The sequence below is a fragment of the Diplotaxodon limnothrissa genome, linkage group LG6, assembly GCF_057381915.1.
Source record: "Diplotaxodon limnothrissa isolate DT_005_m linkage group LG6, D_limnothrissa_male_GT1.1, whole genome shotgun sequence".
NCBI lineage: Eukaryota > Metazoa > Chordata > Actinopteri > Cichliformes > Cichlidae > Diplotaxodon > Diplotaxodon limnothrissa.
The window spans coordinates 5,814,523-5,958,701 of NC_140601.1; the positions used below are offsets into that span (position 1 = coordinate 5,814,523).

Genomic DNA, 144,179 nt, shown 5'->3' on the forward strand with positions numbered 1-144,179 from the left:
CCATGGGGAAATTACTTGTTTTTCTCTGCATTTGACCCATTCACTCAGTGAAGCAGTGGGCAGCCCACTAAGCAGGCGCCCGGGGAGCAGTGTGTAGGGACGGTACCTTGCTCAGGGGTACCTCAGGGTAGCCGTTAAGTGGATTCGAACCGCCGACCTTCCGATCATGGGGCGACCACTTTACCTACTGAGCTATCCCTGCCCCCATTATTATTATTATCATTATTATTAAACTCTCTCTGCAACTTTACCCCCAAATATTTACAAAGAGGTGTCTGTGCTGTCTTCAAAACTGCTTCACAGGTTTCCTGGACAGAAAGGAGAACATCTTCCAAAGAACAAAACGGTCTTTAACTTGTGAAACAGGGTTTCACCAGTGTTTGTCATACAACAATCCGGTGTTGACTGGTAGAAATAGCAGGTCGGATCGGCGAGGACATACGGACAATGACAAATAGAGAACTAGAAATTAATCCTCTCAAAGCCCAGGGACCATGGCATGGTTTTCCAACAATGTTATTGTTCCATCAGCTTTAATATATGATCCTGAAGCCTACATTTCCGGTCTCGCGTTGACTTCTTTTAACACATTAAGAAGATTACAGATAAGCATTGAAGCAATTAATTTGTATTGATAATTTTTAATAATCAAATTATTTGAACATCAATGGCACTGCTTGCTTGAGAGTAATCAGAATCTCTTGCAACATCGCCTCTTCTTAGAAAGCCATCCTTCTAGGTGTCACTTCTGGTTACAGCGTTTATGGGTCTTTGAGTTTAGTTCCTTTTCTGACTCTGAGTTTATTTATATTTCTGGTTCATGATTTCTTGCCTGTCTCACCTTGTGAGGCTCTGTCATGTCCTGTGCATATGTTTAACCACTCATATCTCTGTTAATTCGATATTCACCTGTCGTGGCAGCTCCCCTCTATGTCATGCTTTTTAATCAGGGCTAGTTTTTAGAGGTCTGGACAGTTAACCCCAAGGGACTGTTAATTTAAAAGACGGGAGTAACCTGTAGGTGCTATTTGCACTAAACTAACTGAATACTCAGAGTTATCCTTTTACTGTTTAACAGTGGGTTAAAAAAGTGAATGTCCACAATTTCGACTTTAATTGCAGGAGATTATTTTAAAGCAGTTTTGGAGGAGAAAAGCAAAAGCAGAATCAACAACAACAACAACAACAACAATAATAATAACGATTAGCTTGAGGTTGGAGATGAGCCTGTGTTTTATCTCAGTGTTCCATGTTAAAACCAGTCTAACCACCATATCACCATCTCTCTATTTCTTTTAACACTAATAATTCCATTACATTTTAACATTCAGTCACATATGAAAGGGTTTCACTTCACATTTCATTAAATTCAGATTCATTAGCACACTCACTTTAGCATAATCCCTTTTAATCCAAATACACTTTCCTATTAAAGTTCTGTGTTTCTCAATCACAGTTTACTCAGTACTTTCTTTTTGCTTTTTGCTAAATCATATAGTGTCAAACCCCGCCTCTCATCCTATGACAAAAGGGATATGTTGGAAGAGAATGGATGGATATAGTTTTAAAGTCAGACGTTCAGAGATCAAAGTACCCTGTGTCTGCTCTCATTCCTTTTCTTACACACACACACACACACACACACACACACACACACACACACACACACACACACACACACACACACACACACACACACACGAGCATAATTAACTAAAGGTAAAATCACATATAAATCATAATTCTGGGTTTAGCCATTACACACGATTCTTCTCATTCACAATCATGTCAAGATGATAATAGATTGGTGACACAGTTTTTTGTGTGTGCAGACATGTTCCATCATGTCTACATACAAAAAAAAATCTTGACATTACAACAGACATATTCACTATTTAGACTTCATTTCTCTGTTGACGTATTGATCAGACTTCTCAATCATCCAGGTAAGGAAATCCCAAAAAGTGTCATGGCTGGGGCAGCAGTCGTGTTGTGTATCGAGAAAAGGATCCAAAATGCAGGTACTGGCTGGGGTGCGAGTGAAACAAAGAAACAAACAAGTGATAAAGAGGCAAAAACACAGGAAGAGCAGAGCAGGGAGCAAACAAACCTAAACTGAGGGAAACTAAAGAACTAACCTGAAACCAAACACACTCAGCTCAGTCTCCAGTGTCAGCTGGAGAGATGCGAAATGTGAGTGAGGCATCTTAATATAAAGAACACAAATGAAGTTCTTTAAGAGTAATGAGTTAAGAGTATCTATGAGAGTTAACAGTATCTATCCATCGATACAAAATGCATGTATTTTTTTTTGTCCAAAACTTTCAAAGTAATACTTTTTAGGGTTATAGGAGTGATTTTGATTTGACTTTTTTACATGTTTCCTAGATGGTCCAAGGCTTCCCACTGTGTCAGTGAGCCCCTCTGCTGAGATAGTGGAGGGCAGTTCAGTCACTCTGACCTGTAGCAGTGATGCTAACCCAGCAGCTAACTACACCTTGTACAAGGAGGATGGAAATTTACCGAAAGCATTTGGACAGAACTTCACCGTCACCAAGTTCAGACCTGAACACAGTGGGCATTATTACTGTGAAGCCCAGAACAAGCTGGGACGTCATAACTCCACCTTACAGCAGACCATTGTGCCAGGTAATCATTTATATTTACATACTGGATACACTCAGAAAGGAGTGCAGTTAAAAAGTCAGGCACAATCTACATTCATGCACTATGGCTAATTATTGGATGGCACTAGAATTTATAATAACAGATCACCTTCAAAATACCTCAGCACAGATAGAACTGTATTACTACCTAAATGTACACATGTACAAGTATTTATTTTGCCAAAACGTTTCCCCTTCAGTGTTGTATGGACTCATAGTGTTGCTACAGATAATTAAACCAGAGCTGATTTTAAATACGTTGCTCTTTTGAATCTACACTAATCCATCATCATCTTTAAAAGCATATGTTTGTATGGTGTCTGTCCTGTGAGGGCCAAATATCTCAAAATAATCATTAATGAGTTCAGAAAACCAGGCCTGCAACTTGATTTACAAAGATAATTTAAATATATTAAAAATAAAATACTGGCTGCACCTGTAACTGTTCAACTTGCCTGTGTGGTTAAACAGAATATGGCAGGAGTCCCACTGTCTGCTGTCAAGGCTTTCCTTATTCATGTGCTAAAGAGTCCTAAGAATCAACATTGTAACTTATCTATCACGATGACAAGAACCATGTTTATTGCTAATGCTAGTCCTGTTTCCATGCAAAAAGCAGATTGTAACTGATCTCAGAATACTGAAAGCAGAGCCAGTGACATTTTAACCTCCTGTTAAAAACCAGGGATTTATCCATAATGCCCATGTGCACCCAGCCAGATAAAGCTGCAGGCCACTCAGCTTGAAGTGATTTTTAATCGAATGCAGACGAGGCTATGAAATTAAGATGTGCTACAGTTTTCAGTGGAATAAGGGGCGCGCCCAGTTAACCCTGTTTTCAGAGACAATAGCCAACTGCTGCCACTGTTTATTGTAGGCTTTTTAATTTACAGTATAAAGTGCATTGAGACAACTGAAATGAGACCTCTAAAAGTTGATTCTGTTCATCTGGACGTAGCGTTTTGTGGGAGAAATGTTTCGTCACTCATCCAAGTGACTTCTTCAGTCTCAGCTGACTGCAGGTTTCCCCAACCTTATAAACAGTACATTTGCATAATGACTGAAACCAGCCCACTCAAGGAACAATGGGCTGGGAGGTCAGTTCTTTAATCTTAATTATGCAAACTCTCATGACCATTCATCAACAACCACTGACCAAAACCCACTGATCAATGGCCATGAATACCATTCACAGAGATTTGGGGAATGGCTGCAATCACAGCATTGTAAGATGCTGACAGATGAACCCTTAGGCCCCCTCCTCGATTCAGAGATGGTCTTTTCCTTTTCATGTAAATGTCCTCCTTGACTCCGCGCTCAAACCAGTGTTCCTCCCTGTCCAGGATGTTACATCCTCATCATTGAAAGAGTGTCCACTGGCCTGTAGGTGTAAATAGACTGCAGAGTCCTGGCCTGACGAGGTAGCTCTTCCGTGTTCGCCAGAGGTTGTTTGGTTTCCCCGATGTATAAATCCTTGCAATCCTCCTGGCACTTAACAGCGTACACTATGTTAATCTGTTTGTGTCGGGGGACCCGATCCTTGGGGTGGACCAATTCTTTTTGGCACAGCGTGTTTTGGGATTTACTGTATATCTTTCCCAGGACTTTGTCCACAGAACCAGTGTTGATAGCTCTTGACTCGGTGGACCTCGGGGGATTTTTTTCTGTAAAATATCATTGAGCTCTGTACAGCTGACAACCTCAGTCTCTGCACAGTGAAGAGAGGGTGATTCACCAGGTTCTAGAAAAAAGGGACAATTAGTTCAGCTTAAAGCACTTTTTTAAAAAATGATGCAGATTTGTATTTTATGCAGAAAGAAATAAAATGGTCTGAGCTCATGATTTGTCGATTTATCGATAAAAATTGATTCTGGCTTGGATAACGTGATATCGATTCATTAAAATCCTGAATCGATTTTTTAATATTAATTTATTTTGCCCAAAACGCCAGAATCTCAGGTTAAACCTCACAAAATTTCAAGAACCACCAAACAGCTAAAACAGTAAATGAGAGCAGGTACACGGATTCTACACAAAGACGTAAACACACAGCGCGGACCCACGGATCAGAATCAGTGAGATGTCGCCTTTCTCACCCGACGGCACGGACACGGTCGGGGCTGAAAGGCAACAGCTCCTGATTCCGATGTTTCGGCGGCTCCGCGCTTTGTGTTTACACCCTTTTTGCGCTGATTCTAAAGCTGTTAGTTTGATCTCTCTCCAAACAATATTGACCGAACCACCTCCAGCTGAACGTCAGCAAGACCAAGGAGCTGGTGGTGGACTTCAGAAGGGGTCAGCACAGAGACTACAAGCCCATCATCATCAATGGAGCTCCAGTGGAGAGGGTGCAGTCCTTCAAGTATCTTGGTGTCCACATCTCCTCAGACCTGACATGGGCTGCCCACATTCAGGTCCAGACCAAAAAGGCTAGGCAGCGCCTGTATCACCTACGACAACTGAGGAAGTTCAGGGTCTCTCCAAAGATCCTCAGGATTTTCTATACAGGCACTGTGGAGAGCATCCTCACACAGAACATGACATCGTGGTTTGGGAACAGCTGTGTGAAGGACCAAAAAGCTCTCCAGAGAGTGATCCGTACAGCAGAACGCTGCTGCAGGATTGCTCTCCCCCCGCTTCAGGACACCTACACCAGGAGATGCCGGACTAGAGCAGCGCAGATACTGAAGGACCCGTCCCATCCTGGCAACAAACTGTTCCAACTTCTGAAATCTGGTAGAAGGTTCCGCATCTTCCGGGCAAGGACAGAGAGACTCAAGAGGAGCTTCTATCCCCAAGCCATCCGTGCCCTAAACACACACACCCGCCCTCTCACATCATCTATAATTGACTGAGACAGGACTCTTCCAGACACTAAACCAAGGCACAATGTACATTTCAAATTCCTTTAATTTTAAATATGTTTATATTGTCTATCCTGTAAAATAGTCAGATGTCTATTCATATTAATGTACAGAATTCACCTGCTTGCTGCTACTACTGCACATTCACCCAGTGTATATACTATATGTATGTACATATATATATATAATGTTCTTCCTCTACACCCCCCCCCAATTTTTGCACATGTCGAGGAGCATGTCAGGCTACATTTCACTGTGTGTTATACTTGTATAACTATGCATGTGACAAATAAAGAACCTTGAACCTTGAACCTTGAACCAGCAGCAAAAGAAGATCCAAACTAAGCTTCACAAAAACATCGTCATGAATTCACTCTGACTTTTGCTGTTTTGCTTCCACCACACTTCATGCACAGCTCTCTCTCTCTCTCTCTCTCTCACACACACACAGTACACTTCAAGAACAGTTTCCAGTCCAAAAATCTGTTTTCTACATTATTCGCTTGCTTGTTACGCACAAGTCTACCGTTGTTTACAGGCTGTCGGCTGATGTTTTTTTTCCTTTTACTTACTTCCGAAAAGAAAACCTAATTTCTGCTGTTCAATAGGCTTCTGAACAAATGTAAACTTTTTAAAATTATGCAAAATGCTGTGTCTGTAATAAAACCGTTGTAACTTCAGAGGTAATGTTCATGTGTTGATTAATGGTTTTCTTTCGTTTTTGATGTACTGCAGAATATTTTTATAAAATCCCAGGCCAGGAAAATCACCTTCTGTGTTTTATCTTCAGCTACTTCGACACAAAGGCATCTGCTGTGATGCTCACACCTTTGACAAAGTCTTGCGAGTGTCAGCTTCCTTTTTATAGATACAAAAATATGTAAATGTACTGATCTGAATTATAATATTTCTGACTGTCTGAGGCAAAATTTCCCCGATTTAAATCGAATCTAATTGAATCAAAACGTGGATCGAATTGATTCGGGACCTTGTGAATCTGAATCGATTCTAGAAATCAGTGACGATACCCAGCCCTAGTTACACTGTTCCTGTTATTAACAGCAGGGGGCACTATCAACCACAGACTGAGAGCCAGACACGCTCTGCTGGTGCCTCATTGGCCTCATTTCTACAGAGGAAAGACTCTATAGTGAGAAACAGCTTAGGGGGAAAATGCTGATCTGGAGACGTCTGAGTGTTACAGAGGATATACATAGCACTGTGGTTCAGTGTCACACAATCACAAACAAATACAGCAAAGTACTAAAAAGGGTGTTGCCTCCAAAGATTGCTTTTACTGGTTTGGAGCTTAGGAGGCTTAATAACAACAGGCATGAATGAAGACAGATCAGAACAGCTGTTTGATCACAGCATCCAGTACCAACACAATCATCCACACTCAAGAGCCTGTTGGCTTCAGAGTCAGCAGCTGAATGTCTAAAATATCAAATGTCATTTTTTGGTCCATCAGCTACAGCATGAACTGCTTAAAGTGAGAAGCAGCCTAAAGCCCGACAGATTCATCTTTCCAGACTGAAAAAATCTCAGAGTGAACCGAGTGTTGCGTTTTCAGTGTGATCTCACAAAGTCAAGTCCCTTTAATGATGTTCTGTCCTGTCTTCCTCTATCAAAAGCACACAAACACTATAAAACATTGTTTCTGTGCTTTGGGTTTTTGTTTTCTACACAGAGGTATAGTACGACTAGACCCTAAAGGTAGGCTGCTCACCTACAACGAGCTCATGAACATCTTTCCAATGGAGCTCGCTGCCCTTCTCGTGGATGAGGGTCACTGTCATCCTCCGCTAGATCCCCTGCAGCAAACATAACAGGAGCTCAGGATCACAGTGAGCACAGCTAGAGAAACATTACGCTTTAAAATAAGATATTCAACTGTGTACAAAGGAAGCAGTTACCACTGTGTGAGTAATAAGGAAACAACATGTGCACCAATCCTGTACCTGGTGCAGCAGGTAGGTACCATGACAGGGCAGGCCTCCACTGTGATCCACGATGGCTGGGATGTACCTGTGCATGGAGGGAGGAGGTGACACAACTTATAATGTTCTTCCTGGAGATAATTTTTATGGTTCCTTTAAAGCTTGTGCGTGAATATAACACTCCAGGTGGATAGTCACTCTCCAGTGGGCTCCAGCTCGCTGATCTCAAACCAGACCAGCAGGTCGTACTTGCTGACACACACTGACCCAGGTTGGATTTGGTGTTGGTGTTCAACTTGGTGGCTGCAACTGACACACACACACAGCTCAACGTTAACAACTGGGAATTTGTCTGAATTTAAGAGAAGATGAATAAAAGTGAGGAGTATTTACTTCATGCTTTGGGTGACTAAATGGAGGATGGATAGGTGACATGAAAACACTACTGACCCTTTATACTGAGCCAATAGCTCACACACTTCTATTAAATCTGTCTGTAGAGCCAGTAATCACAGAGGATAGATACTGGAAGCAAACTGAAATGTTAGGAGGAACTAAATCACACATTACAACACCAATGGCAGCACCCTGCTGTCTCACACATCAGGATCATGGTCCTGTTGAAACGGGCTAATCGCTAAAGCTCACAGTTGCATTCGTCTATACTCAATATGATCGAAAAAACAATTTTAACAAACAATTAAAAAAAGAACAAGTAAAAGATCTACTATAGCCAAAAGAAGGCCATTTACAGACTATAGAGCTGTGAAAAAGTATTTGCCTCCTTTCTGATTTCGTATCTTATTCCATATTTGTCACACTTACACGTTTCAGATCAATCCATTTATAACATTAGACAACAATGTCTAATATTAAACGGCAGTTTTCAAGGGCAAAAAGCTATCCAAACATACACGGTCCTATATGAAAAAGTAATCTCAATGAAAACCGATACCTTGTGTGTCACTAGGGTTGCCAACCGTCCCTTAAAAAACGGAATCGTCCCGTATTTCGAAACAAAAGTACACGTCCCGTATTGAGCTAATAAGGGACGCACTTTGTCCCGTAATACAGTGAGAATCAAAAGTAGTCTATAAATGTTAATGGAATTAACGCTTTGTTTGAAAACATAATTCCCAGCCCCTCTCCTGCTTTGTGACCAATGAGCTGACAGCACACTTATGACAATTCGAGTATGACAATTCAGATTACCGCTCATCTCATTGGTCGAGGAAAGGTCGCTTGCGGAGAAAATACCGGAAGACAACAGATGACCATAACAAGAAGCATGGCCAACAGGGAAACAAACGCCGACACTGCGGTGCAAGTCTCGGACGACAGTACACCTAAAGCTGGGCAGACACTGTGCGATTTTTTCAGTCACGTTATTCAGCTCCTGCTCAAACTGCACGATTGACTCGCAGGGGTTAGAAGTTGGTAGGTCACGATGCAGAGTCTCACACTATACCGCCCGATGCTCTGATGCGACCTGAGAGCTCACACTGTGCCTCCATAACATGAAGCTTGTAACAGAAAATCTGTCGCTCTCTCTGTCTTTCACTCACACACACACACCAACACCATCAACTTTGCTAAATTGCTAATGAAAAACATGATCAGGCAGCTGTGATTGAGCAGCAATGTAAATCTGTCATCCAGGGAAGGACGGACGTTGTTTTGCTGTGCTGTATTTTAATGTGAAGTGTACATATTTATTTTTTATATTGCATGCATTGGTTATATTTTTGTGCAGTGTTTTATTTAGTTTGCATGTTTTAGTTGCCGGCAAATTGTCCTGGAGAGACTCCGCCTTTTCCCCCGTTTTTACTAATTGGACACACCTGAAGAGGAAAGGAAAGGTAATTTACAGAGTGCTCAATGACACATAAAAGGGTTGGAGCCGGTGTTCAACAGAGGATGCAACACAAAGAATGCGAGACAGACAGAGGAAAGACACAGACGATCAGAGGGGAGAGCGAGAGACGATCAGAGAGTAGTGATGATCAGATGAAGCAGATGACCAGCGACTGGAGAGTGAGAGATGACCAGCGACTGGGGAGGAAAAGAGATTACCAGTGACTAGGGACGCGTAGCGGCAGTCAAGTGGCAATAACGACAAGAGCCAGCTCGTGCACTGCGGGAGAACAGAAGCAGTGAGACCGCGGTGCCGATTGCAGTTTAAGGAAGCGGCGGGCGGAGTTGAGAGCTCTGCCCTCCCAGGTAAGTCTTTGACTTATCCTTTTTTTATAAAGTAAACTGCCAAAGGAATAGTGACTGCCGCTCCCTCCCTTTCTTCAGTGCACCAGGACGTGGAATGCGAGGAGGAAGGCGAGGACTCTGCTGGGTTTCCCTCTTTTATTACTACGCTGGATTTCTTAGTTTTTCTGTGACTTTTAGGCCGTGGTGGATTCCACTGGACTTTTAATGTTGTGTGTTATTGATTTTTATTGTGTCTTCCCTTGGCCAAGGTTGTTTTAATTCATTTTACCTTTTTAACTATTTAAATATAATAAATTATATTTTTAATTCTACAGTTTTTGTATCGTGTGCTTTTCCCTCGGCGGCTCCACTGCTCTGCCCGCTTTGAGGAAGGTTTCCTTCCTTTTAAAAAACACAAACCATCTTGGAAACATAATCAGCCTTTCCGCTCTGTCACAAATCCAACTATTTTCACGGTTGTTGTGGTTATGATAATTTTGTGATGCCACATGGAAAAGGCTCGGATGAGCTTTCCAAAGTTCTACAAGTTGTGCCTCCATCGCTTGTGTCCAGATCACACGCTGCACTGCCGTGCTGCTCCGTCTTTTTCACCGACGTTTGCGCGTGAGCAGTGTGAGCGGGTGTGGTGACACAGCCGCTTCTCGTTACCCCACGTATACTAAACGATGCACGATGAAGGCCAAAAACGGGCCGATCACCAAATCGGTCGCACGACTCAAAAATCGGCTCAAAATGGACCAAAAATCGCACAGTGTGAGCCCAGCATTAGAGCAGCAATGTTTGTTCCCCTCAGAGAAAGAGGGGGAAAAAAAAAAAGGCTGCAAAAGTACAGGGAAGAATGGGAAAAGGAAAACACCTGGCTGGGAAAATGCACGATAACACCTATAACGTGCACTGCACTGTGTGCCGGCGCACTTTTTCCATAGGCATGCTTCTAGTGGTGGGCACATGAAGAACATGAGGGGCGTGACAGCTCGGGGAACCCTTAACCAATTTTTTTTATCCACCAGGCCACGGCAGAAGCAGATATGGTATGTAAACACTGGTTTGTTTTTTAAACCCTCTGGTTAAGGTTAATATGGGCATGTGCAGTGAATATCAGCGCTATGTGGCCAGAAGTGTGATAATATAATTTATTTTGTGTAATAAACAACTGCAAGGATAGATGATTACAACAAATAGATGACTAATACATAAAAGTAATACATAGATGAATATGATGAGTTAAGATGCATAATCATGGGAACAAGTGGGTTTACAAACAGGAGCAGCTGATTAGCATTAGAAAAGCTGAAATAATACCTCAGCTGAAGCCAATTGTACTAAATGCACTATATGTGCACTGTTACAAGAATATTTTTCGTTCTATTGCTTTCTATTAATTTATATAATAAGTTAAGCAGGACAGAGTTCTTTTAAAGAAAGATTTACTTATATTCTCAAAAGTTAAGCATGACAGGCTTCTGTTTAAGAAAGAGACCTGTTTTACTGTGTTAATGTTGTCATTTTGAGCTAAAAATAAATGGCTAAATGATCATTTGTTTCCCATATGGTCATATCAAAAAGAATATTCATCTGCTTAAATCAAATTCAAGTCAAATGGTTAAAAAATAATTTCACACACAAAAAAAAGAGCTACCACACTGGGAAGGGTGAAGACAACTGGGTTGCCCGGCCCTGGCCACGAGGTGTCCCTTATTTATTTTTCAGGGAGTTGGCAACCCTATGTGTCACCTCTGACACCAACAACTGCAGCAAGCGTTTGGTGCTAGAGGTCACATTTGGACTCTGGACCTCTGTGGAGTGTGCACATGATCTCATTACTGTCTAAAAATCCAAGGAGTGCTGAACCATTGAAAAATACACAGTAACAGGTGTGCAGCAACAAGCCGCTAACACAGTGTGTGTATGCTAGCGGCTAATCTAGCAAACAAATGAACAGAGTGCTTTTAGGTGTTGCACAAGGATACGATGATAAGCTGTGTCTTTTTTGTAATGACCTGCTTGAATTTACCTTAATCCAAGGAGTGGTCAGTGTGGGGAAATCTGCCATGAGCAGATAAAGTGGATGAGTGGGACTAGGTAGGTGTGCCGAAAAGAGGCAACAAAGCTGAAGCTGAAGAGTGTGGTGAGAACATAGTGGCGCCGCCAGCAGGTTTCCGGTGTTGTGCCAAAAAGTGATTGCCTGCCAAAAAGTGATTTCCAATGTTTCCGTGTATTTTTTTTTATGTGTAATATCTTTATGTATGTTGGTAAATAGACTTCGGTGAACAGCGTTTACAAAGGGGTTATATATAGAATTAAAAGATTATCTGTTTTTTCAAGTATCTTTATAACTCTGTGTTATTGTACTCACATTATAACCAATCCGGTCCTTTTTCCCCACTTACAATATTTTTACAGAACTATTGTAATATTTGCTGCCATTTCTGCTGTCTTACTCTTACAAAATACATTTTTAATGTTAATGAGATTTTTTTTTAACTGCATAAATAAAGGTTCTATAAAAGTCACGGCCAAAAACTGATTGCGGCTTCTACCTTGTTACACGAATGTTGTTTGTGGCTCAATATGACTTTGTGTCATCCATGAGGGATGCATTTGACATATGTTTCACATATTATAGGCCAACAAGTTACTTATAGCAGTTTAAATACGAGCAATCAGTTTTTGGCAAATACCGGAAATCAGTTTTTGGCAGACAATCACTTTTTGGCACAACACCGGCTAGCAGGAAGACTTTGGCAGTAACACCTACAACATTGGCAGTCCCATTTTGTGAAAGCCAATAAAAAATAGCTAGGTTTCCTTGTGTCATTTGTGTGGAACAATACTGCACAAGAAGCTAAATAGATTTAGAAAAACGAAAAAAAAAGTTGTTGAAGAACAAAAGATAAATGTCCTTTTTTTTTTTTTTTTTTTTTTTTTTTTTTTTTTATAGCATTAACTGGCCGGCTGTGTGGTGCGCAGCGTTAAGAGGCCAGCATTCAGACCCCAGAGTTTAACGACCAAGTTCGAGTCTCTGACGGTTCGTCTGCTACTGCAGGGTAGGCCGAGCGAAAGACGAAGCTCCGGGCTCCTCCTTTTTTTCGCTTTTTTAAATTCACATTTATTTCGATTTATTTAGATTTCAAGCCACAAGTAAAAGCTCAGGGAAACACTTTTAAGGTACCCTATATATGTCCTTTCACATCTTATCACTTCATACAGTGGGCCAGTCTACACCTGCTACTTCCTGCACAAGCTTTTATCACACACGACCCACTGTTTACAGGTAAGAAATCCAGCAAACATCTGCCTGCTATACAGGTGAAAATAGAGCAACAGGACTGCTGAGTCTTTCATTTTATTTATTTTCTGCTGTGTTTCACTTGCATTTATTTGAAAGACTGAGTGTAAACACACACACAAAAAAATATTTTATGTGCTGGAATGTGCAGAAAATAGGTTTAAATGTTAAACAAATTTCTTCTAGTCAGAATGTTGCATATAATTACATTTTTGCTTGATGCATAAAGTTAAAAGATTAAAACTAATAAAACAAGTTTTAAAAACAGACTTTTCCATTTGATTACATTTTGTATGATGGATTATGCAGAAAAAGTAGAATTGGGCTGAAAGATCTATCGTTTTATCACCTATTCAGGTTGTAAATCATGTTTTTAAAAAGTAACTAAGTAATTAATTACTTTTGAAAATAAGTAATCAGTAACAAAACGGGATTACTTTTTGGGGGAAGTAATCAGTAATAGTTACTGGTTTACTTTTTTCAAGTAATTTGACCAATACTGCTAGTTAAGTTACTACCATAGTTAATACAGTTACGGGTAACATGACAGTGCTAACCCATAACCCCGAACTCTGTAATACTGTAAATGATGAGTGATTTAAGTTAACACTAAACATTAAACAGTGTCTCCTGAACATTTATAATCAGGTGTGAGTCTGGCTGCATTGACTTTTGAAGATGCAAATTTAGCATGATGGCTGATGGTGCGTTTATTTTTTTTAAAGTATGTTTATTGAGATTTTTTGATATAAGAAAAAAAAGACCCCCCCCCCCCCCCCCCCCCAAAAAAAAAAGAAACAAACAAAAAACCCAATAAAACAAAACAGACAACACAACAGCACGGGCAAAAACACACAGATAAAGCAAAATATTATGCAGCAACAACAAAAATACTACTTAAGCACCGGCAATAAACAGAAATAAAATGCCACACATCAAAGAAATGACTAAGTTTGTCCGCTGATGTGTACCTAATCCTCTCCACGTGCAACAGAGCAGTCAGTTCTGTTAGCCACATTTTGAATTGAGCTACAATATCCGACTTCCAGAGAGTCAAGATCATTTTCTTAGCAATTACCATTCCGAACAAAAATGTAGTTTGTGCAGCAGAGCTGAGGTGTAAAAGGGAAGAGGAAGATCCAAACAATGCAGTTATTGGGTCCGGCTCTAATGTGCAATTGTAGATATCAGAAAAACATTTAAAACTGTCCAACCAATAGTTATGCAATTTGGGGCAAGTCCAAAATAAATGAGTGAGAGAGGCTTCTCCAAGTTTACAACGATCATATGTGGGACTAATAGAAGGAAAAATGATGGCGTTTTTGTTGCTGAAGACAGCAAAATGTCTGCATTTGTTGACACTTTACAGAAGGCAGTGAAAAATGCAAGTTTAGGTGATTTTGTTTTTCATTTTGGTTAATTTGACATAATAGTTTTTACTATAGTAACCAAACGACTGTCTTCTGCAAGATGACTACTGTTAAATTAGAGTAAATGGAAAATCTTGTCATTTACTTTATAATTCTTGCTATTTTTTTTATATTTGTTACATGTCATAGACACGGGGAAAAGGCACATGTGGGGATTCCCAGTGGACAGCAGCACGAGAGACTTCAAGGAAGGCCTCCAAACTGGATGAAGAGGAGATGGAGGTCGCTGTGTGTCGACATGGATTAATGTGTCTTTTGTGTCACTTTCACTTCAGGGACGGCAAACTGTGGTGTATTTCAGGAACGGTTACATGCCTGACAACTACACTTCTGAACAGGTCCAACTTTTGATTTGCACTCAGAATGACTACATCAAAGAGTTTAGTTAAAAACACTAAAATGAAACCTGCAGACTTGCTTAAAGTGATTCGTATTCATGAGAAACTGGAGCGTCATTATCATTGAGTTTATTTCTTTCCCTGCTAAGCAACACCAAGTCTAGCCCTGATTGGCTGATATAAGTGACCACAGACCTGTCGCTGTGTCAGTTTGAATGGGTGATTAGAGACCAGCACATGTTTGTTGCTGCTCCATGTTTTCTGCAACATTGTGTGTAGTTACTGCAGCTGTGTGTGCATTCTGCTGGCAGGAACAGGAAACAAGTGAAAGAAAACTGGCGAGCATCCTGGAAGGAAAACTTAATCGGACATAACAAGTTAAAACAGTTTGCAAGTTTCAAGCCAAATTGCTGAATCTACCGTCCAGGTTCTCCTTGATAGCGTGACTCTGTGTTGTTCTCCTTCATTCTTCTGTCTCTGTCTGTCAAATCTCAGCGTATTATAAACCAACTGTTGTCACCCTCTGCTGCTCAGTGTGCTGGCTGTTTCCTCGGGAATCTCAACCACAAGAAAGTTTATACGAACGAAGCTAAAAAACCTGTGACAGTTTGTGAAACGTCATTAGCAGCAGTGAAATAAGATTCCAAAAGTTAGTGAAATGATAGAGGCTCTTTTATGCTGGAAAAATTGTTCTAGCACAAAGTGGCCCAAACGGAATTTTTTAATACAGAAATACATCTAATGATAAAAAGACAAGCAGAGAATTCATTGTCTGTTTTCAATTGCAGAGCTGGGATGCTCGTCTCCTCATGGAGCGCTCTCAAGCTGTGAAGTGTCCAGATATCAGCGCTCACCTGGCTGGTACCAAGAAGGTTCAGCAAGTGCTCCCCAGACCTGGAGTCCTGGACAGATTCTTCCCAGACCAGCCTCAAGCTGTGCAGCAGATCCGAGCGACATTGGCTGACCTTAACACTCTAGACACGGTGAGAAAAAGGGCACGTTTTTTTCATTGTTTGGAAAATTTTCCATTAGATAATCCTCACCTGGGTGTTGCTGTTCAGTGTAAGCAATATCATTTGCATTTTATTCCTCTGATTTATTTCTCTGTGGTTGCGCGCGTCTACAGGGTCCAGAGAGGGACAAAACAGTATCAGTGGCCTTGTCAGCAGCAGAACGGTTTGTCTTGAAGTCTCAGCGAGAAGGAGGAGGTACAGCGGGGGGATAGAAGCATCTTTAAAAATGTTGAAAACTTCTGTTTATTGCTCACCATTTATTAAACTAGGGAAGTTTAAGCAGTGCATGTGTGGATCTGCACACACATGCAGCATTTGCTTGCATTCCATGTATGAGCCAGTCAAAACAGTGACGACACATACATGACTGCCTGCTGTTTTGCGTTACTTTGTATCTACTGTGATTCATGCATGCTGTACTGTGACTGAGATAATAGTGTATATGAGACACACTTGACAACAACATTGATCAGGATGTGAAAAAGCTACCAGATACAAGTTGTCAGCAGGTTATGGCTGACTAACCACCCTGCCTTACATCACTCTGGGCTAATACTGTAAAAAGCAATCATTAGTTTTCTTTGTAATATCAGATCATTTGTTTTGATAAATACATAGTCCAGTATCAGGGTTCATATGAGCTATTTTAGCAGTAATTTCACACCTCCACTATGATAGTATTTAGCTGTTAATCATGTTAGCAAGGAAGCTCGGGTTTGCAATTCATTCTTAATTTAGCCACGCTGCATGAATTTGGATGATACGATTTTTGAAAATGGCAGTTTCATTTATGGGGCGTATATAAAATCGTAGTTCTTAGGCTGGCTTTTAAGGAAGGAAAAAGGTATGTATCAGTTGGCTGGGAAGAAAGATGGAGGTGGAAAGGATGTGCGAGCTATGGGACAAAGTTGCTGAGACTAGTTTAAAAAGAGGTGAGGATCAGTGAGCAGGAATGTGGCTTTGTGCTGAAAAGAGCACAACAGATTGTCTGGAGAGAAGGTGAAGGAAAGTCAGCTGAAGCAAGACAGTTTGTGGAGTTTGTGTTGGACTGTATGTTATGCTGGGAGCCTGGGGATTAGTGGACTTTGATTCCAAGTTAATACTAGCTAGTGTTTCTCACTGGTTTTTGGGTGGTGGAGTAAAAGGGATTGGTTGGTGGCTGTTTCTAATGTTAGCCTTTTCTTGGTTTTCTTACAGGCAGGGTAAAGACATGGTGATGAATGAGTGTGTGGGCCATCTGCTGAGGACCAAGAGCTCAGGACAGTCAGACGGGGGCGTCGCAGCAGGAGTCACCGTGCTCGACAATCCTCTGCTGTTCTGAGATGTCACACTCCTGCCTGCACATACAAACCACAGTGAAGTCAAAGTTCCACCTGCACCTCCACCTGTTCTTGCAAAAGCATGAAAACTGACAGAGGTGAGACAGCAGAAAAGTCTTTGTTTATTTTTGTAATAAGTTAAGGAATTAAGTTAAGAAGAGTGATTAAATAAATAGTTTCTTGCATTTTTGATTTAATGATTGTGTTTAGGATTATTTCAGAAACATGTTTAGAGGATCTTTGTAAGCCTGTATTTACTTTAAAAGAAGGGAAGCACTTCTTCATTCTACAGAAAAGGTGACACATTACAGATGAGTTCATAAAACGTGTCTCTGTCACTCTTTCAAGGCTCTGTCACTTTTTCTTTTTTACTTGAACAGCATGGTAACGTAGGCCTAGGCTGCCATCTTGTGGCAGTGTGTTGTTACTACAACATATGAAATTGTGTTTCTATTGGAAATATAATTCAGCACCACTGAGCCGCTCTCTCAGTTACAAACTGAACCTGTTTTTTAGACATAAATCACTAAGTACAGTGAAGCTTTTGGTTTTGTAAAAGTGTTTCTTATTCTAAATGCATGTTGATTTTTATAAGGGTGAAGAGCAGTTAGCAGTGCATTCACGGACATCTTTAAACTATTAATTGAAGAATCTTTGGTCATGATGGCATGAACTAGAAACGTGCGCTCCAGGTGAGACTGCACAGAAGAACAAGTGTCCTTAAACTGCATCAACTGATGACTTCTTACAATTTTATTCTACTGTGTGTTTTTATCATTGAACGTTTCTGTCTTCAGGTTTCTCTCAGATCAAGATTGAATGTGATGACAAGGGTGATGGATGGTGTGACATGTGCTGCTGGCCCACAGAACCAGGTGAGTATGCTGTCCATGTGCTCTGCAACAATGAGGACATCCAACACTCTCAGTTAAGATTAGTTTTCATGATTGTTGCCTCAAGACCTGAGATCATGGTGGTGGGCTTGTGATGGACACACTTTTCATGGCTGAAACCTCTCCTGTAGAGGCTAAGCCTAGGCTTGAAGCCACTGGGGTGTTCGTTGGCGGGGTGACGCGATGTGCCTGGTATGCATGAAGTTATTAAACTTGATACAGTCCAATAACTCCAGCCTTACTCATCTTGTCCTTCAGATTCTTTATTTCCAGGATTTAACAGCAGCGCAGCGGTCACAAACTGTTTGCTTCCTCCCGATCAACAACACAGCTGCCGCTAATTACGTGTGTCTACCTTAAATATCTATTATATATATATATATAATATCTTAAATATATATTGAAATAAACTGAATAGCGTTTAGAGGATAAAATGCCTGTGTTCATGAGAAGCTGAGTATCGCACTAGAGAGGAAATCGTAGGACGGAAGGCTGAAAGAAACACATGATTTTTGTAAAAAGGTGGCAAAGGTTAGAAGTAAAAATGGTTAATTTGTTTTTGATTTCTTTTACTAAAATAAGTGGTTATTTTTATTTTCATATACGCATTGCAAATGTGCTCATAATGAGTTGGCACTCAGTCTTTAGAAGGTCATAAGCTTCGTTCGGCGTGATGGTCCGGACTGATATATTGCAGGTATTGACTTTGAGTGCAGAGGGCTAAATGCAAACACGCTTACACACACATAGATTATGATTAGAATAAGTCCCTGGGCCAGAGAGTCCTGAACATTCTGAATATTCTAAACCAATTTTGAATCACTCGAGGAACAATGAATAACAACATTAGATTATTAAGGCTAGGCAGAGAGGTGTTTTGGTTTTCTGCCTTACAGAGAAAGGAACTGACACCAGACGAGGTCACGGAGATATGAGGATCCTTCGCAGCAGAGATAGACGTGGAGACTGCCGAGACAGCAACTGGGGCCAAGGGTCATGCAGTTTGGGCTCTAGTTAGTCACCTCAAAAGGATGGATCCCATAAACACAGCAATAACCATGAAGGGGTTGGCAAAAAACCAGGAACACCAGACCAACGAGGTTCGAGAGGCTCTTGATAAAAAGGGGGACACGGCTGTGACCCCAGAATACACAGATCGTTGTTTGAAAATCGGGGCAGAATAATCCCCTGATCTGTGCAACGACTGAAGGGTGGTCTAACCCCTGAGGTCGAAGAAAGAAGAGCAGAGAATCACTCGACTGGAAGACACTGATAGCTGCAGCAATAAAGTAAAGGTTAAAAGCTCCTTGGACAGAGGTTCTAGTCTGAGTACGTTTGAAAGGTACAAGGTGGCACCAAAATGAGGTTGGGGAAACTGGAGCACCAAGATAAAGCTGTGGGAGAACTGGAGAGCGATGGGAGTGTCATCTGTAATTACTATTGTTGTTGTAATCATAGTTTTTCTTGCATCTGAACTGCACAATCACAGAGGTCGTCCAATATGGTCCACTCGTTAAACGGGGACACAGGGCCTCAGGACTAAGAAGAAGAAATGGACCTCGCAAACCTGGATTCTAGGGTGTAAGTGATCACTTTTAAAAGAGATCAAAGGGGGACTGTGATATTATTATATTATCTTATGCCACGTTATGCCCCTGATTAATGATTGTGAAGCTATTATGTAGTTTTAGTTTGCATTATTCTCCTGAATTAGAAGAAGGTGAAACTACATGGAGTGCAGAATTATTAGGCAAGTTGTATTTTTGAGGAATAATTTTATTATTGAACAACAACCATGTTCTCAATGAACCCAAAAAACTCATTAATATCAAAGCTGAATGTTTTTGGAAGTAGTTTTTAGTTTTAGCTATTTTAGGGGGATATCTGTGTGTGCAGGTGACTATTACTGTGCATAATTATTAGGCAACTTAACAAAAAACAAATATATACCCATTTCAATTATTTATTTTTACCAGTGAAACCAATATAACATCTCTACATTCACAAATATACATTTCTGACATTCAAAAACAAAACAAAAACAAATCAGCGACCAATATAGCCACCTTTCTTTGCAAGGACACTCAAAAGCCTGCCATCCATGGATTCTGTCAGTGTTTTGATCTGTTCACCATCAACATTGCGTGCAGCAGCAACCACAGCCTCCCAGACACTGTTCAGAGAGGTGTACTGTTTTCCCTCCTTGTAAATCTGACATTTGATGATGGACCACAGGTTCTCAATGGGGTTCAGATCAGGTGAACAAGGAGGCCATGTCATTAGTTTCTCTTCTTTTATACCCTTTCTTGCCAGCCACGCTGTGGAGTACTTGGACGCGTGTGATGGAGCATTGTCCTGCATGAAAATCATGTTTTTCTTGAAGGATGCAGACTTCTTCCTGTACCACTGCTTGAAGAAGGTGTCTTCCAGAAACTGGCAGTAGGACTGGGAGTTGAGCTTGACTCCATCCTCAACCCGAAAAGGCCCCACAAGCTCATCTTTGATGATACCAGCCCAAACCAGTACTCCACCTCCACCTTGCTGGCGTCTGAGTCGGACTGGAGCTCTCGGCCCTTTACCAATCCAGCCACGGGCCCATCCATCTGGCCCATCAAGACTCACTCTCATTTCATCAGTCCATAAAACCTTAGAAAAACCAGTCTTGAGATATTTCTTGGCCCAGTCTTGACGTTTCAGCTTGTGTGTCTTGTTCAGTGGTGGTCGTCTTTCAGCCTTTCTTACCTTGGCCATGTCTCTGAGTATTGCACACCTTGTGCTTTTGGGTGCTCCAGTGATGTTGCAGCTCTGAAATATGGCCAAACTGGTGGCAAGTGGCATCTTGGCAGCTGCACGCTTGACTTTTCTCAGTTCATGGGCAGTTATTTTGCGCCTTGGTTTTTCCACACGCTTCTTGCAACCCTGTTGACTATTTTGAATGAAACGCTTGATTGTTCGATGATCACGCTTCAGAAGCTTTGCAATTTTGAGACTGCTGCATCCCTCTGCAAGATATCTCACTATTTTTGACTTTTCTGAACCTGTCAAGTCCTTCTTTTGACCCATTTTGCCAAAGGAAAGGACGTTGCCTAATAATTATGCACACCTGATATAGGGTGTTGATGTCATTAGACCACACCCCTTCTCATTACAGAGATGCACATCACCTAATATGCTTAATTGGTAGTAGGCTTTCGAGCCTATACAGCTTGGAGTAAGACAACATGCATGAAGAGGATGATGTGGACAAAATACTAATTTGCCTAATAATTCTGCACTCTCGAAAGGATTTTACATAACAACAGACTTTGGCACACAAAGAACAAAACAGAGCTTAGAGAGGTGGCAGCTTTTATACACAACTGGAAACCTCAGGACAGTCTCATAGGCATCGCTACTGTTCTTCTGTGGAAAAACTCCACAATAGCCTTTACCTTGTCCACGGTTGTTTTCCCTACCTTCAGGGAATCTTTAAATCATCAGGTTTAATGTATGTGCCAGACATGGATGGTGAGTCCGCTTCAGAATTTTTTATGGCTTTGGTGATGTTTGCAGCATTATCACTCACACAGTACACCACTTTGTCCTGTCTTGCCACTCATTTGCCACTCTTAATAGCTCCTGTACCAGGTTTTCTGCAGTGTTTCTGTCAGTGAAGTCAAAGCAGTCCAGCTGGAAAGATGTCATCTTGTAAATTTCAATAAAGTGGCAAGTGACAGGCATGAAAGAGCAGGTGGTTCTAGAGGTCCAGCAGTCAGTTGTCAGGCAAACTGATGGAAGTTTTTTCACCCTGTCTTGCTATAATGCACGTTCTGTGTCATATAGTTTTGGGATTATTGTTAGGGACGGTGTTTTTCTACTAGGTAGAGTGTACATGGGATTTAAGCCCTTTAAAAGTTCTAAAATGGACAATGCTATGAAAGTAGATCTAATGATTTCATCCTGTCATGGGTTGAGTCCGATAAGTATGATGATCTAAAGGCAGATACACAAAGGCTGACTGGAATGAACTAAAAGCAAGTCATTTATTTGGCTGATTGCACAAATATATACATGAAAAAAATGAAAACTATTAACTACTAAAACCAAAACTTGAACCCACATTCAGCATAAGGTGCCCTGGAGAAGATACGCAGGCATTCTGACATAAGATATGGGGGACAGTGAAAATGTATACACAGACGGCTAATTAGGGGAAGTGAAACGAGCTGGAGAGAACAAGACACAGGTGGACTAAATCACAAGAGATGAGACAAACAAAGCAAAGCACAAGGACAACGACTCTCAAAGCAAAACAGGGAGTTACATAACTAAATGAAACATGAATGAAGAGGAAAGGACACCCTCAGGGAGGAATTAACACTAATGAGCCATGTGGACTTATTAAAGGACCCAAAACGCAGGCAAAGAACAGCTGATATGAGTGAATGTTTATTTTCAAAGTGGCAAAATGACACCAACAGGGAGATTAACGCAGACGAACCGGCAACATGCAGAAGAACACACAGCAGTAATCAAGGGATGGGAGACACGCCTGGGAGAAATCACAGCTGACGAGACAGGGGAAACGTAAACTGAACACACTCACATGAGATAGAGACCTTCAGAATAAAACAGGAAACTAGCAGGCACAGAGAACCAGACAAGACACTGAACTTAGACAGATTCACGAGCAGACACAGTGACACCATGGACAGACAGAGGGGACACAGGCAGGCATGAAACAAAACCCTAACACATAGCAAACCTAAACAAAAGACAGAATAAACAAGAACAAGAAATATAAAGAAACACAAAACACTAAGTCGTCAGACTCAGGACCATGACAAAAATAGCTGAGAACTGAAAAAAAAAACAGCACTGGTGACAGTGTTGAGATGTGAGGAGACAGGAGCTTCATCTTAATATTATTTCTTTGGAACCATTTTTATTTTACATGTTTAGCCCTGTTTAATATATCAAAGATATATCAGAGATTTTATTCAAGAAGTGCTTATGGAGGAAATATACAAATATATGTGATTTAATGCAAATAGAGTGATCAGATAAACATCAGAGCTGGATGACTATACCTGCTACAGCATTAGGTTATCACCTCTCTTCTGATTGACATCAACTATTTTATGCAACAAATGTATATGAATTTTTTACATCTGCACAAAGCCTCGCTGGTTTCAAAAATGTACATAGCACACAGTGTCTCTGGATAAATTAATCTTTCTGTTGACAAAACAGAAGGATTCAGAAGAAAAAAATACATGTAAACTGTATTTGTCTTTAATATAGGAGAATGCAATCTGAAAATAAACGTTAGAACAATCTAAAGCTAAATTGAAAAAAAGAAAACTTTCTACAAACCTTCACCCTGCATTTAGAGAAAACCGAAATGATGCTACAACTTCAGTTGAAGAAGTTGCTGTTGTTTACAAGGAGGGGAGATACATGGTGTGAGTTTGATGTAAAAAAGACTTTACATTTTGTATTTACAAAAACATCAGAAGTATACAACAGAAGGCTGAAACTGTTTCCCACAGTTTATCTCACAGTTTAACAGCAAACAAAAGCTCACTGATCTAAAGGGCAAATAAAGTAGAAAGCAAAACGTCTTACAAATATCTCATTAGCTCTGTGAAGCATCACATCATCATGCGGTAGCAATAAAATTAATACAAAATTTGTTTTGAAATGTGTTGCTAAATTTAAGAAAAAGAAAAAAGCTTAAGTTTAATGTGTCCTACTTTAGGGATGACAATTCTCTCTTTAAATCATTTTTAATCTGGTTCAACAAGTAAATAATATTTACGAGGTACATGGATTTCAGTTCATTATGTTTCTTCCATGCAGGACTCTCAGCTAGTTGGACTTCACTCCAGATCTTCCTGCACCTTCTTGTCTGTCTGTGCTTGCTGCGAAGGCCTTTAAGGCTGAAAGGTTCTCATAAACAGAATGAGAATCTAACTGATGGAGAGACATTAAAATAATGATAAGACTAAAAGAGCTTCTTTAAACATATATTGCATTGTGGTAAAATTATTACTGGCTCTAATTCATATTGCAAAAACTGTCTGTTGTGTAGCACTTCTTACCTGGATCATATCAGCAGGTCCACCTGCTCCAGTATGTAAGTTTGCCTGTTTCTTCTTCCTGGATAAATTCCAATAACAAATCAATTTTTATTGAAACTGAATCAGCAGCTTTAAAGATAAAGTTGGGGGGAAAAGAAAAGTAATGGAACTGATGATTTTATATATACATATATATTACCTTATCTGTATACTCAACAAAAACAAAGGAATCAGCATCAGAACCACCAGACTCAACCTGATGATATTCGCGATTATTACTGATTTCACTAAAAAGAAGACAAACAAACAGGATGCAAGTCTGAGTTGCACATCTAGTTTCACAGATCATTCAACTGTGAGGAGCATCAAACTGACCTGCCACAACATCCAGCTGTAAGATGGAGTTCTGATGTCCTCTTGAGTTCTGGGCAACACAGTAATAACTCCCACTGTGTTCAGGTTGGATGTCAGTGATGGTGAAGTTCTGTCCTGATGCCTTTGGTGACTCATCATCCTCCTTGTACCAGGTGTAATTAGCTGCTGGGTTAGCATCACTGCTACAGGTCAGAGTGACTGAACTGCCCTCCACTATCTTAGCAGAGGGGCTCACTGACACAGAGGGAAGTCTCGGAGGATCTAGTAAACAGTAAATTAAACACTATGTAAATTTATATTCAAATTCTGTTAAGATTCTTAAAAAGTATTTTGAACGTTTAGACTGACAAAAAACACTCACATTGTACATCCACTGATAGAGAGGTAGAGTTGGCCTCTCCATGCACATTCTCAGACTTGCAGGAATAATCCCCACTGTCCTCCAATCTGATGGAGATAAAGTGATAAACACCCTGTTGTCCTACTGACAGTACTTTGTTGTCTTTGTACCAGGTGTAATTAGCTGCTGGGTTAGCATCACTGCTGCAGATCAGATTTACAGGGCTGCCTTCCACTATCTCATCAGAGGGACTCACTGATAGAGACAGAAACTTTGGAGCATCTGAAAGAGAAGGTAAAGACACAGAGAGTTTGCCTGTCCATTGATGACTTAAGCATGTTCATGTAGTGTGATCGTTGGATTAGGTAATTGGATTTACATAATCCTTTGGTTGCCAATCAGGTCTCTCTCGTGACATGTAAGAGTCTAATTTCTGTCCTTCAACCACTCAAATCAATACAAAGGATGTAAATATAGGAAAGTCTTCTACTTATCATTCTGAAAGTCAAATGAAACCAAACCCAACCAAAAGAAACCTACAGATTCAACCAGAATCACAAAAAATATGTTCAAAGCAGAAACAAATCTGTGCTGTTGTGGAGGGTTTTGTGGCATTCAGACAATTACAGTACCACCCATCCATCCATCCATCCATCCATCCATCCATCCTCTTATCTTTGTAAGGGTCACGGAGGGGCTGGAGCCTATGCCAGCTGCCATAGGGCAGGAGGCAGGTGTTGCAGGGACAGACAGATAGCCATTCACACTCACAATCACACCTATGGACAATTTAGAATGACCAGACCCAACCCCACTAACTGCATGTCTTACTGATGGTTTACATCTCAGGGATGTATATCCAGAAGCCATTTGGAATCCAGAGTGCTTTACTGAAGCTGCACAGTGAACAACTAGCCATGTTTTTACTTACATTTTACATCAAGAAGTTTGTTCCTAGACGTCTTCATCCCCAGCTTGTTTCTGGCTTTACAGTAATACACTCCAGAGTCAGAGGACTGAATGGAGCTGAACCCAAGCTGGAAGCTCTCACTGAGAGGTTTGCGATCATTGTTCTTGTACCAGGTGTAGTTAGCTGCTGGGTTAGCATCACTGCTACAGGTCAGAGTCACTGAACTGCCCTCCACTATCTCAGCAAAGGGACTCACTGACACAGAGGGAAGCTTTGGAGCATCTGGAGGAGGAAACATGAACATATTTAATGTTTAATTACACATTATGATTGAGTTTTCATAGTAGAAGATAAAACTACATGCCCCGCCCAATAACACTACAGCTCACATTAAACAAACACTCATGGGTCATTCTTTAATGCTTTCTTTAGACCAAAGATGGTCTGAATCTCCTGATTTATGAGCCCCAGAGTTAGGTTTGAAAATGGGTCTGACGATTTTATCCAGCAGTGAATATATCATTCGCTAACACGTGGAGATCAGGCACATTACTATGAAAAAGTATTTGCCCCCTTACAGATTTCTTTTTAAAAATGTTACTAATTTATCACACCTCTAGAACTTTTGAATAAAGATATCACTTGAATCGATAGCTGGATAGCTTTTAAACCCTAACCTAAACCAGGGGTGGGCAACTCCAGGCCTCGAGGACCAGTGTCCTGCATGTTTTAATTGCAGTCTTGATCTAACACAGCTGATTCAGATGGTTAAAGGGTTAAATGAAATGAAATCAATTAAAACACTATTTAAAAGCTGCATTTTGCATTCGTCTAATGGTAAAATGTGTTTGATGACCACAAACAAACAAGTGGCAAAAATGCAAAATAAGAAATCAAGGAGGCAGATATTTTACATAAATATTACAAGCAGCAAATCCAAACTCTGTCACATGTGCTCAGTGTGAATTCTCGTCAGGTCTCATCACCAGTGGTGGACCTGCCAGTTCTGGTGTTATCTTATTAAAGCCAGTGCATCTGCACAGTGCTAGGCTGTGATTACAAGTCTGACTAAAGGATTTCCTACTCCACCCTGATGCAGTCTGTTTCTGACAGTTTGTCCGTTAACATAAACATGCACGTGAGTATTTCACTCAGGTTCATTTTATAGCTCTCTGGCAATGTTGCTCCTCTTCCTCCAGACACTCTTTGATGCTCTTTTATCACCTTCATCTCATGCATCCATCAGATACGAGAACACTAACATGAAGGATTCACAGAGGTTGCTTTTTCCTAAATGTACCAAAGTCCCTGCAGTTTGACTTTGGGTTAATTGAGCAGTACATGTCTTTAAGCCAATAGAATAAAGTGAATAAAATAATAATCTACTGAAGCTACTGAATGAACTACAGTACCAGAATATCAATATATGAAGAAATGTATTTTTTAAAATATTAATGGTCTTTTACACACAATTCACAATGATGATGTTGTGTCCAGTCCTTTTTGTCCCCAGGTCGTTTACAGCTGTGCAGTAATACTCTCCAGCATCAGAAGACTGAATGGAGCTGAAGATGAGCTGGGAGTCTTTACTGAGAGGTTTCTGATCATCCTCCTTGTACCAGGTGTAATTAGCTGCTGGCTTAGCATCACTGCTACAGGTCAGAGTCACAGAGCTGCCCTCCACTATCTCACCCGAGAGAGTCACTGACACAGAGTGGCGTATTGGAGCATCTGGAGGAAGAAAAAACCCATAAACATGTGTAATGCAACAGTTACAGATACATAGAAACATCAATGTTAATTTTTTTTTTACCTGTAACAAGCAAAGTGACTCCAGGAGAGCCAGTATAACGTCCACTACGATAGTTTGTCTCAAACCTGAACTTGTATTGAGCTGAGTCGCTCTCTCTCAGGTCTGTGATTCTCAGAGTGCTGTTGTTCCGAAAAAAATAATACTCCACTCGAGCGTTATAGTTTGGATCAGTTTTTAGATCCACAGGTACATCTTGTTGCAATTTAGTAAACCATAATCTTTTCTGAACTTCAATAGTTTCATTATTTATTCTGGGTGGGTATGTGTAGGTGCAGCGTATCTCCACCGATGATCCTTTTACAGCACAGATCTGAGTAGAAGTGTAAGTCACTCCCCAGCCATTCTGACTCTGTACCACTGTAACACAGAGCACATCAGAAAACACAATAACACATGTGCTATTGTATCTGGAGTAAATGAATTTGTTTTAGTGCAATGACAGCAGAATTCCAAAATGGTTTTGCATCGGTTGATCAACATTTTGTGTTATTATATCACTGACTCACTTGTCATTTCAACCACCTGTTTGTTTTCAGAGCAAAAAGATCAAATGGTCTTATCTGTAGACATACAGTACCTGACACAGAAAGCAGCACGATAAAAACTCCTCTGAGTGCTGCAGTTAAACTCATAGCCGCTCCTGTCATCTGTCTGTGTGACTTCAGAGAAGAAAAGAAATGTTAGCAGGTAAATAATGTATCCAGGAATTAGACACATCAAAAAACAATTCTCACTCTGTCTCTTAAGATGCCTTTCTGATGTGGTCTGCAGGCAGAAAACTGAGTTCAGGTTAGTAAAAGCGCCCTTCCTTCCTTTTCACACCTCTAATACACACAGTGATGCAAATGTGTCAGTTTTTCATTGTCACAATTCAATCCTAATTTATAATATGTGTGAGAACATAATAAAAGTTCATGTGTCTGGTTTGTTAGGAGTAAACTAATAATAAAACAGCTTTTTAAAAATTATTATTTATTTTGTGTTTTCTGTTTTTTTGCACTCAGATACCTTTGTGGGTTTCTGCTCTCTAAGTCACTAATAAAAGCCACAACACGCAGCGACTGGCACCCACCATCACATCCGGTTTAGTTGAGTTATTTTTTTACTTTGAACAACCAACACTGCAGAAATGCATGTGACCAAAACAATTCAGTAAAACCATACAGCCTGTGTGTGGGCTTCCTCTTCTGTCTTTATTTTAAGACAATTTATGTCTTTAAAAGACTTTTTACAGTAGCTCTCTTTAGAAGGCTTCACTGAGAGGTCTGAGAGGGTCATGCTGTTCTGTAACTACTCATAAGCATAAGATGTATAAATGGATCTTGTAGCTATATGCCACAGTGGCTGATGAAGAGGTGATCATTGTGATCAACATATCACAAAAAGGTTAATTTGAGAAAATCTAAATTAGCTGTATGTAAGCGGCAATACATGAAAAACCACAGGACCCATCATACAAGCTGGTTTAGAGGTGATTCTTACAAAAAAACATGTCTGTGCAAACTCCCAAACCCTAACAACACAACTGCTTTAAGAATTAAACTTTTATCCCACCAGATTTTAATACTTACAGTTAAAATTGTACTCCTCTCTCACTTTATCTCTCACTTCGACCGCCATTGTTACAAGAACAAAATTCTCCAGTATGGATCGCAATGAATCCTGGGATAGGGTGGGCCATAAAGGATACACCCAAACCATCCTTCAAATCCAGGGAAATGGTGGATGCATTTGTGGGCCGCATTTGGATCAGCCTTCGAATTTGGGCAGCCTTCATCACCTGACTGTGATTTAATCAGCCTACAAATGCAGTTTCTGAAGGATGCCTCTGAATTTGGACACAGCCACTGTGGAACCATCCTTTCTTCTACTCAGCAGCGTACCAAGATCCTGCGTGATGAACCAAAGATTTTGAATTTTCATTTATTAGTCCATAATACCTTCTTCCAATCTTCAGTAGTCCAATGTGTTATCCCAGGCAAGCCTCTTAGGTAGAGCAGGTCATTTGACAATGAGAAGGTTGTTTTTGATTGACTGGCTTCTCCAGTCTGCATGCCAAAGTATCCTTGGGCATGATACTGAACGTCAGGTTACTCCCTGATGTCTTTACAGCGGGGTGGCTGTAGCTCAGGTGGCAGAGCAGGTCAGCCACTAATCAGAATGGTCGGTGGTTCGATCCCAGGCTGCCTCCTGGCGGCATGCCAAATATCCTTGGGCAAGATACTAACTCTGTGTTTGCCTACTGGTGGTGGTCAGAGGGCCCGGTGGCGCCAGTGTCCGGCAGCCTCGCCTCTGTCAGTGCACCCCAGGGTGGCTGTGGCTACAATGTAGCTTGCCATTGTGAATGGGTGAATGACTGAATGTAGTGTGAAGCGCTTTGGGGTCCTTAGGGACTAGAAAAGCGCTATACAAATGCAGGCCATTTATCAGAGCATGAATGTGATTGTTTGATAGAAAACTTGTTTTTCTTATTTTTTATGTCCATCCATCCATTCACTTCCGCTTATCCTTTTCAGGGTCGCGGGGGGCGCTGGAGCCTATCCCAGCTGTCATAGGGCGAGAGGCGGGGTACACCCTGGACAGGTCGCCAGTCTGTCGCAGGGCCAACACACAGGGACAGACAACCATTCGCATTCACACATTCACACCTAGTGGCAATTTGGATTATCCAATTAACCTATCCCCACAAGCTGCATGTCTTGTGTTTTTATTATTATTTAGTTTTCTTTATAGAACATTGTAGTGCCTTAGGGAGGGGGGCCACTAACCCAAAGTCTCATGGGACGTTCATGCAGACATTCATGAGTAGAGTCACAGTGTTAATAAGAGCTATTTCAGTTATCCTGTGTGCATTTATCATTGCTATTGTTAATTTGTCATGTGAATTGCAGCTATTTGTTTAGTACTGAGTAATGGCCATCATGACTGAGACTGCTGTGCCATTTAATGATCTGTGGTCACTGTTGCTGATTGGGGGTGTTATGCTAATAGAGCTGCATTCCTGTAGTTGAGCAGTTAATGAAACAGCAGGACTGCAAATAAAGATTGAGATATCTGTTTACTCACCACAATAACTTTATTATTTTTATTGTATGATGATCACCTGTAGCAGCAGGCGCTTCAGTTCACAATGCAACAGATCACTAGTATGATAATGGTACTATAAACTATGCGCGTGCTTTTCAAATGTGGATCAAAGAGCAAAGAGCTGCATCAACAAGGGAGCTTAAAAGAGGCTGAAACTGTTGTGTTGGTGATAAACATCAGATATTTATCACCAACTCAACAGTACAGATTAAATCAGGAAGTTCATTTTTTCTTGTATTGGCTCGTTGTGCGCATGAAAGCTGTGAAGAGGAAGTAAGCTGACATATTTCAGAAGTGTGATTTCTGTCTTTTGCCTGCACACCAGAGCGTAAACGACTCTTTAGAGATGATGATCTTCCCTTCACCTTTGAAATGGTAAATGGCCTGTATTTGTATAGCGCTTTACTTAGACCCTAAGGACCCCAAAGCACTTTACACATTCAGTAATCAACCTATTCACACACAGGTGATGGCAAGCTACATTGGAGCCACCCTGGGGCGCACTGACATAGGTGAGGCTGCAGGACACTGGCGCCACGACCACCACCAGTAGGCAACGGGTGAAGTGTCTTGCCCAAGGATACAACGACCGAGACGGTCGTTGTATCGAACGGGGCTCGAACTGACAACTTTCCGATTACAATACGAACTCCCAAAAATCTTGAGCCACGATCGCCCAAAGTAGAATTGTTTATTAGTGTGTACATGTGGTCACATTATTTACTTGCTGCCATGTTTTACTGCTTCTGAAGTCACATAGACAGATGACCGGAGCATTATGAGTTTAACTGAGTGCAGTGGGAGGATTTGTTTTGGTCCTTCTCTCTGTATCGAGTGCAGTATGTCTGCATTTAGCTTCAGAAATGAAGGAAATGTGGACAGTTTAATTAATTTTATGAACATGCACCAGAGGTGACATTTTTGTTACCTATTCCGTTGCTGTAAATAGTTTGTCACGCCTTAAGTCTATTATTGGTTTCCTGTGGTTTTCACACTGACAGAAACTCAACATGAACCTGACTGCAGTGTGATCAGAGTGGAAACTAACAAATGCATTAACAGTCTGTTCCTGTTCTACTTATTAAACTGCATCACAGGATAATTATTGTTATCTACAAGCACCAGGTTCCGTATGGACATATTTCTGTTTGATAGCACACACCGATAACTCAGACTTACCAAACACATCAGTACAGTGAGAGTTATTATTGTGAAGCCAAGAACAGCAGAAGATGTCATTACTGCACCCTACATCTGTTTGCTTTAGCAGGTGAGCCATAAACTCTCAGGATCTGATCAAATCATTATAAATATTCACACACTTTTTGTAACTGTGTTAAGAAAAGAAACTCCATTATATCGTATGTTGATAGAATAGAATAGAATAGAAATAGAATGTCACGTACAAGTACAAGGCAAAGAATTGCAGTTTGCATCCAGCCAGAAGGTGCTTTAGCCATGATATAGATATATTACAGAAATTATAGGTATGAAGGTACAAAATATGGGTCTATTATGGGTATGTTACAATGTACACGGTATGAAGTATGTTATGAATATGCTATGACTATAAGTATGTACAGGCTGTAGTGAGTGTTCAAGCTATATACAGGCTATGAACAGCATATAAATATGAAAACTATACAGAAATATGAACTATGCAAGTCATAAACTGTTCTAAAAAGTTGTAGAAGTATAATTATCGTATTGTACAGAATGATTGTTGATACAGCATTTACAGTAGTGCAGTTGATGGCACCAAACACATAAATGATCACTCTATAAATTAATCTCTTAACCTAATCTTTCTGCTTGGACGTATCTCCTGTTTGTTTCCTGTATGGAAACCTGTACTAATGATCAATATCATCAGACTGACTCTGGTGGTCCTGAAGCTGATTCTTCTAGAACCCTACACCTCTTCTCGCAGTCTGAGATCTTCTAGGCAAAGGCTGTTAATGGTCCCACAAACTCATTTTTCTGATTTCTGTTTTTACACCGCGTTCCAAATTATTATGCAGATGATATTTTTCTCTGATTTCCCTAAATATTTGATGCAAATGACAGTCAGCATAATATTTGAGTATAATTCAAATCTCCAAAAGTTGATTCTGTTCATCTGAACGTAGCGTTTTGTGGGAGAAACGTTTCGTCACTCATCCGAGTGACTTCTTCAGTCTCAGCTGACTGCAGGTTTCCCCAAATCTTATAAACAGTTGTTGCGTTCTTAGTCTAGGCGAGTATTGAATGCAACAAGAAGTTGGCCCACTCCCACTCCACCAAAGCAAGAACACAAACAACAATGTCTTTTTAAAGTGCTAAGCAGCCATTTATTTTCTTCAGCAGTGAGCAGTGCCAAAAATAACAAACAAAACTCCCTAATGGTCCCTATGCTTTCCTATACAAATGAAAACCAAGCAAAAGACAATTCACTTACCTAACTTTCTAAATGAAAAACGAGAAAACTCAATCAACAAAAATGGCTTCTCACACCTAGGCTGCTGCAGTAAAGAATATATACAAGCTTCCACCTTCAACTGCTGCTTTTTTAACTCCACTTCCTTTATGCGCAGCTCTTCCGCAGAAGGGCCAGGTTGAGAAGGGAGATTTTTCAGTGGGGCAGGAATACCAGCAACAGCTCCCAGCTTGACGCCCTCTGCAGGACCTGGCTCACCAAACAATCCCCTTTCATGCAGTTTAATACACAGGAGCTCTTTAAGCTCTTTTTTCTTTGCATTCAATGGCACAGTCACATCTAAGAAATTGGCAATAAGAATGAGGTCATCCTTTTTACATCTGTCCAACTTTTCTTCAGTTGGGCCTAAAGTGAAATCCTCCAATTTAAATTCCATACTCCCACACAAGAAAAAACTGCCAACCAGAAAAAGCAGAGCTAACCCAGAACACAGGTAACCCACCTGCAACAACGGCAATGAACAAAGAACGAAAGAGCCCACTCACCAAAAGACCCAACAAGAAAAAAGGAAAAGAATGGACAAGCCCCCAATTTATGTTACGTTCTTAGTCTAGGCGAGTATTGAACCCACTGGCCCACTCCCGCTCCACCAAAGCAAGAACACAAACAACAATATCTTTTTAAAGTGCTAAGCAGCCATTTATTTTCTTCAGCAGTGAGCAGTGCCAAAAATAACAAACAAAACTCCCTAATGGTCCCTATGCTTTCCTATACAAATGAAAACCAAGCAAAAGACAATTCACTTACCTAACTTTCTAAATGAAAAACGAGAAAACTCAATCAACAAAAATGGCTTCTCACACCTAGGCTGCTGCAGTAAAGAATATATACAAGGTGAACAAAATACACGATTGCTACTTGACAAAACTATTTACAGTAGTGATGGCCCGCTTGAAGCTGAAGCTCCGGTGTGTGTGTTAAAAAAATCAACACACTGCTTCAGAAGCACTGTGTCGAAGCTTGATTCGTTTGGCCAGAGCCACGTGATCAGTGACGTCCGAAGCTTCACTTAGAACCTAACTGCTTCGGTGTCTGATTCAATGGTTTATAAGGAAATGAATCATTTGCGGGATTTGTGGAGTGTTTTGATGGTGACAGATAGCGAACCACTGATCATTTCACTGAGAGATTTGGAGTCAGCGAGGAATAGGAGGTTCTGTTGTGTGGGAGAATTTTGAGTTGATTTTGGTGAATCTGGTGGGTTTTCCAGCTTTTTGTTCTGGCTGTTTGCTTTTGTTTTGTGCGTGTTTATTTTATCTGAAAACGGGAAAAAGGTAAAATGTCAAAAATCTGCTTCCATAATATAAATATCATTAAATAACTTTAGAAAAACTTCCACTTGACTCTTTACATGTAATGTTGTAAAAATATATATTTTATTGTTTAATTAATCTTAAACTGCTAGTCTGCCAAATGTGCAGCAATTGAATTTATTTATTCTCTTTATCTGATGGTTTGGTAGACCCAGGTAGACTGTATAACTGCATCTCTACCAGTTTCTCTGCACTCCAGCCTCCTCTTTTCCATGTGAAGGGATTTTCGATAAGGCAGGAGAAATTATCTCCACGAAAAGGAACAGTTTTGGCCATCGCACACTAGAACAAATTCTCTTCTTAAATAAAAATGAAAAAGGGCTACTTTAAATGCATCATGTTTTTAATTTGCAAGTTCATAAGCATTTTCCCTTTCCAGTTCACAATCAGTTCTACCCCCAGGTCAGAAATATGTCTTGGAAAATTTCCCTAATATAATATTATTTATAAATATGCCCGTCTAGCGGTTAATTGCATAAGTGCATGGAGGCAGGACCTGATTTGGATGGGTGAGTGAATACTCATGGCGATACAGTGTATCTGCAGAATTTTTCTTCGCTTCCAAATAAGTGAAGCAAAGTTTGGCATCCTCAATGCACTGCCTTGTACCATGTATCATAACAAAAACAGAGTGGGTTGGTTTCTGCATTGCAGTTTCTAATTCTGGTTCATATATTTTTGGAGTGCTTTGTTGACGCCGCTGTACAGGGTAGCTGGATCCTCCTCAGTTTTTTGGTTTTTGTTACTGAAAGGAAAGGATATATAAATTAAAATAAATCAAATGTTTAAAATAGTGTCAATAACTGTTTAAGTTATGCATTCACACTGTTAGTCTTTTTGTGTGTATGTATGCATGTATTTGTTTGTTTGTTTATAACATCGGCTGGCCAGTTATTCTGATTGTACATTCATGCTAAACTTGGTAACTAGTTACCAAGTTTCCTTGTTTATTATTGGAATGTTAAATAGTTTACAGTGACAAAAATGCACCCACCTGTCATTCTAAGGGTTCATAACTCTAGATCCATTCACCTCTATCACCGCCCAGTCATGATTTGTAGAAACCAAAATAGGTTTTTATCAGGCTGTCGATTTCTTTCTTTCTTTCTTTCTTTCTTTCTTTCTTTCTTTCTTTCTTTCTTTCTTTCTTCTTCATCAGAATTATTGTGTAAAGGCCAAGAAAGATGTCTAGCGGGTTTACTGTACCAAGTGGCTCATTATGGTCTTGACATATTGGTCCATTTGATTGACCTTTATTATTATTATTATTATTGTTATGTATTTATTTTATTTTCAGTTGTTACAGATGGGACAGGCATGACTTGGGGATAGGACAGGGAGAAAGAAAGAATGAGAGAAAGAAAAACCGAGGGGAGAAGAGATAGTGAGAAAGGGGTTGAATAAAAAGATCATCTGGATCACCTGTCGAGAGAAGAAAAAACAAACAAGAGAGCAACATTATAAACACAACACCATCACAATAAACTAGCTAACAGTAAATAACAGTAGATACTAAATATTAAATGTTATTGTGCAGCACACAATGTGCTTTGAAGTAGCAGGCAAGAAAGGTGTAGTTTGTGTCTATGAACAGTGAACACCCGTGTGTACGCCTGTGTGGATCAACACGCTTGTATTCAAAAGGTTTCTCCATGTAATGATCTGCTAGGGCGTGTGGGGAGCCATAGCCCCGTCCCTCAGGGCATGAAGCAGGTATGGGGGAGATTGAGGCCCCAAAGTACGAGAACCCAAGGACGACCATCAGAGGGGCAACAGTGCCACCTGCCTGGGAAGAGCTGAGGAGAGCCTCAGACGCAGGGTCACCCAGCAGCCAGACGGGGCTGCAGTGATGTGTTCGCGGGCACTGCTGGCAGCCAGCAGTACCAGAGAGGACCGAGCCCCAGGCCCAGAGGACAGAGGCCTGAGGGCCCCCTAATCCCCGAAGGGGCCCAACTGGGCCACAGTTGTCAGGCCCCGCCAAGCGGCCACCAGGAGTGAGGTGGTACATACATGAGCGCCCAGCCCCAGCCCCAGACGCCAAGAACCACCAACGCATGTCTGACGGCATCAGCAACCGGCAGGTAGGGGAGATAGGCCTCCATACCTTGGAGGACCTGAGATGTTCCCAGAGAGGTGGCGTCTGATACCTGACCTGACATACAGTATAGACACCGACGAACAGGCGCACACAGACACAAATGTGCATTCCCTCATATGCACATAAACAAGTACTCACCCGACATGGAGACAGACACAAATAGACACTGTACATACAATCACACTTCCCAAACATACTCTATACCTCAGGTGCAGGTACCCTTTCTCCAAGAGAGGCAAACCACACCTAGACCCATGAGATGTAACCCTTTTCCCTGGGGTGGACGCAAGCAGACCGCCCCCATATCTGCAGTAGCAGGGACGCCCCGCATCCTGAACCCCAATCGGACGGCCAATACCTCCCAGCCCCGGCGGTCAACAGAGAATGGAGGTGAGTGAAGACCCCAAACCTCCCTCCGCCCGCTCATATGTAGTGTTGCTGCATGCTGTTCTAAAGTGCATTTAAAACATGATGCTTCCTACCAGAGAGCAGCACGGCTGATCCCGAAAACCCTCAGTGTCTATATGCATTTAAAATTGAGGGTAGAGCACCAGCGCCAGAGGTGGGTTTGAATACACAGACCATCCTCTGGACGCTGTATAACCCGCCCACCCCCAAAGCCATGTTTATTTCTGATTTAAAACTTGATACTTTAACATGGAATTGGCTTTCAGACTCAACCTCAATGACTGTTGTGATATTTTGATACCACAGTAGCATTTACAGGATATTGCTTTGTAGTGAAAACTGTCACTCAATAAGGCCCATTTACTAGTTGTTTTTCTCTTTCTCTCTGACCCAAGAATTGATGTGTAAGAATCACAGGCTGGTACCCCAAGGTCGAAAATACCACAGAGACGAGACGACTTCCTTACTCCCATCCTCCCTTCCTTATCTTTTAGAAAAGAGCTTGTTAAAAAGCCAGGTGGTTTGTTTCAGAATTCACTAATGAAAGAACTCTGTATTCTATGTCTAGGAGTGTATTTTGCTGGGATGATCATAAATTGTAGCTGAACTGATAAACTACACAAAGGATACTTCTCTGCTCACAAGGCAGGAAGACGTTTCCTTATTTGGTCTGTACCGGTTTGAACTGGGAAAGCTGACACACGAACCTTTTTCCTCTATATAAGCTGTTGTATGATAAATAAACCTCTGAGTCAGTTTGGAATGACACCTAGAACGGTCTCCGTGTCTTCTTGTTCTTCTGAACTGCTCCCGGTACTCCGGCCGGTACCGTGATTGCCCGTTGATCATGCATGAGAATATTTTAATTTTGTTATATGTTAAAGGATGAACTCTGCTTATTGGTGCCCACGCTTTAGGAGGAAACTCGATCTATGACAGAGATTTCCTTCAATTTTGGTGTCAGAAGTGGGATTGGCTGACAGAAGGTAAATATGCGTCTTTCATATTTATATAAAGACTGTATTATACCTCTCTCAGTGATCGATCCATAAAAAAACGGGATATGCTGACGAAGTTTCACTTAGTGATCCAGAGAGACACTGACGACTTCCTCAGTCCCCGAATAAAGTAAATTAACCCTTGTGTGGTGTTGGTGGACCCGCTAGAGTTGTGGCTTTCCAAATTAACACTATCAAACAATTTTATGTTAAATTACTATGAATTAATGTGCTTCTCGTTTTTCTTTTATATAAAATGTTATGAATAAATCAGTTATAATCAAGTGGAAAGACACAACAAATTTACACGTGAAAGAATAATTAATTGTTTAACTTTTGTTTAAAAAAAAAAAAAAAAACGAAAGAAAAGAAAACTGAACACGGGTCTCACAGAGCCGATTACCATACAAGGGTTAAAAGCAGTAAATTAAAAGCAGAAAGACACAGGAAGTTGCCTGTTGTTTTGCGAGAAGTTGCTCGTTAAGCGAGAAGTGGCTCGTTAAGTGAGAAGTTGCTCACCAAAAAGTGACACAGGAAGTTGCCTGTTGTCTTGAAACGTACGTTAAAAAGTGAGAAGTTGCTCACTCAGAGAAAGCTAGCAAATAATTAAATTAACCTTAGATGTGCCATCTTTCAAGTGTGTAAACTCTACGTAGAGGAAAGAGTGAGTGTGAGTGTGTCTGACGTCACGGTGTTTTTGTGCGCTGTGTAAAAATAATTGTTTTTGATTGTGAGAGCTGTGATACTGCAGATCACTAGCTATTTAAAAAAAAAAAACAAACAAAAAGAGAGAGATGTGTGTTGATTAAGCAGTGATGATAATAATGAACATGTCTTTAGTTTGTCACTTTCAGGTGAAAAGCAGACCCGAATCAATTTTCCACATGCAGCGGTTGGACGAAAATTTAAATAATAGTTGTTAAACAATAGTTTAATAATTGGAAACGTTCAAGCCAAGTTTCTGGCTGACTTATTTATAGCACGATCTGTCTCAAAACTCTCACTTTTACCTGAAAAAAAACCTGATCAGCAGCGGCAGTATCGGAGCAGAGGCTGCAAAAAAGCACCAGAGAAGAAGAAAAGCAAAACCTATCTTCCTATCTGATTGGATGACTTCCACGGAGGGGCGAACAAGATGGCGGTGTGAAGAGCAGTTTTTGTCCGAGCTCTCAGAACGAGACATTTATTTGACGTCTTTCTGGCTTTCGGGACTCTTTTTTTGGAGATCAGAGCGCTGAGCTTGCTGGATCTGAGGCCAGGTTCGGCGGCGGCAGCATGTCAACATGTTCAGAAAGGACTGAGTGACTCGGCAGGCTACATGCCGCTAGCGACCATAGCTACATGAAAGCGCTCAACGTGCCGGCTGTGGTCGGAAAAGCTCCATCATAAACACGCCCTGTGCAGAGGTCCAAGCCGAGGGTCGGCCCCAGCGTGGGCGAGCTGATTGTGAAAGCCGTGGCCGCTTTCAAGGCAACGGCATGTCCGCGGCCGCTCTCAAGCAGGCTGTGGATGTGGACAAGAACAAAGCCCGTGTCAAGACCGCCTTCAAAAGCCTGGTGGCGAACGGCACTCTGGTACAGACCAGGGGCCTCCGGATCTTTCAAGATGAACAAGGCTACCGAGACCAAAGCCAAGACGCCCGTCGCGGCCAAAAAGCCAAGAAACCGGCAGGACCTGCTAGAAGTCTCCCAAGAAAGCAGCAGCAGCAGCACTTCAGCAACCGCATCAGAGGACAATAGAATGAGAGTGGTGAGAACACAAATTTTGTTATTAAATGTGGGTAATTAAAATTTGGGTTAGCAAACCTGGGGAAAAGAAAACTGACTGCTTAAGTGGAAAATTGAGACGGAGTTTTAAACACTGCGAGAATAGGAACATATACAAAATCACACAAAAACAAAACATGCATTAACCATACTAACACTCCAAACACAAGAGAACTCATGAAGATTAGACAACATTTTAAGTGTGTGAGTCTGTTTATTATCTTGTCCAAGTCACCTCGTGTGATGTAAAGACCAGTGAAACTCATAGCACATTGCATGCTCTGCTGGATATACAGCCCCACACACATGCAATGAAAATTAGCTTGTTGTCTTTCATCAGTGTTAAAATAGTGTCAATTTAGCAGACACTTGTTATCAAAACCAAATTTATTCAAAAAAAAAAATTGACTCTGTAGGTTGCAGGACAGCAATTTAACTTTTGTGGGAGAAAAATCCTGGTTTGATAAATCAGTGATCAGGCAATAAATTTAGTGTTTAAAATGGTAAATTGGGAGAAGCTTCCTGCTTGATTAATGCAGCATAAGTAATTTACTGTATAAGGGAAATTGTCTTTTGTGATAACATTTTGAACATGCTTTCCTGTTGTCCTGTCAACTTAGTGGGTTAATAGCTGATATGCAAATTAGTTGATTGGTTTTAGATTAATGAAAGGTGATTGAATTTTAGCACGAGTGAATGAGATGTGTTAGAGTTTGTGTGTTAAGTGGAAACTCCAAAACACCGAGTTTCCTGTTTTGATGTGCGAGTGAATTCTGTATCTAGATACACAACTTTGAATACGTCAGAACAAACTTTTTTGTGAAAATTGAATAAAATAGATCTGTGACCTAAATGAGTGAAGAGCACAGACCTGGTGATTAAACTCATAGCTAATATGACATTAGGATTATATTGTGTGTTGTGCAGCTGATGGTTGATTTGGAGTGAATTTAGCTGATGATTCTTCTTCTGTTGTGAAGTTGATGAGGAGTTTGTGTCATGACTTAAAGGCCTTTTTATTTTGATACTTTTACAGTGCACTGAGAGTTTTGTTTGATAATCTGTTATTTTCCATTTTTATCTTTTAAACAGGCACTGATTTTGTTGTCTATTTTCTTTTCTTTAAGCAGATCCGCACGTCGGGAATTAAAGGTGCTACACGTCGTCGAGAAAATTGTGACAAGTGAGTTTTCTCCACATTAAATTGGGCTTTGGAGAAGGCCACTTATTATAAGTGTCCCAGCCTAAAACTGGATTCAGCGATGTAATCCTATCTAAAGTTCTTTTTCTTTTTTGAGATGACGTCATTTTGCTGGAAGTGGAAACTAAAATGCGACGACATGTTCCACTATCAGCAAAGAAAGAAACAAAGAATGAATGAATGTATGAATGGAAATAAAATAAAAACAAACTGACTGACCGACTGGTAAAAGCTGACAAGACTTGATCACGACTCAAAGTTAATCTCCACCTAGACAGGACAAAGGGTGGATGAATCTATATGTGTTTTTTGTTACAGGAGCAGTAAGATGACAGCAACATTCGAGGGTGCATGATGATTTAACCTGTGAAATGCCACTTTCTCTGTCTGTGCATTTACTAAGGGTGCTATTCCCTATTTTGTGTTGCTCAGAGATCACTGTGAGAAATTGTATACATCTGCGCAAGCGCTAACATTTGTATTTTCTTTTCTACAGCATTACAGTTTTTCATGTGTTTGATCATGTGGTTTATAAGAGGATTAGTTAATGTTTTTCTACTATAGGATTTCTGGGCTTACATGTGACTGACATTCTTTCCACAGCTAGGGTTTGATAACTTTATGGTCTTTTTATGGCACCTCTGGAATGTGGATAGCCGATGCCTGCCCACCAGGATAGTCAATGTGTGTTGCTAATGTTTGTTTTTCTGAGACTGTGTTTAGAAGATTCAGCTGAAGCGGACAAGTGACATGAGTAAAACAAATAAGAGATGCAGTGTTTATGGAATAGTTTAACATGGAGCTCATCTGCTGGCCACTTTTGAGCTCCTAGTAATAGATGAGTGGAGTGACCTTGCTTAAGAGAAGTCACTGATTACATTAATGTTAACTGAGTACATGGGATGATCCATGTTTGAGGCAAATTAGGGAAATAATTGTAGTTTACTGATTTGAGAAAACCTGCACATGACACTTGTTTTGCTGATGTTGAATGCTTGTTACACTTATGATAGAATTGTTTACAAGTGTGAAGTTTGATTTCACTTCCAGATTTTGCTTTCCGGGCCATGATGGTGTGTATGTATGCAAAACACACTAACATCTTTCATTGCAGGATTATAGGTCCAGGGTGGTGCTGCTCCAGGGGAGGAGATGCCCTGATGTTGCCTGGGATATGATCTAGTTAACCTTTTTCTTTAAGACAGGAATCTGATTTTGATGGGTTGACTCATGGGAGTGTCCATGTGTCAAAAAGAGAGGGATCCAGGATTAATATGAAGCAACGAATTAACATTAAAATTTGTTTTATATGATTTTTGCAGCGATCTGTGTGATTAACAATTCATTCAACAGGTATTAAACCTATGCAAGTGGTGCATCCATGTTCAGATGAGGCTTTGATGGCCTATAAGTGAAAGGTCATTGAACTAAAGAATGTTAGGTTTTGTACTGTATATTGTCATTTATGCTTAGAAATATCTATATATGCTTAGGGTTTATAATTAGTTGTAGATTGGTAAAGGTTTGACCCTTGATAGTCTGCAAACTTTGTGTGTATCAGAGAGCACTCTGGAGCATGAGGGAGTTCGTGCCTTGTTTTATTGTTTTATGGTAGGACGTAAGTGCTATTTGCTTAGGTGAACTCTTGGCAGGTTTGGGGAAGTTATTTATGGGGTCACACACACACTATGTCCACAATTTGGTAGAAACACTGAATAATAACTATCAGAAAGTTTGTCTCTCTAAGCCTCTCCCCTCCACAGCTACAAGTGGAGACAAGGAGATGCGTGTTGGTGAAGCCGCTAAAACCAAGGACACTCTGGGAGGCCGCGCGTTTTCCAGCCCCAGACTGTACTGGCAGTGACGAAGAACCAGCATCCTCACAGACGGACAACCTCAGTGGATTCATGCCAGCAGGGTTAAGACCAGCCCAATCGGACCATCTCAGGCGTCGATCAAGCAGATGACATCTCCGGCGGGCCAGCGCCAGGATCCAATTCAATCCACATACACACACAATCACTGATTAACACACAACGCCTGAAAGAGCCAAGACTCAGAGAGCTCTTTGATGCTTCACCTGAACAACAACAAGGTACTCAAACATCCAGCAGGAACAGAAAGCCAAAAGTACCACATGATGTCTAACCTGATAAAGCTAGACTCATTCCATCCTGATAATGGAGAAAATGAAATGCCCATTGTCATCATACGACGCTTATTCTGTGTCTCTCGAACCTGGGACCAGGCCAGGAGACGACTGAAGAACTGTTTTTCTTATATATTTAGGTTATTTATCATATCTATCGCATTAACCTTAGGATTTTTCTTTGCTATTTTGTATTGAAAACTGCAACCATGTTCATATTTCTGCAGGTCATATTTTGCTGACGATACCTCATGCTCTATTTTGCAAGACACCTACTTAATGCACTCCTCACGCTCCCTAAAATCAGTAAATGACAACATAGACGCCACTAATAAACGATTTTATGCACCCCATAGAGCAGGAGTCAACTCCTGGTATGAAAATGCCAGAACAGCCGCTCGTGATTTAGGAAACAGTAACTGTTATGTCTGTTCAAAGGCTAATCCAGAACAGGTAATAGTAGGATGCCCCATATCCGGTTTCCCCCTCACTGAGGGACTAGAGGAAATCGGCGGAGATAATGCTCTCCTTAAAGACACTTTACAGTTGACTCTGAGCCCTCTCGACTTCTTACTTAGACACACACACACACCAACTAACCCTGAGACTCCATTAGGCGAATTATTGAAGTTATCTAATGACACCGCAGGGACCTGCGCCCCAATGAAACGCCCCAAGAATAGGTTAAAGCCCTCACTGCCCTTAGGACAGATCCCTCTCCATTTTAATACTAGTATGATATGTCTGCGCAGACTAAAGTTAACTGGCCCAGACACACACATAGATTATACAAAGGATAACTATACATTCTTCTCTGACTCCCCAGGTGCACGCTGTAATGAGACATGGCTAGCTGTCTCTGTGGCTGAAGTTGTATCATATCTGGAGGAACACACACACAGTTCAAGTTCGAGCAGAGAATCGATCATTGTTCCCCCAGAGGGTGTATTAAATGATACTGACTGGGGGGAGTTAGTTAAATCACACATGGTCACGCGCCTAACTAGACCAATCCCACATGCTTATTGGATGTGCAATAATACCCTTAGATTAGCTTTACCTGTTAATTGGACCGGTACCTGTGGTCTAGTGACCGTTGATGTATGCTGTACTTTCATTCCCAATAATACCGCTCCTAACGGTTCATTCACACAAGCTATGAATAGACTTGAAGCATTGAAGATAGAACTAATTGCCAATGCAGGTCACGGTCAGTGGCTAGACAAGTGGCTGCAGGACACGTTTGGAAAATGGAGGGAACTAATTGTAGCCTTTGTAACCGTTGCAGCATGTTTTCGATGATTATTGTCTGTTGTGTGATACCATGTATACGCTCTCAGAATTTTTGATATTAAGCTTGCTCGAAGGACCAGTTACATTTATGATTTGTTTTATGTTTATGATTTGTCTTTATATTATGTTATTACATTCTGTCTTTATACTATGTTATCATTTCATGATAAAAGGAGGGAACTGTTGTGATATTTTGATACCACAGTAGCATTTACAGGATATTGCTTTGTAGTGAAAACTGTCACTCAATAAGGCCCATTTACTAGTTGTTTTTCTCTTTCTCTCTGACCCAAGAATTGATGTGTAAGAATCACAGGCTGGTACCCCAAGGTCGAAAATACCACAGAGACGAGACGACTTCCTTACTCCCATCCTCCCTTCCTTATCTTTTAGAAAAGAGCTTGTTAAAAAGCCAGGTGGTTTGTTTCAGAATTCACTAATGAAAGAACTCTGTATTCTATGTCTAGGAGTGTATTTTGCTGGGATGATCATAAATTGTAGCTGAACTGATAAACTACACAAAGGATACTTCTCTGCTCACAAGGCAGGAAGACGTTTCCTTATTTGGTCTGTACCGGTTTGAACTGGGAAAGCTGACACACGAACCTTTTTCCTCTATATAAGCTGTTGTATGATAAATAAACCTCTGAGTCAGTTTGGAATGACACCTAGAACGGTCTCCGTGTCTTCTTGTTCTTCTGAACTGCTCCCGGTACTCCGGCCGGTACCGTGATTGCCCGTTGATCATGCATGAGAATATTTTAATTTTGTTATATGTTAAAGGATGAACTCTGCTTATTGGTGCCCACGCTTTAGGAGGAAACTCGATCTATGACAGAGATTTCCTTCAATGGCTAAGTCTCATGACTATTTATTTTGCCTGGGAAATAATGCAAGGCAAAGTAGACAGGCAAATCAGTCTTATGGTTTGAATGTGTTCAGTGGAATCATAGGCAAATAACTAGGGAGGGAAAAAAAACCCAACATGACTGGGCTGACAACCAACTCATTATCTACTCAACAGTGTGAAGTAAGTCATGTTTTAGACTGTATGAACAGGATTTACATTAAGCATGAAAACTAAAAACAGATGAGTACACAGACAAACAGATTGTTTGCAGAAGTGGAAGTGAAATACTCTCCCTGCAACACTGAGCGCATCATATTTGATATATGATACACTACCTCATACAGCAAAATTTTAAACCCTGATCCTCTTGTATGTTTTTGCTTAAGATGAGCAAATTATGAGTAATATGTTACACAAAAACGTTGCACAAATTAAAACTCATCTGCAAAATGACCTTTAATTTCTTTTTTAATTGCCAGAAGATTCAATGAACGCTCCAGTTTTCTAGAAAAAATTTGAATGTTCTGGAAAATTTTTCATTGTTAATGCTTTACAGGGCGAGGAAATCTGATGTGTATATCGTGTGATATTAAATGTTCAAATCTATGAAAACAAAAGAAGTGGTGATGCATGACTATCCTGCCAAGTTCCTCTCAAAAACAAAACTTTATCCTACAGCAATGATAATGTCTATGTGTTGCTTACCTTGGTGCTCTACTGGAACTGGCAAACTTGACAGTAGCATAATGGATTTTGTTTTCCTCTTCTTCTTCTTTCTTGTGCTTCTGGGCCTGAGCTGGGTTGATGTTGGAATAGAGAGGATCTGTCTGCTTCTTAGAAAACTGAATGCTGGCATACTGAAGGCTGCACTTCTGCTCTACTGGTTGCTTCTGTAGACACGACACATTTGTGATTCTCAGTACAACTGTGAGCCTAAGCCTGATGCAGTTCTCATGAATCATCAGTCAGTTTTCTGTAACTGTAGCCTTTCAGCTTTAGTCTGCGAAATGTGAAACCACCTTTTGTACATGTATTGATCTTCCTGACCTGTGCACTTGTGCCTGGGCTCTCTGTAGGCTCAGGGAGCTTTCTTGGGATCTGCTTTTTCCTAGTTGGAGGAAGAAATAAAGGTTTAGATTGCTTAAACTAACTGAAAAGCTTTAAGTAAAATAATTAAAATGATATGGTACTCACCATATCGATAATAAAATCCACATGAGTATGACAACAAGAAGAATGCCAATCACTGTTCCAGCAATGATTTTCCACATTTCTGAGTAAGGGGGATAACATGAAAACTCTGTTACATACACTGTTATATATTATGTTTCCAACTTCTGGCACCATAGAATAACAAAGTGTTACTGCCCTTCAGACTAAGTGTAAAGCCAAGTTTCACCTTGTATAACTCATGAATACGTGTACTTTTACAACACTCAATGGAAGAACTGTTTCCTTCCAAAGTAGCTACCTAATGATAGATCAAATACATATACATATTTTCAGAACTTAGCTGGAAATCCTACACCTTTGCCCACCTACTTTTCTCCAAACCCTCTCCTCTTTCAGCTTCAGTGTGGGGATTCAAACTGGATTCAGACTGCAACAGCAATGATCAAGTCTGTCATGGTCCTGCGTCTGTGACCCAGGGTTTTGAGTTTTGGGAATGTTTAGCAAGTTTTTTTTTTATCTTTATATTATAGTTCTGTATTTGATATGTATTATCATTCAGGCTTTTATTATTATATGGCTAAGTTCATGTTCCAGGTTTTGGTTCTTTATTGTCATTCCGTTATGCACAGTGTTTGTATTTTATGGTCTTAGGTCTGTACGTTACTGTTATCATGCCTCCCTGTGTTCCATTTAACAAGTTCAGTCTTTCCTGTCTTTATTCACTGGTCCCTGTGTCAAGTCTACGTATCCGAGTCTCAGTGTTCCTGTTTTATTCTAGTCTCCTGCCAGAAAAAAACTTGACCCCTGTTTCAATCCAGGGGCTCAATGTTGACATTGTGGATTATACATAAATAACACATAGACAATATACTGGACTGGGCTAAAAACACTACTGCACTTTACAGGAACGGTCAGGGTCGTCTCTATTTTTTGAGGCGGCTGAGGTCCTTCAACATCTGTCAAACAATGCTCAGGATGTTCTACTAGTCTGTTGTTGCCACTGCTATCCTCTATGCCTGCTATGCATGCTGGGGGAGCAGATTGAGAGTTGCTGATGCTAACAGACTCAATATATGGATCCACAAGGGGATGGAGCTTGTGGGGATGTTGTGAGGATGGAGCTGGACTGTCTTAAGGTGGTGTCAGAGAGGCGAATGTTCTCCAAGATAAACACAATGTTAGTAATAATAATAATAATAATTCCTCCCACTCACTCCATGACATGCTGGCTAGCCACAGGAGCACGTTCAGTGAGAGACTGAGATTACCAAAAAACACCACTGAATGACACAGGAAATCATTCCTGCCTGTGGCCATGTCCCTGTACAACTCCTCCACCTAACACACTGTATACACTGCAATAGCTACACCCTTTTTGCACATGCTCTTCTTTCTTATTCAGATATTTATTAGTAAGTGACTTATGTGTATGTGTCCCACAGGTCTGGCCCGGATCTGGTATCAAGCTCGCACTGCTGGCTGACTTCTGGCATGATAAGATGTATGTCATCCAGATATGAGCCAGGGCTGGCATAGATGGCACTGTCTGTGTGATGGCATGCCACATCTGGCTCGATATAGCTCACATACTGCAAAGAATGACGGCTCTTTGATGGCCCAGATCAGGTTTGCCAGAGGTAATCCACACACATGGGCCAGCACAGGACCACCACTGTGTCTGCAACTGGCCTTGTGCTCGCCCATGAGTGGGACACCGCTGGCAAACCAGATCTGGGCCACCAAAGGGCCGTCATTCTTTGTGGTATCTGGGCCATATGTAAGCACATTGTGTGGGCCAGATCGGCACCATACCAATTTTGCTATGTCGGATATATATGTATATATTGTGCTGTTTCTTATTTCTTGTATTGCCTTTTTGTTACTGTTTTTACTGGAGCACTGTAACCCACATAGTTTTCCCTAGGGATCAATAGAGTATTCTGATTCTCATTTTGAAACTTGTGTCAAAAAAGTTCACTGAACTTGGTATGTACAGAATGTTTTCCTTCATTGTGTGGTTGTGTGCATGAACCTAGCACAGTAGGATTTATTTCTAATGGTCACACGAATGTACGTCACAGCACGCTGCTGTGAAAGTTCAACTGGTATGCACAATTACGTCTCACTTCCAAGAATGCCGTGCTATAATGGGAAACTGAATTTGCACAGCACAAGCAATAGAAATAAGAGCGTTTCAGACCGCAGCAATCGGCATGCAGCGTCCTATGTGAAAGGGCCTTAAAGCTGTCTTTAAAATACGATGGAGGCTCTGTGGTAGTTTGGGGTGGCTTTTCAGCCAGTGTTGTTCAGGATTTTGTCACAGTATTTGGAATTATGAATGCAGACAAGTGTACTCTGATCCACCATGCAATACCATCTGTAAAGCATCTGATTGGCAACAACTTGATTTTCAGTAAGTAAAAGGGCGTACCAGTGCCATTCCCACTTAACCGTACAGCAGCCAAGAGAAAGGTCAAGCTATGATGTCCTCTGTTGTTCTGGACTTTACACTGGTAAGCCCCACTGTGTGCAGGACTAAACTTGTCAATGGTGAAGGTTTGTCCATGTGCCTTTGGTGAGTCTTCTTTCTCCTTGTACCAGGTGTAATTAGCTGCTGGGTTAGCATCACTGCTACATGTCAGAGTCACTGAACTGCCTTCAGCTATCTCTCCAGACGGAGTCACTGACACAGAGGGAAGTTTTGGAGCATCTGGGAAATTATAAAGATTATTCATTTATATTAGCATGCAAAGTATAGAGAAGCCTTTGGACAATGAAGAATACTTACACTGAACATTTATAAAGACATATGATGAGTTGATCTGTCCATACTGATTCTCTGATTTGCAGAAGTAGTTTCCTCTGTCCTCAGAGCTGATGGAGGTGAAATGATGACTGCCCTCTGGTCCTAGAGGCAGTGCTTTATTCTCCTTGTACCAGGTGTAATTAGCTGCTGGGTTAGCATCACTGCTACAGGTCAGAGTGACTGAACTGCCCTCCGCTATCTGAGCAGAGGGACTCACTGACACAAAGGGAAGCTTTGGAGCATCTGGAGGACAGTTTATAAAGCCTTTTATTACACTAACAAATATAGCAAGGCAAATATTTGCTTAGTGTGTGTAACTCATGAAAGCAAATGATGACCCTTAAGCCATGAATCATGTTACAGAATAATGTTCTATTACTTTGTCATAAAGGACAACATATTATTTCTACAAATCCACTGATGTTGTTTTGCCCAATAACTAAATAAACTGAGACTGAGTGTGCCACTTTAATTTGAGGGTAAATTGAAATTGTGGAAATCCTGTACTTTACTGTTTCCACAGTATTTACTTAAAATTGATTCCAGCACACTAAATACTCTCCTGCTACATTTATTCCTGCATAGATTTGTGTAAAATGAGGGCCTGGTGTGTTAGTTAAATAGTTGTTTTGTAACATTTTTTTCCTACCTTTGTGCAGATCAAGCAATAAAGAGGATTTAAGAATATTATTAAACTAAAACCATAGTCTAATTTCATGAATTTCCCTACAGTGAATTAACACAAAAAGAAACTTTGGAGCATCTGAGTGATAACATTTCAAGACACTTCATGATCTCTCAGTAATTACATATTCAGATTATCTAGGGTTAGAGGTAGTGCTAGGGCACAGTTTATCACTAATGATGATTTAGGTATCATAGGGTTAAATTGCACTTTTCTACTTACACTGGACATTTATAAACACACGTGAAGAGTTGATCTGTCCATACTGATTCTCTGACTTGCAGGAGTAGTTTCCTCTGTTCTCAGAGCTGATCGAGGTGAAATGATGAACGCCCACTCGTGGCCAAGTCAGGAATAGCTCCTCCTTGTACCAGGTGTAGTTAGCTGCTGGGTTAGCATCACTGCTACAGGTCAGAGTGACTGAACTGCCCTCCACTATCTCAGCAGAGGGACTCACTGACACAGAGGGAAGCTTTGGAGCATCTGGAGGAAATATGCTAACATATGTTAACTGTAAATTAGGTCCTACTTGTTGTAGAACTTGATTGTTCTATGTAAAGCACCATATACAATCTTTAAACTTCTGCTTATTTCCTGTACAAGAAGAGCATCAGAAATTAGCTATAAAGAGAGGACTGTGTTAGGGTCACATAACATTAATTAACTAGGTGAGCCAGGATTGGCTGATCCTGGTTAGGCTGTGGTTGGTTAGTTAACTATGATCATAGAAATCTTTTTTTTTCATTCATCGGGAAACAGATTTCTTACAAAGGCTATTAGAAAAAAGCAAATGGAAGAATAATATAAAATCATATCTGAATAAGATTAAGAGAAGCTGGTCAGGATAATAACATTTCAAATTCAGTCATTCTTTAGGGTGTAATCTATTCGTCTAGTTCATAATTGTTCAGGGGAGGTGTTCATACAGAGAAGAGTCCATAGACATCTGTCTTCTAAACTGTGGTTCTAAAAAGTGACATATGTGAATTATGCTGTCCTTAATGAAGCAGTGCCTCTATAAATATTGTGAGACAGGATATGCTAGATGATCGTGCTGACCTGTAATGCTCTTTTTACTTAGTTGGAGTCAAGGCATTCACGACAACTGGCTCCACCAGTTTAGTCACTGAATAAACCTACTCCCAGGCAGGTTTGTCCTTACAGATATGTAAGCGGGAGGGGGGAGTTCTTGGCAAATTGTCAACAATTTGATTTGGCTGAAACTTAAATCCACTGACAGAGTGAGTTGAATTGCTCATTATGGAGCAATAATATTATTTAGGTTAGAGTCATGTGTAAAGTCTTGTGTAAAGTATGCACTGTTTTTTGGTAACTTACAAGAAGAAGGCTCCAAATATCAGCAGTTTCACTCACATTTTACATTTATACGAAGATGTTTGGATTTCCTGATTCCCAGCTCATTTTCTGCTGTGCAGTTATAAACTCCAGAGTCAGATGGCCGGATGGACGGGAGGCTGAGCTGTTTTGTAGTGGACAGGGGTGTTTGCCCACCTTCCTTGTACCAGGTGTAATTAGCAGCTGGGTTAGCATCACTGCTACAAATCAGAATCACTGAAATGTTCTCCACTATCTCACCAGATGGACTCACTGTCACAGAGGGAAGCTTTGGAGCATCTGGAGGAACAATAATCATTTGTTTAATAGATAGAAATAAGTATATTCACAAAAAGCCGAATGCTTACATAAAATTAGAAAAAAAAATCAAGCTGGGGGAAGTTCCTCTTAAAAAACTCCACCCTTTGTGTTAGAGTTTGTCAGTTACACTGCACTTACACAGTGAAGCCGAGCAGTAATCTTCTTGTCCTTTCAAAGCACAGCAGATGCTGTCATTAAACCGAAGGCTGGTTATGTGAGGATTTTCTTCTGTGACCTTCTCTCCATTCTTGAGCCAGACATAAGAAACATCCCCGGTGCAGCTGCTCTTACACTTCAGCTCCGCCTTGGTACAGGACTCATTTACTCTTATTTTGGTCACCTCCACCTGCAGAGCTGGACAAGTGAAAAAAGTCCCAAAATAACACTGGTGTTCATAAAGAAATAAAAACAAAAGATTCACTCATTGTAAATGACTCATTGGCTACGACAAGGGCGTACCCATCCAGGACTACCTAGGAATGTCCACACAAGGTGGCCCTAGAGTAAGTGGCTACTAGGTTAGCCTCAGGATGACAGTCTACACTCAGCCTTCGATCAAGTAATAAAAATTGATGATCAGGTGGTGTACCCTGAATCTGACATTCCCGTATTTTGTATTGATTATATTGGCAGATTGTATTGAGAGAGTGGCGACACTCTCATGCAGGACAACCACACACAGTTGCTGGTGCATAAAAGCCACCAGGAAATGATTTTCCAGGTGGCTCAATATAACCCAATGGCTGGTGACATGCGTTTTGACAAAACTCTGGAGCAAATAATGTCCCGAATTTATCGTCCGGGCATTCAGGGGAGATGTGTGCCAGTGGTGGGTACCCTGTCTGTCAGCAGGTCATCAAGCGACTTTGTGCCCTTTACCTTTAATGCAGATCCCTGGGCGCATCGTTCATGTCTTGCACAATCACAGTTTGTAGGTGTTATAATAATAACACACAAACTGTATGAATTACTTGGCATTAAATCTTTCGGGACTAGCGTCTATCACCCTCATATTGATGGGCTGGTGGAGCAGCTGAATAACACCATGATTCGCAGTTTCATCGCTGGTTAGACCCTATGTTGTTTGCTGTGTGGGAGATGCTCCAAGCCTTCACTGGATTTTCTCCACTTGAGCTACTGTTTGGCAGAATTTTGTAGGGGGTGTTGGACCTGATTAAAGAAAACTGGAGAGAACATCTGAGCCTGGCGAAAGATGAGATTCTATATTTTCTGGACCTAAGAGCAAAGCTGCACACGTTGGGGAGGTTGTCATGAGAAAGAGATGAGTTGGGGCCGTAGGTGCCAAATTCCACCATTCTCGCATTGTGATAACCATCACAGACAGGCCAGAGAGAGGATGTTGCCGCATTGCAACAGCTGTTGGCAGATGTGTTCTCCCCCCTGCCAGCTTTACAAATCTTAAAGAGGGCCATTTTGAAACCGAGCCTGGCATGATGGTGCATTTACAGCCCTACAGGTTACCTAAGCAGAAAGAAATGGCTGAAATGCTGAAACAGAACAGAAGAGTCGCACAGCTTGTGGTTTATACCTTTAGTTCTTTTTTAAAGAAAGATTGGTATATATGGTTCTGTGTTGACTAATGCAAAGTGAATGAGGTGTCATGGTTTGATGATTACCCCATGCCTTTTCCACTCCGTACAGTTTGCACCAATTTGTTGCACTTCAATTCATCTTGGTCAGGGGCCCCCCCACCTTGCGATGCCTCAAAAACTGGGTGCTGTGGCTGCAAGCTTCATGTGCTGTCACCTATTTGGATACTGTTATTATCCACAGTGACACTTGGGTGGAGCATGTGCAGTGGGCTGCTGTGATCCTGGAGTGCCTGGACCCACAAATTTCCCAAAGATGTGTGTGGTTGTACGAAGGGAGGTATGGTATCTGGAATACCACTTGGGAGGTGGGCAGGTGCATCCATAGATGGACAAAACTGCAGCAATTGCATCCTGCCTGTGCCCCAAGACCAAAAAGGAGGTTAGGCAGTTCCTGGGGCAAGCTGGAGACTCCCGCCACAGCTTACCAGCTCCTTGACTGACCTCACCTGGAAGGTTGTACCAGATCTGGTCCAGTGGACGCAGGTTAACAAGGCTTTCTGTGGGGAACCCCTACTTCACACACCTAGATGTTCCTGTGTTTTTTTATTCTGCAGACTGATGACTTGGACATGGAGCTGTTTTGCCCCAATTGTTAAGGTGGGGGGGGGGATCCTAGCCATCTGATGGGTGGTCAGCTCTCTTCGCTATTACCTCCTTGGCTGCTCCCTCTGTTTGGATCACACTCCACTGCAGTGGATGTGGTTGGTGGCTCTGCTGCAGGGGAGGGGTGGAGCAGCGGGTTCAGGATATTGTTTCAGGGAATGCTGATTATTGCAGCTGGTAAGCATCATCTAATCATGCCTTCCCTACTTCAATAGAGGCAGAAGCCAACATTGGAATCTGCGAGCAAACTAAAAATAAAATAAGTCAAACTAAACATCTGGGTTGTGCCTGGTCCTTGTGGTCTACACATTGTAAACATAAATATGCTACCTTTTGCAGAAAAAGAAAAAGGGAAAAAAGATCTTTAGATAATTTTACCAGTGACAGACAAAGTGATTCCAGGTATACCAGTATATTTTCCATCAGATTTGTCTGTTATGAAACGGAACCTGTATTCACGGGAATCTGTCCATTTCAAGTCTGCCATTTTCATAGTGCATCTCTCCTTAGTACAGTTGTACTGAATCCGATCTTTGTAATCTGAGTTGACTTTGAGGTTCTTGTTGTTTTGAAAACACCAGAATTCTTCTGTAACAGTATACCCTGCAGGATATGTGTAGGTGCATTTCATTTCCACTGTTGATCCATTGGAGGCACATATCTTATCTGCAGCGTATGTCACTCCCCAGTTAGCCTTATTCTGCACCACTGTAACACAAATCAGAAAAATAACACCAGAGAACAGGATTTAATATTTTGCCAGGTAATGTTTGAGGGACTGGAAACGCAAGCCATGAATTTACCTTTAATCCAGTATGTGTTGTTATTCTGTATAACAACATTAATGAAGTGTACTCTTTGAATTTGAGTTGTATTGGTGGGCACTTTTCCAGCAACCAGCTTATCTAACAACTCTGACTTTGTTAACCTATCATAAAATAAGGTTTACAGATGAACACAGATTGCTGTTTACGGAAAAACAATGCCAAAGAAAGAGATATGTACATATGCACAGTGAGGAACATAAGTATTTGAACACTCTGTGATTTTGCAAGTTCTCCCACTTAGAAAGTGCAATACAAATAAATGCTGTAAAAATCATACAATGTGATTTCCTGAATTGTTTTTTAAAAGGTGTCTCTCAAAGTAGGAATGCACCTACAATATGAATTTCAGACCACTCCATGATTTCTAAGTGGGAGAACTTGCAAAATCACAGGGTGTTCAAATACTTATGTTCTCACTGTAGTAGACTGCAAATTAAGAAATTAAGAATTTTGGATTAATGTAGATTAATCCAAAATTCCAGGAACAACCAGGGAACTGAACCACAGACGATTGAGCCGGAGAAATTCAAATGCTGAGAGAAACACAGAACAGGCACATACAGATTTGGAGGACACACAGCTACAAGTGTTCTTTTAACAATCAGACAGGGGAAAATGAGACAATAACATACAGTATAGTACATTTTGTCTGCTGGAGACAACAGACAAAACGAGAAATGGCCATGTCTCATGACATTAAACTCAATCAAAAAAACAACCATTATAAAACAGGAAGTGTGACACAAAAGAACAGGGGAAAAGGATTAACGTGACACAAAGGGAAGATAGGTGTTAGGATGCCTGGGTCGTTGACCCAGGGGTTTTGAGTTTATTATATTATTTATACTTTCTAGTCTTTGGTTTCTTTGAGTTCTGTCTTATAGTTTATGTCTCTGTCTTCTCTAGCTGCTCTGTCTCCCCTGTCAGCTGTATCCCCTTGTCTAGTTCGCGTCTCTGTGTGTCCTTAGTGGCTATATCCCCGTGTCCAGTCAGTGTTTGTGTCTGCCCTGGTCCCACGTCTCTGTTCCCTCTGTTGCAGTGCGTGCGAGTCTGTGTCTTTGTTCAGTCTGTGTTATGTGTTTCCTGTTTTACTTTGAAAGTCCATGTCTGATGTTAATGTGTCTGGTTTTGCTTCCCCTTGTCTCGTTAGGCCTGATTTGCCCCAGCTGTGTTTCCCTCCTGTTACCCATTCCCTGATTGCTCCCTCTGTGTATTTAAGCCCTGTGTTTCTCTGTGTCCGTGTCGTGATCTACCGTTTTCCTAGCTGTGTGTTCTGTCATTCCTCCAGTTTAAGTTTGTTTTGAGTCTTTTCAGTTATGTTATATTTTGAGTACCAAATTAAAGCCTTTTTGAGTTCATGACTGTCTCCGGAGTCTGCACCTTGGGTCCTATTCCTGTCTGCACACAGCCACATCTAACAATAGGAGGATTTGAGACCTGCACTATAATGTGTGTGTGTAATGGTATTTTCCAACGGTTCTGAGATGGATTCTCAGAAATTTAGAACAGTTGCATTTTTTGGTTTGTGGAAACACGCCGTGTTCCTCCACCATATTTGGTTACACTCGCCAGGAAAAATGTTTCCCTTCTGACTAATGCTGATTTACATATGTGGCTAGAGAACAGCCACACATGTTGTATGCCAAAGGTGGAGGAGAAGGGGCATTGTAGACATTCATGTGCTCAAATTGGTGCCTAGAGTTGATATTGTCTCAGTTACTTAAGCATACAAACCTCCCTTCTCTGGATGCCTGAGAAGGGCAATTTGAATGCCTAAGAGGGAGTAAAACAAAAACAGCTGGTAGCAAGTTACTTTACATCATGCCAGCTAATCTTAGGTTTCACTGTCCAGTTTGATCACATTGTCACATCGTATGAGAGTTTAGTCACTTTTAGTCACTCCATTTATGCATTGCGTTCAGTCAGAAGTGATTTTCTCTCACTCATTGACTCGTATCAGACTCCTTTCATAAAAGGCACTGCAAGTTTTATAGTTTCACAGCATCTTCCAGATCTGGTCCAACATCAGTAGAACAGAAGTAAAACTGTATTTTTAATCTGTACTGACACTGTTGTGTATGTCTGACATGCTAAGACACACGCAGAGCAGAGCAGGCTCTATTCACAAATTGGGGGGTTTGTGCATAAAAAAAGAAGTATATTAAAAATAAGTGTTATGCCATATTACACCTGAATTATACCTGAATGGCGGTGGGGTAACAATAACAGCAACAACTCAGAAACCCGACTCAAGGATGATGTAAAATGGAGGATTTTAAATAAAATGTTAAATACAAAAAGACCATTGGAAAGGAAATAATAAACCAGACCAAGAATTAATATAAAACAAAAAAAGAACACAACTTGAATATACTGTAACATAACAACACTTGACAAAAACATAATAGTGAACAAAAAACTCAAGAGTTCAAGATCAACAAAGCATGCCACAAAGTAATAACAGAAAGCCAAAAGCTTATTATCAGACAGTTTTTATTATAATCAGTTCTGTGTACTTTGTTTTTACTTTACATAAGGCTACAGATAACATTCTGCAAAAGTCCATAAAAAACTAATAGTGTTTGCTAAGTGTCATGTAACGGTTTACCTATTAGGTAAAGGACAACCTGAATGTACTTTCAGCATTTGCTTTGCAATGAGGCCCAAATGAAATTAAAAATTATTAGGTCCAATTCTATGCAGCAGAATAACTAAACCCAGATCTTTCAGGTTCATAAAACGTGTATCCTCACATATTGTAAGGACTAAAACAAAGAAGTAGAGATACTTGAGCATTTTTAGAGTATGAAAAGCATCATGTAGTCCTACTCTCTTCTTTTTTTTTCAGGAAGAACATCCCAATTTTATATATAATGATGAGTAAGAAAAAGTATAGGCGAGAGGGAAGCCAGTATATAGAAAATTATCATTATAACACCTACAAACGGAATTGTATATTGTACAGAAAAGAAGTATTAAATTAGAAAAATCTAATTTTTGCTTTCAGTATTTTTCAGGGATTTGAAATTGGGTGTTAAAAATAAGCCTAGTAAATAGGCGATCGTGGCTCAAGAGTTGGGAGTTCGCCTTGTAATCGGAAGGTTGCCGGTTCGAGCCCCGGCTTGGACAGTCTCGGTCGTTGTGTCCTTGGGCAAGACACCTCACCCGTTGCCTACTGGTGGTGGTCAGAGGGCCCGGTGGCGCCAGTGTCCGGCAGCCTCGCCTCTGTCAGTGCACCCCACACAGCAAATCCAGCATGTCCAAATTAACACTGTCAGATTTGATTTCAACACTATTAAAGTGTCTATATGGGTCCACACCAGAGAGTGTTAATTTAACTCTTTTTGGAGAGTTGGTACGTTAACTCTGATTTAGTGTTAAACACCAAATCTGTCTGGAGTTGATAATTTAACACTTGGTGTTAAGAGTTTATATATTAACTCTCAAAGAGTATTTTAGTTTAACTACGTAAGAGTTATCTTCTAATTCATTCTAAAAAGTGGGAATTTTACTGTTCTGAACTTCTAGAAATTTCTTTTGGAAATAAACATTTGCTAAAAAGATGCAATGGTTTTTGAAAAACATTTATTCTGAACTGTGCACCACAATTTCAAAACATTTTCTGAAAGATGTAACAGTATACATGTTCTCACTTTCATTAGAATTTTGTTTATCAAAAGGTCTGACATGGTAAATGCAAATAACAGCATTCTCATCACTTATTTCTTCAATACAATATGCATGTCCTTCATTCATCCCTTTGTGGAACTTCAACGCACTTCTGCTCTCCCCCATATTCCATCTTCACAAGCATATCCTGTGCGGAGATTGAATAAAAATTAGTTGACACTAATTAATGGCACAAATAATCCAGTAAACAATTGCAGCACAGTAAAAAAAAAAAAGGAATCCTCTTTGAGCCATTACTTGTGTAAAGTATTTTCCCAAAAGACAAGGACACAGGCAACAGGTATACTGAACTAAATGTAAAACCTCAACCTTTTTCATTTTTACCTAAACCGTGTGCACAAAACTCTGGAGGGATCTATGCTAACGTAGAATCCAGTCAGGATGTCAGCTACTGCTGTTTGCTCGTTTTTTGTTTTTTTTTATGGGCGATCGTTTTCAGGCTTCAAGTAGCACCATTATACCAACATTTCACATTCTAGACATTGTTTTAGGTGTATTTGACCAAAAATGTGACTGAAAATTCACATGCAAGCTTTTTTCAAGGCTGTGGTATTTGCCGGCAAACAATACCTTTCAGCTAGCTAAAACAGAATATTATGCTATCAGCGAGCAACATGGCTAATGCCTTTCACACAGCTTTGTCTCAACTCCAAAGAGCCACAGAAGTAAAAGCTAATAGAAATAATTGAAACAATCTTTGAAAAAATGACTTACCAAGCATGGCAAACAACTCAAATATGTAGAGCAAAATGTTCTGAAACGGCTTCACTTCAGCTTCGATTGGAGCCGTGCTGGGGGCGGAGTCTGTGAATTTACTCTGTTGGTGTCATAGCCCCTCTAGGAGTTCAGAGTTAAGAGGTCAAGAGTTAATGTTTCCATTGTAACACCTCCAGATTTGACATAGAAACACTCATTTTTAACACTCGATTTTAACTACTATCATTTTACACCTCAGAGTTACATTAAAAGAATGTGACTCTGCTTAGAGTAAAATTAACTCTACTTTTGCAAGGAGACTATTAACACCAAAAAATTTAACACTTTTGAATTTGCTGTGCAGGGTGGCTGTGGCTACAATGTAGCTTGCCATCACCAGTGTGTGAATGTGTGCGTGAATGGGTGGATGACTGGATATGTAAAGCGCTTTGGGGTCCTTAGGGACTAGTAAAGCGCTATATAAATACAGGCCATTTACCATTTACCATAGGCAGTTTCTATTTTATGACAATTGTTCATTAAAATATATACAGAAAGATGGAAACTGAAAGGTACCATCAGCAGACCACTGGTCACTAGTTTTAAAGCTGTTGTTACTGTATTTTAATATGACCCAGCAGCATCATAACATATGGATGGAGTCACATATACCATCTTTCAACATAATTGTCTGACATGGGAAACAACAATAAAACTAATATATATATAAATATGTAAACATTACCTTGAACAGAGAAAAAAAGGGCAAAAAGAAGATGGGCGACTGCTGCTGCTGAAGCCATTGCTGCTCCTCTTGCCTCTCTGTCTGTTATGACAGTAACACTCCAGCAGATGAGTAAAGTGCATGAGAATAAAACAGTCACATAATAACAGGAACAGAGGCTGCTGTGCTCATGAAAAGCATAATTTGCTTTTTAACAACCGTACAACAGCTTATAAAAGCAGCTTCCCTAACGTCCTTCCTTTTCAAAATAGTGATACACAGTTCTCTCTTTTGCATTTCAAGCAAGAATGTCTGCTGTGTGATTCAGGGCAGCAGCGCTTTTTTGCTTTTCCAAATTTAAAGGTTAGCTACAAAGAGAAGGAAGAAAGAAACAACATCAAAAACTTACTGTGGTCAAGTCTGAGTTAACTGACAAACTCATCAGCCACACATTCCTTGTTGTAATAGACTGTGACCTCTAAATAAAAACAGCTTTTAAGTTAAACTTTATTCACTGGCTTGCTTTTACTCAAACGTTTAAAATGTCATATCCCAAACAGGGTTCAGTAACCTTTAAGTGGCACTGCAGAATTCACTGCAGATATTGTTTCTGTCTTTATTTTTTGTTTTTAATATTGACCATAAAAGGTTTTAGATGGGAGAATTTTTTTTAATTCAAAATAAATTATTGATTTAAAAAAAATAAATACATATTTTTTTATTATTTTTTTTAATAAAAACAATTTAAGGCCCTTTAAGGCCAGAGGCCTGGGAGCTTGAGGGTCGTGTGCATTATCTTAGCTGTTCCTAGGACTGCACTCTTCTGCACAGAAATCTCCAATGTTGTTCCTGGGATTTGCTGGAGCCACTCGCCTAGCTTGGGAGTCGCCGCACCTGGTGCTCCGATTATCACTGGGACCACCGTTACCTTCACCCTCCACATCTTCTTGATATTTCTCTGAGCTCTTGGTATTTCTCCAGCTTCTCATGTTCCTTCTTCCTCATGTTCCTGTCATTTGGTATTGCTACATCTATCAGTATGGCCGTCTTCTCCTGCTTGACCACCACCACCACTGTGTCCAGTTGGTTAGCCACCACCATTTATCTCTGGAAGTCCCACATGATCGTTCAGTCATTCTCCACCACCCTAGAAGGGCTGCAGGGAGCTGGATTGTCTCAGGGGCATCTTTACACAGTCTGCACCTGGGGTCTTGAGTATTGTGATAGACCCCAGCCTCTATAGATCTTGGGCTCAGAGCTTGTTCCTGTGCTGCCAGGATTAGTGCCTCTGTGCTGTCTTTAAGTCCAGCTTTGTCCAGCCACCGGTAGGACATCTGGATGTCAGCCACCTCCACTATCTGCCAGTGGTACATACCGTGTAGGGGCCTGTCCTTCCATGATGGTTCCTCCTCTGCCTTGGGTTTCTGTTGCCTGAAGTATTCACTGAGCACGTGGTTGGTTGGGGCCATCTTCCTGATGTATTCATGGATGTTCATTGCCTCATCCTGGACTGTTTTTAGTGACACTCAATAGTGTCAGTAAAAATTCTTCCTTCTGCTTAGCATGCAGTCTCAGGATGCTGGACTTAGGTTAGGAGCTTCCTTTTTTTTTTTTCATTTCATTAAAACTCTTTTGATCCCGAAGGCTGTTAAGGCTGCTGGCATTCCAGAGCCATCTTACCATTACAACCACAAATATATTACACAAACATAACAGGCAGAACAATGGACGTACATAATATGAGGAAAGAAGAGCAGAAAAAAGAACTCCCCCCAGACTGAGCTCCTAAAGGGAGATCAGTTTGAGAACAAAAAAAAAAAACCCCCACCTCATCACATACACATGATTATCACATTTCACAACATAAAAAGACATAAGCACGTTGGAGGTGTTTGGAAGGGGGAGGGGTGGGATGACTGTATATTGATGTGTGTGTGCATATGTGTGTCCATATGTGTGTATCCTGTATCCAACTCGTGAGACAGTCTCCTTTTGCCCAGTTAAGCAAAAGTCAGCAATCCCTAAGCCAACACCGGTGGCCTTGTGGAAGTAGAAGATATAGGGCAGAGAGTCTACACAGTCTTGTAGTCTGGGAGAGTATTTGTCCCAGTTTTAGCCTTCGAGCTTCTGGCTGGTGAAGGAAGGCCAAATGAACATAGTGACTGATTGATTTATCGATAGAGAGAGTGTCTGTCACTGGTCCCAATTCTAGAACTGTGAGCTTCTCCATGATTGAGTCCATATTGCATTCAACAATCACAGTCTGATTGCTCGTGGCTCTACCCACCGTCAATCATGCCGGGCAGCCTTGTGGGATTTTGAGCAGCTGTAACCGCTTTGTCGATAAGCCAGGGCTGTGCCAGTTCCAATCAGCAGGAACGTTGTTATCAAGGTTCTGAAAAATTTTCTTCAATGTCCTCCATTGAGAGCGTTACTAGGCACGTGAGATGCCACTTGTTCCAGCGAAAGATGGTCGTGTATCTGGCAGCCAACGTTCCTGCAGGACGATCAGGCTCCTCCACACCCAGATTTCTCAGGTGTCAAGAAGCGTTTAGAGACCAGTTGATCAAATCCATAATTCCTTGATTTTTAAAGAACAAGGCAAAGAGAGTCTATGACAGTTAGACGAAACGAGACAAAGACAATACAAGCCAAGCAGGAAGATAAGGGAGGGAGAGGAGACAGGAGAAAATGCAACCATCTCTGCCGTAAGCCAAGAGAAGTATGTCAGTCTTGATGCCAGTTGCTCTATCGCTGCCTTTGGCCAGGTTATTATACCAGCAGGGTACCTGATCACGGGAAGGGTGTAGGTGTTAACAGCCCAGAATTTTCTTGCCGTTCAGCTGACTCCTCATGACTTGCCTGACGATCTGTAGATACTTGGTAGTTGCAGCTTTCCTAGCGGCCTCTTCATGGTTCAACGATACTCGTATCGATATTGAACCGTTCGATACAGTGCTTTTGGTTCGGTACGCATATGTATTGAACAAAACAAAATCTTTAATTTATTTTATCAACTTTTCTTCTGACAATGCTGTCTGTGTTGAGAGCTCAGTGGATCTGCGTTCGACTGCTCCGCCTAGGCTGCACTGTCGAGCGCAGATCCACTGAGCGCAGCACAAACTAGCAAGACAGAAGCTAAGCTCGTTGCAACATGGCAAATTGAACCTCCCCCACCCTCATTCAGATCTGGCCTTTGAAACTATTTTGGTCTTCATGTGACGTATGACCCTGAAGGTAAGCGCGTCATGGACAAAATGAAAAACAGTATGTTGGATGTGCCACGCAATGCTCAATTACATGGATGGGAACTACTGCGTTAGCACAGTTTGCTCGTTAACGTGTTGGCCGTCCAGCCCCACGCATGGAGCTCGTTAACGGAGATTTGCCGTGTTGTGGCGTTAACGTCATTTTAACAAGATTAACGCTGACAGCACTAGTGGGAACACAACGAATATGACTGCACATTTACGTCGACATCATCCTAGTGCAAAGACAAGTGGAAGCAGACAAAAACAACAAGCACGCATGCTACAAACTTTACCCGAGTCATTTAGACAGCCGTTAGCACATGATTCTCCTTATGGGGACCTGATATGTTTAATATGCTGCTGAGAATATAGCCCAGAAGAAGCGTATAGTATAGCTTTTATTTTGGAAAGAGCCATTTCTCTGTAATAAACTCTCTTTTCCAAAGATGAGTGATTTCTCGATCAGATAGATTTATTTTTTTATTACTTTGTTGTTTCAGCAACATTAAATTTAAAAACTGTACTTTTGAGTTAAAATATATATTTATAATTTTAATAAATGACAAATTAAAAGAGCATGAACATTTTTTTGTATCAAAAAAATACCAAACCGTGACACCAAATTATCGAACCGAACCGTGAATTTTGTGTATCGTTGCACCCCTAATATATATCTATATATCTATATATCTATATGCTCTGATATGATTTCATTCTAAATTTGCTCACTAGTGTTTGAGCCTGACGTGCTCTCCGTGAGGTTTAATTATTGTCACATTTGTGTTAAAATATTGTGTTTACATATACATATATATTTTTCTCAACTGTGCAGGACAGTTGAGTTTGGCTTTTTATTCTTGTCTGCGGTCTATTAGTTGCAAGACTGACACACTTTGTAGAGTTATATTGGAATGTGAGAAAGGGAATGGAATGTCAATGAGGAGAGATGGTTAGGATGAACTGAACACTATTTATTCATGAACTGAATTCCTTCAAGCAATCTGGTGACTGGACTCTGATGGCCGGTCAAGGCTGAACAGATTCCCAGCGGTGACAGGAATTAGGCAGGACCCTCCAGAGTCTAGAGGCTGGTGGTGGTGATGAAGATGCAGGCTTGACTGGAGCTCTGAGTAACATGGGAGAGGCAGAGATGGGGCGGAGGTGGGTTGCACGAAGGAGTCTGCAAGGGAGAATGACAGATTAGCAGTGAGATTTTAAGAAACGTGGAGTGGATGGTAATTGGCTTGAAGAAAGCAACCAGAGAGATACTTTGACTAGACCTGTGATGTCAGCAATGAGCTTGACAGTGTGGGAAAGTGGAAGGAATGAAAAATGGAAACTAACAACCAAGCACTCTGGAAGCGGACAGATATGTGTTTACAGATGTCATCTAAGCTTATTTTACCATAAGTTCTATTTTACGTCTTAGAACTTAAAAGCTATTCCACACAAGGTTTTCCAGAAAGCTTCCGGAAACTTTTTACAGAAAGTGAAGCAGCAGCATTTACTTTAAAGCAAGTAATATTTCCTGTCACCTGTTCACTGGTATCCAGTTCCTCTCTAGGCTCAGGCTGCTGCTGCTTTGAGGATCTGTTTTTTCTAGTTGGGATAATGATTAAGTGTTAAAGAAATTACAAACTTAGCGAAATGACAATACAATAAATGGCACATAAGTTCCACTCACATGATCCATAGGATGACCGAGTATAAGAGTATAAGACCCAGAAGAATAGCAGGGACTATGACAGCTGTTAATTTCCATGCTCCTAAAAAAGTGATCAAGTGAATTAGGGTGGCACTTTTAAATACTAATAACTAAGCCTGAACTAAAATGAACCATAACCAAACTCAACCAAATGAATAGAATACACAACTACAGGATCAGATATGAGACAAATCAGATTTAACTTACTTGATACAACAGTCAGCTGTAAGGTGGAGTAATGATGCCCTCTGGTGTTCTGTGCAACACAGTAATAACTCCCGCTGTGTTCAGGTCTGAAGTCAGTGATGGTAAAGTTCTGTCCAGAAGTTTTAGGTGACTCTTCATCCTCCTTGTACCAGGTGTAATTAGCTGCTGGGTTAGCATCACTGCTACAGGTCAGAGTGACTGAACTGCCCTCCACTATCTCAGCAGAGGGACTCACTGACACAGAGGGAAACTTTGGAGCATCTGGAGGAGAACACAGAGCGGACCTGTACTTTTAACAATACAGTTTCAACCCACTTTTTCCACACACAATGCATGACAATAATATTGGGAGCTGATTGTGATTGTTAAGTAAACAGGAAAGCTGATGTTGTTCAGGTCATTAGTTCTGTTTCGCTTTGTCTTTCTAATTTTTTTGTAAGCTGTACAAAGTTGCCTCTTGCTTCAGTAACTGCTGTTATGCTGTTTACTCATATATTAAAATATATTATTTTAAAATATGAATATTAAAATATTAAAATATTAAAATTACGAGAAAGTGTTACACTCCGTCCTTTGCACTAAGTGGTCACAAAAGCTTTATTTTATTAAGAATTTCTTCCCTGGAAGGCTGTATTTTGCTACCTGTTTGTCTACCTGTCTTGATTTATCAGTATGTAAATCACCAATTCCATCTGACTTTTTCATATTATAAAATAACTAAAATTACATTCAAATAGAATCACTTTTAAAATGAATTCAGTAATTTGACATCATTTTATTGCTTACTCCCGTGATATGTTGCTCACACAGAAACTCCCTTTTGATCATGTAGTGGAGTAAGCAACAAAGCTGATGGAAGACCAAGTAAAGCAAATGTTAACATAATTTAAAGCACCAAGTGAAAGTTTTCTACCCTGCTTTCTAAATCTGGGACTCTCCAACATTTTGACCTTAGAACTGAAGAAGCCTCTTGGATGAGGGGTGAAACGTCTTCAAGCAACTTAAAAAAGTCCAGATGCTTTTCTTTCCAAGCTCCTTAGACTACGATGACCTGGATGACTGAGAACCTTCACAGAAATAAGCCTGTTTCACTCACATGTCACATTAATGGAGATGTTGTATGTTGGCGATGAGACCCCCAGCTTGTTCTCAGCTGTACAGTAATATTCCCCAGAGTCAGAGGACTGGATGGAGCTGAAGATGAGCTGTGGTTCTTTAATGAGAGGGGTTTGATTGTTCGTCTTATACCAGGTGTATTTAGCTGCTGGGTTAGCATCACTGCTACAAGTCAGAGTTACTGAATTGCCCTCCAGTATCTCACCAGAGGGACTCACTGACATAGAGAGAGGCCTTGGAGCATCTGGTAGAGAAAGAACATAGATTATATGCATGTTATTAGTTTCTGCAAAGGTTTATTATTGATTATTGATCAAATCAAACAAATCTGTGAACCTAATGGTTACACTAGTGTACACTAGTGTTTTTCAAGCTGTTTTATGTGTAAACAGAGAGCTAATATGATAATTTAGTTTAAAGTTGCTTAATATTTAAGGTTGTGGCTTGTGTCTATAAAAAAAATGAATGGGGTCTGCCTTGATATAATACAATAATACAAATCTCTGTATGAGACTTGTACACAGCTATCAAGCAAACCATTGATTGGGTAATGTCATCTATCATCTGCCATTCTTAAGCGCTTATCTAACCACTGGAGATGGTCCCAATTCAAACTGGGTAAGAGAACATCATCATCAGAGAGGGAGTACAGCTGTACAGCCCTCACATGCACCCATACCTTCAATTTAGAATTGCCTGTTAACGCAACAAGTGTGTCATTGTACTCTGGGAAAACATGTAAACTCTGCAGGAAGGTCCAAGCTGGGCAAAGGTGCGAACCCAGAACCTCCCTGCAGTGTCTAACAGAACAGAACATAAACTATCTTAGTCACTGAACTGCTACCTCGCCACAACACAGAATCATCCCAGACAAATGTATGATCATAAATTGAAGTCAGTGATGATAATGATATTAAAATGTTATTAAAATGTTATATTAAAATAAATTTACTTTATTTAGGTCAGCTGCTGAACTGTAATTATAAAGCAGTTTGAGCTGCAAACTGATAATATTGGCAAATTCATAATGAGATAAAATATTGACAATAACTAGCTGAATGTTGCTTTTAAACACTGTCTGACTTACATGCCACATGGATAGAGATGTATTTAGGCGTGGAAGTATTCACTTTGTTTACAGCTTGGCAGTAATATTCTCCAGAATCAGTGGGCTGTATGGAGATAAAGGAGAGCTGTGGTTCTACAACGAGAGGTGTTTGGCTATTCTCCTTGTACCAGGTGTAGTTAGCTGCTGGGTTAGCATCACTGCTACAGGTCAGATTCACTGAATTGCCCTCCTGGATTTCACCAGAGGGACTGAACAACACAGAGAGAGACTTTGGAGCATCTGAGGGAGAAAAAAAGAGAGGTTAGTATTAGTTCCTGCAAAGACTGAGTTATTCACTAAATCAACTCCATGACTGCTCAACAAGCTGCTCAGTGAGGAGATTTGGATGGTTATGCATAAAGGTGAGTGAAGAACTTACATATCACAACAATAAAGATGGATTCAGATGTCGTCCTCCCCAGGTGGTTCTCAGCTGCACAGACATACTCTCCAGAGTCAAAGGACTGGATGGAGGTGATGGAGAGCTGCCGTTCATTAATGAGAGGTGTCTGATCACCATCCTTGTACCAGAAGTGGTTAGCTGTTGGTTTAGCATCACTGCTACAAGTGAGAGTTACTGAGCTCCCCTCACTGATTTCATTAGAAGGACTCACTGATACTGAGACAAACTTTGGGGGATCTGAGAGAAAGAAAATGATTCAATTTGTTAGTATTTCAGGGAAATAATGAGGAAGTAATGCTCTCAGTGAGAGAGATTTCTGGACCATCTGATGTATAAATTAGTTTCACTCACATTTCACATGAATAGAGATGGTGTCAGATGTCGCCCCCACGCTGTTGTAAGCTCTGCAGCGATACTGTCCAGACTCTGATCGCTGGATTGAGGTGAAGACAAGCTGTGTGTCTACACTTTGAGGTTTATTGTTATTCCCCTTATACCAGGTGTATTTAGCTGCTGGGTTAGCATCACTGCTACAAGTCAGAGTTACTGAATTGCCCTCCACTATCTCACCAGAGGGAGTCACTGACACATTAACAGGTTTTGGAGCATCTGAAGGAGAAGATATGAGGATGAATCAACTTCACGGTGTTTGAATCTAAATCTGTTCCTCATGCAAAAACTTTCAGGTCAACAAATGTGATTTCTGTGATGCAGATATATTCCACTGTGGATTTCAAATATGATGGCAATTAAAGGGAAATCTTATAACACGCAAAGATACATTTGTGTTGTATTGAATGCAGTATGTTGCATAACTATGACTAAAAGCTCTGTAGTTTGTTTTGTGTATGCTCAGTTTGGCAGTGAAAACATTGCTGCCTCTATGTGTTTTGCGTAGATCACTAATGACAGATCATGCCAGAAACAGAAACAAGAAAACCGATGTGAGCAAAAAGCAAAATGAGCTGGTTCCTTTTTTTTTAATTCTTATGGTAAATGTTTTGTTGCTTTCATAAAGCATAGAGACATTTGACCAGAAACCCTTCAGTAACTGAATCATTCAGATGAAATATTAATGGGTTGTACAGTAGGTTTACACAGCAATCGCCTTTCAATGAATTGAATGTTTAATATTTGATGATAGAAAAACAACTCAGGAGAGATGGAATAAAGTAAACGGGTTCAAGCAAACTGTTATTAAAGTTGATTTACTCACATTTCACGTTAATAAAGATGGACTGAGATGCACTCCTCCCCAGCTCATTCTCAGCTGTGCAGTGATATTCTCCAGAGTCAGAGGGCTGGATAGACGAAAAGTCGAGGACCGTTCCTTCACTGATACGTGTTTGGATGTTTCCCTTGTACCAGCTGTAATTAGCTGCTGGGTTAGCATTAAAGCCACAGTTTAGAGACACTGAAGTTCCTTCCTCTGCTTCAGCAGAAGGATTCACTAACACATAGTAAAGCTTTGGAGAAACTGGAGGATAAGAGAAAGTTTAAAAAGAGGGCTTTAAACATAAGGTGGTCTTTTTTTATTTTAAATCTTGACATGTTTTGTATGATTTTAGGATTTTTATAGTGACACTGTGGAGTAAACTCACACACTGCAGCAGAGCGATAACCCTCATGTCCTTTAACAGCACAGGAATAGCTGCTGTCATCACCTCCAACAGAGACTCGCAGAGATGTTTCTTCCTCTATTTTCTGTCCATTTTTGTACCAAACATATGATGGAGGATCAATTACATCACAGCTGCTGTGACACTGCAGCTCTGTGTGGCTTAACAATCTTCTCACCTTCACCTGTAAATCTGGATTTGTAAGGAAGAAACAAATAATCCTCATTTTAAACTAAACCACCAAACAAAACAGTAGAATTTTCAATGAAAATCTTACCTGTGACAGTCAAAGTGACTCCAGGTGAACCAGTATAACTTCCATCAGGCTGATTTGTTACGAATCTGAACTTGTACTCATCAGAGTCTCTCTCTCTCAGGTCTGTGATCCTCAGAGTGCAGTCGTTCTCATGAAAGCGGTACTCCGCTCGGCGCGAGTACGGCGCGTATGTTTTCAGATCCAACGGTTCATCCTTGTTTTTTATAAACCAAAGTCTTTTTTGAACTGCAGTATTCATATTGTGTCTTGTAGAAGGGTAACTGTAGCTGCAGCCTATGTCCACTGTTGATTTTTTCAAGGCGCAGATGTGAGTGGAAGTGTAAGTCACTGACCAACCATTCTGACCCAGTACCGCTGTAACACAGAGCACATCAGACACTACAGACACAATCACAGTGACATTAATAATGGAAACGTTTGTACGAAGTGTCTTTAAAATGAAATGCAAGTCATTGAGACAAAGCTTTCTCTATATGAAATTTAATATTTTATTATGCACTTTGACTGCCATGTTATTATTTATGTTCAACACTTTAATATTGATGTACACACAACTGTGTGCTTTTCTGTAGTTTTGTATATATTTATAATTGTTTGTTATTTCTCCCTGCTGTCTTACTATTTATATTTTATTCATGCACAGTTGCCATGACAATAAAGGACTATTCTATTTTATTCTGTTCTATTCTAACAAAGAAAAGGTGTTGACTAAGAAAGGCATCTGTAATTTTAACCTAAATTCAGATTTAATGTGCATCTTAATTATTGTTAGTGTGTTAAAATGCTCGTGTTTCAAACAGTTTACTGTGCAATGAGACTGATGATAAGTTTCATAGTAAACTTTATAAAATGCAGAACAGAAGTGCTGCTGCGTTTGCAGATCTCTGAGAGCTGCTTTACTAGAAACCAAAAGGAGAATAGAAATTGAAGAAATTGAAGTGAAGATGTTTGGTTCCTGTTTTGTTTTAGTATAGAGACACCGTAACTAAATACTTCAAATATACTACTATCAGACCCACTTAGAGTTATTTCAAACAGCAATGCAGTTTTTATGCAGTCATACACAACAGAGACATGTCGAGATAAAAACATCCTGAGATGCTGATGGTGGGAACATTTTAATAATCTGTGGAAATGTCATGATAAACACACTATAACTTTTAATATCATATTATAACTTTAAAACAAATGTCACTCTTTTAGCTTCCTTCATTGTAAAAGTTAGTTATTCAGTACCCGATGCAGTGAGAAGCAGTACAAATACAAATTCAATCCTTGCTGCTGCAGTTGCACTCATGGCTGCTCCTCTCTTCTGTCTGCGTGACAGAAAATTGTATCAGCAAAGAGTTTAAATATTGTATTTTCCAGTCTGCAAAAACACAATAAAAATAAAGATATAAAATAGTAACTTCTACTTACCATAGAAAAAGATGTTGTCTTTAAAAATCATGTCCCTGTTGGGAAGCACAAGACCGAAAAGTAAAACTGTCACACTTCCTTCTTTTTCATGTGATTTTTTCAGCATGAAGCATGAATAAGGATGAAGCCATTACATCTGGGACTGAATGCTGTTGTTTTCAAAACCACATACAGCCCTCTAAATGTGTTATATTAAAGCCTGAGGAACTAATTTTGTGGTGTTTTAATACCAAAAGTAGCACAAGAAGTATGGGGGTGTGCTCATGCATCTAATGGCTAGCTTAATCACATGTGCTCCACCCCCTTGTGTCATAGGTCGAATGTAATCATTGAGACACGCCTCCGGTCCCTCTGTTCCCCCACCTTTTTCCAACAGTGTCAGCACCATTTTTAATTTTTTGATTCGCATCATACTGTTTATGAAGAAGAAAGATAACTGTGGAGGAGCACTAAAGGTGTAGGTGCTAAAGCTGATAAATCCATCCATTTTCCTCTAGTTATCTGAGGTCGGCATGTGGGGTCAGCAGCCTCAGCAGAGAAACCCAGGCCTCCTTCTCCCCAGACACCTCCTCCAGCTTATCAGCCGGAGGCCACCACCTGATGAAGCCAGCAGTAGCACATATCTACACAAAGCAGAGATGAGATTCTGAGGTTCCACCACTTTCTACACCTGTAAACTCTGCTCATAAAAATGATGAACAAAGGGCCACAATGGCACTACTAACCAAAGGTGTTTTTGTTATTAATTGGGGGAAATGGCAAGATAAAAATATGGTCACAGCAGCAGTTCATCGATGGAGTTGCTGGTACCTGGCTTTTTAAAATTTCTGATGCTATTATTTTAATAAAAGTTTGCAGTCACCTAGGATTTGTTCAAATTTTACTTTTTTTAAATTTTGATATAAATTATTCAATTATTAGAGGTGTGCAAACACTCTAAAGAGAGGAAAGAAGAAGACAGAGAAACAACAAAATAACAGTAAACACAAAGGCAAGCAAAGAGCCACAGAAATGCATGAGAAGGGAAAGTGAGGATGAATGAGGGATGGTCACTGTGTCAGATTAGAGCAACAACAGCATGACCCCTGAAATGCACCAGGTCTGTGGTGTATTCTCATGTCCGAGATATTGCAACCCCCGCACTATTTTTTCAGTTAAAGAAGACCAGAAGTGTTTCATAGTCAAGGTGTATAATCTGCACCGGGTCCTTTATTTTGAAAATCAGCTGGTCTGACTGGGCCCTCCAGTCACATTTGGTACAATTAAGGATGAACTATAACTAAATTATGACTTACTTATCAGCCTTTCTCTTGACTTAACTATTAAATTTGAACTGGTTTGCTAGAGGAGCCCATGTTTACATACAATATTGGAATAATGTGGTGCTATGAGGTCTTTTAAAAAGATATGGGGTCTGATCATTCAGGATATAGAATTTATAGAATCACAATTTTGAATCCAAGAAAGAAAGAAATACAGGAAGCCAAAGATGAGATGCTAATATAGGTGGTCTAGTAACTGTAGTACTCTAGTTTGAAATGTTTTGGATCAGCTTAATGTTTTCAGAAGAGCTGATAACAAGCAAGCCTAGAATTTTATCCAAAAATTAACATGGATTTCAATAGTGTCACTGAGACAGGATGTTCTGAACTTCTGAACGTATGGTGCAGGGGAAAGAAGCATCTCCTATTATATTTCTAATTCAAAGCATCAAATCCTCATCCTTTATTTTGTTTTTGTTAATCTATTAATACTTTACTTGTATGTGTCTGTTCTTGTATTTTTATGGAGATGAAATAATTTTAAATCAACTGTATTATAAATAATAGGATGTGTTTTAAAATGATTATCAGGTGCTGTGTGCGGTATGGTGAATGAATGCAGGATGTGGTAGATGAAGGTTGAACATACTTTAACCCTCAGTGTTTATTCCAAGAAAAGAACAAGTACAGGTAGTCCAGAAACAGGCAACAAGAAATCCATAAGGCACGAGGAAGCACAGGGGAAAAATTTGGAACAGCAGAGCTAGTGGGACAACTCAACAGAGGGTGAAGGGAAACAAAATCAATAAATACACAATGTAATGCAGGAAGAGTAAACATGAGGGGAACAAAGCTGAACCTAATACCATAAAAACAGACATGGAGAGTAAACTGAAAACTAAACACACAGGTCACCAAAACTGAACAACAAATAACCAAACAAAGGGAACACAGCTGATGCAGACTTGATGCAAAAGGGCATAACATAATCTGAGTATACACACTCATGACTAATCTTGAGCTGCAGTGACTGTATTTTAAAGTCTGTGCACACCTGGTGAACTGCAGCGTGGCAGACTCATCTAACCCACAAATGATCATTATTAAAATACTTTCCATCCTCCCAAGCTGTGGTGGGACATGTGGAACATTGACTTTGTCACTGATATTAAGTTATTTTTTCAAGAAAGTGGCACATGCACTGAATAGTCAAACTACTCCAACAATGACTCACATGAATGAGATATTTGTTGTGTTTCAGCTGGATTGCACAGCATTTGGAAGACCTGCATGTGAGAACATTTTCAATAACATAACAACATTACCATTAACTCACTGGAATAAGGCATTTATTTCAGTTCTGTTTATCTGTTTATATTTCCCATTTTATTTCTTGACCTCAGTCCTTTTGTCCCTCCCATCCAAGACATGAGGAGGTCACTGTATTCTGCTCACTTATATGCTTTTACCCACAGTCACACACTGACAATATGATAACACAGAGATGATTGGATAATCAAGTATTACTCGGATATAAGTCCTCTAAATTTGTGTTTATTTGTTTTCCTTTAATGACAGTAAAACATGACAGTGGCAGTCAGAGGAAGCTGGTTAGGTTTTACATGTACATTTACACTAAAGTTCAGCAAAATGACAGATGAATCCCTTTACTGTGGTTTTACATGACAAAGAAAAAAAAGGTGATATTCGCTAATTCTAAACTAACAACATTTTGCTTCAATGTAATCACAGAAGGAACTCCGTAAAGGTCTTCCTTATATGAATATCTGCAGTTCAGAATACAAAACATAAAGAAGGGTGACTCGATTCAGTTTTATGTTTGATTAATTGGTTTCTTTGTATTAATTTGAATTATGATGTCAGTAATGTATTTGCAGAGCACAAAGAGAGCTTTAAACACAACCTATGGGTTAAAGGAAATGTAAATACAAAAACACCTAAAACAATAATTTGTTTTCCAATTATTAGATAATTGCAATAATCCAGAGAAATGGAATGAAAAAGCAAAAATCAATAGGTTATATCTGATCAATATTCCAGGAGAAGTAGTGATTCTTATCAATTGTGGACAGACGAATGGACAAGATGAACTAATAAGAATGAAATATATAACAATATATTTTTAATGTGCAATTGAGCAGAAAAGCAGTTCAGATAATGTGTTAGCACAAATAAAAATAACAGATACAATGATAATTGTATATATAATAAGAATGTGGTGAGATTCGAGTGTATGTAATAAGTTTCTGTATATATTTTGACACCTCACGTGTTAATTAAGTAAACATGAAGCATTTTTCTCTCAACCTGATTCTCTCATGTTTCACATCAATAGAAACGTGTTTAGGTGTTGACGGCACAAATTTGTTCTCAGCTACACAGTCATGCTCTCCAGAATCAGCAGACCGGGTTAGCATCACTGCCACAGGTCAGAGTCACTGAAATGTTCTCCTGGGTTTACCAGACAGATTTACTCACGCTGAGGGAGACTTTGGAGCATCTGGGGGGAAACACAGGAAGGTAATTGTAGTTTTTGAACAAAATCAAACATCTTTGTAAGTGTAAATGACAGGATGGATGTTGTTAGTCTACTCTAGGACTCAAAGTACTTTACACAGCATGACTCTTTCACGCATTCACACAAACACTTTTTTCTATGCACATATTCACACCCTGATGGATGCATCAGGGAGCAAATTGGCATTGGTATCTTGCCCAAGGATATTTGCCATGCAGACTGGAGCAGCAAGGGATTGAATCACCAACCTGAGCTACAGCCACTCCAGCAGGATTTAGCAGGAATACTGATGTCCACAGAGACATTATGACTGACCAGTCTGATCAAATTATAGTTTCTTAGTGAACATGAATGCCAGTTCAAACTTTCCACTTTACTTGCCTCTTTTCTGTAGCAGTAAAAGAAAAGTTTGCACATCATCTTGAAACCATGGACAGATATGTTGGAGAGTTGGTTCAATAATTTCTTATTGGAAAAAACAGTAAGCTTTTTCTGCATTTTTGGGTGGTTTGAGCCTACCCCAGCTATGATGACATGTCAAAGAATAACAATAATGGATTGCATTTATATAGCACTTTTAGGTGGGTGAAGTGTCTTGCCCAAGGACACAACGACCGAGACTGTCCGGGCCGGGGCTCAAACTGCCAATCTTCCGATTACAAGACAAACTGCCAACTCTTGAGCCACGATCGCTCCATGGTGGCGCGATCATGCCAGAATCCCAAAGAATTCCTCACTAGTCGCTCACAGGACAAATGCAGACTCACATTTTAAACACAATTAGTCAGAAGTCTTTGCAAATGATGGGGAATTGACAAAATGTATCAACTAGAGGTATACGTTTGTTGAACTACTGTGAGCAAAACCTTATTGACAATTGATACAGATGATCAAAAATCAAATGAAAGTCTCTAAAGAGAGATAAAATCGATCAGTGAGAAGAAAAATTGTTGAATCTGAGAAAAATGAAATTATTTCCACTCACATTTCACATCGATAGAAGTATATTCAGATGTCTTCCTTCCCAATGTATTTCCAGCTATACAGTAATACTGTCCAGAGTCAGAGGGCTCGATGGATCTGAAGGCAAGCTCGGGTTCTTTACTAAGAGGTGTTCTTCCATTTGTCTTGTACCAGACATACGTAGCTGCTGGGTTAGCATCACTGCTGCAGGTCAGAGTCACTGATCCGCCCTCCTTGATTTCACCAGAGGGACGCACTGACACAGAGGGAGGCTTTGGAGCATCTGGAGGAGGAAACAAAGGGAAATAAATACATGGAATTATTTCCTTCAAAGGCTGAAAAATTGACCAAATCAAAAACCTCAATGAATCTAATGCAGGGGCTTCTCAGTGAGTAGATGGCTTTAGTAGAGAGATGTTCTCAGCCACATTATCACTTTATGATCAGATCTAGACAAACGACACTATTTAAACAACCCCATTTCCTAAAAGAAACTGGCCAGATGTTTACCAATCTGCAAAACGTCTAACCTCTAATGTCTGCAAAGTGTCTAAAAACTGTGAAAACATTTCAGAAAAATATTTTTTCATATAAAATTGTCAAGACTTTGAAGACATCATCGTGTACAGTACATCAAATCATCAAAAGATTCTGAGAATTTTGAGAAATCCTCCGCTTAAGGGATGAGGCCAAAAATCCATATTAGATGCCTGTGAGCTTTGGTCCCCCAGACATTCAGGTAACATTCTGCCATTTAGATCACTGCACGGGCTCAGGAACACAGTTCACTGCACCATTCGCAAGTGCAGATTAAAGCTCAATGATGTAATGAAGAAGCCATATATATACAGGTGTATACAGGCATATAATAATAATAATAATAATAATAATAATAATAATAATGATAAATTTTATTTATGAGCGCTTTTCAAGTCACCCAAGGACACTTTACAATAGGATAAAACACTTAGTAAAACAATGGCAGAATAAGAACAATAAAATAAAAGCACAAGATAAAATTAACAAACAGTGGATTCACAGTGAATATGCAGATTTGAACAGATGAGTTTTGAGTTGGGATTTAAACTGGGGGAGAGAACCAATGTTTCTTATTTCTGGGGGCAGAGAGTTCCACAGCCTGGGAGCAGAGCAGCTGAAAGCTCTGCTTCCCATGGTGGTGAGGCGGAAGGAAGGTACAGCAAGCTGGATAGAAGAAGAAGAACGAAGTGAACGGGCAGAACAAGTGGTGGTTAACAGGTCAGAAAGGTAAGAAGGAGCGAGGTTATGAATGGCCTTGAAGGTGAGCAGAAGAAGTTTGAAAATTATCCGGAATTTCACAGGGAGCCAGTGAAGTTCCTGAAGAACAGGGGTGATGTGCTGGTAGGAGGGGGTTCTGGTGATAATGCGAGCAGCAGAGTTCTGAACTAGTTGAAGCTTATGGAGGGATTTTTGGGGGTGTTAGGGAGTTTTTATTGTTTTATTTGCTTATGCTTCAAAAGTTATGTTATACATATTTCACCAGACACAGTTTTCTGTAGAAACAGGAAGCTGACCCTGTGACACTGACATTTACCGAGACCAGTACAGAAATACATATCCGCAGAAGTTGACTTGCATTATATTATTCTTAGAAATTGACTTGCAACACACATACTTTGTGACACACACACACACATACACACACAGCTTACACACAGACAGCATCAGGACCTGCGTAACAGGAAATGTGATTATATTTGCATATTGACGATGTAACCTATAAAAATAAACGAATACTGCAGTTCGGTGTGATTGCTCTCTGAGTAGTTCACCCGTGCAGCACGTTAATTATCTCGAGTGTCTCAGTGTTGATTATTCACCTGACTGTTTGTTAACTGTAAATCTCTGACAGGGGGAGACCATGCAAAAGAGAATTGCAGTAGTCAGTACGGGAGGTAACAAGACAAGAATGGACGTAGACTGGGTGGAAAGAGAAGGAAGCAATCTGTTAATGTTACGTAGATGGAAGTAGGCAGAATGGGTGAGATTATTGATGTGAGATTTATAGGAAAGTGAACTGTCTAGGATGACACCAAGGCTCTTAACCTGAGGAGAAGGGAAAACTGTGGAGTTATCGATGGTGAGTGAGAAATGGTTTGCCTTCAAAAGGTTCGATTTGGTGCCAATAAGGAGGATCTTAGTTTTATCCTAATTGAGCTTTAGAAAATTAGAGGCAAACCAGGATTTTAACTTGGATAGACATTCTGTAAGGGAAGAAGGTGGGAGGGAGGAATCAGGTTTGCAAGAGATATATATCTGGGTGTCATCAGCAAAACAGTGAAACTGAAGATCAAATTTGCGGAAGATGGTACCTAAAGAGAAGAGGGCCTAAAACTGAGCCTTGGGGTACACCAGAGGTGACGGGGAATAGACGAGAGCGGAATGATCTTAGTTGAATAAACTGGGAATGGTCGAGGAGATATGATTGAAACCAGGCGAGGGGTGTGTCAGAGATGCCGAGAGAGGAAAGTCTGCTTAGAAGGACAGAGTGAGAAATGGTGTCAAAGGCTGAGCTCAGATCTAAAAGGACGAGAATGGTGAGAAGACCAGAGTCAGCTCTGATTAGAAGATCGTTAGTGACTTTAAGTAGAGCAGTTTCGGTACTGTGACATGAGCGAAAACCAGATTGAAATCTCTCGTAGATGTTATTATTAACCAGGTGTAAATGAAGTTGAGCTGCAACCACTTTTTCGAGTATCTTAGAAATGAAGAGTAGATTGGAAATCGGACGGAGGTTGTTAAAGTTGTTAGGATCTAAGGAAGGTTTTTTCAGTATAGGAGTGACTAGAGCAGTCTTCAATAAGGGGGGAACGATACCGGTGGTGAGAGAAGAGTGAATGATAGCAGAAATGAGTGGGAGTAAAGAAGAGAGGCAGGATTTCACAAGCCCCGTGGGCATGGGGTCAAGATGACATGTGGCAGGCTTTGATTTACATATGAACTCAGAAATATCAGATAAATCAGGAAGATGAAAAGTGGGAAAACGGCTCAAAAAGGAGAAAAGGTTCTGGAGAGGGCGTAGACACAACATTTGATCTGAGTTGCTGGTGGATGTTATTGATTTTCGTAGTCCAGAACAGCATCAAGGAGTTGCAGGTTTCAGAGGAATAGAAGTGCGGTGGTAAAGCATTGGGGGGTTGAATTAGTTTGTTGAGAACTGAAAACAGAGTCCTTGCATTACCCTCATAAGAACTGATAATACCAGAGTAGAAGCTTTGTTTGGCCTTGTTGATGGAGTCTTTATACTGAAGTACATGGTATTTATAGATTTCTGAATCAACAGTTAAACCAGATTTCTTATATTTACGCTCTAGCTGCCGAGCTCTGGCCTTCAGAGCTCGGAGGTCAGAGGTAAACCAGGGAGCAGAGCGAGCGAAGGAAACAGAGTGGGTTTTTACAGGAGCCAGAGAATCAAGGACCGTGCGTAGACAATTATTATAATATAACAACAAATCATCAGGATTAGAATAGAAGTCCGGAATCTGAACATTGTCCAAACTGGTAGTGAGAATGTCCATATCAATGTTCTTGATGTTGCGGAACGAGATGAGACGGGTTGGCTTGGTAGAAGAGCAGCAGAGAGTGAGATTAAATGAAAGGAGGAAGTGGTCAGTTATGGGGATTTCAGTAGCAGAAAGATTCGAGGGAGTATATACAGGTATATACAGGTATATACGGGTGTATACAGGTATATACAGGTATATACGGGTGTATACAGGTATATACAGGTATATACGGGTGTATACAGGTATATTTGGGTGTATACAGGTATATACAGGTATATACGGGTGTATACAGGCATATACAGGTATATACAGGTGTATACAGGTATATACAGGTATATATGGGTGTATACAAGTATATACAGGCATATACAGGTATATACGGGTGTATACAGGCATATACAGGTATATTTGGGTGTATACAGGTATATACAGGTATATACGGGTGTATACAGGCATATACAGGTATATACAGGTGTATACAGGTATATACAGGTATATATGGGTGTATACAAGTATATACAGGCATATACAGGTATATACGGGTGTATACAGGCATATACAGGTATATACAGGTGTATACAGGTATATACAGGTATATACAGGTGTATACAGCTTTGACATCATTCTCCTACACAGTTACTGATGTAAGGCCTTTTACCAGTGGGTGTTGAAAGGCGTTCCAATTGGAGGGTAATGCTAAACCACATACTTAATTTATTAGTTGATAGTGAAAGAGTCCAGGTGCTGAATTGAACTGTAAGACATCATTATACAAAAGCAATACAATAAAGATAACATCAGGACCAATGAGCAGCTAGAATCCTACATCAGAAGAGAATGAGACAACAGTCTCTTTCCAAAAGTCCAGCAACTTGTCTCCTCAATTCCCAGATGATTATGATTATTAAAAGAAGAAGAAACGTTACACAAAAAAAAATCAGGGCCATGATCCAAGGTTTGGAGACATCCTGCCATCAAATTTAAAATGAGGGAGTGTTTTTCTCATTTTAGTTAGATTTAGATTTCTTTATATGTTCTATTGTAAATGAAATATGGCTTTGTGAGACTTTCAAATTATGCATTATGTTATTATGTACATTTTACTCCCAGCGTTTTTAGATCTGGGGCTGAACTTCATGGTAGTGGTGCACCAGGAAAAAACGTCAGATCGTCTAAACCATGAACATGATACAGCAAATGTGGATGTGCACTGAAATGTTTACATAGTGTCATGAGAGAAAACATTTATTGTTTAGATTTATCATTTATCATGGCAACCAAATGGAAGTCAATGATCATGATTAGCTGACATGTGAAACTGTTTTATGTCTTAATTTTAGATGGAATGCATAGCATATAAAGATAATGACAGCAGCTGAAATGAATTATGAAGCAGACAGAGATTAACAAAGCAGATGTTTGAGGTTAATTAATTTTGATTAGACATGAAGGGAATTTTCAAAAGTTGTTCTTAAAAAAACTAACATGTTCACCCACATTTGACATCAATGGAGGTATATTCAGATTTCTTCCTCCCCACTTTGTTCTGAGCTGTACAGTAATACTCTCCAGAGTCAGAGGACTGGATGGAGCTGAAGGAGAGCTGCTGTTCATTACTGAGAGGTTTTTGACCATTCTTCTTGTACCAGGAGTATTGAGCTGCTGGATTAGCATCACTGCTACAGATCAGAGTCACTGATCCGCCCTCCCTGAATTCATTAGAAGGGCTCACCATCACTGACACAAACTTTGGAGCATCTGTGAGAAAAAACAATTGTGCAAATTATCACTAATTTGTTAAAATGATGAGGAATTTATAAAGTGTAACAGCTTGAAGTTTTGTACAGTAGTTGACCCTATTTTTTTTTCTTCTAAACAAAGGTATAAGGCTGTAGAATTACTATAGAAATGTGACAAAGTTTTATGAAAGTTGATGCAGTATATAAAAAATTAAATAAAAATAAATCTTCTGAAGAGAGATTAAATCTCACTGTCATAGAGAGAAGTTATTGATGGATCTGAGAGAAATATATGAAATTATTTCCACTCACAGTTCACATTAATAGAAACATATTCAGATGTCGTCCTCACTGTATTAGCAGCTATACAGTAATACTGTCCAGAGTCAGAGGGCTCGATGGATCTGAAGACAAGCTGTGGTTCTTTACTGAGAGGTGTCCTTCCATTTGTCTTGTACCAGACAAACGTAGCTGCTGGGTTAGCATCACTGCTACAGGTCAGAGTGACTGAAGTGCCCTCTTTGATTTCACCAGAGGGACGCACTGACACAGAGGGAGGCTTTGGACCATCTGCAGGAGAAAGCAAAGAAAAATGACAGCATTGTATCTTTTTTTTAAAGATCCCCTCCGCATATCACTACCTTATGGTGGTAGAGGGGTTTATGTGTCCCAGGGAACCCAGGGGCTATGTTGTCCAGGGGCTTCTGCCCCCTGGTAGGGTCTCCCATGGCAAAATGGTCCTTGGTGAAGGACTAGACAAAGAGCGATTTAGAAGTTCACCCTGCCCAGTATAGGGTTACCGGGGCCCCGTCCTGGAGCCAGGCCTGGGGAAGCTGCCCAAAGGCGAGTGTATGGTGGCCGGGCCTTAGTCCACAGGGCTGAGCCGGGCACAGCCCAAAAGAGAGACATGGGCCCATCCTCCTGCAGGCCCACCACCTGCAGGAGACGCCGTAGGGGTCGGGTGCATTTTGTGCCAGCAGCAGCCAGGAGCAGAGGTCCTGGCAGACCGATCCACTGGGAATGCTGGACATCGGCCCCAGTCCACGAGATCTTCAACACACAGAGCTCTACTTGCATTGAGTGAAGCGCTGCTGACTTGAACTGAGAAAATTGTTGGGTGGTGGAAGGAATACTTCAAGGACCTCCTTAATCCCACTGGCACGTCTTTTGTTGAGGAAGCAGAGTCTGGGAATGAGGGGGATGACTCGCCAATCTCTATGGGCAAGATAACTGAGGCAGTTAAACAACTCCTCGGTGGCAGAGCCCCTGCAGTAAATGAAGTCTTCCCTGAGTTCCTAAAGGCTCTGGATGCTGTCCAGGGCTGTCCAGGTTGACACGTCTCTACAATGTTGCATGGAGGTTGGATTGACAGACTGGGGTGGTGGTTCCCATCTTCAAGAAAGGGGACCGGAGGGTGTGATGGTTGAATTATTGATCAGATTAAAGACAAAAGCTTAGCCACATTATGATTTGATGAAAAAATGAAACAAATTACCACAATATCTAAAAAAGGGTCTATGGACAATGTGAATCAAAATGAATGTAATGATTTGCAAATCTCAAACACTGACACTCATGAGCTGAAGGTTTCCTAAACGCCCTGTTTTACTCACATTTCACATCAACAGAAATGTTTGTAGGTGTTGATGTTCCCAGCCTGTTCTCAGCTGTACAGTAATACTCTCCAGAGTCAGCAGGCTGGATGGACTTGAAGGAGAGCTGTGAATCTGTACTCACAGATGTTTGATTGTTCATCTTGTACCAGACATATGTAGCTGCTGGGTTAGCTTCACTGACACAGGTCAGAGTCACTGAAGTGCCCTCCTTGATTTCACCAGACGGACTCACTGACACAGAGGGAGGCTTTGGAGCATCTGGAGGAGAAAACACAGGGAGGTAACTGTAGTTTGAATTTCTGACCAAATCAACTAACTGTGTAAGTTTACAATGACACAAGTAAAGAGTTCTGGATGGTGTTAGCAGGAACGTCAACATCCTCATTATGATATTTCCATACTAATGGTAAACAAGAAATTACAAGATCAAAAATACAGATACTGAAAATAATAATGATTGCCTTATACTGGAGTTTTTATTGACCAGACATAACTGAGTGACAAGCAGGATACAGGCAAAGTCTATCACGGCACAAATACAGACTGAAACATTGACATCTGAATCACCAGTTAAACTAACAAGCAGGTTTTTGGACAGACTTCACAGAAAGGCTTTGACTGACCAGGAAGTTTCAGCCCAGAACCTTCTTATAATAAGTCGACAATGATGACCACTGTATCAACCTGATTCCACCATAAGTACTGACATTTATTTCTTCTCGAGAAAGAGGAATCACAGAAAACTTTCTGGAAAACTGCAGTCCTCAAAGGATGAAAATGTTAAAAAATATATTTTACAAATTTTGATTGAAAAATGTACCTTAGAGGAAATCTTACTATCAGAGTCCTAAATGTCAATTTGTTTTCTTAGTGAGGAAGATAATATAGGTCATATTATGTTTTTAAATGTCATGGAGCCAAGATGAGGTTTTACTTATCAATAGTCACTGAATCACCAGCACAGAGTCAAAGTCGGGCTCTCCTCTAAGTGACCTGTGATAAGTTTATAACCATAAATAGAAGACAAGATGAAGATGAAAAGTACCTTTCATATTTCTGATTGACTGACCAGAACAGCACAGTAACACTGTGTGCTAAAAATGTAACACAAAAAAGAAAAATAACGTTTTATCTTAATTTGCTCTGCTCAGGGAGAGACAGCAGCTGTCTGCAATCATGAAGCAGGCAGACCCAAAGAAAGATGATATTATAGACCAACATATGTAGAAATACTGACAGACATGTTGAAACCTGCTTTTGTGAAAATTGTTTGACTTACATTTCACAACAATAGTGATGGATTTAAGTGTTGACCCCAGCTTGTTCACAGCTCTGCAGTAATACTCTCCAGAGTCAGAGGACTGGATGGAGTTGAAGATGAGCTGTGGGTTTTTGCCGAGTGCTTGGCTGTTCCTCTTGTACCAGACAAACGTAGCTGCTGGGTTAGCATCACTGACACAGGTCAGAGTCACTCCAGTGCCCTCTGTGATTTCACCAGACGGACTCACTGACACAGAGGGAGGCTTTGGATCATCTGGAGGAAACACAGGCAGACAACAGCATGTTTATTAGTTCCTTCAAAAGTTGAATTATTAAACAGATCAAACAACTCAACGAATCTAATGCTACAGGAGCTTCTCAGTGAGGAGACATGAAGGGAATTTTCAAACATTTTTCTTAAAAAATGTACCCACATTTGACATCAATGGAGGTATATTCAGATTTCTTCCTCCCCACTTTGTTCTGAACTGTACAGTAATACTCTCCAGAGTCAGAGGGCTGGATGGAGCTGAAGGAGAGCTGCTGTTCACTACTGAGAGGCTTTTGTCCATTCTTCTTGTACCAGGAGTATTGAGCTGCTGGATTAGCATCACTGCTACAGGTCAGAGTCACTGATCCGCCCTCCCTGAATTCATTAGAAGGGCTCACCATCACTGACACAAACTTTGGAGCATCTGCGAGAAAAAACATCATTGTTGAAATGTTGTGAAATTGACATAATGTAACAGCCAAAAGTGTAACATTTAAACATATTTTTTTCTGCAGAGAAGGAGTTTAAGGCTGTAGAATTGCTAAAGGAATGAAGTTTTATGACAACTCATGCAGTATATAAAAAATAAAATAAAATAAAAATATCTGAAGGGAGATTAAATCTCACTATCACAGAGAGAAGTTATTGATGGATTTCAAAGAAATATATGACATTTTTTCCACTCACAGTTCACTTTAATAGAAATATATTCAGATGTTGTCCCCACTGTATTAGCAGCTATACAGTAATACTGTCCAGAGTCAGAGGGCTCGATGGATCTGAAGACAAGCTGTGGTTCTTTACTGAGAGGTGTCCTTCCATTTGTCTTGTACCAGACAAACGTAGCTGCTGGGTTAGCATCACTGCTACAGGTCAGAGTGACTGAAGTGCCCTCTTTGATTTCACCAGAGGGACGCACTGAGACAGAGGGAGGCTTTGGAGCATCTGCAGGAGAAAGCAAAGGGAAATAATAGCAAGGTATTGTTTTGATCAAAGCTCAAATTATTGATTAGATCAAAGACAAAATCTAAGCCGACTCTTTGAATTGATGATATGAATAAATGGCATTATTTACCACAATATCTGAAATGGGATACTATACACAATGTGAATCAAAACACTGACATCTCAAACACTGACAACCATGACGCCCTGTTTTACTCACATTTCACATCAACAGAAATGTTTGTAGGTGTTGATGTTCCCAGCCTGTTCTCAGCTGTACAGTAATACTCTCCAGAGTCAGCAGGCTGGATGGACTTGAAGGAGAGCTGTGAATCTGTATTGACAGGTGTTTGATTGTTCATCTTGTACCAGACATACGTAGCTGCTGGGTTAGCATCACTGCTACAGGTCAGAGTCACTGAAGTGCCCTCTGTGATTTCACCAGAAGGACTCACTGACACAGAGGGAGGCTTTGGAGCATCTGCAGGAGAAAACACAGGGAGGTAACTGCAGTTTGAATTTCTGATCAAATCAACTAACTGTGTAAGTGTACATAGACAGGACAGAAGAGTTCTGGATGGTGTTAGCACGAATGTTAACGTCCTCAGACTGGTAAGTTGCGAAGTCTTTGTTGTCGAGTCTGACAGCAGACTTATGGCATTTCCATAACTTATATCACAGTTTACTTCACTAATTGTAAACAAGAAATTATGAGAACAAAAAAAATGCTGTTATGAAAATTGTTTGACCTACATTTCACATCAATAGTGATGGATTTAAGTGTTGACCCCAGCTTGTTCACAGCTCTACAGTAATACTCTCCAGAGTCAGAGGACTGGATGGAGCTGAAGATGAGCTGTGGGTTTTTGCCGAGTGGTTGGCTGTTCTTCTTGTACCAGACATACGTAGCTGCTGGGTTAGCATCACTGCTACAGGTCAGAGTCACTGCAGTGCCCTCTGTGATTTCACCAGATGGACTCACTGACACAGAGGGAGGCTTTGGATCATCTGGAGGAAACACAGGGAGACAAAAGCATGTTATTAGTTCCTTCAAAGGTTGAATTATTAAACAGATCAAACAACTCAATGAACCTGATGCTACAGAAGTTCTCAGTGAGGAGATTTGGATGGTGTTATCAGAGAGATGTTCCCATCTACACTATGACTTTAAGATTTGATGAAATTGGACTATTTACATGATTCAGCAGATGTGGATGTGCACTGAAATGTTTATAAGTTGGCATGCAAGAAAAAAACTAATGAAGAAAATTGAATTTATCCTTTTTAAAGAAGTTACATCTGTAAAAGGTGTAAAAGGTTAATATACTGAAAGGTACATTTTGAAAAATCACAACGTTTTTATCATTTCACTACTTGATGGAAGTCAATGATCATGATTACCTGATATGTGAAATAGTTTTGTGCATTGATTTCAAAGGGAATATGTGGCATATAAAAATGCAATAAATGGAGCAGTTCAGTGATCGACAGTAGCTGAAATGAATTATGAAACAGACAGAGATTAACAAAGCAAATGTTTGAGGTTAATCAATTTTAATTATACACGAAGGGATTTTAGAAAGTTTTTCTTAAAACAAATAAACTTGTTCACCCACATTTGACATCAATGGAGGTATATTCAGATTTCTTCCTCCCCACTTTGTTCTGAGCTGTACAGTAATACTCTCCAGAGTCAGAGGGCTGGATGGAGCTGAAGGAGAGCTGCTGTTCATTACTGAGAGGTTTTTGTCCATTCTTCTTGTACCAGGAGTATTGAGCTGCTGGATTAGCATCACTGCTACAGATCAGAGTCACTGATCCGCCCTCCCTGAATTCATTAGAAGGGTTCACCATCACTGACAGAAACTTTGGAGCATCTGTGTGAAAAACAGTTGTGCAAATGATCAGTAATTTGTTAAAATGATGAGGAATTTAAACACTGTAACAGCTCGAAGTCTTGTGCAGTAGTTGAATCTATTTATTTTCTTCTTAGCAAAGATATAAAGTTGTAGAATTACTACAGAAATGAGCCGAAGTTTTATGACAACCTATGCAGTATATAAAAAACTTTAAAAAAAAATTAATCCTCTGAAGGGAGATTAAATCTCACTGTCATAGAGAGAAGTTATTGATGGATCTGAGAGAAATATATGAAATTATTTCCACTCACAGTTCACATTAATAGAAATATATTCAGATGTCATCCCCACTGTATTAGCAGCTATACAGTAATACTGTCCAGAGTCAGAGGGCTCGATGGATCTGAAGACAAGCTGTGGTTCTTTACTGAGAGGTGTCCTTCCATTTGTCTTGTACCAGACAAACGTAGCTGCTGGGTTAGCTTCACTGCTACAGGTCAGAGTGACTGAAGTGCCCTCTTTGATTTCACCAGAGGGACGCACTGAGACAGAGGGAGGCTTTGGAGCATCTGCAGGAGAAAACAAAGGGATTCAATATCGTATAATTTCCTTCAAAGTTTGAATTATTGATCAGATAATGATGAAATTTCAGCCACATCATTTAGTTGATTAGCAAACAACATTATTTACCCCAGCATCTTAAATAGAATACTATAGACAATGTGAATCAAAATGAATATCATGATTTGAAAATCTCAAACACTGACAACCATGACGCCCTGTTTTACTCACATTTCACATCAATAGAAATGTTTGTAGGTGTTGATGTTCCCAGCCTGTTCTCAGCTGTACAGTAATACTCTCCAGAGTCAGCAGGCTGGATGGACTTGAAGGAGAGCTGTGAATCTGTACTGACAGGTGTTTGATTGTTCATCTTGTACCAGACATACGTAGCTGCTGGGTTAGCATCACTGCTACAGGTCAGAGTCACTGAAGTGCCCTCTGTGATTTCACCAGAAGGACTCACTGACACAGAGGGAGGCTTTGGAGCATCTGCAGGAGAAAACACAGAGAGGTAACTGCAGTTTGAATTTCTGACCAAATCAACTAACTGTGTAAGTTTACAATGAGAGGAGTGAAGAGTTCTGGATGGTGTTAGCAGGAACACATGAAGATATTCCCATAACATATATTATCAGAGTTTGCCTTACTAATGATAAACAACAAACTATTGGAACAAATATCCAATTCTGAAAACAATAATGATTGCCTTATAATGGAGGTTTTATTGACCAGATGTAACTGGGTAAGAAGCAGGATACAGGCAATACAGACAGAGCCTATCACAGCACAAATTTACACTCAAACATCTGCATCTTTATCAACAGTTCAACTAACAAGCAGGTTTTTGAACTCTGACAAATCTATGTAGATTTCACAGAAAGGCTTTGACTGACCAGGAAGTTTCAACCCAGAACCTTCTGCAGATACAGCCTCTTCGCATTTCCTGCTCTTAGCCAGGTCAGCTAGCTGCCAGCTGCTAGGACTCTCCCCTTCTTCTCTTGGGGCATATCTATTTTCCACTATGAACACTCAATTGCAGAGTGTCATTGAAAGATGGCACTTCCTTCACAAATGTTTGACTTAGATAATCACCTATAAAAGTACCTAAATGCTTGCTCAAAGATAGTCTTGGATTATTGTGATTTTCTTAGTGCTTTTGTAGGGTCTTTAACTTTTGCAGTGTAAAATGCCTTAATGGTCAAACTGACTGCAATCACCAAAAGTATTTCCAGCAAATAGTTCTTCATTCATGCATTTCAATCTTATCAAATAAAGAGATCAAATTAAAAATTAAATTAAATAACTTAAAGAAATTTCAGTCTTCCTCAAAGATCCAAAACCAGATGTGGAGGTTATGTCTGCCACTATTACAACAACATTCTTCAGTTTTGTTTGCTGGGTTGTTACTTGTTCAGACTTTTGTTTATACTATGAACATGTCTTAGATTTTTCTGTTAGGCTACAACTGTTAGATTTATGCTTCATATTTCTTTAAACTCTGATATTTGTCCGAAGGTTTTGAGCCGCCCATCACTTATCTGAATTTTGCATAAGAGAGGACAGACTTTCACCTACTACATGTTTCTAAAGTGCTCTCCAGGTTTTATGAAGGTGTTTCAATGTTGTTCTTTGGACATTGGTTGTTTTTTTTAATCATCTTCAGTCCGGTCCTAGTATCTGAAGGGGAATTTTTTTTCAAGCTGTGTTATGACCTTGCAACCGTGGTGGAAATTAAAGTCTATTAGTGCCAGTGCTTTGGGTCCCTCTCCCACAGCAGCATTTCACTGACCTTGTTAATCACTCAAAGTGTTTAGAACAGAGCCAGACATATTTCTGGCATATTTCTTTAGACCAGAATACACACGCACATGGATGTTGTTGAGCAATCAGAGTGTTTCTGTCTGCGCATTAATTGCTGGATATTCCAGGATCCAGCAATTTAATGCTTTCATGTTTAGAAACTTAAGTCAGCAATAACCATCGAGTGCAAGTATCACTTTCTGTCTTCTACCTTGCTTTTCTTGGTGTATGTTATGGCCCTAGCAGGGCCTCCTGACACGGTTGATCTGATATCCTCGTGTTGGTGTTGTTCCCAGATCATCATACTAAATGTTGTTCCAGGATCAACATTGCAAGTGACCAATCAGAATGTTGTGACGTCATACTTTTGCGACTTCGGGTAAAACCGGCGTAAAACAAAAAACTGTACTTAAGCTGCGAGAAACCGCCTCTGTCCGCCGATCAACGGACCCTGACCCTAAACCTAACCCTAACCGTAACCCTTTAATAAACAGTAAGCAGAATTGATATTGTCCTTGCAACATTGGAATTTCATAAATGCACGAATGGCTTGGTGCGCAAAAGAATAACGTCACAACAATGTGATTGGTCACTTGCAATGTTGAACCTGGAACAACATTTTCATGATGGTCTGGGAACAACACCAACACGAGGATATCAGATCATCCTCCTGAAACTGTCCTTGTGTGGGTGTGGTGGTGTTCTCTCTCCGCCTCCTCCTCTCTTGCTCCACCCCTCTGTCTCTCTCTCACTCTTCTCTCTCCCCAGGACACAGCTCTTGTTCATTGGCCTCGTTTACCACCTGGGCTCAGTCAGCAATCACTTCTCTGAGGTTATATAAGCTGGAGATGAACTGTATGTGTGGTGGTTTTTCCCCTGTGGCTCTACACCAGTTCTCTAGGTGTTGGAAAGGGTCCTTTGTGTGTCTGTCATGCCTGTGTTGAGGAGTTAAGTTGAGTGAGTAGACGGGCTTGTGGGCCCCAGAAGTGTCTCCTTTATTTGTTAGGTGGTTTTTTCCTTTGTTGCTGCAACTGCTTCCTTTGTTTCTTTGCATTATTGATAAAACGGTGTTGCTGGCTCTTTTGGTCAAGATTATTTGTAATAAAGCTATATTATATATTGACTGTCTGGTTTCCTTTTCATTCCATTCTGGACCCACTTGTTACCGATCCCCACACTCACATCCCTAGACCTCTTAGTGGTGACGTAACAGTGTACACAGCCTCTATTTGCTGCAAGCAAATATCTATATATGAGTATTCAATTGAAATGTTCAATATTAAGATTCTTTCAGAATTAGAGTCCCTGAACAATTTAAAAGATAAGAAGTTTAAGTGTAACAAGCCTGTAAATGAATGTTCCCCCACACAATAAGAAATATACATGATTATAAACTTCAGGGAGCCTAGATTACCCTTTATTTATCAACAGTTATTGAATCACTGGCTCAAAGTCAGGCTCTGAACTAAGTGACCTGTGACGAATGTTGAAAGTCTTTGTGAAAATCGTGTGACTTACATTTCACATCAATAGTGATGGATTTAAGTTTTGACCCCAGCTTGTTCACAGCTCTACAGTAATACTCTTCAGAGTCAGAGGACTGGATGGAGCTGAAGATGAGCTGTGGGTTTTTGCTGAGTGGTTGGCTGTTCCTCTTGTACCAGACATACGTAGCAGCTGGGTTAGCATCACTGCTACAGGTCAGAGTCACTGCAGTGCCCTCTGTGATTTCACCAGATGGACTCACTGACACAGAGGGAGACTTTGGGTTGTCTGGAGGAAACACAGGGAGACAAAAGCATGTTATTAGTTCCTTCAAAGGTTGAATTATTAAACAGATCAAACAACTCAATGAACCTGATGCTACTGGAGCTTCTCAGTAATGAGATTTGGATGGTGTTATCAGAGAGATGTTCTCAGTCCCATTGTAACTTTATGATCTGAATAAATGGCAAAATGTTCTAAACAAAACAAGGCTAAAAAAGCTGTTTTACTCACATTTCACATCAACAGAAATGTTTGTAGGTGTTGATGTTCCCAGCCTGTTCTCAGCTGTACAGTAATACTCTCCAGAGTCAGCAGGCTGGATGGACTTGAAGGAGAGCTGTGAATCTGTACTGACAGGTGTTTGATTGTTCATCTTGTACCAGACATATGCAGCTGCTGGGTTAGCATCACTGCTACAGGTCAGAGTCACTGAAATGTTCTCCTTGATTTCACCAGAAGGACTCACTGACACAGAGGGAGGCTTTGGAGCATCTGGAAGAGAAAACTCAGGAAAATAACTGTAGTTTGAATTTCTGACCAAATCAACTAACTGTGTAAGTGTACAATAACAGGAGTGAAGGGTTCTGGATGTTGTTAGCAGGAATGTCGTCATCCTCAGACATACTGTGACTGAATGAGTGGATCAAATTACAGTTCATTTCTGGGAACATGAAGGCCAGTTCAAACTTTCCACCATCACTGTGTCAGTAAAGGAAAGATTTGCAGATTGTCTAGAAACCACAGACAGATGTGTTTTACAGAAGCTTCGATAATTTTACTTCTAATTGGAAAAAACAATATGCTTAACAGCATGTGTGGCTTTGTGACATATTTCTCTTTTAGTTTGCATTTCTAGGCATACATCAGGGTTTGGTTTGATTATGTAAACAACAAATGAGAAGAACAAAAATACACAAACTAAATAAAGACTGCTTTATACTGGAGATCTTCTGGACCAGCTACTGTAGTTAAAAACACTGAAATCAGTTTTATGTAGTAAAGTTCAGGTCTTCAAGTATGTGTTGTGAGTAAAACAGAGAGAGAGCACTGTGGTATGAAACTGTTCCAGCCGCCAGGGGACACCATGTTTCATCTTTGACAGATGCAGTTTTCTGGCATTCAGTACAGATCATCTACAGATGGAGAACAGATGATCATATATGTTTTTAAACTTGATAGATCCTAGACTTTCCCTTCATTTTTAGCAGCTGTTGAATCACCAGTCACAGCCGCGCTCTGCTCTATCTGACCTGTGCTAAATGTAACAGCAGCTGACTGTAAACATGAAGCAGACAGACCAGAAGAAAAATGATATTATAGACAAGCATGTAGAAATATTTACAGACATTTTTGTGAAAATTATTTGACTTACATTTCACATCAATAGCGATGGATTTAAGTTTTGACCCCAGCTTGTTCACAGCTCTACAGTAATACTGTCCAGAGTCAGAGGACTGGATGGAGCTGAAGGAGAGCTGCCGTTCATTACTGAGAGGTTTTTGTCCATTCTTCTTGTACCAGGAGTATTGAGCTGCTGGGTTAGCATCACTGCTACAGGTCAGAGTCACTCCAGTGCCCTCCTTGATTTCACCAGAAGGACTCACTGACACAGAGGGAAGCTTTGGATCATCTGGAGGAAACACAGGCAGACAACAGCATGTTTATTAGTTCCTTCAAAGGTTGAATTATTAAACAGATCAAACAACACAGAAAGTATTTATCATTTTCACAACTAAATGGAAGTCAATGATCATGATCGGCTGACATGTGAAATCGTTTTATGTCTTAATTTTAAAGGATATATGCAAATATATCCTTTAAAATTAAGACATAAAACGATTTCACAAAGATGTTGCATATAAACATAGAAGAAATGGAGCAGTTCAGGGATCGACAGCAGCTGAAATGAATTATGAAGTGGAGAGAGAAGAACAAAGCAGATGTTTGAGGACAAATATTTTTTCAAAATACATGAATACATTTTTGGAAACTTGTTCACCCACATTTGACATCAATGGAGGTATATTCAGATTTCTTCCTCCCCACTTTGTTCTGAGCTGTACAGTAATACTCTCCAGAGTCAGATGGCTGAATGGAGTTGAAGGAGAGCTGCTGTTCACTACTGAGAGGCTTTTGTCCATTCTTCTTGTACCAGGAGTATTGAGCTGCTGGATTAGCATCACTGCTACAGGTCAGAGTCACTGATCCGCCCTCCCTGAATTCATTAGAAGGGCTCACCATCACTGACACAAACTTTGGAGCATCTGCGAGACAAACCACCATTGGGCAAATGATGTGGAATTAAAAAGATTTTAACAACTGGAACTCTAGTGTTTTATTATCAAATTTTACATCAGAGGTACAGTATAAGATTGCAGATTTACTAGTCATCACTCAAAGACTTATGACATCTGATGCAGTACATGAAAAAGAAAAATAACATTTTTAAAAAGAGAAAATAATAAGTAAATACAATCTTGAAAAGAAGAGAAAAATCTCACTATCATAGAGAGAAGTTTTTGGTGGATTTGAGAAAAATGTATAAAAATTGTTCCACTCACATTTCCCATCAATAGAAATATATTCAGATGTCCTCCTCCCTAATTTATTAACAGCTATACAGTAATACTGTCCAGAGTCAGAGGGCTGGATGGATCTGAAGACAAGCTGTCGTTCTTCACTAAGAGGTGTTCTTCCACTTATCTTGTACCAGACAAACGTAGCTGCTGGGTTAGCTTCACTGCTACAGGTCAGAGTCACTGATCCGCCCTCTTTGATTTCACCAGAAGGACGCACTGACACAGAGGGAGGCTTTGGAGCATCTGCAGGCGATATTATCAAAATCAATTAATGTTAATAAGAACACTGAATATAAGTATTGTGGCTGTCTGTATGTTGTCGGGATACATGAGCAGACCCCATCATGGTTATTGTGAGTCCTTACAAAATTATGTAAAATGATGTTGTTATGTAGTCGTCATTCCTGTATGTGAGGTGTAGATCACTGATGACAGATTATACAACACAGGAACATCACAGTGATGTCAATAAACAGTAAAAAGTTTTTTGTGTTCTTGGTGCTTTTTTGTTGCTGTCAAAAAAAGTTTAAACAATATAGACATTTGCATAAAATACAGTTACCTAATGCTTCAGAAGAATTATTGACATATTTTACAGTTAGTTTAGACATCACTGCACTTTAACTAGGGAAATGTTAAATATGCAACAAATAATGACATAAGGAAGGAAGTGAAACTGTTCAAGAGAAATTAATGTTATTAAAGTTGATTTACTGACATTTCACGTTGATTAAAACAGATTCAGATGTCCTCTTCCCCAGGTCATTCTCAGCTGTACAATAATACTGTCCAGAGTCAGAGGGCTGGATGGAGCTGAAGGAGAGCCACCACTCCTTACTCAGAGGTGTTTGACCATCCTCCTTGTACCAGGTGTAATTAGCTGCTGGGTTAGCATCACTGCTACAGGTCAGAGTCACTGAACTGCCCTCCACTATCTCAGCAGAGGGACTCACTGACACAGAGGGAAGCTTTGGAACATCTGGAGGAGATGAAAATCTTTAAATTGTGATTTTTTTCCCCCTAATATTGAAGGTTTTATTTCACATGTTACATGACATTTCATAGTGACACTGTGGCGTAAACTCACACACTGCAGCAGAGCGGTAACCCTCATGTCCTTTAACAGCACAGGAATAGCTGCTGTCATCACCTCCAACAGAGACTCGCAGAGATGTTTCTTCCTCTATTTTCTGTCCATTTTTGTACCAAACATATGATGGAGGATCAATTACATCACAGCTGCTGTGACACTGCAGCTCTGTGTGGGCTGATGATTTTCTTCTCTTCACCTGCAGGTCTGAATATGGAAGGAAAGAACAAATCGTCTTCATTTTAACTAAACCATCAAAGTGAATGAACACGGAAAAACAAACCTTCAGAGCAGGTTGAATGTAAGCAACATGGCTAAAAGCAAGTGACTGAAAGACAAACACAATATTTATTTTCAATGAAAATCTTACCTGTGACAGTCAAAGTGACTCCAGGTGAGCCAGTATAACTTCCACCATACTGGTTTGTCATGAATCTGAACTTGTACTCAGCTGAGTCACTCTCTCTCAGGTCTGTGATCCTCAGAGTGCAGTCCTTCTCATGAAACTGGTGCTCAACCCGCCCTGTGTAGTCTGGGTCTGTTCTCAAATCCACTGGCCCATAATACTCATTTCTAATAAACCATAATCTTTCCCGAAACATAATTCCACGGTTCCTATTGTTTGGGTAACTGTAGCTGCAGCCTATGTCCACTGTTGATCCTTTTAATGCGCAGATGTGAGTGGAAGTGTAAGTCACTGACCAACCAGTCTGACCCAGTACCGCTGTAACACAGAGCACATCAGACACTACAGACACAATCACAGTTGCATTAATAATGAAAACATTTGTTTACATTTTCTTTAACATGAAAAGCAACATAAATAATAAAAAAGCTTTGCATGTTATTATAAAAGCAGAGCGTTCCTTCCTTTTTTAAATAGCATTATTATTTATGATTAAATTGTTAAGCTGTAGTGAACAAAGGAATTACAAGAGTAAACGTAATGTTAATTGACAAATAGGATTTTTTAACCTAAGTTAGTCAAAAACATTTCATCTGATACTGTTTTCTCTCTAATGAGACTGTGAGTCTGACAGAGCAGTTCATAAAAATGCAGAACAGAAGTTCTGCATGCCTGGCTGCTGCTGTACACTGTAAACAATGCAGATGTAAAAAATATAAATACATTAACACGCCTAATGTAAATAAACTCAGAAACCTGTGGCTGCAATTAAACATGATTTTTATTTGTATTTATTTATTTATTACTAAATTTACAACTTTGCATACGTTCCATGTTTATTGAAAACGTAAAACAGCTAAATGCAGTTTACTGCTGTAAATCCATATTTAAAATTTGGTGCACAGATTTAAAGTGACACTAAAAAATTAAAGTAAAATAAATATAGATTTTGTAAGTTTACATGGATTTATTCATTTCTTTACATGTTGTGTAATTAAAGTTTTAAAAATGGTGGGGAAACTTTTTACAAATGAGTGCACAGTTTTTTAAGTGAGTACATAACATCTGCGACTTTTATTAAACTGTCAACAGGTATATGGTCATTTCACAAGTGGTGCATTTATATTACCAAAATTGGTAATAATAATAAAAATAATAAAAAGTAATAAAAACAGAAACGTAAATTCTGTTTTGTTATTCTTAAGAGATCGTCATATTTATTGATTGTTATGTAAATGTTAGATTCCTTAAATTATTGTTTGTACTTAAAATAAAGTGTCTAACACTAACAGTATCAAAATATTTTTGGAATTACTTTTTTATATATTAAAAAGTGAAAGGGTTAAATCAGCACCAATCAGATTTTGTATTTTAGTTCTGAACAAGGGGTGTAGGTCGAACCTCAACAGTATTTCATTTTATGAGCAGAGACATAGGATGAAAATTAACTTTACACAGGGAGACCACTGCAGGTTACAGGGTTTTATGGATTATACCACAGGGGCTTTATGCCACTTTGTCACTAAATCTCTATTACCAATTGTATTGCACTATTTTATTACATTAATAAAAAAAAAAGACTTTTCACATCAAATTACATTATAAAACCCCCACTAATAACAGTACTTTTCTGCAATTATAAGTCTCATTCATTTTATCAGACAGTTTGACCATGCTATTAGGTAAATCAAGTTTTTTAATTTAATATTTAATTTTTTATAAGAATCTGCAAGATTTAATGTAAATGCAAAGCTAAAATGGAATTCAATTTTAATTTCAATTTTATTTATGCAAAGCCAAATCTCAACAGCAGTTGCCTGCAAAACAACTGCATTTTAATTTACCATTGTCTGTATTTTCATGCAGAAAAAGATTTTAATGTGATGGTAAATTTCCTTTATTTTATTTTACTATTTTTGGTATCCAAGTGGCAGTTATTGGTTGTTGTTTTTTGTTGTTGTTGTTTTTACAAACTTTTTATAGTGTATTTTTTGGTCTCTAAGGGCTGATTTGCTAGTAACCAACACAGAATAGAAAGTTATGAAAATGCAGTGATGAGGTTTGGTTCCTTTTTTTCCTTTTCCTTTTTTTTTTCTTTTTCTCGTGCAGAGTCAGTTTCCTTCGGATAAACTAGACCCAGACCCAGATGTTGTGCTGCACATTTCAAACAGTCCTATCCATGTCTATCCTTCTTAAAAGACTGAAAGTTGCTGAATATGTCAACATTTTTACCAAATCTTATTACCAAAACAATAATATAACTCAATAAAGAATGCATGGTAATGGGAAGTGATGCATTTGTAATTTTTTAAATATATCTCTTTTAGTTTCATCTGAAAAGGCCCTTCATTGTAGAGGTTAGGTATTCAGTACCTGGCACAGTGAGAAGCAGGACAATAAATCCACTCAATGCTGCTGCAGTTACACTCATGGCTGCTCCTCTCATCTCTCTGTGTGATTTCAAAGAAAATTACATCAGTAAAGAATTGAGTTAGTGCATTTCACTGTGCAATAAAATAAGAATGTAAACAAAGTCTTCTTACCATAGAGAAAGATGTTGTCTTCTAATGACAATGTTCTCATATGATCAGTTCAGTAAGCAGAAGGCAGAACTGTAGCTATTAGACCAAGCACCAGGGGCGGAGCGTGGGGGTGGCTTACGGGACTTAAGCCCGGGTTGTTTTGTCAGAAGCCCGGGGTATTTTGGAGTGTAATTTTTTCATAGTTAGATGCCTGGCTGACAACTGTATAAAACAAAAAGTACACACAATATTCGAAGCACATAGTGCACACTGTGGGAATTTACGACTGTGCGTGAATCCCCCCCTGATATTGGTATGATCCAAGCTCAGGCACTAAGCGACTGAGCGAGGGGGCGGGGCAGCTGCTGCCCGTGAGTGCGCTGTTGGAGAGACGGAGCCAGCCATACTAAGGAGAGCTTAAGTTTGACAAGGTACCAAAGCAAATCATTCGTACCGTACAAATAATGTAAATATGACGGTGCATCACGAAAGATTGATATGAAACTGATCACTTGACCAATATTACGTTACTCGCTCTTCAAGTGAATCAACAAATGGCAAAATGAAAAGCCGAACAAATGCTATTTTTTTTTAGAGAGTCTTAGCTTACGTGTGTTTATTTCATATTTTCAGTTCTTACCCTCCCCGACTAAATCGGTTTCAGTTATGTACTGAAATATAAGAATGGACATTAGAGGCTTCTTTCAAAGAAAAAACTCAGGTAAATGTTATTTTATATATTATGCTTTGTATGTTGTTCAGTATATTTCTATGCAAAACAAGAGGGATTTCAGTACACAGCAGGATATTCACATTTGTAACCAGATATTTACATACACTTTAGGGAGAAAACATAAAACATTTTTACTGTACAACATCAATTTAGAGTAAATTTTTGTTTTAGATAAATATTGAAATATATTTTGAATTAGTTAAATTTCAGAATAAAGAGAGACAGAGCTATTTTTATCACTTTCATCAAATTTAGGAGTACATATACACTAAATTTATTGTTAATTAATAAGAAAACTCCAGACGATTCCATTCTGAGCTGAAGAAGCTTCTGATAGGTTAGTAGAGTCCATGTGAGTAAATTGGTGGCACAGCTGTGGATGCATATAAGGCAAAACACAGAGCCTGTTTCTTTGAAATGGGAAAATCAAGAGATGTCAACCAAAACACCAGGAAAAGAACTGTGGAGCTCCATAAATGTGGCTCAAGTTTGAATACAATTTGGTGCCATTTGCAATTAAGAAATACAGATAGTTTCTCTCTTTACTCTTAAAGTTAACAAACATGTTTTTTATATTTATCAATCTAAAAAAATAAACATTTAGTCTGATTTGATGTTACAATTAAAAAAGTGTTTTTATCTGAAGAGTAAATATCTGGTTTCAACTGTATATTTGATGATTGTCAGCACAAAGAGGGAGAGAGAGGAGAACGAGGACAGAACAGATGAACAAGAGCAGGTGAGACAGACATGTTAGTCAAATGGTTGTTTACCAAAAGTATCACCTCATGTACTCATGTATCTCGTACCTAGTGTTTCTTTTTAGGTTTGTTATTTTTCAAATTCTGTATTTATTACATTCTGCAGGCTTGTTTGCACAACAAGGCTAAATAATTATATAAACTTTTCTCAATCTAAATAGTGGACTTTGGTAGAATTAAAAAATAAGTGTAGTGCAGGTCTATGATGATTTTTAGTGCTATCATCTAGTTCTGATTCTGGTTCTGTCTTGGTTAAGTCCTCAGTAGTCCTGATTTTGAACTGTTGTAGTCCTGTTTTAATTCTGGATCAGTTCTGGGTCTGGTTAAATTGGGGTTTAGGCCTTGTGTCTTGATACAGCCCTGACCTTGTTCTGCCTTGCTGCTTAATTAAAAAACTAGTTTAAGGTGTCCTGCACATGTGATATATATTTTTCCCTATATGAAGTCATTCTTTTTTGAACAGAGCCTATTAATCTTTTAGTCATTTCTACACCCCCCCCCCCCCCCCCCCCAAAAAAAAAAAAAAAAAATCCCACATGCATACTACTCTTTGGGCTAAGCCCCGGGTGTTTCAAATGTCTGGCTCCGCCTCTGCCAAGCACACTTCCTTCCTCTTCGAGTTATTATTAGGCATGAAGTCAGTACATCTGGGACTGCTGTGGTTTTCCAATCCATATACAGCACTCTTAATATTTCCTATAAAGTCTTGAGGGAATAATTTGTGGTGTTCTAATGCCAAACCACAGCTCACCAAGGCCACTTTTAGAGAGAAAGAGAAATTCTCAGTTTTACAACTTTTATTTATCACAAGGAAAGGCATTTTCAAAGTACTTTATATTGCATAGACTGACAGTGGGGCCCATGTAGGATCCATACCGATTTTGTCTTTATGGGCCCACAAAAGGTAATCCTGTGGGCAACATATATGGGCTCCACCACAGAGAACCCATTATACTAAAGGGATCCCCAAAAAACAACTGCTCCACTCCCTTTGTGGGAGTTGGGGAATGGTATAAATGTGGACTGTATACTATACTACTACTGTAGACTGTTCACATATTTATAATACAGAAATGCCATAGACATCTTATTATTATATTTCAAGAGAAGATGTGAAAGTTTTCAGGCCAGATTCCATTTTCTATGACAGACTGAGCTTTTTGAGGATTTTATGGTGTTTTTTAAATTGTTTTTTATATTTTTTTATTTCAGTGAGTTGATCCATAGTAGTTTAGAGATTTGGTAATAAGTAAATAATTCTTTAGTCTGGAAGAACACACGTATTCCTTGGGTGTTTCAGGAAAGCCATAATTAAAATCCACTAAATTAAATGAGTGATGAAACCTGAAAATGGGTGTAGTTGAAAATAACTACTCGACTAACAAAGCAGCATTACCTGACGAAGACCCCACTCAACCCATAGATGGGATTGTTCACCTGATACTGATGTAAGCTTTATAAAAAAAAGAAAATCTGAAGCATGATTTCAAACATGGTTCCTGAGAGGAGTCTAACAAATTATGATCCTTTCTGCCATTCCACTTCAAGAAACTGAATTTTGCTGCTCTCTAGTGTTTCAGCATGAGAGCCAGATATATTCTTTTGACAGCTCAAAAATTGCCTTCATGATCAAACTGCTGCAGTGAAGCATTTTAAGGTGAGGTGAAGCAGTATTAAATTCTAACCTGACTCTGTTTTTCTAAGAATTCATTAATAAACTCAGAGTGTTTGACAAAGGCTCAAATCTGTGCACAGCAGCTCAAAGGTAAACGGAGAGAGGCAGGCTTTTCTGTAGACTTTTGGATATAGCTGATGCATGTTGGCTAAAGCAACACAAACACATTATTTTTCAGTCTGAAATGAAGTAATATAACTAATACTGGGAAACTCAAGAAGTTTCTTTTATATGGATTTCAGAGTTTAATTTCCAACTGTCTGTCAGTTTTTTAAACCCAGATTTCACCTTTAACAGAGACATCAATCAATAATCAGTCAATCAATATTTAATTTGTATAGCACATTTAAAAAGGACAAAGTGCTTCACACAAGGTAGCAAAGCAGATTACAACAAAGGCAACAAAAACAGTTAAAAACAATTAAAAACAGTTATAGTTACAGTTACATAGCACAACTGCAGACCAGGGCCCTATTTCAGGAAGCCGGTTTAGAAAACTCAGAGTGAAAAACGATACTCAGGGTTGAGTAACCCCAAACTGTCCAACTCGGAATATTCGGTTTCAGAAAGGCTGATAACAATTAGTTCAGTCAACGCGGAGTTGCTTTAACCCCAAATTAAGCGCGCGCACGAGGATACATAAAGCCCTGATTAGTGGAGCACAGATTAAGCGAGTCACCATGGAGACGGAGGGAAAGAAGGCGCGGTCAATGCATTTTACAGCGCTTGAGGCCGAAATTCTGATGGCAGCATATGCCGATAACATGCAAATTCTGCGGAAAAAAAGTAACACAGCCTCAGCTGCAAAAGAAAGGGAGCATGCATGGCAAAACATAGCCGACAGAGTCAATGCGTGAGTGTTAATTTAAACATTGATCTAGGGATTTCCACCCATTTAACACGTTATTTTATTTTATTTTATTTTTTATTTTATACATTTGATTTTGTGATGTGATGTGAGCGCAGGTGCAACCCAACAGGCCCCAAACGTTCCTGGCAGCAAGTAAAAATGAAATATAAAAATATAGTCCAAACAGGTAAGGTGTAATTGTATTATGAGCCATAGTGCTTGGTCTGTTTGTCCGATGTAAATTAATTGCAGTTAGAGGCTACATTAATTTCCCCTCTGTAAGCACTTATTGAAATTATCTGAGCACATTACAAGTACATATTTGCTTACTCTGTATGCTCAAATGTGACCCGTTATAGCCAACAGAAAAAAAGCGGAGGCCCGAAAAACAGGTGGGGGTCCTCCACCACCACCACTCACAGAGGCTGAGCAGTTGGCTTCCACATTTGTGATAATGTTGGCAGCATCACATATGATCTTCACAGTGCAGAGAACACAAATTAGCATCCATTACTATAATGAAATAATTTGTTAGTTTGAAATGCTACAGGGAACTATGTACCTGTACATTAATGCTGTGGAAAGACTTCCTGTTCACATAGTCTCCTTCATTTACTGAAGGAGCAATGATTGGAATGTGAGTGCCATCTATACAGCCAATCACGCCTGGGAACCGTGAGAATAAATGTAAAATTTAAGTAGTAGTTCAAGTATCACCACATCATGAATTAAGTTTCGTTCATCCTGATACCTGCAATTTTGTGGCATCCCTCTTTGATAAATCTTGTGGGTCTATGACCGGGGAACACCACAAACGAGTACAGGAGACGTTTCAGTGCAACTGTAACATTCCTGACTGCCCGACAGACGGTAGCCTTGGAAACGTGCTCAGCGTCACCAATATTATACAGAAAGCTCCCGTTTGCAAAAAACCGAAGTGCAATACAAATAATATGTACAGAACTGAGAGGATGTCCGCGATGTGTCACATGAGCAATATTAGGCCTGAGGATGTTATTCAAATGAATTATAGATTGTGCTGAAAAACGGTAACGTTCACACAGAAAATCATCAGGAAATGATAAAATGTCCGAACGCGCTCTAATCACTCTCTCCCGGCGGAGAGCTCTGCAGAGAATTTGGGCTTCAACATCTACTGGCTCTTCAAGGAAGGAGCACGCCATGTCTGACACTTCCTACAGTCAGGTTTCTGACAAAGAGGCGGAGAAGGTCAGGGTTAGTTGAAGTAAACCTGCTAGGGGGCAGGTTAGCTTCACGGAGTGTGTCGTCATAGTAACTCACTCAGAATTAATCTAAACTCGCTTTGTGAAACCGAAAACCCAGAGTTTTCGTTAACTCAGGGTATACTTACTCAGAGTTTGCACTAAACCGGCTTCCTGAAATAGGGCCCAGGTGGAAGTCTAATTTGCTTCAAAAGGTGAGTTTTTAAGTGTGATTTAAACGATTGAATGGAATCTGACATGCGAACATCGATAGGAAGATTGTTCCAGAGTTTGGGTGCTGCAATTGCAAAAGCTTGGTCCCCTCTGGTCTTTCGTCAGGGCCTTTGTTGCACTAAGAGCAGTTGGTTAGAGGATCTGAGTGCTCTCTTGGGGTTATACACGCCAAGAAGGTCTGTTAGGTAACTGGGCACCAGGTTATTTAAAAATTTAAAAGTATACAGAAAGATTTTAAAAACGATACGGTATTTAACAGGGAGCCAGTGTAGATTGGCTACAACTGGGGTGATGTGATCATGCCTTCTGGTGCCAGTTAAGAGGTGTGTTGAGGCATTTTTGAACTAATTGCAAACGCTGGAGGAGACAGAATTGGAGGCCCATGTACAGAGAATTGCAATATATCTTAGAATCTTACAAACCAAATCATGAAATAAGGAGGGGTGAGGCAGGGACAGAGGCTTTATTCTTTGCTGCCAAAAACAAAACAAAAATAATGTTAGGAAATACATTTAGAGGGACCTATAAGTATATTTTTGATTAAGTGGCTCCTTATTGCTAATAATTGTGAAGTTAGTGATGTATTAATACATCACAGAAAGTATTTTACATACGGGTAAAAGAAAAAAAATTACAATCATTTTTGGTGTTGAATAATTACAGTAAAAACCAAAATAATCCAGAGCACAGGGAAACAAAAGAAACAAGAAAATATTATTAATTATGTCATTAGCACATCTGGATCAAGAGTCATCACTATTAATAAGTTACTGTAACATGTATATGTTTCATTAATATCTGACCAATAACTCAGGAAGAGTAGCGATTCTTGTGACAATGGAAAAGTGCCCATAAAATGATAGAAATGACCTTAAACACAATGCTGCTCAATTTCATACAGGTTAGTTATGACATCTGTGTGAAGAAGTTGGAGAGAGAACTCAAAAAGGTCAGTCAAATTTAAAATTGTCTTTGATGTAACTGTATTCAGGAGTGCTGGATGCATACTTAGGACTTCATAAAGATTTTAAAACATTACCGTGGATAAAAAGTCTGCTAGAGAGATGGTTTTCCATGTCTGGGAAGTCTGTTGACTGTGCTGTACAGAGCAGCTGGATCCTCTGCATCTTCTGGAGTTGTGGTCTGGATTCTGCTGAACAGATATCACAAAAAGCTCAAAACAGACTGAATTAAGTTGTTTTATTTCTGTAAACACACGAGAAGCCACTGACCTAGGGGAAGTACTAGCACTTCTGAAAGTGACAGCGGAGTAGACGACCCTCTCGTCTTCTTCCTTGTGTTTTTTGGCCTGGGCTGGTCTGATGTTGGCTTGGACCGTATTTGCCTTGTGTTTGACAAAGCGGAGAGCAGTATAGACGACTTCGCCATCTGCAGATTGCAGCTGTAGACATAAGAAATGTACAATTCATAAAAGATTAAAATCAGTGCTTTAACTTTGACTACAAAGAAGAGTAGAGAGAACTTTTTTTTTTTTTGTCTTTTTTTTGTTGGAACCTACAGAGTGCTGCAGTCACTTTAATGCTAGAATGTGTTTTTGTTTCTTTTGTACCAACATAGTTCACCTCCTCTCTCCTCTCACCTGTTCAATAGTGTCCGGTCTCTCTCCAGGCTCAGGCTGTTGTTGCTTGGGGGATCTCTTTTTTCTGGTCAGGATAATTCATTTTTAATGGTTAGTTCAAAGTGCTAAGTGCACTGATATTACAAACTCAACTACACAATAAATGACACTTAGCATCTGCTCACATGATCCATAGGATGACAGAGACGAGTAGGAGAGCCAGGAGAATAGCAGAGACTCCTGATATAACTGTTGGTTTCCATGCTCCTAACAAAGAAAAGTGGTCAAATCATTTAGAGTTAAGGGTGTGACCCCAATTTTAGACATCACCACTGTAAGTCAATGGCTTTATAAAACTTAATCTCACTTAATTACTTAAACTTAAGCAAACCAAAAATCCCCAGTCTGATTAAAAATAGAAAGCTGCATGAGACAACTACATGTGTCGCTTATGACTCACATACACAAACAGAGAACAGTATAGTTTCCCCCAAACAGAAATAATTTAACAAGAGCAGTGCCCTTTGAATGGAAGGCACACCAGGTCCAGATGGTGAGTTATAACTTTCAGTGTTTAATCAACATTTCTGGTTTCACTTACTTGATGCAGTCAGCTGTAAGGTGGAGTAATGATGTCCTCTGTTGTTCTGGGCCACACAGGAATAACTCCCACTGTGTTCAGGTGTGATGTCAGTGATGGTGAAGTTCTGTCCTGATGCTTTTGGTGAGTCTTCATCCTCCTTGTACCAGGTGTAATTAGCTGCTGGGTTAGCATCACTGCTACAGGTCAGAGTGACTGAACTGCCCTCCACTATATCAGCAGAGGGACTCACTGACACAGAGGGAAGCTTTGGGGCATCTGGAGGAAAAAACATTTGTAACTGTGTATTTGAACTTTTATATAGCACAGTTTAACAGCATAGTCTGAGCTACTAAATGATACATCCTTTACATCATCCAGTGCAGCTGCTCATTGATCTGTAGCAGCTGACTGTTAATGTTAACAAACGCTGAGTAATCAGCTTAAAGAAACAACCAGTTTTACTCACATTTCACATCAACGGAAAGTTTTTTAGGTGTTGATGCTCCCAGCCTGTTCTCAGCTGTACAGTAATACTCTCCAGAGTCGGCGGACTGGACGGAGTTGAAGGAGAGCTGTGAATCTGTACTGAGAGGTGTTCGATTGTTTGCCTTGTACCAGGTGTAACCAGCTGCTGGGTTAGCATCACTGCTACAGGTCAGAGTCACTGAAATGTTCTCCTTGATTTCACCAGACGGACTCAGTGACACAGAGGGAGGCTTTGGAGCATCTGGAGGAGAAAACAAAGGGAAATAAATACATGGTATTATTTCCTTCAAAGGCTGAAAACTTGACCAAATCAAAAACCTCAATGTTTGAATTTTTGACCACATCAAACAAGTCTGTAAGTGTCGAGTTCTGGAGTTCAACATCCTCAGACACAATATAAGCTGATCAAATGACAGTTTATTATTGTTAACTCCACAACTGTCTGTTCTTTCAGTAAAATGAGCATGTTTGCTGTTATTAACATTCACACCAGCAGAATATGAAGGTGTGACACTCTGTCCAGTCTCAAAAGGTTCATTTCATTGAGAATTTTTCTGGAACTTTGTGTTTTTCTGCCAATGCTTGGATGTTGTTATTCTCATCTAAGTCATTGTCACTATCATCTATTTTCTCACACTCGTCAATACACCCTGAACAGCTTTTAAACCTCTCGCAGGGCTAGATCATCTATCCATACATTTTTAACCACTTTTCAAGCTTGGCATAAAACGTTCTTACAGTATCATCAGTTTAAAATGTAAACTTTCTCAGTAATGAAGAGAAGTTGAGCAATATGCATGTTTTTAAAACCTCATGCAGCCTTGAATTTCCTTTAAGAGTTATTATTATTAAATCACCAGCAGAATCACTGCCGTGCTCTCCTCTGTCTGACCTGTGATAAATGTCACTGCAGACTGTAATCATGAAATAGACAGAGGAGAAGAAAGATGATATTATACATATTTTCACTTACTATAGCCTATACATAGTTTCACTCACATTTCACATCAATAGTGATGGCTTTAAGTTTTGACCCCAGCTTGTTCACAGCTCTACAGTAATACTGTCCAGAGTCAGAGGACTGGATGGAGCTGAAGATGAGCTGTGGGTTTTTGCTGAGTGGTTGGCTGTTCTTCTTGTACCAGACATACGTAGCTGCTGGGTTAGCATCACTGCTACAGATCAGAGTCACTGCAGTGCCCTCTGTGATTTCACCAGACGGACTCACTGACACAGAGGGAGGCTTTGGAGCATCTGCAGGAAACACAGGGAGACAAAAGCATGTTATTAGTTCCTTCAAAGGTTGAATTATTGATCAAATCAAACAACTCAATGAATCTAATGCTACAGGAGCTTCTCAGTGAGGAGATCTGGATGGTGCTAGCAGAGATGTGTTCTCAGCCACATCATGACTTCATCAGCCAATCGATTTAATGTTTACACTATATTTACATAACCCTATTACCTAAAGCGTCAGTGGGGACACTGATTTGATAATCTCATAATCTTATGTTATGTTTCAAAATAGAGCATAGAGAAAAGATCAAATGTCTGAGGAAAAAGTATCATTTTAAGAAAAGAATAATGGTAAAAAAAAAATTAGCTTGGTTGGGTACAAAAAATCTTATCTGTAAATTGTGGAACAACTTCAGAAAAATGTTCCTCAATGTAAAATTGTGAAGACTTTCAATACATGATCATCTGCAGTACATGATATCATCAAAAGATTCTGGAAATCTTGAGATGGGGCCCAAAATCTATATTGGATAGCATCGGAAACAAGCAAGTGATCGAGTAAAACGGTAAACTTGTTCACCTACATTTGACATCAATGGAGGTATATTCAGATTTCTTCCTCCCCACTTTGTTCTGAGCTCTACAGTAATACTCTCCAGAGTCAGAGGGCTGGATGGAGCTGAAGGAGAGCTGCTGTTCATTACTGAGAGGTTTTTGTCCATTCTTCTTGTACCAGGAGTATTGAGCTGCTGGATTAGCATCACTGCTACAGGTCAGAGTCAATGATCCGCCCTCCCTGAATTCATTAGAAGGGCTCACCATCACTGACACAAACTTTGGAGCATCTGGAAAAGAAAATATATTTATACAATCATTTAGTATTTTGGGAAAATGATAAAATATTGACATAATGTAACATCGGAAAGTCTAGTATTTCAATCTCAAATTAATCTTCATGTTAAAAAATATTTAAAAGGACAGAAAAAAAACATCTCACTATGAAAGACAGAAGTGTGATGGGTGAAATATATGAAATTATTCCCACTCACATTTCACATTAATAGAAACATATTCAGATGTCCTACTTCCCACTGTATTAGCAGCTATACAGTAATACTGTCCAGAGTCAGAGGGCTGGATGGAGCTGAAGAAGAGCTGCCGTTCTTTACTGAGAGGTGTTCTTCCATTTATCTTGTACCAGACATACGTAGCTGCTGGGTTAGCTTCACTGCTACAGGTCAGAGTGACTGAAGTGCCCTCTTTGATTTCACCAGAGGGACGCACTGACACAGAGGGAGGCTTTGGAGCATCTGGAGGAGATATCAAGATTTATTAAAATTAACAAGATAACCAAATATCAGTGTGTGTGTGTGTGTTTACCGATGTGAGTTGTAGGGATATGTAGTACTGTGTGAAGACTCCTTCAAATTTAAATTCTACTCTCCAGCCAAAAATCCATATCATTTTAACAGTCTCTCTCTATATTTCCGTTTCTATAAAAGAAAATATATTTTTTTATGACTTGTGGTGCATACCTGAGTGCAGCACCATTTTAGAATATGGAGTCTTGTTTTTTTTTTTTTTTAAAGAATGAATCTATTGCAGTTAAATTCTATTTTTTCTGTTATTCACACCCAGTGATATAGTTATAGTTGTTGTTCCTGTGTTATGTGTAGATCACTGATGACAGATTTCAAAACAAGTAGTAAGTAGTAAGTAGAAATAATGGTTTCTTTTTTGTGTTCTTGGTGAATGTTTTGTTGTCTGTCAGGAAAAGTTAGAACAACACAGACATTTGTTGATAAGATCCCTCCTACAGATTAAACAGTGCCAGATTATTAGGCACAGTGTGAGTGAATGAGAAATATAGAAGAAACAAAAGGACTAAGGACATTTGAAAGGTAGTGAATGCATTTAAGAAAACCTATTACTGAAGCAGATTCACTCACATTTCACATCAATAAAGATGGATTCAGATGTCCTCTTCCCCAGGTCATTCTCAGCAGTACAGTAATACTGTCCAGAGTCAGAGGGCTGGATGGAGCTGAAGGAGAGCCACGACTCCTTACTCAGAGGTGTTTGACCATCCTCCTTGTACCAGGTGTAACTAGCTGCTGGGTTAGCATCACTGCTACAGGTCAGAGTCACTGAACTGCCCTCCACTATCTCAGCAGAGGGACTCACTGACACAGAGGGAAGCTTTGGATCATCTGGAGGAGATGAAAATCTTTAAATTGTGATTTTTTTCCCCCTAATATTGAAGATTTTATTTCACATGTTACATGACATTTCATAGTGACACTGTGGAGTAAACTCACACACTGCAGCAGAGCGGTAACCCTCATGTCCTTTAACAGCACAGGAATAGCTGCTGTCATCACCTCCAACAGAGACTCGCAGAGATGTTTCTTCCTCTATTTTCTGTCCATTTTTGTACCAAACATATGATGGAGGATCAATTACATCACAGCTGCTGTGACACTGCAGCTCTGTGTGGGCTGATGATTTTCTTCTCTTCACCTGCAGGTCTGAATATGGAAGGAAAGAACAAATCGTCTTCATTTTAACTAAACCATCAAAGTGAATGAACACGGAAAAACAAACCTTCAGAGCAGGTTGAATGTAAGCAACATGGCTAAAAGCAAGTGACTGAAAGACAAACGCAATATTTATTTTCAATGAAAATCTTACCTGTGACAGTCAAAGTGACTCCAGGTGAGCCAGTATAACTTCCACCATACTGGTTTGTCATGAATCTGAACTTGTACTCAGCTGAGTCACTCTCTCTCAGGTCTGTGATCCTCAGAGTGCAGTCCTTCTCATGAAACTGGTGCTCAACCCGCCCTGTGTAGTCTGGGTCTGTTCTCAAATCCACTGGCCCATAATACTCATTTCTAATAAACCAAAATCTTTCCTGAACCATGATTCCACGGTTCCTATTGTTTAGGTAACTGTAGCTGCAGCCTATGTCCACTGTTGATCCTTTTAATGCGCAGATGTGAGTGGAAGTGTAAGTCACTGACCAACCAGTCTGACCCAGTACCGCTGTAACACAGAGCACATCAGACACTACAGACACAATCACAGTGACATTAATAATGGAAACACTTGTATAAGGTTTCTTTATTCTAAGAAAACATGGAAACCAAAAAAGATGTGTTACTATGAAAGTAGAGCTCTCTCTTTTTCATCACACTGTCACACTTTATGTTCATGAGTTGGGATTTCTTCATGTATTAAGCTATAGTGAACAAAGAGACTGCAAGCCTGCAGGAGGAGATAAATAGGACTTTGTAACCTAAACGCTGTTTTTGTGAGTCCCAGATGTTCATCTTTTACTTCTCTTCTCTCTAATGAGTCTGATGATGAGTTTTACATAAAACAGAAGTGCTTCATGCTCCTGTTGCTGTATTCGTAGGTCTCTAACGGCTCATTTACAAGTAGCTAAATACAGAATGGAAAGTTATGAAAATTAATTTATGAGGTTTGGTTCCCTTTTTTAGTACAGACACTCATCACTGAATCCTTCAGATAAACTACTATCAGACCCACAGAAAGTTATATCAAACAGTCCTATGTCTACATGTCTATGTATTTATAAAGCTAATGAGAGATGCTGAATATGTGAAAATCTTTATCTGTGGAGACCAGTTCATTGGCACAATAATATCCCTCTTTAATGAACACGATAATTTTAAACATCATATTTGTAAACTTTTAAAGTAAATGTAACTCGCTTAGCCTTTGTTGTAAAATTTAGGTATTCAGTACCTGACACAGTGAGAAGCAGTCCAACAAATCCACTCACTGCTGCTGCAGTTACACTCATGGCTGCTCCTCTCATCTTTCTCTGCTACTTCAAAGAAAATTACATCAGTAAAAAATTGAGTTATTGCATTTTACTGTAAAAAAATCGATCAAATAACTACATTAAAACATGAACCTCGACTTACCATAGAGAAAGGTGCTGTCTTTTAACGGTAATGTTTTTCAGTGATCAGTTCAGTAAGTAGAAGACAGAAGTCAAGCTGTTAAACTAATCACACTTCCTTCCTCTTCCCATTAATAATCAGTATGATGCCAGTAAACCCGGGACGCTCTGGTTTCTGTGCACATGTAGCCCCTTAATATTTTCTATTAAGTCTTAAAGGGCTATTTTACTGCGTTCTAATTCCAAACCTCAGCTCAACACAACCAAAGACATTTATAGAGAGACGAAGAACTAGTTTTACAACTTTTATTTATGTAACACGAGATCTCAACAAATTCAGTTTTACCTTCTTGGACCTGGGGTCCGTTCTTCGTACCTCGCTAAGTAGGTTAGCTGGATTTGATTGTTGACGATTTCGCGTGATCTTGGATCGTTCGGTTCCCCGAAGCTCATCCGGGACTTGCTGCCATAGCAACAGAGCCGTAAGCGTAAACCTGCTCGGGAGCAGGTTTACTTTATGTAAACAAGATTAGATCGCGGCCACTCAGGTATGTCCGCTTCATTTATACGAAAGCAACAGCGATATTTTACCACTGTTGTACCATAAATAAATATTATCAATGTAACTAAAGACAATGCAGCACTTGATCCTTTTATTGATGTCACACAGATACATACAGGTCATTTCCTAAAAAAGGGAAATGTACTATTAACATTCTATTACATGTATGTGATTATTACAGATGTAATTCATATTTCAGAGTAGTAATTGCAAATTACTTCGTGTAATCAAGATGAGAGACCACAGCTATAAAAGCGAAGGTGGATTTGGGAAGCCTGTCGCAGCCATGTCCTGTCCGTATACGCGAGCAGCCCATTGCGGAAGGTGCAAGATTGATAAGGAGAGTTTTCAGAATTCAGCGTATATTGCGGGATAGACAGGATCCTTTAGCTCAGCGCGACTGTGCTCATTGAGAGATATCGATTTTCCCGTGAGGATATTATTCACTTAACCAACTTGTTGACGAGGGGGTGCAGGACCACCACCTGTCTTTTTTTGCTCTGCCCTTTTCTTGGTTGCTGTTATAAACAAACAAACAGATTATTTCAGGGTCTCTTTCCAAGAGACGAAAAGCAATATAAGTGATAAATATTACCATTCTGTAGAATATTCTTATATTTCACTTTTACTTGTTCCCATGTTCTAGTGGGTCCTGTTGTGGCTCTAATGTGAAAGGGGATATAATATAACATATTATAATATTATGTAATATAATATTGGATAATATAGTGTGATATGATAAATTTACCCTACCGCCTACTGGTGTTGGCCAGAGGGGCCGATGGCGCGATATGGCAGCCTGGCTTCTGTCAGTCTGCCCCAGGGCAGCTGTGGCTACAACCGTAGCTGCCTCCACCAGTGTGTGAATGTGAGAGTGACTGAATAGTGGCATTGTCATGTGCTTTGGGTGTCTTGAAAAGCGCTATATAGATCCACTCCATTATTATTGTTATTATTAAATTACTTACGAGTTTAATTTGTCAGCAACTTTCTGCCAGCCCTCTCTCCTTGCTTTTGCAGCCTTTGCAGTGTTCCCTTGCGTTTTAATTAGACTCTGAAACTCCTAAAACCCCTCACTCAAGAGTTCTTGCTCTGCTGCCGAAAAATACCGAGCGCGCTCCTTCGACATTTTCGCCGACCAATCAAAGGGTTGCCGATCAATGTTTCTACTATCGATGCGTAGCCCCTTTTACGACACCCAGTGATGTCACATTACTGCGTCCAGCTGTACTAATCGTCAACGGAAGGTGTGTTCGGAGAACCGGATTAGCGAGCTCACGGTTGGCGCGATGGTTTGATCTTGGATGTGTCATTTGATCTTGGATGTAGTAAGCGAGGTACGAAGAACGGGCCCCTGGGGTCCGTTCTTCGTACCTCGCTAAGTAAGTTAGCTGGATTTGATTGTTGACGATTTCGCGTGATCTTGGATCGTTCGGTTCTCCAAAGCTCATCCGGGACTTGCTGTCATAGCAACAGATCCGTAAGCGTAAACCTGCTCGGGAGCAGGCTTACTTTATGTAAACAAGATTAGATCGCGGCCACGCAGGTATGTCCGCTTCATTTATACGAAAGCAACAGCGATATTTTACCACTGTTTTACCACAAATAAATATTATCAATGCAGTATTTGATTCTTTTAATGATTTCATACAGATACATACAGGTCATTTTCTAAAAAAAGGGAAATGTACTATTAATCATTCTAGTTCATGTATTTGATTATTTCAGATGTAATTCATATTTTAGAGTTGTAATAGTAAATTACTTCGTGTAATCAAGATGAGAGACCACGGCTATAAAAGCGAAGGTGGATTTGGGAAGCCTGTCGCAGCCATGTCCTGTCCGTTTACGCGAGCAGCCCATTGCGGAAGGTGCAAGATTGATAAGGAGAGTTTTCAGAATTCAGCGTATATTGCGGGATAGACAGGATCCTTTAGCTCAGCGTGACAGTGTGCTCATAGAGAGATATCGATTTTCCCATGAGGGTATTATTTACTTAACCAACTTGTTGACGAGGGGGTGCAGGACCACCACCTGTCTTTTTTTGCTCTGCCCTTTTCTTGGTTGCAGTTATAAACAAACAAACAGATTATTCCAGGGTCTCTTTTCAAGAGACTAAAAGCAATATAAGTGATAAATATTACCATTCTGTAGAATATTCTTATATTCCACTTTTACTTGTTCCCATGTTCTAGTGGGTCCTGTTGTGTCTCTAATGTGAAAGAGGATATAATGTAATATAATATAATATAGTGTAATATAATAAATTTACCCTACCGCCTACTGGTGTTGGCCAGAGGGGCCGATGGCGCGATATGGCAGCCTGGCTTCTGTCAGTCTGCCGCAGGGCAGCTGTGGCTACAACCGTAGCTGCTTGCACCAGTGTGTGAATGTGAGAGTGAATGAATAGTGGCATTGCAAAGCGCTTTGGGTGCCTTGAAAAGCGCTATATAAATCCAATCCATTATTATTATTATTATTAAATTACTTACGAGTTTAATTTGTCAGCAACTTTCTGCCAGCCCTCGCTCCTTGCTTTTGCAGCCTTTGCAGTGTTCCCTTGCGTTTTAATTAAACTCTGAAACTCCTGAAATCCCTCACTCAAGAGTTCTTGCTCTGCTGCCGAAAAATACTGAGCGCGCTCCTTCGACATTTTCGCCGACCAATCAAAGGGTTGCCGATCAATGTTTCTACTATCGATGCGTAGCCCCTGTTAAGCCACCCAGTGATCTCACATTACTTCATCCAGCTATACTAATCGTCAACAACAGGTGTGTTCGGAGAACCGGAATAGCGAGCTCAAAGTTGGCGCGATGTTTTGATCTTGGATGTGTCATTTGATCTCGGATGTAGTAAGCGAGGTACGAAGAACGGACCCCTGGAGTCCACATATGTGGACATCACATTTTGGGACGTCTAGACCAAAATACTTAATTTTTCTCTACAAGGGCCTGATATCCACTTACAAGGACATTATACTGCCACTGTTCTATCAAAATTTGAAACAAATGTCATATGTGGATCTCATTTTTCTCAAAAACAAAAGTTAGGTAAAAAAACAAACAAACTGTTAATTCTTTGTTTTTACATTTCTTTTGTTTTTACATTCACCCCCAGTCAACCCAGCAAAGAAAAATTAAAAATGCATGCCATGAAAGAGTTCGGGTCTTAGGAGGTTAAGGTAATTCATATTGGGAAACCTAAATGTACAACAACATACAAACTAGGTGGAGTGAGAGCTATCGCTTATCGATTGAATGGAATCAAAGTATTGATCTGAGTGGGTCAGATCAGCTCCAAACGAAAGGGTTAAGGAAGGAAATCGAGAAGCAGTTCTTGTGGAAGTGGCAGTGCGGTCATGGGAGTGTTACCTAAATGTTGCAACGCAGCCAGTTAAAGAATGTTAGCTACCGCTCACCGCTGGTCTGCAGGCTTTATTTAAATGGAAAACTTCCACAACAGGCAAAAAAAAAAAGCTTTTTGCTAAAAAAAAAAAAGATTTAGAGCAGAAGTTTTTTGCACTGCATTTTAAAATGAAAACATATTGCATTTATTTACAATTAAAGACACAGAGCAGAAAGTGTGTTACTGTTTTACATCCACAGACACACAAGAAAAGAAGCAGGCAACATGAAGTCAAGTTATGGCAATTTTATTTGTGTATTTCAGTACATGTATTTAGATTAGAGTTTTAAAAAAACAAACAAACGTCCCAAGAAGAAGGATGGGGTGAAAGAAAGGTGGAGAGAGGGGGAAGGAGGAAGAAACTATTGATGTCCTCAAACTTGATGCTGCTGGGTCAGTTCTTTCTCAGCAGTCTGCTCCAGAATCCCCTCCTGTCCTCGGCTTTCTTTTCTTTTGCCTTCAGTTCGTTTAAGGTTTTGTTGAGCTGCTCCTCGGCATCTTTAAATTTTTCTTTCAGCTGCTGTTTGGCCAGTTTCACTTTCTGTTTGAGGAGCTCTTTAGCTTCCTTTTTGTGCTTTCGTATTTCTTTGAGTGCGTCTTTGCAGTCTTTCTTGGTCACCGTCATTTCTTTCTTGAATACCTTCACCTCAATTTTCTCTTCTGCAAGTTCTTCTTGCACTTTCATCAGTTCCTTCTTCATGTTTTGAGTGTAACTCTTTGTATCTTCCATTTCTTTCTTTGCTTCCTGTATTTTAATTTTCTCTTCCTCCAACACTTTTTGCGCTTCCAACAATTCTTTCTTCAAATTTTCAATCTCATTTTCTGCCTCATGTTTACGTTTTTTCTCCTCTTCAAGTTGTTGCTTTACATGCAGTAATTCCTTACTTAGTGTTTCAGCTTCAGCCGTTACATTTACAGCTTCTTGTGTTGCCAACTGCATTTTCCTTTTTTCCTCTTCAAAAGCTTCCTGCACCTCCTGTAATTCCTGCATCACATTTCCTGCCTCCTTCTTTGCAGTTTGATATTTATTTTTGGCTTCTTGTGCTGTGGTTTTCTCTTCCTCCAATGCTTTTTGAGCTTCCAACAGTTCTTTCTTTATGTTTTCATTCTCCTTTTCTGCCTGTTGTTTTCCCATTTTCTCTCCTTTAAGTTTGAGACCCACATGCAGTAATTCCTGCAATACTACTTCAGTTTCAAACTTTGAATTTTTAGCTTCTCCTCTTGATTTTTCTGCCTCTTCTTTTAATTTGACATTTTCAGCCTGTATCATTTGAAATTCGTCTTGCAGGTTAATCAGCTGTACTGTATTGTGAGGTGAAGCACTCGCCGATCCTCTTCTCGTTCTCCCTCGATTCATTTTGGCCTTTTAAACAAAGGAGCCAACGTTTTGTAGAGGAGTGAAGTGAAGTTTTCGATGTTTTCTTCGTCAACTGTCGTTTGTCCTGCACAGAGATGCTGTCTCTAGCTGTGTCTGGATACAATGAAACATGCTGTAACTAAGTGCTTGTGTTGCACAGTTCTACTGAACATTCCATTCCATGCATGCTCCGCCCACATGGTCAGGAATGTCAGGTGCTGCATCTCCAAATGCTGCTCCCGTTGCCTAGCAATAACAGCTGTTTACTTTTTGGGGTCTGGTTCATTGTTTAATAAAGAAAACATGTCCAAGTATTGGGTGCTGAGGCTCAGCGCATATTCTAGCCTGCTGTGTGGGTGGGCAGCTAGAAATCACTGGTGGGCAACATGAGTGAGGAGAAAACTGGAGCAGCCAAGCAGGGAGCTGCAGGTTGCTGGTTTGAGTCTCTGTTCAGATGCTGGTGTCTCCTCTCTCTGAGCTTTTAGTAAAGTCCCACACCCAGCTGCTCAAGCCAGGCAATTTTGTAAAAAAACAGTTCAATGAGCTGTCATCAGAAACAAATGCCGTGGCAACCACTGTGAAGAAAACACTGCAGGCTCTCTGACTGACTTTACAGCCAAAAACAGGGGCCCCAAAAGGTGGAGAAAAGTGCTGACGATTCTAAGGGCCCATGACTGACAGAGGCCCGAGAAAACAGAACAGTCAATACTTTTTTTTTAAAAGAATATTTCCAACTAGTTACAATAACATTATATTTGCTTCACAAAGTACTTATAATTGTGTATATTTCCTAGCATTAGGTTTTTGGGGGGCAATGATGAATAAAATCCAAATTTGCCTCTGATCCCGCCTCCCCACTCCTTATGATTTGGTTTGGTCCAGGTGGATGCAATCAGGTGATGGTGATGAGTGAGATATCACTGATTTTCTTTCCGATGTGATACCAAGTAAAATTCAGGCTGTTACTGATCCAATACTGATACTTTGTACAAAAAGTATTTACCTTCAGAATGAATACAAGACAACTCTGAGTTGGATTATTTTTTTTCTACACGTACATACATAAATACATGCATACATAGCAAGTAAGGGAGGAAGAGAAAGACCAAAGGCAGACGTGTACCTGAAGGACAGAGGGCCATGACAGAACAGGTCAAAATCCACTGATGTAAGAAGCTGAGAGTCAGAGGAGAGAGAGGAAACAAAGACAGAAAAGGATTCATTCAAATAGGAGCTAAATGAGGTTCTAAAATGTACTGAATCATGTGATATTTTTAGTTTTTTGCGCCATTTAGGTTGCTATTTTTACCATTTTCTTCTTGGAGCAACTGTAACCCACATAATTTCCTTAGGGTTAATAAAGTATTCTGATTCTGATTGTTTCAGGATGACCTGCCATTATCCAATGACACATCTGCTTACCTGTATCTGTTGCTCGTTTCTCCTCCTCTTCTTTTCTCTTTTTTCTAAACTGAGGACCTGATGGATTTGAACTTTTCTTGTCCATCTTACATTGGTTTTAATTTTGCACTCCAGTATGAACAGCCATCCCTCAACCCAAGGATCAGCACAACATAACCTAACAGACCTACACCTTAGTTCACAGATTCACTTTGTCTAAGGTTTATTTCTGAGATTTCGCACAACCCAGGATTCAAATCATGAATAAATAATGGGCTTGGATTTACAACATTATAAATGAAATGTGCTCTATATGGAAGCAGCCGGCCCCCCTCCCCTTTCGAAGGGTTGTGTGTGAGACTTTAAATAATCAAACTTTAAATTTTAAATTGTTATTGAGCCCTTTACCCCGAGTCCTAAAGTGTATATTTATTTTCTTACTCTTCTTATATATATTGTTTGTTTACTTGCACTGCTGTAACTGGAGCCTCGTTGTCTCGTCTCTCCATATACTGGACTGTAGCGGAGATGACAATAAAGTTTACTTTGACTTCAGCAGCGAGCAGGCGCACCGAGGGCTCTCGCGCTCACTTTTCGTGTATAGAATTTTGAAAAAGAACATCGGTGCAGATTATAAGTCTGTATCATGATGTCTGGTGTTTTTGTGTTTGTTGGTTTCTTTTTATTCTGTTTTATTTTGCGAGTTATTAGACGCTGCTCCAGACAGCCCTCTCCTCCCTGTTCCGCAAGCAGCAAGCTCACCTCGCAAACGGAGGGCGCCCTTACTCCCAGCAAGTGGGCGATAGAAAACCAATCGGTGCCTGTACCATTCCCAATATGCGCTGGCTGACGTCGGGGCAGCATGAGTACGAGCATTTTTTTTTTTTTTTTGCCGATGCCCGTGATGCCGCCCCCCACCACGATGTCGCCCCAGGGCGATACGGGCGACACCGCCCATGTCGCCCGTATCTAAAACCGCTACTGGTTGCGAGTATCATCATCATCATCATCATCATCATTTATTTATATAGCACTTTAAAAACACACCTGGTAGACCGAAGTGCTATACAATACTAATATGCACACAGTAATAAAACCAGACATAGCAATAAAATAAAAAATAAAAAAACGTGTGTGAGAGAGAGACCGCATGTGTGTGTGTGTGTGTGTGTGTGTGTGTGTGTGTGTGTGTGTGTGTGTGTGGTGTTGGGGGGCCTTGCATACACGTAAGCTTACACACAGTCAGTGTACACTACTTCTACTACTACTACTAATAATATTAGTAATTAAAGCAGAAAATGTAAAAAAAAAAGAAGAAAAAAGTTAGAAATGATTACAAGACTCATTTTATTCAGTCAGAGTTAAAACCTGCATAATAGTATTAATCAATAGAGTTAGGTGTCAGTGCACAAACTGTGTGTGTATGAGAGAGAGAAATGTCTTTATAGCCTTCATTTTTAAATAATGCTACGAGTAGACTTGGTGTCCAGTTTAGAGGTATTTTAGCCTGCCTTGAAGTTACAGTTTGCAGGCGTTACAGTTATTATCATGTAATATTTTAAAACATATTTAAAACTGTGCTTTACTAAAATGCAGGATCTATCATTGATAGGTAACCAGAGAAATAACACTAGTGAAATTAACAGTCCATATATCCTCTGGTATGTCATGTGTGCTTTTGCATGTGGTAGAAATAATCATAGTGGGCCACCAGGGCATATTTTGGTCCCAGTCCAGCCCTGGTCACTGTATAGTAGGAATAAATTATTTCATTATTTACAAACACCTGCTGGCAGCAAAAGGAAACTACTATTTGATTAGCAAAAAAATACTCAACTCTTTAGATTATATGTCATTTATTTTTCTTTTTTCTTTGTCAAGTAGAAACTTTTATAAGCATGTTAGCTACTGTTTATAGAGCCACTATATGTTTTTAGCTTGCACACAAATGCTTGTGTCTACTAATGCTATGTGCACAAACATTTCAGATGCACATTGTTGCTATAAAATGGCATCCTTTGGCCTCACATCTAACTTTAACAGTAGAAGACAAAAAGCATGCAATAAACTGCTAAACCTTGCATTCACTGACAGATCTGGATTAATCTACATTAATCTAAGAACTAATTGAAAAATCTATAGCCATGTTTAGATGTGCTTCACAGTCAGAAGAATTTGTGCTTTAAACCTTAAATCAGGGGACTTTTCTAAATGCATCAAGCATTTGAACAGACTAAATCATAGGCAGATTCATCCAGAAATAGTAAAAGAAAAAGTTGTGATTTTCGATGGAAACAAACGCCCTTTATCATCACCTTTCTACTAGAGATGGACCGATCCGATATTACGTATCGGTATCGGTCCGATACTGACCTAAATTACTGGATCGGATATCGGAGAAAAATAAAAAATGTAATCCGATCCATTAAATATCACGAAAGCACCTCACAAAACTTGCAACACGCCGTAACTCGCCTCAGAACGTTAGCACTTGGAGCAGTATGCATCACGTGATAGAGCGGCTGTGGCATGCGGGACCTGTCGGTGGTCTGGATAGCATGTGGAGCTTCGCTAGCAACCTGGCATTTCATCTCCGACAAAGTTATCCCCGAGAGAAGTAAAGCAAGTGTGTAAGTCCATCTCTGAATGTAAAGCATTCCTGCGTTAAGCTTAACAAGCGACTGCCTCTCGCTCTCCGGCTGCTACTTCAATCGTGAAACTGCTTAATGATCAGCTGATCGGCTTTTCTGTCGCGAGTCCGTGTCTCTAGTTTGCTTTTGGCCCACTTTGCACCAGAAAGAGGAAACCAGCGGCTGAACAACAGCAGCACGTTTAAGCTTGATAAGCTGTTGTTAGAATTTATTTAATATTACTTTCTACTCGAGGATCTTTTTCTACGTAGCTGACTGGTAACTGTGCAGGGGCGGATCTAGCAAAGTTTAGCCAGGGGGGCCGATAGGGCATGAACAGGGAAAAGGGGGCACAAAGACATACTTTTCTTTCTTATTCTCATTTAAAATGTCGAGCTTTTAATAAATAATTATTTGACAACCAAAGTTTTAATTTGATGTAAAATGAATAAAGTCAATTACTGTATATAGTGACTATTAAGTCTAATATATACACCCTAGTAAGCTATAGTACTTTTTCCTTTGGGAAGGTACCATCTGTGCAGTCTGCAATTTTGTTGAAGAAAGATGTTGAATCTATTTAATATTTCTTGAAAAATAATTGATTTCTGTGCATTTTTTTCACACTTCATCAAATTAAGGTTGATTACGTCGATTAAGCATCATGAGGTGGAGCGTGAGGGGTGGTTCCCTATTTTTTATTTTTTAATTTTTGTTGTTGCTGGGAGTTGGAACCCTATTAGTTAGGTTTCTTAATATTTACGCTAAGTACTCTTTAAAATACCAGAATAGTGAGGATGGTGTAGGTTTAAGTTTATTAGATTGATCAGTATTGCTGAACTATGAAATATTTTTTTTGTATACAGGTATAACAGAATAGCTTTAGTGTAGTTGTTGTTTTAAACTTGAGTATGAACTTGCAGACTTGCAAAATGCAGCAAGATATTTTAAAAAACAGTTTTGTTGATTAAAAAACACTATATCGGATTCATATCGGTATCGGCAGATATCCAAATTTATGATATCGGTATCGGTATCGGACATAAAAAAGTGGTATCGTGCCATCTCTACTTTCTACATGCCACTGATTTTGGTTTGTCTCCTCTCTCTTTTGGGACTTTTGTATCATTTTTCTTCTCCCATATTAATTGTGTGTATGCTGGTGTCTTTAATGAAGCTACAAGCCCAGCAGTACATACTTCTCTCTCCTTTAGGAGGTAACACATGCATGCAGAATAAGGATAATTTTACCCCAAACATCAGGAAAGGTGTTTCCATGCACACCAATCACATTAATAAACAGTATAAGCCACCTGTTTTGATCAGAAAGAAATTGTGATGTGAACGAGCTTGATTGGGTTAGAATCATCCAATTGGCATGAAGCATTTTTATTTCGGTCACATTCTTAATTGATTTACTTGTGTCCATGTAAACATGGCTTGCGATACATACAAAATGATCCTCAAATATATAGAAACATAATCATTGATTGTTCATGATAATATAATGTTCATCACTGATTAATGACGAACGTGTACAATCTGTAAGCTGCAGACAGTTATATCATAGTATTCTGCATTTAGAGTTGACAGGATAAGATAAAGATAGTTTTGCAGAAATACAATTTGTACCCCATGAGGTGGCCTTGGCTGCTACACCAATGTTCTCTGATTCTATGAAAAATAAAATATTATTATTATCATTGTCATTTTTGTGTGCTCCAAAACACAAACGCAGCACAATATACCAGAAATATCTATAATGTATGGAAATTGAGGGGGTGGTCAGCACATCACAGAGATGTGGGTTTTAAGGTTCTGGTTACTCAAGCAGAAACAATGATTGGTATGATTATCCAGGAAGTTGGTGATTGATGTTGCTCAACTCCAAATTAATTTGTTGTGATATCTGCAGGCAGACGGGTAGAAGAGACACAAGAAAAAAAAAAGTGTCAGTCAGATTTTAAAATTGTCTTTAAAATTATGATGTAAGCGTATTTCTGGACAAACTTACCAGTAAAAATATAATACAAAAACCATTTATTAGATCACTACCCAATGTAAGGTTTACGCCACAGCTGCCTAATCAATAATAATATATGTTTTAGTTAGTTTTTGGCAGATTTCTGCATGATTTGTTTCTTTTTGTTTTTATGATAGATGGTCTAATAAATGTGTTAAGCACTGTGCATGCGTGCATTATATTCACACTTATCTCTTTTTAAAAAGATATTAAAACATTACCATGGAAAAATTAGCTTACGACTTGGCTTTCCAAGTCGGGTTTGTATCGTACAGAGGAGCTGGATCTGCTGCTGCTTCTTGGTTTCTGTAGGTATGATATTGATGTAATATGTATGTTGACCAGTGATCAAAAAAAGACAAACATTATTTAAAAAAACAACAAAAAAAATCTACTTTTAGTCAGATAGATGTTGTGTGAGAAGGAACTCACCCTGCTGTGGTACTTGCACTCCTAAATGTGAGCATCTCTGCTTCTTCCTCCTTTTCCTTCCTGTGACTTTTGGTCAGAGATGGTCTAATTTGGGTGTGAACATGATCTGCCTGATGTTGGGAAAAGTGGACACTAGCATAGACAATGTCATTACCATGGAAAAATGGTAATGTTGGCCATAGCTGCAGACATTAGAAACATAACTATTTTACACGCATGGATTATATACAGAGAGAACTTAAGGTAAGTACAACTTATAAGGAAATTTTACTATTTTGATTTTTCTGAAGCAGAGAGACATATTGCACATTACAGTTATTGTTGGTTTATTTCCTGTTCATGTTAGCGTACCTGGGTCGTTGACCCAGTGTTTTGGTTTTTATGTGTTTTGGAGCCTTGTTTTACGTCCTGTGTATCTTTTATTTGCTAGTTTAGTTTGCTTATATTCTTGAGCTTATTCAGTATTTATGGTTTTGGTTGTCTGAGTGAGTAACTGGGCCTGTTTATATTTTGATCTCGTCCTCTCTCCTTTGTGTTTCCTCGCTCCCTCTCTCCTCTGCCCTTCCTCCACTCCTTTGTCAGGCTCATGTCAGTCTACGTCTCATGGTTTCCTGTTTTATTGTGACAGTCTTCCGTCCCATGTTCAGTGTGAATAGTTTAGCTTTGTCCATCTCTTTGTGTCTAATTTGTGTTCCCCATATGTTTTGCCTCCCCTCGCCATTCCATGTGTATGTAAACCCTCTGTTTCTCTAGCCAGGCTACCTGTTTAGTTCATGTGTTTTCCAGTGCGTTTGGTTATCCTGGACTAAATGTAAGAGAAAACGCATTTAAAATGAAACACAAAGAAGAGCATGGTTTGCTGTGAGATTGAAAAGTAATAAACAGTTACTGCCCAATCAGTTATTACTTTAAGACAAGCTGGAAAGTAGAGATTGCAGCAGTCACTTTGAAAGTGTTTTCTTTTTTTTCATTCATTCATTTATTTGTTCATTTCCAGGCACAACAAATACCTATATTGAACATAAAATGCACAAAACAAAAAACAAAAATTGCCTGAAAAAGGAGTGGGACGAAGAAAACTTATTAAATCCCACCCCTATACTCACTCATCAACAAAAAAACAAAAAAACAAAACAAAACAATATACTTCCCGCAGCTACGCCCATTATTGCATACAGTCCCATCAACAGCCCCGGGCGCATACAAGCATCTAAACTGCAGCTCGCAAGCAACAATTAGAGCCTTCATAACTGAATACAGAATATATAAATTATAAATTACATTACCACAGGTAACAGGCAGTAATAACTACAAGTAACAAACACACACATACACACATACATATACATACATATATATCTACACACACATGTACATATATGTACATACATACGCACAGTCTTTTTTTTTTTTTTTTTTTTAATCCATACCAGCAATGGTAAGAGGACAGACATTACAGAGCACACTAAAAAACCATCATTGAGTATACTGTGACCAGACCAACTGTTTGTAGAGAAATTTAAATCTATGAATATTTTTGCATTGTTTCAGTTGTAAACTCAGACTGTTCCAGATTTTCACACCACATACAGACACACAAAAACCTTTACGGGTTGTTCGAGTTCTGGGTAATTTGAATTCTCCAAATCCTCTAACATTATAAACCTTTTCTCGAATTTCAAATCTAGTTTGTAAATTTGCCGGTAAAAGTTTAGTAAAAGCTTTATACAAAATTATGGATGTATTGTAATTAACCAGATCCTGGAATTTAAGTAACTTTGCCTGAAGAAAGAATTTGTGAGTATGATCTAGATAACCAGCCTTGTGAATTATACGCAGTGCTCGTTTCTGTACTGTGACTAATGGATTAGTTGTATTTTTATATGTGTTTCCCCACACTTCCACACAATATGTATGTATTCTTACTTAGAGTCTCACCTCTTCACTGTTATCTGGTGTCTCTACAGGCTCAGGAATCTGCTGCTTGGAGGCTCTGTCATGTTCATTCATTAAAATCCATTTTAAAAGACAAACAAAAGAACAAAACTCAAAGTTAAGATGAACAAATTTTAGACCACAGAATAATTGACACTAAAGATGCACTCACATGAACCACAGGATGAGAGATGAGTACGAGAGCCAGAAGAATAATGAGGAGACTAGCAGGAACCATAAGAGATGCCATTGTCCATGTTCCTAAAAAAAAGTGATCAAATGCAATTATTAAACCTATTAGAAGTCATTCATTAGCTGATCCCACGTCCTCATTTTAGGTTTGACAGTGTTTTTTTAGTAGATAAAGACGAATAACTTAAACATGAATTGAACTGTGGTTTGGGCCTTGGCGATGGCTCCTGGGCCTGGCAGATCCACGTGTACTAATGAGAAGTAAAGTGAAAGAAGTAAAAGAATTGAAAAAAGGGAGGGAGTGTGGGGCACGAAAACGAGAATGAACAGCTTGTAGAACTGGGGGCTCAAATATGTATAAATAAGAACTGGAAGTGGTGTGTTTGGGGGCGTGGAAATTCAGAATTTATCTCCAACTAGTGTGTTATATATAAATATCAGCAGGATAAATCCATTACAGCATCTGTATTCCACTATTCATAGAACTTAATCTAAGCTAATTTTAATTACTGAGGATAAACCATTGACTGCTGTGGAAGCTCTTAGATATAATTCCCATTTTAAAATCATAAACAGAGCATTTCATGAGACAGCTACATGCATTTTATTACACTGAGACAATCAACATCAACATCTTCTCACCCCACACAGGAATTTAACAAGAACTGGCCATTATTAGAAAAACACAACCAGGTGATGGATGTGGTATGAGCTTAATCAACATGGCTGGTCTAACTTACCTGCTACAGCCTTCAGCTTTAAGGTGGAGTTGTGACGTCCTCTGGTGTTCTGCACTTCACAAAAATAACTCCCACTGTGCTCAGATCTGAAGTCAGTGATGGTGAAGCTCTGTCCGGATGCTTTAGGTGAGTCTTCATCCTCCTTATACCAGGTGTAATTAGCTGTGGGTTAGCATCACTGCTACAGGTCAGAGTCACTGAACTGCCCTCCACTATCTCAGCAGAGGGACTCACTGACACAGAGGGAAGCTTTGGAGCATCTGGGAAAGAAAACACAAGGAGGTATTAGCATGTTATTAATTTGTTTAATGCCATAGCAGCTGCTCAGTGAATTTGAATGATTTTAGTACAGCAGTCACTGTCCTCATCCATATTATGACTTCATGTTCCAGTGGCATCACAATTCATCTTTTAGAAAAGGAAAAAAAGGAATTTTAAAACTTTCATAGTGGTGCCACTAGGAGAATGTTAGCAACCTAGAAAACATGGACAAAGCTCAACACAAGTGTCGCTGGTGGCATTAGAGACAAGTTGATGAACAAATAATTCACAGTGTACCCTCACTGAATGTATTGCATGTATTCAAATAGCCAGTTGAGGTTTTTGAGTTTGCATGATGAAGATGTGATTCCATGTAATTGCAAATTTGTACCACAAGGTGGGGTAGTTAATCTACAGTAGTGTCAAGTCTCATCTTGATTTCAAGAGAAAAACGAGATCTTTGTGGACAGGCAGATGTGGACGGGACAGTGGCTCCTGTCAAAATGGCTACAGTAATGAATGTTGCACTTGATTAGTATTGCAGTTCTCCAACTAAGAAATAAGGGGACTAGAGCCTCTCCCAGCCACAGTGAGAGGCAGGATACACAATGAAAAGTTTGCCAGTGTGTCTCATAACCAGTGTTGGGTAAGTTACTTTAAAATAGTAACTTAGTTACATTACTAGTTACTTCTCTCAAAAGTAACTCAGTTACTTCAAGTTACTCGTTACTTTCAAAGTAACTAGTTACTAGGGAAAGTAACTTTGGTTTTACTCAGAATTCTCTTGTTAATGTGTTGCTTCCATAACTTTGCCAGTCTTCTAGCTTGCTTACTTGCCACAGTGCACTGTGCCACCTACCAATAGAAAGGAAAAGATAATGTGCATATTTCCAGGAGAGAAATCCCACGCCTGGACCGTTGTTGACCGCCGCCATGATTCTAGCCTACGTCACAGTGTCATGTGCGCCTTTTACATCCAACACAAAAACTGCAGTCGTGGTGCTTTCGATTGTACTCAGAACTCGGAAATTCTGCCTTCTGAATAGGAAGATGTAGGCAACACCAGACTGCAGATGAGCTGCATACAGGGCTGGACTGGGACAGAAAATTGGCCCGGGCATTTTGACTAGAGACCGGCCCACCATTATAGGAAAAATCATAAAGCCTTTGAATGAAAATAAACACTGTTGTGACAGTGATGTTCACTGTTTTGATGGTATATATGCATCAATCTATCAATCGTTTGTTGTAAGATTCAGATAATTATTTTTTAAAAGCTAGACATTTTAAATGAGAATAAGAAAGAAAAGTATTTCTTTGTGCCCCCCTTTCCCTGTTAATGCCCTACATGCCCCCCTGGCCACACTTTGCTAGATCTGCCCCTGCACAGTTACCAGCTGTCAGCTACATAGAAAAGGATCCTGGTGTTATTTGTCTCTCAGAAACAGTTCATAACTTCCCTTCAACTCATTCATGTCACCTAAAAGATAAACCTGTTTCTCCATCACCTGTTCAGCTCTGATGATCCAGTAAGGACATCTCCTGGTTTCATCTTCATGTTTCCCTCTCACCAGATAACCAAACCATATCATGACCACCAGCTTTTTTGCAGCTGTGGCTCCAGCAAACATCAGCTGATACTAGAAATTAATATTAAATAAATTCTAACAATAGCTGATCAAGCTTAAACGTGCTGCTGTTGTTTAGCGCGACATCCGCTGGTTTCCTCTTTCTGCGCAAAGTGAGCGATAAACAAACAAGAGAGAAAAGCCCATCAGCTGATCATTGATCAGTTTTCATGACTGAAGTAGAAACGGGAGAGGGAGGGAGGAGAATGAGAGAAGAAGAGGTAGCTGTGCAGCAAAGACACAGAATAACTCCAGCTTTGTGCCTTTTTCATTGTAGCTGAATTACGGGACAAACTGTTCCTTTTCACCTCAATAAGAAACGCGTAATATTTTCTCTGAATACCAGACGGGACGGTTGGCAACTCTAATAACTTATGAACAAAATAAAGTTTAACATCGTTAACATCATAGCACCACCCAGCTGTATAGAAACTCCGTCATGCTAGCTAGCACGCAGTACGGAAAAAGTCAGAATAACAAAAATAAACTCCACCTAAACTTGGTTCATATCTGACCCAGAGAGACTGCAGGTCATAACTTCTTACCTGAAGTTCAGTTCACACTTGGACCTGCGGCCGCCTCGGGTCTCTTTTCCTTCTGCGTCCCCTTTCCTTCATCCACCTGCTGGCCTCCACCACTTGCTAATGTTACTGAATCTGTGGAAGCTCCGCGACAACCACCACACGAAGTAACGAGTAACGACCCTATCTAAATCCCAGTAACGACTAACGCGTTCCTGATTTTGGCATAATAACTAGTTACCGTCCTCGTTACCACAATAATAACGTAGTTACTGTAACGCGTTATTTAATAACGCGTTAGTCCCAACACTGCTCATAACAAATAGCGAGACAGGCAATTATCTCAAATCCACATTTTCAGCCAATTTAGAATCCACAGTTAACCAAGTGAACATGTCTTGCCTGCAGGAGAATATTCAAAATCAACACCAGTTAGTTTGGATCCAGGAACTTCTTGCAGTAAGAAAAAAGTGCTAAGCAGTGCACGCGGAGGCACTGTTCACGACCAGGCAAGACAGGTAACTGCTTTGGGCCCAAGGACAGTAGAGTGCCCTCGGGAATAGACAAACTTGAAATTACAGCATTGGCAGAGTGAAAAGTACAATGACAGATGGCTGCAAAGGTGAGGGTGAAAAAAAGCAAGACGGTGAGTGGAGCAGGTGATTTAAAACAATACTAAATAACTAAATTCTGCTAGTATGTAATGTAATGTCCACCAGCATCACATTATTTTCTTTTGTTTACTTTGACATGTAGCATTATTTAGAAGGAGCAGCAGGGAGGTAAGGAGCAGCACGGAGGTAAGTGACGGAAGTGAGAGGTAAGTGACGGAAGTGATGTTGTAGGTGACGTCAGACGCCGGAGATTTTGGCGGAGAAAAAGCAAATGGTAGCATAGAGTTTAACAAAGGTTTTCCAAGCTTCAGTATTACCAAATATACTAATCAATTGTCATATAACTAACAACATCTATTTTATCATCTCTAACACCCTGGAGGACAACGGGGAGAGTTTAGACGCTCTCCAAGATTACATCGACCGCTGTTTTCAAGATTTAGTAATGCATAAGGCCCAGAGTGCATCTTCCCCGGCCAAAATCGAGACGCCGTCATCGAAGAGAAGTCGCCAGGCAGACTCCCCCGGTACAACATCGCCTGCCGGCAAAGACATCGCAGAAATCCTGGAGTCCATCGACAAGCGATTGTCCAGTTTCGATGCGAGGCTGTCCCTGGTGGAGATCTTACACCGGGAATTTAAATCTCTGAGAGAATCCCTGGAATTCAGCCAGCGGCAGGTGGAAACGCTTGCCGCTGAAAATGCCACGCTACGGGAGTCGGTTAAATCTCTCACCGATAACGTGACCCAGCTAAACATTGAAAATAAAAAAATAAAAGAGTCCGTTATCGATTTACAAGCCCGTAGCATGAGAGATAATCTTGTGTTTTCTGGTATTCCAGAAACTGCCGGAGAGGACGCAGAGGCAACGGTGAAAAGCTTCATTAAAATCCACCTGAAGCTGCCGGAGGACACCGTAAAGAACATCGACTTCGATAGAGTACATCGCTTGGGGGGCGCGCGGTCGCGGACCGGGAGACCACGGCCTATTGTGGCCAAATTCAGCCAATTCAAACAAAAGGAACAGGTGAAGAGTCGCGGCAGAGAGCTGAAAGGAACGGACTTCAGCGTGAACGACCAGTTCCCCAAAGAGATCCTGGAACGACGCAAGGTCCTGTTCCCAGTTCGACGTAGCTTTATCCAGAAAGGCTCCCGTGCTGTCATCGCTGTGGACCGGCTCTACGTGGACGGACAGCTGTACCGCGACCCCGGCACCACACCGTGGTTATACTGACTGCACTCCAGATAAGAACCCGCTACACTCTTTTCTTATTCATTCACACTTTCTCCTTTAAAATGTGTTTAACCTAGTAATATCAGTAGGATGTCATAGCAGATATAACACCGTCACCCTCCGTCATTGCTTTAATTGGAATGTTTCCGTTTCGTCTCTTTTTTTTTGTTGTCGCTCACAGTTCATGTGGTTTCTTTCTTTCTCTTGTCTTTCACTGCTGTGGTCACCTACTTCCCCACTCACCTACAAACAACACCCTCTATTTCTACATATTTTCACAACACGATCACGCAAACACATCAGCTCAACGGCAGCACATTCACAACAGCCTCACAGCACGCACAGACTTGCAGGACACATAAGCAAGCCACGCTTGTTCATATTAGTGAATATTCACACACATAGTCAGACTTATGGAGTCTCTCACCACACTTCTTTTTCTCTTTCTATTTACAAACAAGGGATGTTTCCATATTCTCTCCACCTGTCTAAACGAAACACCCAGCATACATCATTAAACATACACGCACAATTAAGGGCATGCTGAGGTTTGTCACATGGAATGTAAATGGAGCTGGCACCAGAGGAAAGAGGTTAAAAATATTTAACCAGCTTAAAAAACTACAGGCAGATGTTGTTTTATTACAAGAAACTCACAAACCTGTCACAGGTTTAAATGAACTTAAAACACCTGAGTTTCCTAACGTGTTTGCAGCCGGTTATAATTCTAGACAACGGGGAGTAGCAATTTTAATACATAAAAATGTTAATTTTACAGTACTCGATACAGTTATAGATCCAGAGGGTAGATTTCTAATTATTAAACTATCAATATTGAACAAAAAACTATGTATTGTTAGTATATATGGTCCAAATGTTGATGAACCCTCATTCTTCCACGGTTTTTTTAGTGCACTCTCTGAACACCTTGATTGCACACTCATTCTTGGCGGTGACCTCAACCTTGGACTAAATGAAGAAATGGATAGGCTCAACACAACAGGAACTCAGCGTAATTGGCAGTCCACAAATATAATCAAACAGTATATGAACGACTTTGGTCTTTGCGATGCATGGCGCTCTCTTCACCCCACCAGTAAGGAATATACTTTTTTCTCGCATGTTCATCACTCTTACTCTCGTCTGGATTATTTTTTGGTCAGCAGCTCACTGCTGTGTGACATTTCAGACACTGAGATTCATCCTATAGCTGTCAGCGATCATGCTCCTGTATCTTTAACACTAATGCACAAGAATAATACTACGCCAAGTAAAAACTGGAGATTTAATATATCACTACTTAAAGATGAAGACTTTATTAAATACTTTAAAAAGGAATGGACTTCATATTTAGACTTTAATGACACTCCCGGAATATCTGCTTCTGTTCTATGGGAAGCAGGGAAAGCTGTGATGAGAGGTAAAATAATTTCTTTCTCATCACACAAAAAGAAAGAAGAAAACAAAAATATTCAGGAATTAGAAAAAAACATCAAATCACTAGAAGAAGCCTACGCGTCCCACCAAGATCAGGAAACATTGAACAAAATATGCAAAACAAAACTAGAATTAAATGAAACTATTAATAAAAAAACACAATTCCTTATACAAAGACTTCGCTTGCAGAATTTTGAACACAGTAACAAATCAGGTCGATTTCTAGCTAACCAGCTAAAAATAAATAAAGAAAAAACAACTATATGTGCTGCTAAAGATTTATCGGGGAACACAATATATGATCCTGGAAGAATAAACAACATTTTTAGGGATTTCTATGAAACTTTATACTCACCACAAATAAACCCATCTAAAAATGAAATTGATCTGTTTCTTGACAACGTAACTCTTCCAAAATTACTAGACAGTCAAGCAATGGAATTGGATTCGCCACTGACGCCAAGTGAACTCCAGGAAGCCCTGATAAGTATGCCCAATAATAAGGCTCCAGGTCCAGACGGCTTCCCTGCAGAATTCTACAAAGAATTCTGGACAATTTTGGCACCAGTATTCCACAGCATGTTGCAGGAAATCGAGGAAAAGGGCAGACTACCACCAAATATGAATTCTGCCAACATTAGTCTCCTGCTAAAACCAGGCAAAGACCCTTTATTTCCCTCAAGCTATCGTCCAATTTCTCTTTTAAATGTAGACCTTAAAATAATATGCAAAGCTCTCTCAAAGAGATTAGAGAAAATGACCCCCCTCTTAATTCATCCTGACCAAACTGGTTTCATAAAAGGTCGGCACTCCTCAACAAACACTCGTAGATTACTTAATTTAATAGACTACTCATACGATAAAAACATCGAAGCCATAATATTATCTCTAGATGCAGAAAAAGCATTTGACAGAGTTAATTGGAAATTTTTATTCGCAACTTTACACAAATTTGGTTTTGGAAACTCTTTCATAAACTGGATAAGAATATTATACAATTCCCCAACGGCTCGTATCAGAACAAATGACCAGACATCCTCCAGCTTCTGTCTCCTGAGGGGCACCAGACAGGGATGCCCACTCTCCCCCTCACTTTTTGCAATTTTTATCGAACCTCTAGCAGCAGCATTTAGACAGGCTACAACAATTAAGGGCATAAAATGTAAGAACATAGAACATAAAATCAGTCTCTATGCGGATGATGTGTTGCTTTTTCTGCAAAACACACAAACCAACCTCTCTGAGGTAATTACTTTAATAAACTGGTTTTCAAGAGTTTCAGATTATTCAATTAACTGGCCAAAATCTACAGTTCTCCCCATTAACTGCTCCTTCCATAATTCTTCCTCTGCCCCACTGCAATCCGGAAACATTAAATATTTAGGTATTAATATCTCTCCTAAGCTTTCAGACTTAACTAAACTAAACCACATCCCACTTCTAAAGAAAGTAGAAGGCGATCTGACTAGATGGAAATCTTTACCCATATCACTCATGGGAAGGGTCGCCACTATAAAAATGATGATCTTGCCAAAAATAAATTACTTATTTTTGATGATCCCTAACAAACCATCACAAGATTGGTTCAGATCTCTGGATTCATATATTTCCAAATTCCTTTGGAAAGATAAACCCCCGCGTATTAGCTTAAAAACGCTACAAAGAACCAAGGATAGAGGAGGATTAGATCTGCCTAATTTTCACCAATACTTCTTAGCCAATAGGCTTCAGTTCATCTCAGAATGGTTAAAACATACCTTCTTAGTTGAGCCCTGGCTAGATGTTGAACAGGCACTATGCAAGGATCTAGAGATTTCAGACCTACCATTTATTAGCTCAAACATCAAAAGACATGAATGCTTTAAAAGTATCAACATCAGCTTTTCTCTAACAGCATGGTGGGAGTTTCTAAAAATAACGGAGTCTTCATTAATCCCATGCAAACGTACACCTATCTGGAATAACCCTGACATATTACAAAACAATAATATGATTAATTTCCCAGAATGGAGTTGTAAAGGAATTAAATACTTAGAACATATATTAGAGGGAACAGAATTTATTCCATTTGACAGACTAGTTGAACAATATGGGATCAACAAGACAAGGTTTTTAGAATATCAACAAATTAAATCCATAGTTAAAAAGAAATTTAACCTCAGTCAAGTTGAATTACAAACACCACTAAGCGCGGCACATTTTCTTACTCTTAAATCCCCCAAATTATTATCTAAAATATACAGAACACTTTCTAAATTAGATGAATCAATATCCCTTCCTACTGCAAAGTGGGAAGCAGATTTATCAGTCAACCTAGACCAAAACTTCTGGTCTCAGATTTGCTTAAAAGCTTTTAAATTAATTAAAAATCCCAGTCTGCAATTAATACAATACAAAATACTTCATAGAGTGCACTATACAGGTCATCGGATGTTCAAGATGGGCTTTACATCTTCCAACAACTGCTCACACTGTCAAGGCAATACACCAGACAATTACATCCACGCTCTTTGGTTCTGTCCACCAGTGCAAAAGTTTTGGCGCGAGATATGTGAAGACTTATCAAAATGTCTGAAATGTAACATTCCAACCTCCCCCTTAGTGTGTTTGTTGGGCAGCTTAGATAATGTCACTTCAGAAAAGAATATAGCCCATATGATCTTCACTGCCCTATGCATAGCCAAGAAAACAGTCCTCATGAACTGGAAAAATAAAAATAATCTTAATTCTAACCAATATAGAAATTATCTATTAGATTACATTAGTCTTGACACAGCCTCTGCCACCACATCAGATCAATTGCTCTGGGCCCCTTTTATCAGCTCCATCACCTAGTGGGGGTGGGGGGTCATAGTTTGGTCCCGCCTTCACTGTTGTGATTGGTGAGGGGGTAGGGACAGGCTTAGGGCGTCGGGGGGTTCCCCGGAGGCATCTTCCTTGGGGGGCTCAACCCGGGGTAGCGGTCACGTCCGGTTGAGGGCTCTGTTGGCTCTCAGGTGACTGTTTCCTCGCGGCTGCGTGCAGCGGGGCTAGGGGAGGGTCTGTGCTGACGGACGTGGGTTACTGACCTGGCAACCTGGCTGCCCCTGGGTGGGTCCGGGATGGGCGTGAGGTTCTGGGGGTGCTCCGTCTCTGGGCGGGGGCCCGGGCCGGGCCTCGGGGGCTCGGGTCCTGGTTGGTGTGTTGCCGGGGTTGTGGGCGGGTGGGTGCATGGGGGCCCGGCCCTGGAGCAGGGTGCCGCCGGTGCATCGAGCCGCCTGGGGGGCTCTTCAACTGGTGGGGGGGATGGTCACATCTGGCAGGAGCTTTCTTCTCTCAGGAACTCTCTGCAGGAGGGGGAGATACAGGAGAGGTGGAGGAAGATCTCAGCCTGGGCGTTTACCGTCTTATGTAGTCTGGAAGATGTGTGGTTGGTGGGGTGGGTGCAGTTTTCTCTGTGGTGGGGTTGGGTGGACTGTCCAGGGCTCTGTGGAGCCGGGGGGCGCTACTGCACTGGGCCCCGGTCTGATGGGCCTGGGCCCCCCTTCCCTGGCGGGTCGCGGAGGGTGGGAGTGCCTACTGGGGTCAGCGGGGGAGCTGGCCCCAGGGAGGGGTTACCTGCCCCTCCCTTCCTTCCCTCCCCATCTCCAGCTGCCTCCCTCTTCCCGCTCCTCCACAACCACCCACACATGCAGGGCCTTGGAGTGGGGGTATGTCACCAGGGTGCAGAGGAGGCTACCCCCCCCCCCCTGTCCCCTTCTGGCTGCCTCTGCCTCAATTTTATCCCACATCTTAGACATTCACATTATTCACACTCTCATTACACATACATATAGGATCTTGGGGGTGGGCACAATCACGGAGTCCAAATCACCATCAGGGTGTATACCTCACCCCTGACGTCGTTGCCCACCTCTCAATTTTAAATACACTTAGTCATTGAGGGTTAGCAGGAGGGACTATGCGCTTACCTGCTGCTCCTTGGCAGGTAGCTCCATGCCCTCCTGGGTTTTAATTGCACCTTAGAACACATATGCATCAACACTACAATGAGCGGGTGGAGGGAGGTTTGGAGTCTTCTCCCACCCCCATTCTCTGCGGCCTGCTGGAGCGGGAGGGCTAGTAGGAGGAGTTGGCCGTCCGACTGCGGTCTGGGGTGTGGGGCCTCCCTGCTGCTGCGGAGTCGGGGTGGTCTGCCTCTCCCCACCGCAGGGAAAAGGGTAACACCACCTGGGTCTGGGTGCAATTCCCCCCTCCAGGGGCAAGGGTACCTAGACCCGGATTGTAGAGTACGCTTGGGGAGTGTGATTGTGTGTACAGCGTCTCTTTATGTCTGTCTCCACGTTGGTTGAGTGTGGAGTGAGTGCATATGAGAGCATGAGGGTGGGAATGGATGTTTGTGTCTGTGTGTGCCTGTATGTCTGTGTCTATATGTCAGGTTGGGTATCAGACGCCACCTCTCTGGGGACACCTCAGGCCCTCCAAGGTTTGGAGGCCTATCTCCACCCACCACCACTTCCCCTGCCGGTGGCGGACTCCCTCAGGTGTCGGTGTGTTGGTGGTTCTTTGTGTCTGGGGGTGGGCGTCCGGGTACACACCGGCTCACTCCTTGGCGGCCGCTTGTCGGGGCCTGGGGCCTGGGGCTCGCTCGGGCCCCCTTTGGAGGTGGGGTGCCCCCGGCCTCTCGGCCTAGGGCTCGGTCACTCAGGCGCAGCTGGGGGCCGGCGGAGCTCACGGGCGCGTCACTGCAACCCCCCCTGGCTTCTGCTCCGCGGCTGCTGAGTGAGCCCTCATCTGGGACTCTCCTCAGCTCTTACTGGAACAGTGGCGCGGCTGCCCCTCTGTTGGTCTTCCATGGTCTTTTGTGTTCTGGGGGCCTCTGGATGTCTGGAGTTTTGATCTCCTCCATACCCGCTTCACACCCTGGAGGACGGGGCTGAGGCCCCCCCACACTCCCTAGCAGATCATTACATGGAGAAACCTTTGGAATGCAAGCATGCTGATCCACACAGGTATGCACACATGGGTATTCACAGACGCGGACTAAAGCTTTCTTGGCTGCTGCCTCAAAGCACACTGTGCGCTGTCTATCTTGCGTGCTGCACAATATTGTTTATTACTTAGTAAATACTGATATCTATGACTAGCTAGTTTATTGTGATGGTGCTTTGTTTTCTCTATTATTATGTTGCTCTTTGTTGTTTGCTGTCTCCTCTGTTTGTTTGTTTGTTTGTTTGTTTTTTTTTTCTCCATACAGGTGACCCAGGAGTTTTTTTTTTTTTTGTCTCTCTTCCCCCCCCTTCTCACCGTCTCTTCTCCCCTTTGGTTTTCTTTCTTTCTCTCCCCCTCTCTCTCTCATTCATTCCCCCTGTCCTATTTATTTAAAAAAAAAAAAAAAAAAAAAAATGACAAAGGATGAACTGAAGCTCTGCCATCACGTAATGTCGCATACTGCTGTTTCTGATGTCATTTAGAAAAAAAAAAAAAAAAAAAAAAAAAAAAAAAAAAAAACTTATGAACAAAATAAAGTTTAACATCGTTAACATCATAGCACCACCCAGCTGTATAGAAACTCCGTCATGCTAGCTAGCACGCAGTACGGAAAAAGTCAGAATAACAAAAATAAACTCCACCTAAACTTGGTTCATATCTGACCCAGAGAGACTGCAGGTCATAACTTCTTACCTGAAGTTCAGTTCACACTTGGACCTGCGGCCGCCTCGGGTCTCTTTTCCTTCTGCGTCCCCTTTCCTTCATCCACCTGCTGGCCTCCACCACTTGCTAATGTTACTGAATCTGTGGAAGCTCCGCGACAACCACCACACGAAGTAACGAGTAACGACCCTATCTAAATCCCAGTAACGACTAACGCGTTCCTGATTTTGGCATAATAACTAGTTACCGTCCTCGTTACCACAATAATAACGTAGTTACTGTAACGCGTTATTTAATAACGCGTTAGTCCCAACACTGCTCATAACAAATAGCGAGACAGGCAATTATCTCAAATCCACATTTTCAGCCAATTTAGAATCCACAGTTAACCAAGTGAACATGTCTTGCCTGCAGGAGAATATTCAAAATCAACACCAGTTAGTTTGGATCCAGGAACTTCTTGCAGTAAGAAAAAAGTGCTAAGCAGTGCACGCGGAGGCACTGTTCACGACCAGGCAAGACAGGTAACTGCTTTGGGCCCAAGGACAGTAGAGTGCCCTCGGGAATAGACAAACTTGAAATTACAGCATTGGCAGAGTGAAAAGTACAATGACAGATGGCTGCAAAGGTGAGGGTGAAAAAAAGCAAGACGGTGAGTGGAGCAGGTGATTTAAAACAATACTAAATAACTAAATTCTGCTAGTATGTAATGTAATGTCCACCAGCATCACATTATTTTCTTTTGTTTACTTTGACATGTAGCATTATTTAGCTAAGCTAGCAGAGCAGCTTGGTGTGTCCATGTGGCTGTCATGTCACCACGCTGAGCGCATCTGGTAAATGACTTGTTAGTGTAGCTAGCAGCTTGAACATCACCTTGGTATTGGTAAACACAGTCACTGCCATTTCTAAGCTCATGTTATACTTGTTGTTTTGTAGGACACCAGTAATGGAGTGATTTTAAGGATGAACTCTTGGAAAACATATTTTTGAAGTCAACTGATGAAAGCTGTGTGTGACGGAGCTAACCGTCAAGGTGAATGCTAAGTTACTATATTTAGATGCGTGTACTCGTTTAGTGTAAATTCTTCTGCTATATGTGCAGGGTGGTGTGTCTATTTTATTGTATTTTGCATATCTACCTGTGCAGAATCCAGTGCAAGTTTAATTCTCTGCAATAGAACTACTACATTACTCCTATCATATTGGATTAAAATAGTTATGTCCAAAAACATAATAGTGATTTTTGCTTAGGGTTTCAACAGACAATATGAATATAAACTCCTTTTTAAAAACATGTCCCAACTTTTGGGATAATTGATGTAGTATTCTTGACAGTAATACATAAATCTCTAAAGGGAGGGAAAGTGGGGAAAACATTACAAAAGATAGATGTATTTGTAAGGGTATAAAACAAAACTGTATACATTTAGTTACACTCACATTTCACATCAAGAGAGATGTATTCAGGTGTTGATGTTCCCAGCTTGTTCTCAGTTGTACAGTGGTACTCTTCAGAGTCAGAGGGCTGGATGGTGCTGAAGGAGAGCTGTGGTTCTTTACTAAGTTGTGTTTGATTCTTGTACCAGGTGTATGTAGCTGCTGGGTTAGCGTCACTGCTACAGGTCAGAGTCACTGAACTGCCCTCCACTATCTCAGCAGAGGGACTCACTGACACAGAGGGAAGCTTTGGAGCATCTGGGAAATGTATCTATATATATTAAAAAAAAAACAAAAAAAAACACCCAGCTCGCCCCTGCGGGCAGTGTTATCCTTCAAGCTCGCGCCCCAGGGTGGCTGTGGCTACAATGTAGCTTGCCATCACCAGTGTGTGAATGTGTGTGTGAATGGGTGGATGACTGAATGTGTAAAGCGCTTTGGGGTCCTTAGGGACTAGTAAATCTTGTTCTTACCGTTCAGCTAACTCCTCAGGATTTGCCTGGCCCTCTGCAGGTACTTGGTGGTTGCAGCTTTCCTAGCGGCCTCTTCATGGTTCCCATTTGCCTGTGGGATCACCAGGTACTTGTAACTGGCCTCTATGTCTGCAATGTTGCTTTCTGGTAGTTCGATCCCCTCAGTTCTGACTACCTTCCCTCTCTTTGTTATTATTCGACTACACTTCTCCAGTCCAAATGACATCCCGATGTCGTTGCCTTATATCCTGGTAGTGTGGATCAGTGAATCGATGTCTCGTTCACTCTTGGCATACAGCTTGATGTCATCCATGTACAGGAGGTGGCTGACAACCGTAGCCAGTCTTATATAGATAGATAGATAGATAGATAGATAGATAGATAGATAGATAGATAGATAGATAGATAGATAGATGAGGGTTTTGTTCTCCTTGTACCAGGTGTGTTTAGCTGCTGGATTAGCATCACTGCTACAAGTCAGATTGACTGAATCTCTCTCCACTATCATACCACAAGATGTCATTAACACAATGGAGGTCTTTGGACCATCACAAATTTTAGGTAGATTGTGTGTTGCAGGACGTGGGGCAAGGTATTGTGATAAACCCCTTTAAAACATTCAAATAAAATTGTAAATTGTATTATTTTTTAACTGCTTCTTCACGAGCTATTACTGCTCAGTGTGTCCTAATGCATGACCAGGACTGAACTATCAGCCATCCAGGACCTCTACAGACAGGAAGGCCCTCCAGGTCGACTCTGATCCCAGCCACACACTGTTCATGCTCCTGCCAGGAGGTACAGGAGCATCCACACCCACATCAGCAGATTCAGGGACAGTTTCTAACCACAAGCCATCAGGCTACTGAACTGCTCAAAGTATTTTTACACTAGTTTAAGTGATTTCTATTTATTTATTCTGCTGTTGTTATATTTTTAGATATTTTCTTTATTTATATACATTTTCTTTTATTTTTGCCTTAATTACTTTATCTGCTATTTTGCCGATTATAATGTGCAATGTGCCACCTTCATATGACAAATAAAACTTGAAACTCAATGTTAATAATGGCAAGTATGAAGACGGTGGGCATCATATGGACTTCTTTTTATTTTGCATTTACATAAATAATTCTTTACTCACATTTTACATTAATGAAGATATATTCAGATATCCTCCTTCCCAGCACATTTTCAGCTGTACAGTAATATTCTCCAGAATCAGAGGGTTGGATGGACTGGAAGAACAGCTGTTTTTCTTTACTGACCAGTATTTGAGCCTTCCTGTACCAGGAATACTTAGGTAATGGGTTAGCTTCACTGCTGCAGGTCAGAGACACTAAACTGCCCTTAATGATGTCACCAGGAGCCGTCCTCATCACTGAGGGAACCTTTGGAGCATCTGGACAACAAAACATACATGAATGTGTTATTAGCCTTTAACTGTGTGTCATTGTCCAGAGCGATGATGGTTGAGCTGCACCAGCTGCTGGAAATTCTGTAAACGCTGTCATCATGATTAACATGATTAAAATTTTTAACTCAATCAACCCATTTGGAGCACAGAATGACTCAAAATCCTTCAAATGTCTCTGTCACTGCATTACGGACAGTTTGTTCAAAGTTTCTCCATTCTGTGCTCCAGATGGGTTGATTACATAAAAAATGTTTAATCGTGTTAACCATTATGATGCCGTGTTAGTGTTGAAAGCCCTAGCAAGAGCGAAAAAGATGATAGAGGGGTTCTGAAACTTCAATTTTTTGAACTTTTCAGGGACAGAGATATGGACATTACTTTTATTTTAGTGCAGTGGTGGTCCTAGCCTGTTTGGCGCCCTGGGCGAACACTCCCTCTGCCCCCCCCCCCCCCCCCCCCCCCCCACACACACACACACACACACATAAAACATATTATGGATTGTGCATCAACATAAAACTTGTTGGAACCATACTGAATTTCACCAGGAAACACACACATGCATGAAGAGAAAGAGATTATGCATACTATGCAAATGACTACCAAGAGAGAAATGACAATGACTAATTAATATTGTGCTTAACACACGCTCTTTTCTACTCCGGAATATTCTCATCAATTTTCTTGATATTTATTTATAATCACCTCTGTTAATCCTTGATATTTATAATTGAGTGATCTGTATATATTAGTGATATTTCTTGAATGTGTAAAATCTGTAACATAATGTATTGTTTGGAGTTTAGTCTGTTACTGTTACTATTTTTACCATTTCTTCTTGGAGCAACTGTAACACACATAATTTCCTTAGGGATTAATAAAGTATTCTGATTCTGATTCTGATTGTTTCAGGATGACCTGCCATTATCCAATGACACATCTGCTTACCTGTATCTTTTGCTCATTTCTCCTCCTCTTTTTTTCTCTTGTCCATCTTCCATTGGTTTTAATTTTGCACTCCAGTATGAACACCCACCCCCCAACCCGAGGATTACGACAACATAACCTAATAGACCTACACCTTAGTTCACAGATTCGCTTTGTCTAAGGTTTATTTCTGGAATTTCGCACAACCCAGGTTCAAATCATGAATAGATAATGGGCTTGGATTTACAACATTATGAATGAAATGTGCTCTATTTGGAAGAAGCAGGCCCCCCTCCCCTTTCGACGGGTTTTGTGTGAGACTTTAAATCATCAAACTGTAAATTATTAATTTTAAATTGTTATTGATCCCTTTACCCCGAATCCTAAAGTGTATATTTATTTTCTTACTCTTCTTATATTTATGGTTTGTTTACTTGCACTGCTGTAACTGTAGCCTCGTCGTCTCGTGTCTCTATATACTGGACTGTATGTAGCGGAGATGACAATAAAGTTTACGAAAAGTGAGCGCGAAAAAACATCGGTGCAAATTATAAGTCTGTATCATGATGTCTGGTGTTTTCGTGTTTTGTTTTTTTTTAATTTTGTTTTATTTTGCGAATTGGTTATTAGATGCTGCTCCAGCCAGCCAGAGAATCCCCCGCCACCCCGCCCTCTCCACCCTGCGCAGCAAGCAGCAGGCGCACCTCGCAAACGAAGGGCGTACTTACTCCCAGCAAATGGGCGATAGAAAACCCATCGGTGCCTATGCCATTCCCGATATGAGCTGGCATGATGTCGGGGCAGCATGAGCACGAGTAATTTTTTTTTTTTTTTTACCGATGCCCGTGATGCCGATATTAGAATACAAATCAGTGTAAGCATGTAATGGTTATGAGCAGTATGAGGAAGGAAACTGTTCTTGTAACAAGAAACAAAGGCACTGATGAGCAGTCAGGCTTGCACCACTGTAGCCTAACCTTCATTTCTGCTTGCATATGTTTCTACAGTAGAACAACTGAGGCAATGGCTTTGAAGTATCGTTAGGCTCTTTTTCATCTTTGTTTTTTGACCAGTAGGCAACAGGTGAAATGTCTTGCCCAAGGACACAACAACAGAGACTGTCGGAGCCAGGGCTCAAACCGGCAACCTTCCGATTACAAAACGAACTGCCAACACTTGAGCCACGATAACGTATTGAAATTAACACTGCACTATACATAGTATAGGGATATAATACAGATAAATACTTATTGGTCAGTCAGTACCTGTGACAGTCAGAGTTGTTCCAGGTGAAATGTTCCCCCCACACTGTAAAATCTAATTAGTTCACAGAACTCAAATAATCTATGTAAACTCGTTGCCTCAAAAAGATTGAGTAATGTTTGACTTAAGATGATTAAGCTAGGCCAACTTACCCATTTTGAGTACACTGTAAAGCCTCTTTAGTTCCCAGAACTCAACAAAACTATGTAAACTTGTTGCCTCAAAAACACTAAGTATAGCTTGCTTAAGATGACTGTTAGGACAACTTATTCATTGCAAGTCTGCAGTATTAAGAATAATTTGATATTTCTGACTGTACAATACTAATTGTTTACCTACTTACAAACATTTTAAGTTCAACTAAATGAAAAAAACAATTTGTGGTAACCTGAATATGATTAAAAATAATTAACAACACTTTTTGTAATGATGTTAAAATCAGCCCAACTTTTATTTTCAAACACAACAAAGTACAACAGCCAACATACTGGACACTGTTCTGCTGAACAACAAACAATTTGCCATCACTGTTATAATCTTACAATGAAACAAAGTCTCAGATTTAATTATTCTGAAAAGTTTAGGCCTTCAACAACTTTGTTTTATACTTACATTACTTATATAATAAAAATAAAATATTTGTTGTTCTGTCACAAGTGAAGTCTCTGATTTAAACAACACATTTGTTTTGCATTCCAACAAAGGAGCTGGAATGTTGTAATATTTTAAGGATGGCTTGTTTCCAGTCCAGGCATTACAGCCTGAATGACTATCATGGATCGAGGTGATCCAAATTTAAGTGCAGAAGAAAGTCTATAACTTCCCTTAAGTACAGTGGCAGTGGATGTGGGTTGGAGACGCAATGAGCTTGAACCTGCAGGCGACCATCTTCACTGACCACACCATCTGTGACGGAGGACTCATCTCTCCTGGTGTCCTTCAAGCAAACAATTATATTTTTTGGAAAATGAACTTAATTGCTTTCTTAAAACAATTTTTCTGCATTTGGTATAGAACAGATTCCAATTTAGACAATCTCAGGCCCCCTCCCCACCGGAGAGGTGACATTCAATGTCTTACTTGTCAGTCTAGATAGCCCTAACCACCACCCAACATACAATAATGTCATGAAAGCATCATTTTAAAAAGGGCTATGCAAACATGGCCAATAACTTTCATTCTAATGACAGGCTCCGACAACCGCAGCCGACAAATTCCATCCTCCTTTTCCCCAGATTGCCCTTTCTGTATTGGATTATGGGTGTATAGTATTTAATTCTGCTGCCAGAACAAGTCTTCATAAGTTAAATAGTATCCAATATCAAGCGTTAAGACTTTGCTCAGGTGCATTCAAAACAACATCTGCAGCAGCACTACAGGTAGAAATGAGGGAAATGCCATTACAAATAAGAAGGGCAAGTTTACAAGGACATGGTCAAGACCATCCGGCAAAAACTGTTTTCCATACATGCTGGGAAAAAGAGAAAATGGAATTGAAGAGCTTTGGGTGGAGAGTGGGACAGAAAGCAGCTGACCTTACTCTGGACAAGATAAACACAAGTCAAACAGTGCCACTGCCTACAATACCACCATGGATGCTCCCTGATGCAGTGGTAGATTTCACATTGTTAAAAAAAAGAACAAGGAGAAGGGTTTTATCTTAAATTCACATACAGCACAAGAATATTTTAATCAGTATTATAGTTATGTCAAAATCTACACAGATGCATCAAAGAATACAGCCAACCAAAGTGGGATAGCATTTATAGTTCCTGAATTTAATATCAAGGTGGGAAAAGGATCAGTGACGATTTATCAGTGTACACAGGTGAAATGGTTTCCATATTGTTAGCTATCCAGTGGATTGAGGAAACGAAACCACTAAGGTCTGTGATATGTTCAGACTCGAGCTCATCACTGGCCAGCCTGCAAGACAGTCACTCAGA

At 40.2% G+C, this 144,179-nt stretch overlaps 5 protein-coding genes across 5 annotated transcripts; 1 reads left to right on the plus strand and 4 right to left on the minus strand.

The window, feature by feature from the left end:
* The first annotated feature begins 9,387 nt into the window (after positions 1 to 9,387).
* LOC146630001 (glutathione synthetase-like) lies at positions 9,388 to 16,977 on the plus strand. Its single transcript, XM_085355394.1, has 6 exons — positions 9,388 to 9,504; positions 14,539 to 14,631; positions 14,685 to 14,747; positions 15,500 to 15,730; positions 15,874 to 15,955; positions 16,958 to 16,977. Exons 1-6 carry the CDS (start codon positions 9,388 to 9,390, stop codon positions 16,975 to 16,977), a joined length of 606 nt encoding a protein of 201 aa, XP_085211520.1.
* Positions 16,978 to 23,822: 6,845 nt separating this feature from the next.
* On the minus strand, positions 23,823 to 36,404 carry LOC146630002 (sialoadhesin-like). Its single transcript, XM_085355395.1, has 10 exons — positions 36,091 to 36,404; positions 33,081 to 33,430; positions 27,473 to 27,829; positions 27,130 to 27,390; positions 25,681 to 25,941; positions 24,771 to 25,031; positions 24,410 to 24,670; positions 24,234 to 24,321; positions 24,056 to 24,113; positions 23,823 to 23,927 (listed from the first exon to the last, which is right to left on the minus strand). The coding sequence occupies exons 1-10, from the start codon at positions 36,402 to 36,404 to the stop codon at positions 23,823 to 23,825; spliced, it is 2,316 nt and encodes a 771-aa protein (XP_085211521.1).
* Positions 36,405 to 45,812: 9,408 nt separating this feature from the next.
* Positions 45,813 to 70,720, minus strand: LOC146630003 (sialoadhesin-like). The gene is made up of 22 exons (XM_085355397.1): positions 70,690 to 70,720; positions 69,271 to 69,624; positions 68,976 to 69,185; positions 68,591 to 68,851; positions 67,726 to 67,983; positions 67,351 to 67,611; positions 66,951 to 67,211; positions 65,844 to 66,107; positions 64,748 to 65,008; positions 64,520 to 64,601; positions 64,371 to 64,434; positions 63,955 to 64,015; positions 54,026 to 54,355; positions 53,696 to 53,758; positions 53,470 to 53,541; positions 51,570 to 51,785; positions 51,150 to 51,410; positions 49,998 to 50,258; positions 48,716 to 48,994; positions 46,306 to 46,384; positions 46,159 to 46,219; positions 45,813 to 46,001 (listed from the first exon to the last, which is right to left on the minus strand). The coding sequence occupies exons 1-22, from the start codon at positions 70,718 to 70,720 to the stop codon at positions 45,813 to 45,815; spliced, it is 4,179 nt and encodes a 1,392-aa protein (XP_085211523.1).
* Positions 70,721 to 71,186: 466 nt separating this feature from the next.
* LOC146630004 (basement membrane-specific heparan sulfate proteoglycan core protein-like) lies at positions 71,187 to 95,092 on the minus strand. The gene is made up of 17 exons (XM_085355398.1): positions 94,859 to 95,092; positions 94,486 to 94,695; positions 94,117 to 94,377; positions 87,481 to 87,741; positions 87,000 to 87,257; positions 86,446 to 86,706; positions 85,583 to 85,837; positions 85,050 to 85,310; positions 84,572 to 84,829; positions 84,048 to 84,308; positions 83,633 to 83,887; positions 82,351 to 82,611; positions 81,050 to 81,307; positions 80,496 to 80,756; positions 75,544 to 75,736; positions 74,451 to 74,472; positions 71,187 to 71,312 (listed from the first exon to the last, which is right to left on the minus strand). The coding sequence occupies exons 1-17, from the start codon at positions 95,088 to 95,090 to the stop codon at positions 71,187 to 71,189; spliced, it is 3,894 nt and encodes a 1,297-aa protein (XP_085211524.1). The 5' UTR covers positions 95,091 to 95,092.
* Positions 95,093 to 103,948: 8,856 nt separating this feature from the next.
* On the minus strand, positions 103,949 to 110,620 carry LOC146630005 (cell adhesion molecule CEACAM5-like). Its single transcript, XM_085355399.1, has 13 exons — positions 110,548 to 110,620; positions 109,468 to 109,821; positions 109,095 to 109,304; positions 108,726 to 108,986; positions 107,826 to 108,086; positions 107,361 to 107,621; positions 106,540 to 106,794; positions 105,521 to 105,781; positions 105,073 to 105,330; positions 104,657 to 104,738; positions 104,493 to 104,556; positions 104,125 to 104,294; positions 103,949 to 104,042 (listed from the first exon to the last, which is right to left on the minus strand). The coding sequence occupies exons 1-13, from the start codon at positions 110,618 to 110,620 to the stop codon at positions 103,949 to 103,951; spliced, it is 2,604 nt and encodes an 867-aa protein (XP_085211525.1).
* Positions 110,621 to 144,179: the final 33,559 nt, after the last annotated feature.

Coding starts and splice junctions, on each gene's coding strand:
- LOC146630003 (XM_085355397.1), bottom strand. CDS start 70,720: ATGATTTTTAAAGACAACATCTTTTTCTATG. Junction 65,009..65,843: donor CATCTCCATTAATGTGACAT/GTGAGTGAAACA, acceptor GTTCTCCTCCAG/ATGCTCCAAAGTTTCCCTCT. Junction 46,385..48,715: donor GTTAAGTGGGAATGGCACTG/GTACGCCCTTTT, acceptor CCCCTTACTCAG/AAATGTGGAAAATCATTGCT.
- LOC146630002 (XM_085355395.1), bottom strand. CDS start 36,404: ATGCGTTGGTGGTTCTTGGCGTCTGGGGCTGGGGCTGGGCGCTCATGT. Junction 25,032..25,680: donor CAAACTTCTTGATGTAAAAT/GTAAGTAAAAAC, acceptor CTTCTCTTTCAG/ATGCTCCAAAGTTTCTGTCT. Junction 23,928..24,055: donor GACCTGCTGATATGATCCAG/GTAAGAAGTGCT, acceptor TCTCTCCATCAG/TTAGATTCTCATTCTGTTTA.
- LOC146630005 (XM_085355399.1), bottom strand. CDS start 110,620: ATGAGAGGAGCAGCCATGAGTGTAACTGCAGCAGCAGTGAGTGGATTT. Junction 109,822..110,547: donor ACTGCTTCTCACTGTGTCAG/GTACTGAATACC, acceptor TCTGTGTTACAG/CGGTACTGGGTCAGACTGGT. Junction 109,305..109,467: donor AGTCACTTTGACTGTCACAG/GTAAGATTTTCA, acceptor TTCCATATTCAG/ACCTGCAGGTGAAGAGAAGA.
- LOC146630001 (XM_085355394.1), top strand. CDS start 9,388: ATGCAACACAAAGAATGCGAGACAGACAGAGGAAAGACACAGACGATC. Junction 9,505..14,538: donor AGATGACCAGCGACTGGAGA/GTGAGAGATGAC, acceptor TACATGTCATAG/ACACGGGGAAAAGGCACATG. Junction 15,731..15,873: donor ACCTTAACACTCTAGACACG/GTGAGAAAAAGG, acceptor GCGCGTCTACAG/GGTCCAGAGAGGGACAAAAC.
- LOC146630004 (XM_085355398.1), bottom strand. CDS start 95,090: ATGTTTCGGGAAAGATTATGGTTTATTAGAAATGAGTATTATGGGCCA. Junction 80,757..81,049: donor TGTTTCTATTAATGTGAACT/GTGAGTGGAAAT, acceptor TTTTTCTCACAG/ATGCTCCAAAGTTTGTGTCA. Junction 71,313..74,450: donor GCTCCAAAGTCTCCCTCAGC/GTGAGTAAATCT, acceptor TGCTTTGTGTAG/ATATGTGCTACTGCTGGCTT.